The sequence below is a fragment of the Ovis canadensis genome, chromosome 3 (assembly GCF_042477335.2).
Source record: "Ovis canadensis isolate MfBH-ARS-UI-01 breed Bighorn chromosome 3, ARS-UI_OviCan_v2, whole genome shotgun sequence".
Lineage (NCBI taxonomy): Eukaryota > Metazoa > Chordata > Mammalia > Artiodactyla > Bovidae > Ovis > Ovis canadensis.
This window is the reverse complement of record NC_091247.1, coordinates 140435376-140552192: the sequence shown is the minus strand read 5'-3', so window position 1 is coordinate 140552192 and position 116817 is coordinate 140435376. Positions and strand designations below refer to the sequence as shown.

The following is a 116817-nucleotide window of genomic DNA, read 5'->3' as shown; positions in this document are numbered from 1 at the left end:
GGGACAATAACATGGACAGAGGAGCCTGGCGGGCTACACTTCATGGGGTCACAAAGAGTCGGACATGACTGAGTATGCACACCCACTGCGCTTTAAATTTCTAAAGAGACTTTATATAGCGTTTGCCTTGATCATCTGTTTTGTTTCCTTTACAGACCCTCAGGGTTCATTCTAACCTCACTGCTTCAGCTGCCACCACTGTCACTTGCCTGGTTCCTCAGCTACCTTTCTCGGAATAAGGACATCTCCTGTTGAAGACTGTGGGATGCTGCCCCTCATTTCTCTCTTTCTGGATGCTCGACACTCCTGCGCGGGTCTGACCCTGTGGTCTTTGCTCCGCTCTTCCTCTGACTCTGCTCTGTAACCCTCGGAGGCTGAGGCTTTTTCAGGACCCACCCTGACCTGAGGGTGATGGGCTGGACTGGACTCACCGCCCCAATTCTTCCCCAGGACAGTCATGACCGCTAAACCCATCCCAGAGTCCCTGAGAGGGTGCTGCCCAGGGAAGCCGCGTCGGTCTGTGCTGTGTGCTCCACATTCCAGAAGCAAATTTCTCTTCCAGTTTTACTTTAGCTGACTCTGATTTTAAACGTGACTCTGAGTCCTCAGAACAATGAGTTGCATAATTTGGAGGCATATGTAGTAGACCGGATGTGTGCCCCCACCCCTAATGTGTCATGCCCTGACTGAGCTGTTCTCTTCTCACAGGAAGGGGAGCCGCACAGGATGGTGATGCATGGCAGGCCACTTTAAAATAGTCTTCTGTAATTGCAAATGTTATAGAGCCACCTGGTTAAAAAAAAAATTCAAGCACTAGAGAAAAGTAGACAATGAAAGAGTCATTTCCGTTACTCCTCTCCAGAAATCATCTCTGCCTGCTCATGATGGAAACGTCCCATCATTGAGCTCTTCTGCAAGACAGACCTGGATTTCCCACGCCTCAACAAGCCCTGTGAATATCTTCTCTGTCTCTCTTTTTTTCCCCTCATATTCTTATTCTTTGGCCAATTTAGATTCTGTTTTGGGGTATTCTGAAGTTTCGCTTTTCGCAACAGTGTGCTTCAGGGGGTTCCCCCCAGCAAGGCAGGAAGCATGGTGTGGTGCACATTGACGGGAAGCCGGCAGACAAGAACAGCTCTGGAGGCTATTGACTTCAGCCTTGGCCCCTAGCTAGTCTCTTGCACACGTGGTCCCTGGCGAGGGAACGCCCACTTCTGGGTGGGACAGAATGAGGGAGACTTGCTCACAAGGAGGATGTGCTGCCGCCATCTGGGAGGGAAAGACTGTGGAGAATCTGTCAGGAAACTGCATTGGGAGGTCAGGAGGGAGGGCAGCCTGTACCCCTCCCCCACCCTCTGCAGGTACCCCCGTGGAGGAACCCAACAGTCCCTTGAACTTCTGTCTCCGTTTCTTATCTGTAAAGATTAATGGTGCCTTAGAGATGGTTGTGCAGGTGGAGTAGATAACTGACATGAAAATGGGATAGTTTGATTCTTCTGTTTACATCCATTTATCTCTTTTCTCTTTCTATTTCACCTTCCTCTTTTTTATCTCATTCCCCTGGATCTCTTTCTCCTGGATCTGAAGAGAAACCATCAGCAATGGAGAAACAGACATAGAGAACAGACCTATGGACATGGAAGGAAGAGAGGAGGGGGAAGGGGAGATGTATGGAGAGAGTAACAGAAATTTACAATACTGTATGTGAAATAGATGCTGCTGCTGCTGCTAAGTTGCTTCAGTCGTGTCCGAAGGAAAGAGAGGGAAGGGGAGAGAGGTCAATAAAGTCTCTTGTTCCTTACTGGTCGGGGCACTCTGGCCAGTCGTCTGCATCAGGAGGAGACCAGGGACAAAAGGATCCCAGTTGCGGCCGCTAGGTCTGGTCCATTGGCAGGCAAGCTGGCCCCTGAGTACCCCGAGTGGTCAGGATGTCAGTCTCAGCGAAGAAGAGTCCCACCAGAGTCGCCATTTGTTGCAGGAAGGCGGACCCCTTTCCTCTTTCCTCTCCTTAACCCTTCCTATCCTTCCCTGTCTTTCTAGTCCCCCAGTCCTGGACGCAGGAATCTGGTCGAAGGGCCCTCAGCCTGAGCTGAGGATTGGAGACTGATCACCTCCTCTTGGCAGAGAACTCGAATTCTGATTCTGGTCTGGTCTGATTTCTGATAGGGCCGAGTTCCAGTCCTCCCTTCTCTGGAGGCCCAGGGAAAAGTCCCATAGCACCTGGGCATCTGTAGGTGGCAGGAAACGTCTGTAAGGCCACCCCTTTCAACCCCCTCTCCGCCTCCTCCCCCTTCTTCTTTCAACCTGGCTTCCTTTCCTCCCTTGAAATCTTTGATGTGAGTACTTGGATCTGAAGTTCTGTGTCTCTATAGGAGGTTTTCTGAGAGACTGTATTCTTGTATTTAAGGGCTTCCCTGGTGGTGCAGAGGTTAAAGCGTCTGCCTGCAATGTGGGAGACCTGGGTTTGATCCCTGGGTTGGGAAGATCCCCTGGAGAAGGAAATGGCAACCCACTCCAGTATTCTTGCCTGGAGAATCCCGTGGACGGAGGAGCTTGGTGGGCTACAGTCCACGAGTCACAAAGAGTCGGACACGACTGAGCGACTTCACTTTCACTATTGTGCCCATCTTTGTAGGAAATGTTCCCTTGATGTCTCTAATTTTCTTGACGAGATCTCTAGTCTTTCCCATTCCTGTTTTCCTCTGTTTCTTTGCATTGTTCACTTAAGAAGGCTTTCTTATCTCTCCTTCCTGTTCTTTGGAACTCTGCATTCAAATAGGTTTATCATTTCCTTTCTTCTTTACCCTTTGCTTCTCTTGTTTTCTCAGCTATTTGTAAGCCCTCTTCAGACAACCATTTTGACTTCTTGCATTTCTTTTTCTTTGGCATGGTTTTGGTCACTGTCTCCTGTACAATGTTATGAACCTCCATGCATAGTTCCTCAGGCGCTCTGTCTATCAGATCTAATTCCTTTAATCTATTTGTCACTCCCACTGTATAATCTCAAGGGATTTGACTTAGGTCATATCTGAATGGTCTAGAGGTTTCCCCTACTTTCTTCAATTTCAGTCTGAATTTTGCAATAAGGAGCTCATGATTTGAACCACAGTCAGATCCCAGACTTGTTTTTTGCTGACTGTATAGAGCTTCTCCATCTTCGGCTGCAAAGAATAGAATCAATCTGATTTTCGTGTTGACCATCTGGTGATGTCCATGTGTAGAGTCATCTCTTGTGTTGTTGGAAGAGGGTTTTGCTATGACCAGTGCGTTCTCTTGGTATATATAATGTAATATTTAAAAAATCAAGGGGCTTGCCTGGAGGTGAAGTGGCTAAGACTCAGTCTTCCCAATGCATGGGGCCTGGGTTTGATCCCAGGTCAGGGAACTAGATCCCACATGCTGCAGCTAAAGACTTCTTATTCCTCAACAGAGATGGAAGATCCCACGTGCGGCACCTGAGACCCAGTGCAGTCAAAACAAATAAATAAATAAATTTTTTTAAGTAAAAAAAGAATCAAAATTAATCAGAAAATGTCTATGATGAACAAAATAGGAACAAAAGAGTAGTGCCTGGAGCCTGAGCCTGAGCGATGGTGGAGCCTGAGTTCAAAGGAAAAACGTGCACACTCTATATCCATGGGGTTTTTTTTTTTTCTATTAATTTTATTGGTTTTCCATTAGGCTTGTGAGATCTTAGTTCCCTGACCAGGGATCAAACCTGGGTCCTCAGCAGTGAGAGTGCCGAGTCTTAACCACTAGGCTGCTACATAATTCCCTATCCACACTTGTGTGTATTTTAAAAATGCTTATTAATGAAAAAAATATTAAAAAGAATGAAAAGTATATGAAAACTCACAATAGTATTTTATTTATACATTGCTATGATTTTACTTCAGTTCAGTTCAGTCGCTCAGTCGTGTCTGACTCTTTGCGACCCCATGGACTGCAGCACGCCAGGCTTCCCTGTCCATCACCAACTCCTGTGGCTTACTCAAACACGTGTCTGTTGAGTCGGTGATGCTAATTTTACTTCATCTTAAGTTAATTAAAATGTATTTAAGATCATCACTTGACCAAGAGAAATTATTAAACATGGCAGTCTCAACTGAAAATGAAACAAATGAAGAATTAAATTTACAAAGTATCGCTGAAGAGTATGCTTGCATTAAAGCCAATTTCCTTTCTCCTCAGGCTCCAGTATGGCTCAGCATGGTGCTGCTCTGGGGTCTGGACAAAGAACCTGAAGAGAATAGAAGAGGGAACAAGAAAAAGGAGGAGGGTTAGAAGAGTGAGAGGGTGAGTAATGTTTATTTATTGTTTTTATAATTGCTAAATATCCTATTTATAAAAAGCACAGAAAATCACAAGAAAATAAACTACCCATAATTTGACACCTAGAGATAACCACTGTTATTCACTTGGTATAATATGTTCTATTTTTTTCTACGTAAATATAATCATACACATCAGTTCAGTTCAGTTCAGTCGCTCAGTCGTGTCTGACTCTTTGCGACCCCATGAACCACAGCACTTCAGGTCTCCCTGTCCATCACCAACTCCCAGAGTCCACCCAAACCCATGTCCATTGAGTCGGTGATGCCATCCAACCATCTCATCCTCTATCGTCCCTTTCTTCTCCTGCCTTCAATCTTTCCCAGCATCAGGGTCTTTTCAAATGAGTCAGCTCTTTGCATCAGGTGGCCAAAGCTTTGGAGTTTCAGCTTCAGCATCAGTCCTTTCAATGAGCACCCAGGACTGATCTCCTTTAGGATGGACTGGTTGGATCTCCTTGTAGTCCAAGGGACTCTCAAGAGTCTTCTCCAACACCACAGTTCAAAAACATCAGTTTTTTGGTGCTCAGCTTTCTTTATAGTCCAATTCTCACATCCATATATGACCACTGGAAAAACCATAGCTTTGACTAGATAGACCTTTGTTGGCAAAGTAATGTCTCTGCTTTTTAATATGCTGTCAGAACACGTTAAAGCTATGACTGGTCATAGCTTTTCTTCCAAGGAGCAAGCATCTTTTAATTTCATGGCTGCAGTCACCATCTGCAGTGATTTTGGAGCCCAAGAAAATAAAGTCTCTCACTGTTTCCATTGTTTCTTCATCTATTATTTACCCCTAAAGAAATAGAGGAGGTTCCTATCTTCTAAGACATTTGAAGAAACGGTAGATGTCATTAGAAAGGGTTGAAATCTATCAGATAGCGCTGGAATAGTGTTTAATATTGTTTCATATAGAAAGTAAAGGAGAAGTGATAGAATAACTCAATGTATTTCTTAATGTTCTGATTTTTTTAATGTCCTCTTAGTGTCCTGAAGTTTTTGCCTCACTGCTTCTTAATTCACATGGAAACTTTTTTATTTTCTGTAGGTAACATGCATATTACCTATTGGCACAACGATCAAAAGTTCACAAGTATAGTAAACTACTCCTATTTCTGGTTACCTAGTTTTCCTCCCAGGAGCAGACACTCTTACTAGTTTCTTTTGATTCTTTTTAGAAATGTAGCGTAGAGAAGGAGTCATCCTGATTTTAGCAAGTACCATAAATAGTAACTTTTTCATTATATTATCTGAAGAGGTTAAAGTTATTTTAAAAGCAATCAACTTATTGAGCTATCTCTGTGGTTCTGATAGATTTCCAGTGGACTCTCTTGGGTTTTCTAAGTAGATAGAATATCAACAGCATAGGATTTTTGCAAAGTGAAAACAGTTTTGGAGTGAGGCCTGGGATTGAATCTTGGCTCTGTCTGACTGAATCAAAAAATTCAGTCGCTCAGTCATGTCCGACTCTTTGAGACCCCATGAACCGCAGCACGCCAGGCCTCCCTGTCCATCAGCAACTCTCAGAGTAACCTTTAAAAAATGTTGGCACTCTGCAGCGGCAGCTCGTAAGTACAGAGTGGGCCTTCCCTCCAGGTGCGGTGGGCAGAGTGGGCAGAGGCCACACCCTGCCAAGTGCTGCTCCTCTGCCCTCTCCTGGGTTTGTTTTACCTGAATCTACAGATACATCCGGAGGGCTTTGATCTCAGGGATTTCTAAACACTCAGCCATCAGCAGAGACTGAAGGGGAAGCCCTAAACGAATACAATCATCTTTTCTTTCTCCCTGAATGGAATGTGTGTTATATTTGCTGAGAGCAGATTAAAATAGATTTTACTGTTTGAAATCATGGATTTATAGTTCTTTAAAGAGTTGCTGATTATCAGCAAAGTCTACAACCCCACCCCACCTGCAACGTAACGGTGGGGAAAAAAACAGTCCCGCACAGTGGGAATGTATAAATGTTTTCTCACACGTGGGACCTACTGCCAGACAGGAAGATGGTGGTATTTGGTGAGGAGTACTACTAAGAAACACCTGTAGCTAGTGAGGAAAAAACCAACATTCTTACTTACTCATAGAATTTTATCAATTTGAAGGGATGCCTCAGAACATCTCTGATCCCTTGTTGTACTCCATGGAAAAGATGAATGGGGATGTAGATTATCTAGTTTATTTACATCACATAATTTTTTCAGCAGGACCTTCGAGGAGCCTGAATGCACTCCTTTATATCTGACACTACCAGGAAAAGACAGACCTGAGCGTGTGCCTTGATTGAAGTGCATTCCTCCAGACTGCAGTAAGATGGGACAGCATTCTAGTGTCCTAACAAGGGGTGAGCTCAAACTTTGAAAGGATATTGGCTCTGCTTATTAATTATCAGCTTTCCAGGTGACTTGGTGGTAAAGACTCTGCCTGCCAATGTAGGAGGCTCTGGAGAAGTAGTAGATTCTGGGTCGGGAAGATGCCCTCGAGGAGAAAGTGGCAACTCACTCCAGTATTCTTGCCTGGGAAGTCCCACGGACTGAGGAGCCTGGCAGGCTCCATGGGTGGACATGACCGAGCAGATGATGATACACACACAGACGTTCGTTATCAAGGCTTGAAACATCCTGGGTTCAGCTGTTACAGGTTTATGGAAAACCGTTCCAGGCTTGCTGAACTACTGAGTAGTTCAGGTACAAACAAGGATGTCTCAAGAATAGAAGGAGGAGAAGCCCCACCTGAGCTCCCTAGACACACTTTTAGAACCCTGATGGGCTCTGTAAAGTGTTATCCTCCTCTGGCTTCAGTACCCTGAGGAGCTCACAGGTACTAAATTTGAAGGCTATGGTGGTCAGGGTATTTGACCTCCTGGCATTTTTCACCCCTTGGCCATTAGTTTAAGTTCAATATGGTGATTTCCTTGCCAGTGATGGATAAAGAAAGGTGTTTGCTGGGACCCTCCAAGACAGCTTTCATTCCTTTGAAAGAATAAGACACCCCCTCAAAAGCCTGAGAACAAAGCTCTCGGTGACAGGGTGGAGCAGAATTTGGATGACAGAACCTGGGCCACCACTGGCACTGTTGAGCTAGAGCTTATATTGCTCATGGGGTCCTTCCCATCCTGGCATCTGTTATGTGAGACAGCTCAGTGGACTGTTCTGGAGCCAAGGGCATAGTATGAGGGGAACCAGTCCAAAGGGACCCATACCTCCTCTTAAGGGCATTCAGATTTTGCTTTGAGTGTAGAAAAAGTAGAATTTTCTACAGAACCTGGAAAGCAACAGTGAAAACAATCCTACCTGGGGAATCAGAGAACGTCAGAGCCAATCTTATCCTCTTCTTTTAACTCCCATGGTTGAGAAATTCATGTCTGAATGGGAGCCTTAGCCTGCTGCCCCTCTGAGACCTCACAGAGGAGGAAAACGCTGGAGCTGGGGCTCCTGCACTTCTTGCCTTTGGGACTGGAGAGTAGGAGCCCGGGGAATGTTCTGGATGCCTCATCCATTCTTCACGTGGTTACCCCACAGCCAGATGCTATGAGGATGGCACGTTCTACCCTATGGCCTGGGAGGCCCTGATAGAACTCCCCATAATCAAAAAAGAGGCTTGGAGAGTAATGGCAGAGGGTCCCTCAGTTGGCTGCTGGTCTGTAATCATGGGCAAATTATTCAACCTCGGTTTTCTCTCTCTCTCTCTTTTTTTTCTGACCATGACATACTGCTTGTGGGATCTTAGTTCCCCAACCAGGGATCGAACCTGTGCCCCCTGTGGTGGAAGCACGGAGTCCTAAACACTGGACTGCCAGGGAAGTCCCTCGGTTTTCTCGTTTGGAAAAGAAGATATTGGAGTGGGTTGGTTGTGGAGTTTGATGAAATAAAGTATGTAAATCATTCATACTCAGCATATAATATTAATAAATGACTTTCCTGATGGGCTTCTCGGGTGGCGCTAGAGGTAAAGAACCTGCCTGCCAGTGCAGGAGACATAAGAAATGCAGGTTCCATCCCTGGGTCGGGAAACTCCGCTGGAGGAGGGCATGGCAACCCATTCCAGTATTCTTGCCTGGAGAATCCCATGGACAGAGGAGCCTGGAAGGCTACAGTCCATGGGGTCGCAAAGAGTCAGACATGGCTGAAGGGACTTAACACACACATACAAATGGCTTTAACTCCTCTGGAAGCTTTGCTGAGTCGTTTTCAGCCTTTGCGCGGGAGCCTCACCGCTAGTTGGTGGGCTTGGGTGACTGGTGTTTGGTCTGGGTTTCAAGGCTGGGCAAGAATGACTGCTTGGCTCCTGCTCAAATTTCTTTCACTTTGGTTTGGTCCCTGAGCAGCTGAAAGCAGTGCAAGGGATAGAAATGAGAAAAGGACACATTCAGGTGGCTGGTTGCTGCTCCCGTGTCTTCCTGTGTTAGTTTGCAGCATTTGGTGATGTTGGCAGCTGTGGGGAGAAGGAGGTGTGCTGGCAAGGAGGACTGCGGAACTGCAGGTTGACTGCCTCTAACTCCAGCTGCGTCACACCCAGAAACAATAAAACACTGCAGAAGACAGTCATTCTGTTACTCAAGCCAAGTGTCCTGGGTCTAAAGTCCAAGCCTTGAAATTCTCCCTGGATCAGCCTTGGGGCAGTCTCTTTCCCCTTATCTGTCCATGAGCTGCAGCAGGTGTTGGTCGCTTCAATCGGGTCTGACTCTTTCTGACCCCATACACTGTAGTCCGCCAGGCTCCTCTATCCATGGGATTCTCCAGGCAAGGATACTGGAGTGGGTTGCCATTTCCTTTTCCAAGGGATCTTCCCAAACCAGGGATCGAACCTGGGTCTCTTGTATTGCAGGCAGATTCTTTACCGTCTGAGCACGCGGTTGTTAGCCTGTAAAGAGCCTGCTGGGTTGTGAGCAGGCCCCCCCTTCCTCGGGGTAGATGCAGACCTGTGTCAGGGCACGACTTGGCAAGCTAAGGTTGAGCAGGGCACAAGTTGCAAGGCCACCTGGGCAGCCATGGAGCTCCTGCCTCTGTCCAGAGCCTGTCTCAGTGATCGCTCCTAGAGGCAGGTGGAAGGACTTCACTGTGGGTGAAGCCAGACTCAGGCAAACTCTAAGAATCTCCCCCATAGCAGCTGTTGCTGGGTCTAAGAGTAGATCCAGATCTGACGTTGGGAGCAGCGTGGAGGAACCTGACGACCACCTTGGACTGGGGCTACCTGCTGAATGTGCACGTGTCAGTCTGTGAGGCTGACTCCTGACTAAATGCAGGGGAGCCTGGGGAGCCTGACTGTGGACGGGGACAGATGGTGACCGGGACAGGGCCCGTCAAGCGCAAAGGACCGGCTTTCTTCTTTGTCTAGCATGTCCTCAGGGAACCACCTTTGATTCTTAGTCCCGTGGAGTTCAGACGAGGCCCAGCTCACTCCCCAGCACCAAGGGTGGACCAGTGATGTGCACATTTATGTATATGCACGTCATACCCACGTGCAGAGGTCCTCTGGCCGCTGTCATTGGTTTAGGGTTCAGCACATTCCCCAAGCCAGGCTACCCAGAGCTTTCCCTGATATATTTCCTGGAACCAGCAAAAAAGAGATGGGCTGCCCCAGGCCCACACTTCTCATCCCCCACCCCACATGATCACTGATGGAATCATTAGTTGGGAATTTGATGTAAGTTCAGAGCAGCTAGTGGCCATTTTTGCTGTTACACAAGGATGGACAGACAAACTGGGCATGAAGCCAACACTCGGAAAGCAGGCGGTGAAAATAAAGCACGGAGGAAACAATCTATTCCTAAATTTCTCCCTTCTTCCACGTTCTTGTTTCCCCCTTTTCTTCTCTGTTTTTCCTTTGCTTTCTTTCCCTCCATCCCTCTCTTCCTTCCTTTCTACTTTCCTTCCTTCTTGTTTTGGTTGAAAAATTTATTAAAAAAAATATGTTATTTATTTCTTTTTGGCTGTGCTGAGTCTTGGCTGCTGCACAGGCGCATCTCTAGTTGTGGAGAGCTGAGGCTGCTCTCCAGCTGCACTGCCTGGGCCTCTCATTGCAGTGGCTTCTCTTGCTGTGGAGCTCGGGCCCTAGGGTGCTTGGGCTTCAGTGGTTGCAGCTTGTGAGCTCAGTAGTTGCGGCTCCCAGGCTCTAGAGCACAGGCTCAATAGTTGCGGCACACGGGCTTAGTTGCTCTGCTGGATGTGGGATCCTCCCAAATCAGGGACTGAATCCGTGTCTCCTGCATCAGCAGGTGGATTCTTTACTGCTGAGCCCCAAGGAAGCCCTGGTTGAAAATTCTTTGCGTGTGTTTTTGTTACTTGCAACCCAAAGAATCTGACCAATAAGCCACACTGAATTAATTCACTGCCACAGAGGAGCAGTAAAACGGCTGTGTGTGTTTGTTTAAACACAAGCCTGGCAGAGAGGAACTTCAAAGAACAACTTAGGAGATGACACTTTTGAGTCTCCAAAGAGCAGAGGAGCAAAGCTGAGTGGTAACTTGTAGGGTGATGGGGTGAGGGTGAGGGGGCATTTATTGGATTGTGAGGGATGGACCACTCTCTAGGCTTTATCTCGTGAGCCACCCTTTGAACCAGACAATTTCCCAGATAGGACTTGGAGATAGCTGGAAGACCAGGGAACTGGAAGGCTTCTGCTTTGGAGACCTCCCCGAGACTAGAGAGGGGCTGTTGCAGTCTGGCTTATCTCCCAGGCCCCCGGGGTATGGCGTGCCTCAGGACCTGTTAGTGCTTAGTGAGTTGGAGAGGTCGTTAGGTCCAGGCCTGTTGAGGCTCGGTGGCCAACTGTGTCCCCCATGTTTGCTTTGGAGAAATTGTACCAAATTCCCTAGTGAGGTCTTCCCTGCTGAATATAAAGAGTGCCCCCGTAACCTTCCTTTGTGCAAATCTTTGGCCATTTTCCTAGGGTTACCTGCTCAAAGTGGAATTGCTGAGTCAGAGGCTATGAATATTATTAAGGTTTTTGATTCTTATTCCGGGAGGCACTATTATCCATTACTAGAAAGAGAGATGTAAAAGTCCCTACTCTTGTCAGCTAGGAGACAGCTAATGGTTAAGTAACTAGTGTAAGAGGTAACCTGTTTTTCAGAGAAACAGAGCCATGTCATAATGTCTGCAATAAATCGAATTAGATCATAAAATGTGGTGTGAGTGCAGCAGATCACATAGCATTAAACAAATTGGACTGCCTGGTTCCCTGGAGATGCTCAGGTCAGAAAGCACCAGACAGATGTAATGGGGTTATCAGTGTGCTTCCCTGAGAGGAGGAAGCGGGGGCAGCAAAAGCTGAAGCTGCATTTACTGAAGGTGACTTCTGTGTGATTGGGGTTAGGACCATCGGAGGGCAAAGAACTAGCATTTCTCTTTCAGGGAGCTCTTTGTTTAATAGGAGCGATCACCAGCTACAAATCAAATTATCCCAGGAGGGAGATTTTGCCCTGGAATAAGCAGTAATGTTCTAACATTTGGTCCACAGTTGGGATGGTTAATGCACATGGAGGCTCCGTGGAAGCTGTAAAGCGTCGCTGGTGTGGGCTGGAGTGTTGGGCCCTAGGGAGTCAGAGATGAAAGACTCGGTCCTTATCTGTAAGGAGGTCACGGTCCATTGAACGAATCTTCTAGAATGGGCTGTAGTGTAATAGAGCAATGTGTGGAGGAGGTCCAGGATGGCACAAAGGAGGGGAGTGATTAACTTACCTGCTGGAGGAGAAGGTGAGGTGACCTGGTTTGCAAAGAATGAGTAGAGGATTGCCAAGTGGGCAAGTGGAGGGAGGCACAGGCAGAGGGAGGGGCATCTGTGTGACTGGGGTGGCCCCACCATTTGGACTGCAAATACGCCCCAGCTCGTCCCCAGAATTTAGTGCTCTAGATCCTGCCAGAGCAGATTCAGAAGCTTAGCCTGGGGCTCTCTGAGGCTCCTCTCTCTCCCCAGCATCCCTGTGGTCACTGGTGTTGATCCAGGCTCAGCAGCCAGCTTGTTGCAAAGGGGGCCAAAGTTAATGAGGAACCAGCCCAGGCCAGCCGGTCCTCAGGGCAAAATCGGGGGCATGAGGAAGGGTGCTGGAGTGATGTCTTGCCCTGAGAAGGTATCATCCTTGCCCTCCTGGGTGGACCAGTCAGAATTTCCTGTTTAAAACTCTTGGTTTTTCCGCCTGGCCCCTTCCAGCTGGCACACAGGCTCCTGCCCTAGGAGTGTAGAGTGCAGATTCTAATCCCAGATGTCTGTATCTGTTTCCTACAGCTGCTATGACAAAGTACCATACACTGAGTGGCTTAAAACAGAAATTTATTGTCTAATGATTCTGGAGAAATCTGCAGGGCCACGCTCCCTCTAAAACCCGTAGGGGACCCTTCCTTGCCTCTTCTTAGCTTCTGGTGGTTTATCATCCTTCTTTGACATTCCCTGGACCAGAGACACATCACTCCAATCCTCCATCCTCACATGGAGTTCTCCCTGTGTCCTTCTGTGTCTTTACACGGTCGTCACTTTATTTCTTTAAAGTCTTTAATAAATCTGTTACCATATTGCTTCTGTTTTATGTTTTGGTGTTTTGGCCACCAGGCATGTGGGAACTTAGCTCCTGGAGCAGGAGTTGAACCCGCACCCACTGCAATGGAAGGCAAAGGCTTAACCCCTGGATTGTCAGGGAGCCCTGGCTGTCGCTTTATAAGGACACCGGTCGCACCGGGTTAGGTGCCTGCTCTACTCCAGTGTGGGCTTCCCAGGCGATTCTCATGGGAAGAACCTGCCTGCTGGTAGAGGAGACGTAAGAAATGTGGGTTCGATCCCTGGGTTGGGAAGATCCCCTGGAGGAGGGCATAGCAACCCACTCCAGTAGTCTTGCCTGGAGAAGTCCTTGGACAGAGGAGCCTGGCGGGCTACAGTCCGTAGGGTTGCATAGAGTCAGACACGACTGAAGCGACTTAGCCAGACACGTGTGCGTCTCCAGCAGCACTTTCCTGGTGGCTCAGTGGTAAAGAATCCGCCTCCAGTGCAGGAGACACAGGTTGGATCCCTGGGTCGGGAAGGTCTCCTGGAGAAGGAAATGGCAACCCACCCCAGTATTCTTGCCTGGGAAATCTCATGGACAGTGGAGCCTGGTGGGCTAGAGTCGGTGTGGCTGCAAAAGAGTCGGACATGACTTAGCCACCTCACAGCTACTCCAGGGTAACCTCATCTTAATCAGTTACACCTGGAGTGACCATCTGTTTCCAAATGAGGTCACTTTCTGAGGTAATAGGGCTTAGGACTTCAACATAGCTTTTTGTTGCTCTAGGGATGGGGGGCATAATTTAATCTGTAACAGCATCTCTTAGACACGTCAGAAAGCCTGCAGAGGGCAAGGAAGGCCTGCCAGCTCCCAGGGCACTGAAGTGCCTCCCACTCAGGGGTACTGATACTCCGGGAACACAGTGTTCACGTCTTTCTGCTTAAAGACCCAAGGCTGCTTGGGTTTGTGGCTGCAGGTGTGGGTTCCTGGAAGCTGGGGCTCTGCCACACCACAATGAGGCTGGGTCTGGAGAAGCTTGTATAGTTGAGTCCCTGTCGAGGGAGCCACTTTGGGGCTTGTTCACAGCCATTCTTCAGGGAAAGAGTAATGTCCAGACCTTTTCCCTTCCAGAACGGGTTAAGATGTGAGGAACGGATGTAATTGTGACCCAGTTTTTTTTTCCTCCAGAATTTTCCTGGATATTTTTGTTTTTCCATTAAAGAAATAAACCGTGTTGGTAGTTTTATTATGATATCCTGAAACTTACAGATGAATGAAAAGGAGGATTAATAAAATTGAGTTTTCTCTGCAAGATGCAGATGTGCCTTTCGGTTTACCCCAGACTTCTTTCGTGCCGGTCAGTAGCAGTGTTCATGTCGTTCTTGCATGTTACTTGTCTGCTGTTTTTTCATCTCTACTTATTACTGTAACGGGCATCTATTCTCTCATTCTGTTACCTAATCAGCTGTGCTTAGTGTTATAGGAAAGCTATTGATTTTTGCATGGTAATCTTGTACCAAGACACATTTCTGGTGTCTTTTTTTTTAAAAAAAAGCAATTATTTATTTGGCTGTGCTGGGTCTCAGTTGTGAAGCCCAGGCTTAGTTGCTTCATGGCATGTGGGATCTTCCGAGACCAGGAATTGAACTGGTGTCCCTTGAATTGCAAGGCAGATTCTTAACCACTGGACTACCAGGGAAGCCCTTCATAGAATTCTAGATGATGGCCATTCTGACCAGTGTGAGCTGATACCTCATTGTAGCCTTGATTTGCATTTCTCCAATAATTAGCAATATTGAGCATCTTTTCATATACCTGTTGGCCTGTCTTCTTTGAAGAAAAGTCTGTTCATTTCCAAGGCAAACCATACAATGTCACAGTCATCCTAGTCTATCCCCTGACCAGTAATGCTGAAGAAGCTGAAGTTGAACTGTTCTATGAAGAACTATAAGACCTTCTAGATACCCTTCTTAAATCCCAAAATAGAGGTCCTTTTCACTATAGGGGACTGGAATGCAAATGTAGGAAGTCAAGAGATACCTGGAGTTAACAGGCAAATTTGGCCTTGGAGTACAAAATGAAGCAGGGCAAAGGCTAATGGAATTTTGCCAAGAGAATGCACTGGTCATAGCAAACACCCTCTTCCAACAACACAAGAGAAGACTCTACACATGGACATCATCAGACGGTCAATACCCAAGTCGGATTGATTATATTCTTTGCAGCCAGAAGCTCTATACAGTCAGCAAAAACAAGACTGGGAGCTGACTGTGGCTCAGATCATGAACTCCTTATTGCCAAATTCAGACTGAACTTGAAGAAAGTAGGGGGAACCACTAGACCATTCAGTTATGACCTAAATCAAATCCCTTAAGATTATACAGTGGAAGTGACAAATAGATTCAAGGGATTAGATCTGATAGAGTGCCTGAAGAACTATGGACGAAGGTTCGTGACATTGTACAAGAGAGAGGGATCAAGACCATCCCCAAGAAAAAGAAATGCAAAAAGGCAAATGGTTGTCTGAGGAGGCCTTACAAATAGCTGAGAAAAGAAGAGAATTTCAAGGCAAAGGAGAAAAGGAAAGATATACCCATTTGAATGCAGAGTTCCAAAACATAGCAAGGAGAGAAGAGCCTCCTCAGTGATCAGTGCAAATAGAGGAAAACAACAGAATGGGAAAGACTAGAGATCTCTTCAAGAAAATTAGAGATACCAACAAAACATTTCATGCAAAGATGGGCACAATAAAGGACAGAAGTGGTATGGACCTAACAGAAGCAGAAGATATTAAGAAGAGGCGGCAACAATACACAGAAGAACTATACAAAAAAGATCTTAATGACCCAGATAACCACGATGGTGTGATCACTCACCTAGAGCCAGATATCCTGGAATGTGAAGTCAAGTGGGCCTTAGGAAGCATCACTATGAACAAAGCTAGTGGAGGTGATGGAATTCTAACTGAACTATTTCAAACCCTAAACGATGATGCTGTGAAAGTGCTGCACTCAATATGCCAGCAAATTTGGAATACTCAGCAGTGGCCACAGGACTGGAAAAAGTCAGTTTTCATTCCAATCCCAAAGAAAGGCAATGCCAAAGAATGCTCAGACTATTGCACACTTGCACTCATCTCACACGCTAGCAAAGTAATGCTCAAAATTCTTCAAGCCAGGCTTCAACAGTATGTGAACCGTGAAATTCTAGATGTTCAAGCTAGATTTAGAAAAGGCAGAGAACAGAGATCTGAACCAGAAATCAAATTGCCAACATCCGTTGGATCATTAAAAAAGCAAGAGAGTTCCAGAAAAAAGTCTATTTCTGTTTTATTGACTATGCCAAAGATTTTGACTGTGTGGATCACAGAAAACTGTGGAAAATTCTTCAAGAGATGGAAATACCAGGCCCCGTTACCTGCCTCCTGAGAAATCTGTATGCAGGACAAGAAGCAACAGTTAGAACTGGACATGGAACAACAGACTGGTTCCAAATTGGGAAAGGAGTACATCAAGGCTGTATATTGTCACCCTGCTTATTTAACTTACATGCAGAGTGTATCAGGCGAAATGCTAGGCTGGATGAAGCACAAGCTGGAATCAAGATTGCCAGGATAAATATCAATAACTTCTATATGCAGATGACACCACCCTTATGGCAGAAAATGAAGAAGAACTCAAGAGCCTCTTGATGAAAGTGAAAGAGGAGAGTGAAAAAGTTGGCTTAAAACTCAACATTCAGAAAACTAAGATTATGGCATCCAGTCCCATCACTTCATGGCAAATAGATGGGGAAACAATAGAAACAGTGACAGATTTTATTTTCTTGAGCTCCCAAATCACTGCAGATGGTGACTGCAGCCATGAAATTAAAAGACGTTTGCTCCTTGGAAGAAAAGCTATGTCCAACCTAGACAGCATGTTAAAAAGCAGAGACATTACTTCGCCAACAAAGGTCCATCTAGTCAAAGCTATGGTTTTTCTAGTAATCATGTATGGATATGAGAGTTGGACTATAAAGAAAGCTGAGCACCAAAGAATTGATGCTTTTGAGCTGTGGTGTTGGAGAAGACTCTTGAGAGTCCTTTGGATTGCAAAGAGATCCAACCAGTCCATCCTAAAGGAAATCAGTCCTGAATATTCATTGGAAGGACTGATGCTGAAGCTGAAACTGCAATACTTGGGCCACCTCATGAGAAGAACTGACTCATTGGAAAAGACCCTGATGCTGGGAAAGAATGAAGGTGGGAGGAGAAGGGGACGACAGAGGATGAGATGGTTGGATGGCATCGGCAACTCCATGGATGGACATGAGTTTGAGGAAGCTTGGGGAGTTGGTGATGGACAGGGAAGCTTGGCATGCTCCAGTCCATGGGGTCGCGAAGAGTCGGACAGGACTGAGCGACTGAACTACTTGTCTTCTACCCATTTATTTGTTTATATATTTAATGTTGAGCTGTATGAACTCTTCGTAATATTTTGGAAATCGATCCCTTGTTGGTCACATTGTTTGTAAATATTTTCTCCCATTCTGTAGGTTGTCTTTTTGTTTTGTTTATGGTTTTCTTTGTCATGCAAAAGCTTTTACGTTTAATTAGGTCCTGTTTATTTTTGCTTTTATTTTCATTACTCTAGGAGGTCAAAAAAATACTGCTGTGGTTTATGTCAATGAGTGCTCTATGTTTTCCTCTAGGAGTTTAATAGTATCCAGTCTTACACTTGAGTCTTTTATCTATTTTGAGTTTATTTTTGTATATGGTGTTGGAATATAGGCCTTTTAAGTCCCTTCCAACAATTCTTAGAGGACAGGGGCAAGAAGTTCTAGAGAAATCTCAACAGATATATAAGTTGAAATCAAATTGTAATGACCCTTGTTCATTTTGCCTACCCCAAACAAAGCTGAGTGCTTCTGTATCTGCTTCAGGGCTGAATTTTTTTCTCTGCTGTTCATTGACTGCCCATCTCACAGTCCTAGCTGTTCTTGGTAGATCTAGCAAATACTCTTTCTTGTATTTTATAAGAAAGGACCAGAGAAACTCTACCTTCTTTAAAAAAGGAGGGTGGTCATTTCAATTTGGCAAAAGGTTAGAGGTGGAAAAAGATAAATTCCTGAGATACATTCAGATTCTATGTCTATTCCCTTTTGCCCCAGCCCAGAAGTCTGAATGGGTCTCCCACTTAAAAAAAAAAATTAACTGCAAAATAAAGGGCCCCAAATGGTGTTTTAGTGGGAGTAAGAGTATTTTGGATTGAATTTATATCTGTGTCAGATAATGTGTTTCTAGAGATAAGCAGTAATAGTTATTTTCAGAACTTCATGAAAGTTTGTTCAGTAAACTAATGAATGGGTATTGCTGACAAGCTTTCCAAAGTAGAAATTATATGCAACTGTAATCAGATGGTAAAAGGGTAATAGAGGAGAAGCCCTTGGTTTCTGCTATGGGGAGTTCATGTCGTTTCTAAAGGAGATTCACAATTTACTGTTCAATTGAAGCCAATTCAATTTTATGCAGGAAAGGGCTGCATGGAATTGTATTTCTAGGAATCCACACAAGCCATGAAAAGCATGAGTAGTTCTTTACTGAGCTCTGTCATTAACTGGCTTGGGCAAGTCCCTGTTCCAGGCTTATTTCAGCTTTCTAGTCTGTGAAATATTCTGTGTATATTTACAGTCCCATTTGAGAGAAATGAGGTAACGTGATAAAAACGTTGAGTATATAGAATTATACAGATGTGAAGCACTGAATCTGCAGCAACCTTAAGGATATCCCAGGCCTACTGGTTAAAAGCGAAATAAGAACTTCTCTACAGGCTCAAGAGATCTTATCCCCAAGAAGATAAGACAGGGAGTAAAACCACTGTAAACACACTTGGTTTCTAAGCAGGGCGAGGTTTGGTTAGAAACGGATAAGATAAATGCATTTAATGAATACAAATGTGTTCAAATCTGATAGCAAGGACTTGGCAAGTGGTCCTTGGTTAACACCTACTTCTCCTGAATTCCTGAATGACTTCCTATGTGGATCTGGAAGTCCCAAAGCTTCTTTCTTCAAAGTTTACTTTTCTGTTTTGTTCTAATCTGTTTCTGTTTCTAATCTAATCTGTTTCTGTTTTGTTCTACTCCCTCTAGTCGTCCTTTCCTTTGGAGAAGGCAATGGCAACCGACTCCAGTACTCTTGCCTGGAAAATCCCATGGATGGAGGAGCCTGGTGGGCTGCAGTCCATGGGGTCACTAGAAGTCAGACACAACTGAGCGACTTCCCTTTCACTTTTCACTTTCATTCATTGGAGAGGGAAATGGCAACCCACTCCAGTGTTCTTGCCTGGAGAATCCCAGGGACGGGGGAGCCTGGTGGGCTGCCGTCTATGGGGCTGCACAGAGTCAGACACGACTGAAACGACTTAGCAGCAGCAGCAGCAGCTGTCTTTTCCTTCTGCCTTTGTCCAAATATCTCAGTTGTGATCCCAGAGAAAGGAGAAGGAGGTTTTTGCCAGTTTGAATGGGTTCTGTCTACCAGAGCCTTACTGAGTCTGGAGCAAGGTGTAAATTAGTTCAGTATAGGCAATTCCTTTTCTTTCACCTATCATTTTATTTCATATTTATTTATTTTTGGCACTCGGGCTTTTGCTGCGAGTTGGGGCTATTCCATAGTCGTGGTGTGCAGGCTTCTCATTTTGGCTAGGGTTTCAGCAGTTCGCCTGGGCTTAGTTGCCCTGAGGCATGTGGGATCTTCCTGAACCAGGGATTGAACCTGTGTCCCCTGCATTGGCAGGCAGATTCTTATCCATTGGACCACCAGGGGAGTCCTCTTTTTAGATATATAATGTGTATTTCATTTTAGTGGTTCTGCACCTTCCTGCTTTGTGTGGGCTTTCTCCAGTTATCGCTAGCAGGAGCTTCTCTGTTGTGGCGCTCAGGCACCCCACTGCTGTGCCTTTTCCTGTTGTGGAGCACAGACTCCAAGCGCTTGGCCTTCAGTGGCTGTGGCACTCGGGCTCTAGAGCGCTGACTCAGTAGTTGGGGTGCCTGGGATTAGCTGCCCCACGGCATGTGGAATCTTCCTGGACCAGGGATCAAACTTGCGTCCCCTGTGCTGGCAGGCGGATTCTTAGCCATGGTACCACCAAGGAAGTCCAGTCCTCTTTTTAAAAGCCTTTTTGGCCCTGCCGCACAGCTAGCGTGATCTTAGTTCTCCATCCAGGGATTGAACCCCAGGTCCGTGGTTGTAAACATGCCAAGTCCTAACCACTGAACCCACCAGGGAATTCCCCGGTATAGGCGATTTCTATGGACGATGTTGATGGTGATGAATGGAGGGGGAGTGATTTTTGCAGGCAAGACTCGGTCTGTGTAGCATTTTGTTGTTTTTCTGTATGATGTATAGCGTCCCAGGCTGGCAGCCTGCTGTGAACAAAGAAAACTGTATTCTGTAGTCTCTCTCTTTGTGCTGTGACTTGGCAAGAGCTGACCGCACATCACGCACCTGCATGACCTTTCCAGCTTGACAAGAATAGTGTCTCTCTCCGGCTCCCGCTCCCTTCACAGGAAATGCTCCCAGACGGCCAGCCTCACAACAAGCTCTAATTAAGTCTTTCCTCGAATCCCGACCTCTTTCCCTCCAACCTTTCCTTGGCTTTTGACGTATAATTAAGAGGAATGTGGAGAAACCAAATCAGGTATAAGATGCGGCTGGGATTGGGTACTACCTAATGGCAAGTAAAGACCAAAACCTCTGCCCTGGCAGCTCTTTTGACAGTTTAAACTGGGCAAGAAACATGGTACATAGATGGAGAAATTAAGATGCTTTTGATGGAAAAATTGGTTGCAATTATGTGAGGACATTTCCTCAGACCTTTTGAGTTACTTGTGTTTCGTGCCTCTTTGTCTCTGAATAAGAGAATCTCAATGTTTTCCAGACAATATTTAAAAATAATACAGGTAAGGTGCTTCGTGCTTCCCTGGGCAGGCTGTGAACACATCCTTACAATGAGATGCAAAATTTGGCTCTCTGTTTACTTACCTGAAAAGAGAGTCCCACAGATATTATCATGTCCCCAGAGGCTCAAGACTTAACCTCTCCCCACCAAAGTTTAAGAACACTAGTATTAGAAGAAGGAAGGATCTAGAGACAAAGATGGGAAAATAGCCACATTCGGAAGTCACAAAGGGAGGGTGGAGCTTCTAAAGTTAGGGAAGGACTGAAGTCCAGGCAGCCCCATGGGAGGCAGTGAGTGGTTAAGTGTGTATACTCTGTAATGAGCTACTTCTGAGCTCAGACTCAGGGTCTCCATTTATAGACTGTGCTTGCTGTGTGAACTGGGGTAGCTTACATCTCTAAGCCTCAGTCTTTAGTGTTCTCATCTGTAAAATGATGGAGGAGATAGCACGTACCTCACAGAGTTGTTGCAAGCCTCCGTGCTTCCCTGTGAGCTGTGTGTGTGTGTGTATGTGTGTGTGTGTGGTCTCTGTCTCCACCCATATTTTCATTTTCCTGTCTATTTTATGTCTCCTCCTCCAAGAATTCTGTGCAGGCCTCAGAAGTTTCTGAGTTCTGTTTTGCTGGGTTCTCCGCGCCACCGCCCCCCACTCCCCCATAACCCCCACTTTCTTTAGAAGAATAATCAGTGTGAGGTGGTGTCCTTGGCTGAAATTCTTCCTCCTTCCAGCCCCTTCCACACCTCTTTGCTGGCCAGGCTGAGAGTGGCATATTTGCTCCTTTCCAAGCTGTGTAGAGAGCTGAAGGTGCCGGCAGCCTAGTGCCTGGAGCCTGCAGCCAGCGAGCTCGCCTTCTTTGGGAAGGAGGACACAAGACAGGCCTGGGAGGGGAGAGCCTGTCTCTGCAGACAGACAGCTGCCTCAGGGCAGTCTTGCAGCCGCTTCTGCAGCCAATTCCTTTTGTAATTTGCACAACAGACCAGAAGATGGGGCTCTTGACCCTGGAGTCAAGAGCCAGAGGCTCTGACTTTTTCTACATTCGAACTGGAGTCAAATCAGACTTGCAGAGCTCCTAGCAGTAATCCTCTCCCTCCTGCTTCTTCTCTGTGCCCTGACAACTCGCGCCCACTCTCATGAAAGCACCACGGGAGCTGGCTCTTTAGGGAGTGGCAAATGGAGGGCACATCTGGTCACCATCCCTGGCCCCTCCAGAATTGCCATGTTGCCAGTCAGCCTAAATGACCCCCTGCCTCAGCTTCCCCCCTCTAACCCCCCTTGCCCCCAGTGGCAGATTTCACCAGTGGTACCACTTACGTAGGACAGTGTCATATAGTGGCCAGGGACTCTAAGCTCAGACAGAACCATCCTTGACTCATCAAATGAGACTCTCCTCACCTCCTCAGAAAAGCCCTTTCTGACCGTCCCATCTGCAGTGGCTCTCTCCACCCCCCTGGCTAATACTCTATCACATAACCTTGCAGTTTACTTCACTGCAGCTCTCATAATCTGTAATTGTGTTCATTTTTACTTGTTTGCTGTTTCTCCACTAGATTGCAAGGCTCAAGAGGTAATCATATCCCAGCCTATTATCTACTTAACCTTGAGAAAGTTGCTAAACTTCTCAGCCTCAGTTTTCTTACCAGTGAAATGGATAAACTATGAAGGGTTAGGAATATTAAATGACATAGTGCATTTACACCACTAAACCCAGGTCCTAGTGTGTGGACAAACTCTAAAATTTTCAACAGTATCATATTTTCTATCGTAGGAGGAAAAAAAAAGTCTGAACTGATTAGCTGTTTCTCTATAACTTGGTCATTTTTTCTCTACCACAATTTTTATTTCCTACTGCTCTTCTCCATACCTTTCTGCTTTGGCCCAAATTGTGGCTATCCTGAATGGGTCTCATTCCCTAAGAACTAAGATGCTTGCTCTCCTTACTTTGGCTTGACTGTTTTTGGGTTTAACCCAAACCAATGTCCTCTGTGTCATGTTCCAAGTAAAAAAAAAGTATTTTCTCTTGGAAATATTTATAATCTTTGTTATCTATATAACTTATATGGCTCTTGTTTTATGTTCTATTATCTTGTCATCATATTAACATTTTCTCTTCTAAATTTTTATAACCTTTGTTGTCTATAGTCCTCATATGGCTCTTGTTTTATATTCTGTTATCTTGCCATCATATTAACATATATCCTGTTCCCCTGATTAGGCCATAAGCCCTCTGGAGATACATATTTTATTTTAGATTTGCTGCATCTTCAGTGCCATTTGGGCTTGTACTTTGTGTTTAATATGTTTTTTGTTAGACTGAATTAAAAGTACATATAGTCACTTATATATTTATAAGTTATATTTATTTATATATATTTATATAACTTACATATTTATAATTATGTTCTATGTGCCCAGCATTCTTTGCGGCTTTGTACAGAAGGGTATAAGAAAAATAATTATTGCCTTCAAAAAATGACAGTGTTACAGTAAGCTAAAATTAACATTTAATTAAAGTACTTGACCATAGCATGGTAACTGCTATAAGGATGGTATGAAGTGCTATGAAGACTCAAAGGGGAGTGATGACATCTTTTAGGGGTATTGAGGAGAGGAGAATAAAGTTTCTTGGAAGAGGTGGCCTTTGAGGTTGACTTTGAAGTATGATTAAAGTTTTGATGGGGAAAAATGGGGGTGAATTACAGATTCAAGGGACGGAATTAGTGAAGAGGTCAACAGAGACTGGGGAAATGAACACTAAGACTCAGAAATGGGCCCAAGACCTTAAATTGAAGACTGGAAATATGGTTCTGCCTCAGGGACATGGAAGCACAAACTTGGTTCAAATTTCAGAGCCAGTGCAAGCAATGGTATGCAGAGGTTGAACATTTAATGTGCACCAGCCAGGCTATGCTCCCCAAGTGTAGTTTCTCCGGAGGCTGAGAATGATTTGCACCTGCTCTTTTTCTTTTAATAATGTGGACTCTCCTACCGTCTGATGTGATAGTGGACGTAAAGTAAAAGACCCCTTTCCTCCTCTCGGGACAGAGGGTTGGTTGGATTATGGCCAGTCTCTCTTGTTTTAAACCCAAATCAAATTGAATGTGTTACTCATGGGTTTCTAACTTTGCCTTAAATCAGCAGTTATTCTTTTGTTAAATGATTTGCCCTAGATTATTTCTCAGAAAAGTTGGAAGCATTTTTGTGGAGTTGTTTCAACCATCTTCCTTAGCTCAACCTCCTGCTTTTCACTGCCAACCTGAGGCCCAGGGAGAAGACCTGTATTCGTAGTCAATCTGTGGAGGGGATTGGATTACTGCCTGCCCGCTTCTCTTTGATACTGTTTAATCTGGCCACTAGCTCGAGGATTAGCCAGTAATTTGAGAAGGCCCTTCCCTCTCATTCTGCTACTTCCTTCTGCAAGCTCAAGGGATGGTTCCCCAGAATCCAAAAATAATTATGACCAAGGAATAAAATCATGATAGGCAAACCTGACACTTTCTCAGTTTTCAAGGGTCAGGTGCATCCTCAAATAGAACCACGAGATCTTCAATTTCTAGCAAGCGTTTGGGAGGACCTTCAAGCCCAGAGGCCCTTGAAGGGAGGGAGGCGGTTTCCACGGCAACCGGGCCTGAGCGATTGGCTCCCCCGGCTCCCTCCTCCACCTCCTGGTAGCCCAGGGTACCGCCGGACAGCGTCCTCCCGTGCTCCGCGCCCTGATTGGCCGTACAGGCCGCGCGCTGATTGCGGCGAAGCCTCGCGGGCCGGTGGCTATGGAGGCGGCGGCGGTTGATGGTTGACCGTTGGCACCGGGGTAGGGGTCGCCGCTCGGGCGATCTGCTCAAACCCGACCGGAGTGCGTGGCCTGCTGACGTTCGGCCTGGACCCCGCGGGCGAGACCTAGTTGGGCTCCGCCATGCCGGCCGGGAGTAACGATCCGGACGGCGTCCTCAGCTATCAGGTAGGGCCCCGCCTCCCGCCCCTCCCAGGGGCTCAGCCTCCTCATCCTCTGCCCACCCTCCTTTCTCTGCCCCCGAGCCGGGGCTTCGCAGGCCGCTCCCTGAGGGCGAGGGGAGGCCAGCCCGCGACACCAGGGGGCGCTCCGGGCGGTCGGGGATCGGGCCCGGGCTGCGAGAGGGTGACCTTGGGCCAAACCGGGAGCCGCATCCTTTGCGTGGCCAGCTGAGGAGCCCTGACGGCCCGCGGCCGGTGACCTCTGTTCTGCTCAGGTCCTCCTTGCTGGGAAAGAGGCTGGCTTCTGGCCTTGCCGCGTCCTGCTGGAACGTGGGAGAAAGGATAGCCAGGGACCTTGCTCTGGCGGGGCAGGTCTCCTCTTTGTGTTTTATTAATGGAGCTTTCTGGTTCCTTACTGGCTCAGAGGAAGAGCTGGAAAAGACTGGAGGCTCGGACCAAACGCTCAGCCTTGTTCGTGTGCATAAAACTCCCTTCATTCCATGGCACAGACGGGCTGACAAGTTCTGGATAGCGAAGTGGACAGCGGCTGGAAAAGTGCCGAGGGGTCAGGAACAGGTGTTTACTTAAAGAAATGAAGAAACAGGTTTAAGAAACTGCTAACTGTTGGGGTGGCTAATGTAAGGTAAAGCATTGGGCTGGGTGTCAGACACTGTAGGTTCAAATCTGCATCTGCCTCACATGGGCTTTGTGACCTTGAGTAAGTCACTTGCCTCTTTGAATCACATTTCCCTATCTAGTAAAATAGGGATAAGAATACCTGCTTTGCTTACTTCACGGGGTGGTTTTGAGAACTAAATGAGCAGCTGTTTGGGAAGGGGCTTTGTTAAACCAGTATAGGAGAGATAACTCATTGAATTCTCACTCCCCTCTTTCCTGTGCCCATCAGGTGACCGATATGCTTATTGCTCTGCAAAGAGATATTGAAGGGAGGTCAGATATGAAGTGGGGGGCTGTGAAGAGAATGATGGACCTACTCAGAAGGATGACAGGTCTTGAAACAAGGGCTACATTGCTGTCAGGATGGTTTTTGTAAAGAGATAGAACTCTTTTCTGAGTTTGTAGCAAAATGGGTATCACTGACTCACCCCTCTTCTGGCAGTAGTTTGCTACTAGATGACCCATAATTCGTTTTGCTTGCTCCATCAAAAAAGGAACAACATCTGTGATTTTGGGAAATCCTTCCATATCTAATTCTCCTAAGGTCTATGAAGAATATTCAGCTTATGTTTGTGATACAGTGATGGGCAAAAATAGGCAATATTCTTGCCCTGTTGGAGTTTCCCATTTAGTGTGTGTGTGTATAATCATTTTAATCAAACAGTCACACAAATAAATGTTTTATTATAAACTGTGATGAGTGCTTAGAAAGAAAGATATGTGGTGCTGTGAATGTGTATCACAGTGGTTCCAGCTTTGGTCTCAGATCAGAGATTTTGCTAAGGAAGAAAATTTGGGCAAAGATCTAAAGAATAAGTGTCAACTGAGGGAAGAAGGAGATCAAAGGGCTTTGGAGACAAAGAGAACAGCAGAGGGGGCCCATCGGGTTCAAAGATCTGAAAGAAGGCCAGAGTGGCTGGAGCCACAGGGAGCAAAGAGGTGAATGGTGTGAGATGTACTCCAGGGTCATAGCATACAGAGAGAAGGAGAGAGAGGAGCCAGAGAGAGAATGAGAGCTAGTGAGATTATGATCAGATTCTCCTCCTGAAAGATTTTCTGGCTGCAGTGGGGAGAACAGGCTGGAACGAATGTGGGGAGACAGTGTCCTTAATATGCAGAATGTGTTCCAGTTGTATTGTCAGGATCATAATAACCCCCAGGCTTCTGTTGGTGCTCTGTGAAACTGATAATTCCTGAGTGCTTCTGGGGTAGGACAGAAAGTAATTATATCTTTTACATCTAGTTCATGAAACTCGGGGATGGTGGGGTGAGGAGAGAGACAAAAACAGGATGGGAACAGCAAGACCTTGCAAAGGCTGAGTCAGGTGATGGGCAAATGGGTACTTGGGATAAGATACAGGGGGGGAAAGAAATGAGGATAGAAAGAGGAAAGGAAATGGGGGTAATTTGGGGGAGACAAGTCAATCAATTGAAAATTACCAACAAAACCTCCTGTATGAAGGCTGTGTGAAGGGGAGATGGACCTTGTAAAGTGAGCTGGCTGTGTACTTGATGTAAACAGAGATTCCAAGCATCACATCTACATACCTTGTGGCTAGGCTGTTTCCTCTGGTTTGGACTACTGTGCTGACCCCTGACAGTTCCCTCTGCTTTCTCTCCTGCTTCTCCTTCTACAGTCCACTTGTCCTGTGGCAGCTAGAGAGAGCTTTTAAAAACACAAATCAGATGATGTCATATCCTAGCTTGAAACCCTTCAGTGGCTTCCCAGTGCAGTTTAGAATAAAATCCGAACACCTTATTATGGCCTCCCAAGTTTCATTATGACCAGGGCCTTGCCCACCCTCCCTGATAGCCTTTCCAACTCTCTCACCATGCACTCCTGCCTTGGCTCTCTTTCTGTTTCTCCAGCACAACCAGCTCCTCATTCTACAAGAGCTTTGTTCTTGTTCCTGTGGATTTTCTTCTACCCAAGTCCTCTCGTGACTCAACTCAGATGTCACCTCCTCAGAGTAGCTGTCCTTGGTCTCCACTCACAGTTACTCTCTTTCATATGACCTGCTTTCGTTTTTATTCATTTATTTTTGTCACACCATGCAGCATATGGGATCTTAATTTCCTGACCAGGGATTGGAACCCATGACTGCTGCATTGGGAGTGTGGAGTCTTAACAACTGGACCACCAGGGAAGCCCCTGATTCTGCTTTACTTTCTTAATAACATATATGACTTATATGATATGGTCTTGTTTATTATCTTTTTAAATAGAAGCATTATGATGGGATGGACTGGGCAGAAAATCTTTTTGTCTACACAGTGCCTGGAATAAAGTTGATGTTCTGAGTGAATGAATGACTTTCCTGTATCCACAGCCAGTGTGCCTCTCCTTAAGGAGCTCAAGGTCTTGTCAGTATTAGCCCAGAGTCTGAGATGACCATTGTTTTATCACGTTCCCTGTTTAAAAGTCTCCCATTTCTGCTATTGTGTCTTTGCTCAGGTGTTCTAGCTGGAAAACATTCCCCCTCCTATCTACCTAGAATATTCCGTTTTAATCTTTAAGGTCTGGCTCTGTATCAGTGGGTTTCCCACGTGGCTCAGTGGGCTTCTCAGGTGGCTCAGTGGGTAAGGAATCTGCCTGTAATGCAGGAGATGCAGAAGACTTGGGTTTGATCCCTGGGTCAGGAAGATCCCCTGGAGGAGGGCATAGCAACCCACTCCAGTATTCTTTCCTGGAGAATCCCATGGCCAGAGGACCCTGGTGGGCTACAGTCCATGGGGTCACAAAGAGTTGGCATGCCTGAGCACGCATGAGCACTGTATCACTATCGGAATTTCGCTTAGTCTTTTCTGCTCACAACACTCACGAAGTCGTTATTACCTCTTCCACCCCTTACCTGTGAACTCTGCATGTTCGTCTCTGCTGCTGACCTGCCAGCTCCTTGCTTGCTGTCTCTGTAAGTTAACTTGCGTGAGTGTGTGCCATGTGCCAGGTGCTGTGCCTAGTGCTTTCCAGGCATTGCCTCGGTCTTTCAATAACCATGAGTTTACATGCCCTTCTTATCCTTATTTTCCAAATGAGGAAACCACGAGGTTAGGTAACTTCTAATAAGTGGCAGAGCTGACCCTCTCCAAAGAATGTGCCCTTGGTCTACATGACCATAACTTGTGCCTCTGGCACCTAGACTGGTGCCTGGTTCAGAGTGAGCACTTCAACATGTTTGGGAATATATGTGTGGCAAGGAGTACAAAGGATATATTAGAGTGGGAAGAGCTGGGATGATGGGGGACAGCTAGGTGGCTGTTGGAATTTAGAATGAGTTAATGAAGGCCTGCATTATTGAATTTTAATGAGATCTCTAAAGGTGGTGGGTTCTTAAAGGGCATGATAAGAGTGGAAGATCAGAAAGCTTGAGGGAGAACCTTTGGTTTAGACTGGAACCAGGGACATCTGTAGCTTCAAATTCTCCTGATCAGCATTTTCAGAATTGAGCAGAATTTCTGGAAGAGAAGGCTACAGAGGTTGAAACTGTCAGCACTTGAGCCAAGTGGTGCTGGGAACCTCAGGGAGGCTCAGAGAGGGCACAAATGGTAAAGGGAGGTGCAAGTGCATTAGGGCAATTAGAAAGGCTTTTATGTGAATCAGACCAACTCAGACTGGGAAATGTGTAGAAATCTTCAGAATAACAAATCCTGGTGAATGGGTGATAATTGGGAAACTTGGCGGATGGGAAGAGAGGCACACTTCATGTTTAAAGTGGACCTGGAAAAACTCCTGGATGCTAGTGCCTGCTGGCCCTGGCCCGCGTTGGTGCATGTCTGCTGAGTGAATGCGTGCGTGTCTCTGTAGAAAGCTGGTGACTTCTGAGTGCCATGGTCAGTCCATGGGACGCAGTCAGTATGTATTGGACAGAAGTGTCCACCATAGCAGCTTCTCCTCTCACTGCCTCGCAGTGTGCATACAGTCTGCAGGCCTCCAGCCTCTCCCACCTCACACTAGGTGTTCCTTTCCCGTGTGGGAATTGAGGGACACATGAGCATTCTCTTTACCTGGTGCTATCAGCTCTACTGGGGAGCTTCAGTAGGAGAGGTGTGGGCTTTCCTGCCAAGCAGAGAATTGAGGTAGGCTGGGGATACAATTCAGATTGCAAATTTACTTCCTTCTGAACTTGTAGATAATTGTCTTTGCTCATGGTTTGCCTTGGCAGGGTGGACAGGGCTCTCAGTTAAGCCTATCACAATGGTAATCAGAACACAGAAAAGAAACATGTTTATTCTAAATCTGCTGCTAGGTAACAGCAACAAATCCGAGATAATGGAGAGGTTGGTTGTTTCCCATAAAGTAGTAACAGGTTTACTCTGATCTTGCTAGTTAGGAAGCCATGATGTATGTATTAGTGTCTGTTGCTGCCCTAACAAACCACCACACATTTATTGGCTTAAAACAACACAAACTGAGTATCTTACAGTTCTTTACTTCAGATTTCCATCATGAGTCTCACTGGGCTAAAATCAGTGTTGGCGAGGCTGTGTTTCTTTCTGGAGGCTCTGTGGGAGAATCTGTCCCTTTAACTTCAGCTCTGTGAGGCTGCCCGCATGCCTTAGCTCACAGTTCCCTCTCTCAGCAGCCAAAACCAGCAGCACAGCATCTCTCAGTCCCTGCTTTTGTCATCAAACTTCATTCTCTGGCTCAACTCTCCTACCTCCTTCTTCCATTTTTAGGGATCCTTGTGATTACATTGAACCCATGGATAATCCAGATAACGTCCTTATTTTAAGATCCACTGATTAGCGACCCTGCTTCTATCTGCAACCTTAATTCCCTATTGCTGTATAAAGCAACGTATTCTTGGGTTCCAGGGATTAAGATGTGCAAATCCTTTGGGAGCCATTATTCTGCAAACTGCAATGTGCTTACTAGTAAATTGTACTGAACAGGAGTGATTCCAAGTGGGGTTCAATAAAAAAGAAAAATCACTGAGAAACCAGAGTCACTTTGCAATTCTAGGCCCCTAGCAGCCTGCTGAAGAGTCAGACTAGGAAACTCACGGGTGCTCAGGAGCTCATGGCCCCTGAGAGGAGGACCAGAACAGCTGCATACAACCTCGTGGAACCCCCTTTTCTTACTATCCATTGTCTTCATCCAGTGAGGACGTCAGATTGAGGGCATTAGAGAGTTGAGGATCTCTGGGTCGGATTCAGTGATGGTGTCTACAAGGGGTCAGAATTCATGAGCTTTCTCGATAAAAAGGAAGTCGAGAGTGAAGAGATGGAGAACTATATTTGAACTCTGGTCAGTAAAGGCAGTGTGAAGTACAAGGATTTAAGAAGGTAACAATGTGACAATCTTGAGCTGTTTTCACTGTGGACATTAATCCATGATTAGGTGACCTGAACTCTCTAAAATGACCAGGTTCTTTGCTTTTGGCGGTGTTAGTGTATGATGTTAATATGTTATAGTATATAATGTTAATACAGAGAAACTTGAGTTGGAGTTCCTCCTGTCTCAGCCCTAGTGAGATCTTACTTAGCCTTGATTTATTTAGGACTGTTGTGAGGGTTGAGATGATATATGTAAAGCATAATGCTAGATATACAGTCAGTGTTCTGTAAATATTTGTTCCTAATATTAATTATAGAAACTCAGCTTACTGATAAGAAACCCTAAAAGTCACTTCTGTGTTTAATTTAAAAATGGTTGTGTATCAGAACTCAATCAACACTTGACTCTTATTGGGTGGGTGGGGTAGGAGGCTGTTATCTGAAAACATTAGATAAAAGAGGAAAGGGGTCTTTGGAGGTGAAAGGCTCTGAGGCTGACTGCAGGAGAGGAAGCAGAGCTGAGTTTGGCAGGACTGCCATCTCTCAGGACCAGAGTGGAGCCACAGGGAGGGGTCAGGGAGAGGGCTCAAGGTGGGCCCCGCTGCCTGCTGCAGCCTTTGTGGTTGCTTCAAGGATCTGGGGCCATTATGTAAGACAGCCCCGCCTCTGCCTTTTAATTTGTCCATTAACTGTAAGTGAGAAGCTGGTCTGCTACTCAGCTGTAATTCATTCATTTTTCAAGGCTCATAACAATGCTTTCTTTCTCACAGCGTGCCTTGCAATTTCAGTGTTTTAATGTGTATTTAACCCTCTTAGTTCTTTTTATCTTACTCAATCCTTCGGGTAGGCACCCACATCAGTTCACATTTATATTGTGAGTCATGGTCATGAGTCAGGAAGAGGTACAGAAACCGGGTTGTTTCTCCAGTTCACCCTTCTTTCCCTCCTGTCCTCCTTTCCTTTTTCTCCTAAACTTATACCATGTGGTTCTCATGATGCTAATAATTTCTGAGTCACAAGTACCCTTGAGAATCTGATGAAAGCTATGGAATCTCTCCTAAGAAAAATGCACACTCGCATATAATCCTCTGAAGCCCATTCATAAGAATCCTGGAAATTCATAGTTAAGAAATCCTCGAAATAAGTTAAGAAATAAGGACAGTATCAGAGGTCCATACTAATCACATGGTGAGGAATCCACAATAAGCACAGACAACTGAGACTCAATGTTCTTTTATTTTCATGTTTTATGATTTTAAGCAAAGCTTAATATGTTTGAAATTTATCCAACATTTTAAGGATATTCCAAAGTAGAGAGAATTGAAAAATGAATCATCGTGTATCCCATGACCTGGCTTCAACAATGAACAGACAGCCTGTCTTATTTCATCTATGTCTCTACCCAGTCTCCAAATCCCAGACACTGTATCATTTCATCAGTAAAAACTTAAGTATGTATTACTAAAGATTAAGGACCTTTTTCCTTTTTTTAATGACATGACCACCGTATCAGAATATGGGCATACCTTGGAGATACTGCTGGTTCAATTCCAGACCACCACAATAAAGTGACTGCTGTAGGCAAGTCGCACAGATTTTCTGGTTTCTCAGCGCATATAAAAGCTATGTTTATCTTCTCCTGTAATCTATTAAGTGTGCAATAGCATTATATCTAAAAAATGTACATACCTTAATTAAAAAATACTTTATTGCTGAAAAATGTTCTCCATCATCTGAGCCTTTAGCAAGTCGTAATGTTTTTGCTGGCAGAGAGTCTTGCCTTGATGTGGATGGCTGGTTATGGATCAGGGCAGTGGTTGCTGAAGGTTGGGATGACTGTTGCAGTTTCTTAAAATAAGGCAACAGTGAAGTTTGCCACATCCATTGATTCTTCCTTCCAGGAACAATTTCTCTGTAGCATGCAATGCAGTTTGATAGCATTTTACCCACAGTAGAACTTCTTTCAAAATTGGAGCCAGTCCCCTCGAGCCCTGCTACTGCTTTATCAACTAAGTTTATGTAATATTCTGAATTCTTTGTTATCACTTCAACAGCATCTTCCCAGATAAGGAGTTGCTTCTTATGAAGATCCCATCTAGTAGATTCCATCTCAAGAAGCCACTTTCTTTGCTAATTCATAAGAAGCAACTCCTTATCTGTTCAAGTTTCACTGTGTGGTTCTAGCAATCCAGTCCCATCTTCAGGCTCCACTTCTGATTCTAGTTTTCTTGCTATTTCCACCACGTCCGCACTTCCTCCTCTGAAGTCTTGAACCCCTCAAGGCTTCATCCATGACGGTTGGGATTAACTTCCTCCAGACTCCTGTTCATATTGATATTTTGACCTCTTTCCATGAATCATGAATGTTCTTAATGGCATTTAGGATGGTGACTCTGTTCCAGAAGATTTTCAATTTTCTTTGCCCGTACCCATCAGAGAAATCACTCTCCATAGGCACTGCATACATTATGAAATGTGTTCTTAAATAATATGACTTGAAAATTGAAATGACTCCTTGATCCATGGGCTCCAGAATGGGTATTGTATTGTTAGCAGGCATGAAAGCAACATGTCATTGTACATCTTTGTTAGAGCTCTTGGGTGACCAAGGGCATTGTCAGTGAGCAGTAATATTTTGAAAGGAATCTTTTTCTGTGAGCAATAGATCTCAACAGTGCTTGGCTGATGGTGTTTGACAGTAGTTCTGTTTTCTTTAGTAAGACACAGAAGGTGCATGAACATTTATTCAGTGACATTAGACTGTAATTAACCAAGCTAAATTAAAGTAACATGCAAGTTGATTTTCAACCTGAATTTTTCAGCTGACTGACCTGGCTCTATACAGTTTGCTTTTATAGTCTTAGAGTCAAGAATTCAACCACCCCTCACTCCCCGCTTTCTCTAGACTCTGTGTTCTGTGCTGTGTCAGATGTCTGTGGACAGTATTAAGCAGTATAATCAGTTGGCCCCTGTCCTCTGGATATTACAAAACTGTGGGGAAGCCAACATGAAAAATTATTCATGTATATGTATATAGGTATACACATGTGTGAGGTTTTATGAGGAAACATATGAGAAAGTTTGGAAAACTAACAAATATTCATCCATCAAAATATATTGGATATGTAATTGAAAAGACACATGTACCCCAGTGTTCATTGCAGCGCTATTTACAATTGTTAGGACATGGAAGCCGCTTAGATGTCCATTGACAGATCAATAGATAAAGAAGTTGTGGTACATATATACAGTGGAATAGTACTTGGCCGTAAACCCACTTGAGTCAGTTCTAGTGGATAAACCTAAAGCCTGTTATACACAGTGAAGTAAGTCAGAAAGAGAAAGATGAATATTGTACAATTAACACATATTATGCAATCTAGAAAAATAGTACTGATGAGCCTATTTGCAGGGCAGGAATAGAGATGCAGACATGGAGAACAGACTTGTGAACACAGTGGGGGCAGGAGAGAGAGGGTGGGACGAATTGAGAGAGGAGCAATGAAACATATACATTACCGTATGTAAAATAGATGGCTAATGAGAAGTTGCTGTATAACACACGGAGCCCAACCTGGTACTTTATGACAACTGAGAGGGGTGGAATGGGGTGGGGAGGTGGGAGGGAGGTTCAAGAGAGAGGGGATGTATGTATGCTTACAGCTGATTCATGCTGTATGGCAGCAACCAGCACAACATTGTACAGCAAGTATCCTCCAATTAAAAATAAATTTTAAAAATGTATTGGATACTTACCACATACTGGACATGGTACTAGGTGCTAGGTACATGGTGGTCAACAAAAGACACAGTACCTACCCTCTTGGAACTTACAGGAGTGCAGGCTACTTACAGTGGTAAACTACTGTGTTAGGCTCTGGGAGAATAAAAAGATGAAAATACATGGCTCCTGCTATCAGGAAATTCACAAATAATAAGTAAGTCTAAAATAAAGATGAGTTTTTTCCACCAAGAAGTTATTCTTCAGAAAGGACTTGACTTTTTATGAGCGCCTGTACCACTTAGGTGGAAATGAAGCTGACATGCTCTGGAAAATTGACTCAAAGCGTCTGTGGTATTGAGGAAGACATTGTTGTTAAAGATGTATTGAGGCTTGTGAATAACATTATTTTATAAAATGTGAGAAAAATAGTGTTTCTAAGTTAACTTATTTTACATATCTGTAATTGTTCAATTTTATTGGTAAATATTTCAGTATGAGTACTAAAAGAGTACTAAGATGCTTTTAAAAAATAACCATAGTGCCACCTAAAAAAGAAAATAACAATTTGCAAAAATAATTCTTTGCGACCCTGTGAACTATATGGACTGTAGTCTGCCAGGCTCCCCCATCCCTGAGATTCTCCAGGCAAGAATATTGGAGTGGGTTGCCATTTCCTTCTCCAGGAGATCTTCCCGACCCAGGATGGAACCCAGATCTCTTGCATTTTAGGCAGATTCTTTACCGTCTGAACCACCAGGGAAGTCCCAAAAGGTAAATATTCTTTAAAAAATAAGCATAGTATCACCTAAAGAGAATACAACAATTTCTTGAATATCATGAAAGAAAAACTTCCAGTTGTCTCAAATGTCATATCCTTAAAAATTATTTTATCAATAACTAAAAAAATTATTTTCGTTAGTTTGTTTAAATCAAGATTCAAATTAAGTCCACACATTGTGATTGGTTTGTTGTCTCTTTTGACCTATTGGTTTTACGTTCCTCTGTCTCTATCTCTTTGTCTTCTTGCAATTATTTATTTTAAAAAAAGATGGTGGGGAGAGGATTTATCCTATAGCTTTAGATTTTCCCACAGTCTGGATTTTGCTGATTATATTCCTGTGGTGGTGTTTTTCCATCGAACTGTGTTTCTTTGTATTTTCGGGAAATTGGTTTTTGGGCGTAGAGTCTTGATCAGATTCAGGGACAATTTATTTGGTAAGATTACCTCATGGGTGGTGATAAGGTCTCCCATTAGGAGGCATAGTGTCTGGTTGTTTCTCTTTTTGTGGTGTTAGTGGCCTTGAAAATCAATGCAGTCCATTAGGGATTGTAAAATGGCAATGTCCTAATGCTAACATTATTTTTTCATTTAGTCTTTTCTATAATAGGAAACTTCTCTCATCTACTCTATGGTATCACTGTAAGGTACAATTTATATAGGAAGGCCAGGATGAATTTTCACCAGTTTGCAAGATAATGAATTGGTTTGCTAGTATTGGGGCTTCCCTCATGGCTCAGCTGGTAAAGAATCTGCCTGCAATGCAGGAGACCTGGGTTCAGTCCCTAGGTTGGGAAGATCCCTTGGAGAAGGAAACAGCTATCCTCTCCAGTATTCTGACCTGGAGAATTCCATGGACTGCATAGTCCATGGGGTCTCAAAGAGTTGGACAGAACTGAGCGACTTTCACTCACTAGTATTGCACTTCCCTGGTGGTTCAGATGATAAAAGAGTCTGCCTGCAGTGCAGGAGACCCGGGTTGGATCCCTGGGTTGGGAAGATTCCCTGGAGGAGGGAATGGCAACCCATTCCATTATTCTTGCTTAGAGAGTCTCTTGGACAGAGAAGCCTGGCAGGCTACAGTCCGTGGTATTGCAAAGAGTCAGACACAATTGAGTGACTAACACTTTCACTTCATTTTTTCACTTGCTAGTATTATCCTCCAATGTTGACCAGTTAACTAATTTTTAAAGTGACATGGTGAACTCATGGATTCAAATATATTTGATATTTTCAATCTGTTATAATTATCACCTTTACTGATGCTCAGATTGTCCTGTGTTAGTAAGGGCCCTCTCTAAGTTGGATCTGAGTCCTTTTGACATAAACCTAGTTGTCTTTGAGTGTCTTTTAGCAGAAAATGATATTTTAAGATACCACAGTCTAGGTGCTAATGATACTTCTTGCTACCGACTGATAATTTTTTCTAGACATTTTGTCTGGACAGAGCTAGGAAATATAAATTTATAAATTGTAAAATATTTAAAGTTATAAATATATCATATATATATTCTTGTTGATACTTCCAATTCAAATTCAGGACTATATAGTTTTTACTTAACTTCTGCCTTACAATTGTATCTCCTTTCACCCCTGCTAAGAACCCCAGGTCTCAGTCACACTGAGAGTGCCAGGGTAAGTTCATATAATCATTTACTGTATTTCACAGTACAGAACAGTCTCTGAAAAATAACACCAACACTGTAACCAACAATACGACAGCTAAAAAGCAGTTTCAGATCTTTTCAAATTCTTTTTGTCCTTAGGGTATATGTCACTAAGGATGTTCAGTCAGTTTATTATGTTTTAAATTTATTTGGAATAATTTCTTTTAGAATAGTTATGCCATCAATTTGGCATTTATTTTCATTTTCTGGAAAATTTTTTTAAATTTTTTTAATAAATTAATTTTGTTTTAAAGTTTTCAATATAAGTCATCTTCGAAGAAGTTTAGTCTTTCTATCCTTATCATCTACCCCATTGCCTCCCTCCTCTGTAGGTAACTACTTAAAAATATCCCTTATGGCTTGTTCTTCCTTTATATGTTTTTAAGTATAAGCAGATACTTTTGTTCCAACACCCTTTCTTAGCTAAAAGTTAGCAAATTAAATAGTTTTCTCCACCTTTCTTTTTATTTTTTAAAACATAGGGGACATAGATGATAACTATAAAATAGTAAAATTGAACCTAAAGCTGGAACGTTGAGCAGGATGGAAGGATGGTGAGGATTTGGTGTGCTGGAGAGTTGGGGAAGAGACTGTTAGATGACCAGACAGTGTGAGCAAAGGTGTGACGGTGGGAATGTGTGTGCTGTCCATGGGGTCAGAGAGCCTGGCTGGAGTTGCAGGTTTGGTAGAAGAAATTGATTGGCAGGGAAATTAGCTAAGATCTTTTTTTAAATAATTCCGGATCTGGTGAGGGTCTTGATAAGATGTAGATGCCGTTACATTTATTCTTTAAAGAAAAATTAACTGAGCACCTCCTATGCGAAAAATCCATTGAGTGTTGGGGAAACCATGATGAGGAAGACAGATATGGTCCCTCCCTAGGAGCAGAGAGATTTCATTTCTAAGGAGAAATACAGCGTACTTTGGGGGCATATAAATGGAGGGTAGTCAGGAAAGGCTTCTAAGGAAGCACTTTTAGGTTGAGATTGGGATGATGAATAAGTGTTAGCTGCTGGTGCTGGAGGCGGGCACAGCAGGGAGAGGGCAATAGTTCTGGGCTGAGGGAAGAATATGAGTGTGATTCCAGAACTGAAAACAATGTCCACTCTGACTGAAAGGGCAGGAGGGTGGGCGACAGAGAGGCTGAGAGTGGAGAGGGAACCTGAGAGAACTGCAAAGGAGGACTTGACAAGAAAAGGGAGCTGCTTCCTGGAAGGTATACAACGGGCGCTCAACACATGGAATGGATGAATAAGTTTGAAATTTCAAACGTGGGCTAAGAAATCATGGAGCCATGGAGCCATGGGTAGGAGTAAGTAAATGAGCACAGGATATCAGTCTGGAAGGAAGATTCATTGGGTTTTGGACACATGGATCTTGAGGCATGGCATCCCAGTGGCTTGTCAAATACTGAGCCTCATAGCTTCAGTACACTGTTGAAATTGCAAGACTCGAGCATGGAAAACAAAAGGTAGAGTGCTCATCCTCGGGAATTATGGTTGGAGGAAGGAGATGAGCCTTAGAATGGGGCAGAGGAGCAGGATGGTGTATTTCAAGGACAGAGTGGTAAGTAGGCTTCATGCTGCAGAGAGGTCAAAGAGACCAACACTTTCTTTTTGGCCATGCCATGCAGCTTGTGGGATATTAGTTCCCCATCCAGGGATTGAACCTGGGTCCTTGGCAGTGAGAGTACAGAGTCCTAACCAGTGGACCACCAGGGAATCCCCTCAAAGAGACCAGCTTATACCAAATGAGGCAATGTGGTTGACACCACTTTCAAAATTCCAATACATTGTCCAGACTTATGGGTAGAGTATGGAGGTGGGAAAGACGTGGGATCCATAGTTACAAGACCTCGGCTCAATTCTACTTCTGCCTTTTACCATGTTTCTGACCTTGGGCAATAATTGCTTAAAGTTTTCCGAGACTCAGGCTGTTTATTTATGAAATGAGAAAGAATGGCTGCCATGTTTGCATCTCAGAGTTATTGTGAGGTTCAAATGGAAAATATCTGTAAACCACTGGGTTTTTGCCTTCAGTGTTGCGTAAAGGATGAGGCAAACACACAGTACTTGAATGAAAGTTTGAATGAATGTATGAGTGTTACTGTGGCTACTAATTTATGTTTCAACAGAGACCAGATGAAGAAGCTGTGGTGGATCAGGGTGGGACCAGCACAATTCTCAACATCCACTATGAGAAGGAAGAGTTGGAAGGTAAGCCCTGCTGTTACATGTGCCGAGGGAAATCAGTGAGAGGCAGCCTGTGCCAAGGAGCAGCTTTGCTCTCAGGAGACCTGGGCTGGAGTCCTAACTCTGGCTCACCAGCTGTGAGACCTTGGGGGAAAATCTCTTAATTTCCCTTAGCCTCAATCTCCTCATCTCTTAAACAAAAGTAGACATAATACTACCTGTCCTACTGTTAGAATCTAGTAGACAGCTAGTGAGACAGTGCTTTGAGTAAAGTCCAATGTAAGTATTAATAAATGACCTATTCCTTGAGAATGCGAAGCACTCAGATCAGCTTATCGATTCTTGATGATTGCTTAGAATCATTAAGCAAAAATTACAGATACAAATACAAATCTATACAAAAGAAATAAAATACAAATAGTTTTAAAAACTTGAACATAAAACTTAATTTTTATCCCATTTGCAGTGTTTGCTTTCTCCCTTAATACCCATTTCTATCTGGTGTTTTCATCTAAACAAGAAAAGGGAAAACACACACACACCTGTGGCATATTTGCTGAGGGCCCACAGCACAGAGCTGTATAAAAATCCACTGAAGTGGAAGGGAAGGAAGAGGCATTGTAATTGACCTGCTCTTTGCATCTGTCTCTCTGTCAAGGCTCTTCTCCCCTCCCCTACCCCAACTCCCCACATGACCATCATGTGCTGTCCTTCTGCTTTCCTTTTTCCCACAGAGCCTAGTGTCCTGATAATGCTGGTGATGCTCAGTTCAGTTCAGTTCAGTTCAGTTGCTCAGTCGTGTCCAACTCTTTGTGACCCCATGAGTCAAGGCACGCCAGGCCTCCCTATCCATCACCAACTCCTGGAGTTCACTCAGATTCACGTCCATCGAGTCAGTGATGCCATCCAGCCATCTCATCCTCTGTCGTCCCCTTCTCCTCCTGCCCCCAGTCCCTCCCAGCATCAAAGTCTTTTCCAATGAGTCAACTCTTAGCACTCAGTTTTATTAAAAAAAGGCTTGTGTCCATGATAACTTTAACACGAACCCACATTTGGCTCAAAAGCCTTTGTGAAATCTCTATAGCATCTCCTGCAACGTTGAAGGCTATGACACAGCAACTTTCTAATGACTGAGACAGCATGTGAAATGTTCTCTCTGTACTGCTTGTTCCCGTGCTGGTTTTTTTTTTTTTTTTTTCATCAAAGTTGTACAATCCCCAGAGAAAACTTGTCCTTTGGTTGGGAGAGTCAAAGCTGTAGAGGCTGACTCAGCCTCTGGGTCTGTTACCATGAGAATTTATGTGGGTGGCTCAGTGGAGGTCAGTGGTGTTTGGATGTATCAAGATCAAGCTTCCCAAGTTATTTTGACCAGATGGAAGAGGAGCCAGTGTGGCTTTCAGCAGTTGGAAGAAAGAGCAAGAAAGAAGGGTGTAGAGGTGGGAGGCGAACATTTGTTGAATACCCCTTGTGTGATAAGCATTTGATTAGGCACTTCTTTGTCTTTTTAATCTTCACAGCAATCAAGGCAGGTAGGTATCATCCCTATTTTACATGGTGGGGAAACTTCTCAGGGTCTAAGCAGTTAAGACTGGGATGGAATTCTGCTCTTTCCACTGTATCATACTACCTGCAGATGAGGGCCTACCCAGAGTTAACCACCCGACCTCAAAATCTTGCTCCATCATGTGAACATTTTATGCATTGCCCCACCCCTTCCTCCGCCTTGTTAATCCTGTTACCTCTCTATCCTCTCACTGTAGTTGGGAGTACTGTTACTTTTAGTTCAGTTGTCTGAGCCCGCTAGACCTTTGCCCTCAGCCAGAAGTTAACCATTTATGAACACTCTTCTCTACTTGGGAGTAGAATAATTAGCTTGGACCAACTCTTTGGGTCCCAAGGACTGAGTCCCATCAGAGATCAGCTGAGTAGCTGGCAGTAGGAGCATCTTCTCAAGATGACCTCGTCTATTCCTTGCGCAGTCTCCACATTTTCCTGTAAAAGAAGGCCATGTGTGACGATGGCATTGCTGGGGGCAGTGTACAAGGAAACAGTCGTTTACACACAGCCTGTTTTGAAAACTAGAATCTTGCTTACGTTGGCACTTAAGAAAACAGCACTGCAGGCAAATGGAGGACAAATAGTGCCCACTCCTCAGGCCTGATATGGTTCTTGAGTATCTCTGGAGAGGAGAAGAGGGAGTTGTGATGTGCTTGTAGGACTGACCGTGCTGTGGGCTCCCAGGGCATCCCAGCTCAGCGAGGCTGTGCTCAGGCAGGTGCTGTCTCTAGAAGACATGGAGTGAAATCAGTTCCACTCTGATGGAAGACAAGTAGACTGTTCTAATAGTATTCTAGTTCTCACGTGTGCCATGCTGCAAGGTTCTGTGGCTGCAGATAAATCTCTGGGTCTTCCTTCCCCTTTGTTCTACCCCCTTGACACCACCTGACATAAACCATGTTCAGAACTACTTCTGAGATGTAATCTCTGGACATTGTTAGAGACTTCTGTAAATGTGAGGGTGGTTTTCTTTTTTTTACATAAATTAATCCATCAGCAGGAGCAGATGCACTAAACCATTATATTGTATGTGTGCTCAGTTGTGTCCAGCTCTTCATGACCCTAGGGACTGTAGCCCCCCAGACTCCTCTGTCCATGGACTATTCCTGAAAAGAATACTGGAGTGGGTTGCCATTTCTTCCTCCAGGGGATCTTCCTGATCCAGGGATAGAACTCATGTCTCTTGTGTCTCCTGCATTGGCAGGCAGATTTTTTTTTTTTTTTTTTTTACCACTGTGCATCCTGGGAAGCCTTTGCTTTATACATATATATGTATGTATGTATATATATATATGAGTCAAAAGCAAACATTAGGACAAATTTCCAAAGAGAAACTCAAAAAGAGCAATAGTACATGATTTCTTCAGGGGACTCTCCCAGTCCCAGAGGAACACAGGGCAGTGGCTTTATTTAGAGGAATGGCTTTTCCATCTTTTCTGGCAGATCATTATTCCTGATTAGCTACTGGACTAATGAATCCTAGAGTGAGTTTGGTACCTTCTAATAAGTTTTTAAAAGAGGTAAGAGCCATTTGGCCTTAGTTATAAGTTGGGGGGGGGAAAGGGGTGGCTTGCAAATGCTCCACGTGTTATACTTTCCCTGCCATAATTGACTTTGACTCAACCTGAAGCCCAGGAAATCGGGCACCCATCAGTGTGTGCTAAGGCGTTCTGTGTTCTGTGCGCGTGCTCCATGCTCTAGCGTGCTCAGAATGCATTCAGCTTCCGAAAGTCCAGACTCCGTCTGCAGGGTAGGCTCGCTCTGTGATTCCTATCATGCTCTGCAAGATTCAGTTCCAGTTCACTAATGCTCTCTGTGTGTACATACTTATTTTAAAAGTAAACTCTACAATTACATCTCCTAGTAAGTTTTATTAAATGAATACTTGTATTTGCACACAGTCCCGAGAGAGTAGGTTTGACAATAACTGGAAGACTGGGAAAAAGGCAGAATTTGGGTGAGTAAGTACGTAGATGAGGGGGATGAAGACTGTGTGGGTAGGAGAGCAGTTGAGAGGCCAGTGAAGTGACTACAGGATTAGTTTAGGTTTAGTAAAGTCCCTGGGCGGCAGAATCCCATTAGACGGACTGGATTTTGTTGGTGCTGCATTCGTTTCCCAGGGTCCATTTGTTTGTCATCTTTTCTGATTTCACTCAGAATATATGAGTCCCTGTTTCTGAGTCTCCAGCCTAGAAACTGATGTCTGGTTTTCTGGTAGCCATTTGGTTGTTCTTAGCTCTGACCTCTGCTGGGTTTTGTTTTCTTTTTTGCCTGTCTCTCTGGTGTTTTCAAAAGCACGTGCTGTGGTTGGCTAATATATATGGGAACTCATTGGATCAAAAATACTTCTTAGAGAAGGAAAAGTCTTCCTTAGTAACTCTTTGCAAAAGTCCCTTATATAGGAACTCTTCCTGGATTGAGCTTTCCATCCCTAGGTTAATTAGGACCTTCTCAATCATCTCATGCCCTGGTGGGTATTTCATCCACTCTAAGCACATTCACTTTGGTTGCCTGTTCCTTTTGTGGCCCTTTTCAGATACTGTGTTTTGTTATATAAGGAATTCTGAAAGGAAGAAGGTCTGATCTGGGACTTTTTTTTTTTTTGCTTCTCTTTAAAATTTTTTAAATTATTAAAATATGATAACACATTTATAGTAGACTTAGAAAATATAGAACAAGGTTACCTATAGTTCTACTATATATTATAATTATTTTTTTAGTAGATAAATTAAGATTTTTAGTTGGAGTTTCAATATCAAACTCTCAAAAGTTAATAGAATCAAGATACAGAGAAGTAGAAGGAGAGAGTAGACCTGAAAAGCACTGTGAACCAATCCAACGTAATTAAGATTGATACAATTTCCACACAACAGTAGGGTACAAATTCTATTCAAATTCCCATAGACTATAAACTAGGAGAGACTACTGGAACATATCCAGGGACATAAAACCAAGTGCAACAGTTTGATGGCATAAAGGTAATGAAATAATACAGAGTCTGTTCTCTTATCACTGTGGAAGTATGTTAGAGATGAATATCAAAAGATATTTGAAAATAGTATCTTAACATGAGATAGCAGGTCACTGCAGGTGTCTGCCCCCAGCCAATGGTGATTCCTGTGCCCTGGCCAAAGTCAGGCGACAGGGAACTTTTGTCAGTGGAACTCGTGCCAATGGTATCTCAAGGAAAACGGATAAGTAGGAGCCATTGTTCACTCTCCAGCTTGTATGCTTTTACTAATACCTGTGCCCTTAAGGCAAGTTCTCTGTTGTCAGTTGGAGAAGGGAAAACAACCACAAGCCTTGTTTACAGATGGTTTCAGTTGCTATGTTGGTGTCACCATTCTTGGCAAGTGGAGATGTACTATTCCTCTCATGTCAGAGAGGAACAGAGGAATTTGTAAATTACTTAGTATTTTTTTCAATAAAATGTTTATGTTGGAAAAGCAGAAAAAAAAAAAGGAAAATAACCCATATGTTTCCAAGTGCAGCGTGACTTTTACCAGAGATCTTTGGCTAGTCACTGAAAGGCTCAATGCAGTTAGGAGACTGGAAAACATAGAGGGTGATCGCAGAGAGGAAAGCATTTGAAAGGGAAGCTAATATCAAAACGAGAAATTAACGTCAAAGATTCTCTTAAAATACCATGTATTTGGAAATTATTTGTCTACTTTTAAATGATGAGTGTATTGAAGGAGCCATAACAAGGAAATAGCAAATATTTGTAATAGAATAAAAATGAAAAGAGAATTTACCAGAATTTGTTGCATGCTGCTGAAGCTGCTCAATACAATCAAATATGATGTGGAGTCTTGAATAAGTTATGAAAACAAATAATGGACACTAGCATAAATTTTTTTGAAATTTGAACAAAATCTATACTTTAGTTAATAATACTGTATCACATGTTAATTTCCTATTTTTTAACAACATAGTGTTTCTTTATATTCTCAGAATTGGATTAGCAGTTTCAAGCTTCATTCAAATTTTTTTAAAAAGATCACTAATACAATAAATTTTCTAGACTTTTAGCAGTGATACTAGATGCCAAAATACTTGGAACTATATCAAAGTTTTGAGTGAATATAAGTTAGAAATCTAGCATTCTATTCATACTAAGTCAAACGAGTAGAATCAAAATGTCATAAATTTTTTTTTCTTTCTTTAATGTTTATATATTTGGCTGCACTGGGTCTTAGCTGCAGCATATGGGATCTAGTTCCCTGATCAGGGATCAATCCCAGGCCCCCTGCATTGGGAGTGCAGTCTTAGCCACTGATCCACCAGGGAAGTCCCCATAAATTTTTTAGCTAGGGAAAAATTCCCAAGTTTTCTAAAATATATATATTATACATACTATATATGTTATGTACAAAAGATTTTCTATTACATTTGACAAAGGCTTGAGAGAGAACATTAAAAAAAAAAGAAGAGATGGAGAAATTGGAAAACAAACTACATGAAGTGGGGACACTGAATGAATATGAAATAGAAAAAGTAAAACAATCTAGACAAAAATGAAAGATAATCATAGTCCAGTGGTGGTTTTTTCTTCTTTTTAAAAATTAATTAATTTATTTTAATTGGAGGCTAATTACTTTACAATATTGTGGTGGTTTTTGCCATACATGGACATGAATCAGCCATGGGTGTACATGTTTCCCCCATCCTGAACCCCCCTCCACCTCCCTCCACATCCCATCCTTAGGGTGGTCCCAGTGCACTGGCTTTGAGCGCCCTGTTTCATGCATTGAACTTGGCGATCTCTTTCACATATGGTAATGTACATGTTTCAATACTGTTCTCTCAAATCATCCTACCCTCGCCTTCTCCCAGAGTCCAAAAGTCTGTTCTTCATATCTGTGTCTCTTTTGCTGTCTCACATATAGGGTCATCATTACCATCTTTGAAAATTCCATATATATGTGTTAGTATACTGTATTGGTATTTTTCTTTCTGGCTCACTTCACTGTGTATAATAGGCTCCAGTTTCATCCACCTCATTAGAACTGATTCAGGTACATTCTTTTTAATAGCTGAGTAATACTCCATTGTGTATATGTACCACAGCTTTCTTATCCGTTCGTCTGCCGACGGACATCTAGATTGCTTCCATATCCTAGCTATTGTAAACAGTGCTGTGATGAACATTGGAGTCCGGTTGTTTTTAAACATGGCTGCTCATTAGAAACGCATCTGGAGCTTTGGAGAAAAAAAAGCAATACCTGGGTATTTGTATTCTTCAAAAAATTCCAAGAGAATTCTGATATGCATGTGGATTTTAAAAAGTGATTGCAGGTTTTTCTTTTAAATGGTAGTATTAGTGATATAGAATTCTATTATTTTCTGTTGACTAGTCATGATAAAACAGTATAAGTGAATAATAGTTACATAATACATAATAGTAAAAGATGTTTATCAGTTTTTACAATAAATAGTCAGATAAAAGATATTTATCATTGCAAGTCATAATGGGAACATGATTAACCTAACAATATAAAATAATTGCATACGATTTGAGGGGTTAAGCAGCGTGATGTGGTAAGTGAAAGTGCATGCATGGACATGTTTTCATCCACCCAGCCAGTTTATGTCTTTTGGTTAGTGCATTTAATCCATTTACGTTTAAGGTAATTATTAATGTGTGATCCTATTACCAATTTCTTAATTGTTTGGGGTTTATTTTCTGTAGGTCTTTTCTTTCTCTTGTGTTTCTTGCCTAGAGAAGCTCCTTTAGCGTATGTCGTAAAGCTGGTTTGGTGGTGCTGAATTCTCTTCACTTTGCTTGTCTGAAAAGCTCTTGATTTCTCCATCAAATCTGAATGAGAGTCTTGCTGGGTAGAGTATTCTTGGCTGTTAATCACTTTAAATACATTGTGCCATTCCCTTCTGGCTTGTAGAGTTTCTGTTGAGAAATCAGCTCATAGCCTTATGAGAGTTCCCTCATATGTTATTTGTCATTTTTCCCTTGTTGCTTTTAATATTTTATCTTTGTTTTAAATTTTTGTCAGTTTTATTACTACGTGTCTCAGGGACTCTTCTCGGCGCTTCCTGGACTTGGTTGACTTTTTCTTTCCCATTCAGGGAAGTTTTCAGCTATTATCTCTTCAGATATTTCCTCCAGTCCTTTCTCCCTCTCTCTGCTCTTTCTGCATGCTAATTTGCTCAGTTGTGTCCACCTCTTTGTGACCTTATGGACTGCAGCCTGCCAGGCTCCTCTGTCCATGGGATTCTCCAGGCAAGAGTACTGGAGTGGGTTGCCCTGCCCTCCTCCAGGGGATCTTCCTGACCCAGGGACTGAACCTATGTCTCTTATGTCTCTTGCACTGGCAGGCATGTTCTTTACCACAGTACCGCTGGGGAAGCCTGGGACCCCCATAATGTGGGACTTTTTTATTGGTTGGTTGATTGCTTTTTGGCTGTGCTGTGTGGGCTTTTCTCTGGTAGTGGCGACTAGGGGCTACTCTCTAGCTGCTGTGTGCAGGCTTCTCATTGCAGTGGCTTCTCTTGTTGCAGAGCATAGGCACAGGCTTCAGTAGTTGCAGTTCCTGGGCTCTTGAGCATGGGCTCAGTAGTTGAGGCACATGGATCTAGTTGCTCTGAGGCATGCGAGATCTTCCTGACCCAGGGATTAAGGCCATGTCCCCAGCATTGGTAGGCAGAATTTTTACCTCTGAGCCACCAGGGAGGCCCTACCCTGGGACTTAGAGGAGCTTGCAGATGAGTAGTGGGAGAAAAACTGATAAATACCTAACTGTAATGCAGTGCGCAAATAAGTGCATAAGGGGATGCTAGCCAAGGACTTTGGGGATTTACAGGAAGGAGGCAGCACATCTGATCGAAGGGATCAGCAAAAATACCAAGAAGGAAGGTGAATTTGCAGTGAGTCTTGAAGGAGTGAGCCAAGTCAGTGTCTGGAAAGCATTGGCACATTTTTGGAATAGCAGTTTGGTCTAGGTGGAGACCAGTGCGAGGTGAGGGTGGGAGCATCAGCTGAGGCCATGAGAAGGAGACAGGGTCAAAACCAGGCTGTTCTGTTGTTGGGGTAGATGCAGAAGGTATACATCTCTAGACTTTTTCCCCAAGAACATTTACTCAGTGTGGGCATGTGTGGGATTTCCATTTTGATTTCTCTTGAGCTGATCACTCGGTTCTTTTAGAGAGCTTTCCCTTTCTTTCCCTACTGAATGTATAATTTGTTCTAGAGAAAGAAAAGACTAGAAAGGAGGCTGGGCCCCCTGCGTGCTAGAGCATGAAGGGTCCTGATTGTAGGAGTGAGCCAGGATCAGGGCAGTGCTTCAGGAGGGCTTGTTTGTAGGACTGAATTGGTAGGGGAGACAGGAAGGAGGCCCCTGCTGTCCTCAAAATGGGAGGAGAAAAGACTTGATCTAATCTGTGGATGATCATAATCTGTGGGATGGAGCGCTGAGGGGCAAGGTGGAGATACAAGGTAACACTGAGGTTTCCAGCCTGGAAAGTTGAGAGAATGGTGATGCCATGGACAGAAAAATATAAGACATGAGTATGAGCCTGATTTGAGATTGAGGACAGTGAGTTTGCTTTGGAACATGTTGACTTTCCAGAGATAAACATTTGGGGGTCATTTGTAGACAGAAACTTTGAAATCATGAAAGTAAATATCACTAAAAAGAGAGAAGAAAGGGGCAGAAACCTGGAGAACCTTCCTTTGATGGATTGTGGAAGGGCTGGAGAAGCAGTTAGAGAAGTACAAGTGAGCCAGGGAGGCAGTGGCCCAGGTGCTGGGGGGCCCAGACCACCAAGGGGAGGAAGTCCTTAGGGACTGAGATGATGGCTGCGGCCTGGTGGGCTCTCTAGGAAGTCTTTTGAATTGGATTGAGAGAGACATAATATGATAGACTTAGTGGTTTAGTGGACTTCAGTGTCCCTAATGAAGGCAATCAGTGGCGAGCAGCCACATGCAGAGGCTATGGAGATGGTGAGGAAAGGGAGCTAGAGCAATAGCTGTTCTTGAATGTGACCTGATGGAGGAACCTGGAAGAGTAGCACTTCACTGGGAACATTTCTTTTTTAAATTTATTTTTATTTTAAAACTTTATTTTTATTGAATGAAAAAATCTTTAAATTCTATAATGCTTTACGGTTTTCAGAACTTTCCCACACATGGTTTCATATAATCCCATAATAACCGCTTTCCCCCTACCCCTATACTGCTTCCCTCCCGCCACCCCCACTGGTAACTACTAGTTTGTTCTTTATATCTGTGAGCCTGCTTCTTTTGTTACTTTATTCACTAGTTTGTTGTATTTTTTAGACTCCACATAGGAGTATTGTACAGTATTTGTCTTTCTCTGTCTGACTCATTTCACTTTGCATAATGCTTTCCAAGTTCATCCATGTTGCTGCAGATGGCAAAATGCCATTCTCTCTTATGGCTGAGTAGTATTCCACTGTATGTATATACACCATGTCTTCTTTATCCATTCATCATATGATGGACACTTAGGTTGCTTCCATACCTTGGTAATTGTAAATAATGCTGCTATGAATGTTAGGACACATGTTTCTTTTCAAATGAATGTTTTGTGTTTGTTTGTTTTTTTTTTTTTTAATATATATACCCACTCCAGTATGCTTGCCTGGAAAATCCCATGGACAGAGGAGCCTGGTAGGCTTCAATTCATGGGGTTGCAAGGAGTCGGACACGACTGAGCGACTTCACTTTCACTTTTCACTTTCATGCACTGGAGAAGGAAATGGCAACCCACTCCAGTGTTCTTTCCTGGAGAATCCCAGGGATGGGGGAGCCTGGTGGGCTGCCGTCTATGGGGTTGCACAGAGTCAGACACGACTGAAGTGACTTAGCATAGCATAGCATCCAGGAGTAGAATTGTTGGATCATATGGTGGCAGGAACATTTCTGTATTAGGTAAGAGAGACTTGAGAAGCCCAGGGAAGGGATGGATGGAAAGGAGAGACTGAGGATAACTGATAGAGTGGGACCCAGCAGGATGGGAGGTGATACTCATTAGCCTGTAAAGAGGGGGACCTGGGGGAGGAAAGTGAGCCAGGCTGAGAAGGTGGGAGTTCATAGGACAGAACCTGTCTTTTCAGTACCGCATGAAGTGAGGTCACCTGCTCAGAGGGAGGAAGTGTGGGGAAGCTTGTGGATGTGAAGATAGCGACAAAAGCTCCTGTGGTGGAGATGTACAGAGGCAGCCTGAGATCAAGAGTTAAGCAGCAGAAACTGGGCAGAAACGGGGCAAGGTCACAGCTCTGTGTGTCAGTGTAGCATCCTTAGAGTTGCTGATTCGGGGCCCCAGGCTGGGCAGGAAGGCCAGGGAAATCAGGTGGAGGTAAGACAGGCCTGGAAGTCAGGAACAAAACAAAATAAGGTTCATGGGTGGGATGAGAGAGCAGAAAAGAGGGACTGGAAAGGACTGCCATGGGATCACTTGTTATCTTGTATTCTTGTAAAATATGTAATATCTCTCCTTTATGCTCCCAGCCTTATACCCCTTATAATTTGTAACTAGCCTCTCACTGCTATTCTAGATGGTGTATTCTACAGTGCAGAAAAAATAAAATGGAAACTGATCCTAGAACGTACTGGCTGCTAAAATTGATTCCAGGCATTGTGTTAAGCATTTTACATACATTATCTTATTTACTGTTCACAAAAATTCTCTGAGTTTAAAGAATAAGCTACAATATTCCCTGTGAAAGATAGTCACAGAGAGATTAGATAATTTGTTCAGGGTCACATGGCAAGTGAATGGTGAAATCAAGTTTTGGACCCAGGCAGGTTGACTTCAGCACTTAACCACTTTCCCAAGTGGCCTCTGTGCCAAGACTTGGTGTAGGTGTCCTGGTGTGACCATATCACGTTTTATCAATTGCTCAAATTGTCTTGTAGTGGCAACTACTAGCTTTTGTTTTTGTCCCTATAGTTTGCAAATCATGTTCACACACATAATTTTCTTTGATCTTCACAACCCTCCTGTGAAGTTTGCAGCCACAAACAGGATGGAGATCTTCAACTTGCCCATCTCTACAGATTCAGTCCTGGAGGTCTTTGAAGTTTTGTCATTACAGAGTTGTGACTTTTTCTTCTTCCTCTTAAATACACTAGCCTCCTTTTCTGAAAGGAGTTCTCTCTTCAGACCTTCTGCTTCTTTTCAGGCCATAGGACCCTGTACGTGGGGGTCCGGATGCCACTGGGCCGGCAGAGCCATCGGCACCACCGAACGCATGGTCAGAAGCACCGGAGACGAACACGGGGCAAGGGAGCCAGCCAGGGGGAGGAAGGCGCAGAGGCCCTGGCCCACGGTAACACCTCAGGAGGGCAGGCGGGTGGGCGTCCACAGCTGGGAGTCCCCCTGAGACTGAGGGCATGTGGGATGGACATCCAGCAGGTAGTAGTTTTCATTCTCTAGGCTTTCCAGCTTGCTTCAAAGAAGAAGAAATGCCTCTGAACATCAAAAGTATCTACCTGAAAACTTCACTGTTCAGGCCCCCCACATCAGTACCATAGAAGGTGAAATAATTTGCTGGAGAATTAGCTATTCCTTTTGATCAAATTAGTCAGATTTCTAGTTTCTTATGGGTTTTCTTCAAGTGGTCTTACTTAATTTTTTTCTTTTCATGAAACTGCTTCCAAAGAATGAAAGTGGAAGTTGCTGACTCGTGTCCGACTCTTTGCAACCCCATGGACTATACAGTCCTGGAATTGTCCGGGCCAGAATACTGGAGTGGGTAGCCTTTCCCTTCTGCAGGGGATCTTCCCAACCCAGAGATTGAACCCAGGTCTCCTGCATTGCAAGCGGATTCTTTACCAGCTGAGCCACCAGGGAAGCCCAAGAAAACTGGAGTGGGTAGCCTATCCCTTCTCTAGTGGATCTTCTCAACTCTGAAATTGAACGAAGGTCTCCTGTATTGCAGGCGGATTCTTTACCAACTAGCTGTCAGGGAAACTCCAAAGAATAGTTTTGTTTTTTTTTTTTTTTTAAATTCTGGGAGTAAAGAAATCTTTTTGATCTGAATTCAGGATTGTCTTTATATGTTTCACAAGCTGGAAGCCCCCCAGGTGCACTGAGTGTGGCAGGATGCTATTTCTGTCCCAAGTGGAGGTTGGGAGCAGACCTTTCTCTGTGGCTGCTTTTCCAGACACACCATCTCAGCGTGTTCAGTTCATTCTTGGCACTGAGGAGGATGAAGAACATGTGCCTCATGACCTCTTCACGGAGCTGGATGAGATCTGTCTGAAAGAGGGAGAAGACGCTGAGTGGAAGGAGACAGCCAGGTGAGGCCCTGAATAGCCTGGGCCAAGGTTTGCCGGGGCAGGCAAATGTGTACCTTTCCATGAGTGACAGGTCTGCCTGCCTTTTATTTCTTCACGGGAGACATGATGACTGACATGGGCACTGACGTTCTAGGCTCTTGCATGGAAAGTCTTGATGTTGGCCTCTTTGTCATGTCGGGGGTAACTAACACCTGTTCCAGTTGACCTTGAGCTGGGGATTGGTGACATAAACGTGGAACAGGGGATCCTCTCTCACTTGTTCCTGGGCTCTTAGTATTGTATGTCTGACTTGGAAGATGCCTGAGGGGGCCACCTTGGCCTAGACCTAGCCCAGCAGACATAGCCTTTTTCTATGGGTGAGCCATAGCATCATTTTTTTTTTAAATTCTTTAATTTATTTGACTTTGCCAGGTCTTAGTTGCACCATGGGAGCTTTTAGTTGCAGCATATAGGAACTAGTTCCCCAAACAGGGATCAAACCCAGGTCACCTTCATTAGGAGCATGAAGTCTTAGCCTCCAGACCATCAGGGAAATCCCAATCATTTGAGGTTTAATTCACTGGAGATTCCCCAGTTTTTGAGACAGCCTATGGGACAATCCAACTTCATAGAGACCTCTGGGATAATATCCAGCCTGACGGTAGGCTTCCCTTGATTAGAGAGTGAGTACACTTGTCTAAGGCTCAAACCCAAGAATAACTCTCAGATGAACCAAGCCCATGTCTAGGGTTCCTCTAGTAACTGACAAGTGAGCCTTCTGGGTGATACAAAGCCAGCATGCCTGAGCCTCAGGGAAGAAAATGAGGTGGATAACCAGCAAAGCATGGCTGAAGGTCTCATTGAAACAGCTCTTCCTGGATACCTGCTGTATCCATAGATGTGTTCAATGAATAGAGAGGATTAAACAAACCAATTAACCTCATACCAAGCAAGAAGGCAATTAGCCTTAACATCCTGTCTTTGCAAACTTCTGAAGGTCACACAGACTTCTTAACAAAGAAAAATATGATCATTTTATTAATGTGATTTGTCAGTGTATCCAAATGATATAGATTAGATCTGTTTTTTTAGTTGCACAAGTAATGCATGCTCACTATACAAAATGCGAAAATAAGGATAAGCAAAAAGAAAATAAAAATTTATACCCCAGGGATAATGAATATAACATTTGGTGTCTTATATATGTGTGTGTTGTATTTTAAGATTTTCCTTTAATAAAAATGGAATCAAGCTATACTCAATTTTGCAGTGGTTTGTAACCTGCTTATTTCACTTGCCATTGCATGCTGAACATATAGATTAGATTACAAGGTTCAGTGTGATTATTCAGGTACCTTTCTTTGTGATCTACATTTAAAACCCTCTCCTGAAAATTCTTTATTTTCTGTTTTTGGCATCTCTTTGTCATGCTTTCAGGTGGCTGAAGTTTGAAGAAGATGTTGAGGATGGGGGAGAACGATGGAGCAAGCCTTATGTGGCAACCCTTTCACTGCACAGCCTCTTTGAGTTAAGAAGCTGTCTTATTAATGGGACGGTCCTTCTGGATATGCGTGCAAATAGCATAGAAGAAATCTCAGGTAACGTTAGGGGAGAGAAAGCAGAGGATCGTTTGTGGTGTGGTGTGGAGGAAAGAAAGAAGAAAGTGGCTGTTTGTGCTTGGGCAAGTCACTTACCTTCCTGACCTCAGCACCTTCAGCTCTGGGATGGATTTCTTCCCTGCCTATTCCACAGGCTTGTTCTGGAATGCAAATGACATGGAGTGTGGTTTTCCATTTGCCTGTTTGTTTAGCAAACATTATTTTCTATCTATGCTTGATTATGTACTAGGCACAGGATACGATACAGTTTCTACCCTCAAGGAGCTCACCTTCTAGTGGGGAAAATGTGTGTGTGTGTTATTCTCTCAGTCGTGTCCAACTCTGCAACCCCATGGACTGTAGCCCGCCAGGCTCCTGTGTACATGCAATTCTCCAGGCAAGAATACTGGAGTGGGTTCCCATTTCCTTCTCCAGAGGATCTTCCCAACCCAGGGACTGAACCCACGTCTCCTGCTTCGCAGGCAGATTCTTTACCGTCTGAATCATCAGGGAAGCCCCAGTGAGGAAAATAGCCATAGGGCAATTAAAATAAGTGCAACAACCAAGCTCTGGTTTGGTAATAAGTATGACTGGGAGCTCTGCAGAGAAAAGTGGGTTCAAGTGAAAGAAAGATTTTTTTCAATATGGCAAATAGGAAAAACATGTATGAAATTGAGCCAAAGGACTCCCCACTTCTTCAGCATGATGTGAAGGGGAGATATCTGATGGAGTTTCCTAGTACAGGAAGTGTAAGGTATTGTGTTTGGGGAATGGAGTTTGAGAAACTCCTGGGTGCACATGAGGCTTTTCCTTGGCTTGGCTCTGTTTGGTTGGACAGATTTTTAAGTTTCTTCCAGCTTTTCTTCATTACAAGTATCCAAGTAATTCTGCCTGTCTGGGATCACATGGGGACCTGGGGAGAGGTCTTACTGATGGGATCTTGTGTTAGCACCTTAGTTACATCTGTGAAGACTCTCTTTACAAATGAGATCGTACTCATGGGTTCTGGGGAGTTAGTATATAGTACATAGCATCTTTTGAAGGGGCGCCATTCAACCCACAACAAAAGAAGAGAGGAGTTGAGTTCATCAGTGTCAGATGCTGCAGAGAGGTGGATGAAGTAAGAACTGGAAGCATCCACCAGATTTAGCAACTGGAAGGTTGTTGATGATTTTATCAAAAGCAGTTTCATTGAGGCAGCCATATTGCAGCAGGTGAGAAATGTTTCTTTTGAGAGGAAAGAGAGGGTGAGTGAGTGCATGTGCGAGAAAGGGAAGGCAACAGATAAAGGGAGACCTGGGAGGGATGTTCTTCTATTTTTTCTTCCCCAAGATGAAGTATCCTGAAGCATGTTTATATTGTGAGACAAGGAACCAATCAATCTAAAAGTTAAGGAGAGAGAAGCTTGGATCTTTGGCTTGAATATTTGAAATAGATTTCTTTTATTTATTGCTTCTAACACTTGGATAGTCATGGATGGAGCTGAACGGGTTGAAGTTTGGGAGAGGTGGTGGCAGGGGGCTGGATATGTAGGGTTTAAGTAAAACGGCTATGGTTCTTCACATTAGGGACCTGAGGTATTCATGTTAGTGATACGGGTAGGTAAATGGTCTCACTTGTAGTGAATCAGCATTTTATATATCTTATTAATTTTTCACAACAATCTTCTAAGGATCATATTTGCTTCATGTTACAGATGAGGAAACTGAGGTACAGAGAGGTTTATCAAACAAAGTGGTAGAAGTGGGTGGGAGAGGTGTGGACGTTTAGCTCCGGAACACATGCTGTTAACTTCTGTGCCAGCTGCCTTGCAGTAGCGGGTGTTGGGATTTTTTCCCCCTCAGTTCTGCTGGACTTGGCAGGTCAAGATTGATGCTTGGTATTAATTGTCTGCATGGCTTAATCAAGAACAAATTAATTATTTTTAGGGATTCTACCTTCAAACAGTCATGTGGCCTTCTACAGTTATAGTTTCCCTTGACAATCACAGCAGTGTTAAAATCTCAGAGGAAGAGAACCTAGGGGAACTTTGGCAAATGATAGAACAGAATGGCAATCATGTGGACATTTGAGTCAGACAGTCTGGAATTTGAATCCCATCTCTGCAACTCACTAGATGTGAGATCATGGGGATTTTGTAATTTGGGGGCCTCAGTTTCCTGATCTGTAAAAATTGTTATAATACCACCTACTTTTCAGAGGTTTTATAAGGATCAGATTAGATCATTATGTAATAAGTTCAGAATGTAGTTCCTGGCACATGTTAAGTGCTCAATAGTTTCCATTTATAAAAGTAATGATTTGTTACATGAATAATGTGTAATGTGTCACAGCTGCTATCAGCAGTTAGCTCTTTCAGGCACTGATACAGAGACTGTAACCTCAGTGATCCTGGTAGAACTGCTTCTCCCTACTCTGTGTCCCTTACCTCACCTGACCTTGCCTTCTTTGGAATCATTGACCATCAGTTTGAGTGTTCATGTTAGCACCTGCCTTCCAGACCTGATCCTGGACCAGCAGGAGCTGTTCAGTGACCTGAATGACAGCATGAGGGTTAAAGTCCGGGAAGCCCTTCTCAAAAAGCATCATCATCAGAATGAGAAGAAGAGAAACAACCTCATCCCCATTGTTCGCTCCTTTGCTGAGGTTGGCAAGAAGCAGTCTGACCCACATTCAATGGATAAACATGGTAAGATTATTAGGAGTAACTGCTTTTTCTTTAGATTAATAAGACATTTAGGCACTAGTTGGAGATGCTGAGTTACTAGAGGGTAGGAACAGCATTTCTCTAATATGCTTTCATGCTCACTTTGACACAGTCCTTTTTGAGGATCGGCAAGATGGGTGGCTGGGACTGGCGACCATCATCTCTTGTGGCACTAAGGATGTATGCCTCAGATACATTTCAGTGGACCTCAGGGGAAAGGTTTGTGCCCCAGAATGGCCTCAGAGCTGATGCGACTTGGGGAGTGTAGGAAAAGATCAAATTAGCCAAGATGGCCTGGTCAGGCTCTCCCACCCCATGCCCTCTCATTCTCGCCCCACGTTTTATAATAATGATTCTATATCAGCTGAGATCACTTATAGCACTGCAGATGCACGTTCCGAGATACTCGCTTGCCTGCAGCCTACTTTTGTTCTGTAAGCGTATATAAGCTTCACTTGGCATGCCAGAGAGAGAGAGAGTTGGCTGTGCTGCTGGGGGGCTACGTTATGGCTGCATTATGGTAGTGAGGCTGCGTTCAGGCTGTGTCTGCTGGGTCAACCATGAGAGGAGAGAATATAGCATGTCCATTGCTATGGCTGCTGTGCCATTCAGGAGAGAAGAAATGTGTTTGCAGTTCCTATGACTCCGTGAGTTTTCTTCCAGTTTCCCTGCTCGCACCTTGCCTACCCTGGGCTCAATGAAGAGTGTACACAGTGAGATACAGCAAGATAGTTGGTGCAGTCAGCAGGATCAGCGAGACAGGGATATATCCACACTGGGGATAATTTGGCTCCAGCGAAGGTCAACTGGAGCTTTTTAGAAGTAAACAAATGTCTTAGATTAGGGAGGCAAAATTCAGTAGTGTAGACTCTTCAGTCAGATTTCCAGGCTTGAGATTCTGGCTTCACCTCTTGCAAAGATCTTGGACAACCTCCCAAACCTCTTTAAGCACACTTTGTAGAGTAACGATAATGATAAGATCTACTCCATCAGTCTGTTGTGAGGCTTCAATAAGTTAATCTGCGTAAAGCCCTGAGCTAGGTGTGTGGTGGGTTGTAAACATCTGATGAATTTCAGCTGCTGAATGCCTTCCATTTCTGTGGCCAGGCTGGGGGTCTCCTTGTCCCCACATTTACCGAAACACAATGCATAGGAGATATGCCTGGGGACCCATGTATTTGAAAAGTTCTCCATAGGAATTTATGGTGTGCACTCCTCGTTGAGGATTACCGCCTTTAATAAAGCAAGAAAAAAACATCACAAGTGGTGCAGGAGGAGGGCTCAGGGATAGTAAGATCTCTGTGCCCCCTTTACTGCTAGCTGGTAGGTAAGGAGACAGGTATGTGTGGGTCCTCACTTCCTAGTCACCTGAACCTCTTCTCTCTGTGGGCTTTGCAGCCGGGAGCCATGACCAGCTGACAACGGATGAGGTGCGTCAAAGAGGGAAAGGGCAAGACTCAGAGAATTCTGTTTGATTTTCTCCAAATAGGTCAAACTGTGTCTCCTCAGTCCATTCCAACCACAAGTCTTGAAGTAAAGAATGGAGTGAATTGTGAACACAGTCCAGTGGATTTAAGCAAGGTGAGCAGAGATGTGGAAGTTGGCTCACAGGCCTAAGCATATCTCTTGTGGAGCCCAGAGTCCTGTTGCTGGAAGCTGGGTAAGCTTTGGCATTTCAGTACCCTTTCTCCAGGACCAGACCCCCTTCTGCAGAAAAGGAGGCCCATCTGCTCATGTCTTCCTCCTTCTCTGTCCCAGAGAGGGCTGACTCATCAGTTTTTCCCCCAGATTCGACCTGCTGAAACCCACTAGCCACTGATAAACCACCCTGATGCACACCTCCTGCTGTTTCAGAATTATTTTCTGATACCTGCTCTCTAGGAGCACCTTCTTACCTTCAAGGTTTTATTTTTCAATTATTCTTATTTATTTACCTCCAAGGGTTTTGTGAAAACAATATTTTTGCTACTATCTCACAACTACTTTGTGGTTAAACTCTTCTTGGTGACTGTGACTTTGGTGTCTGAGGCCTTTCCCACAGTATCCGGGTACTCCTGCAGCTCTTGGCTCAATCCTTGATCTCCCAGCTGCCAGCCTTTTCTTGCTCTGGTCTTTCCCTGACACTGTCTTTCCAAAACGCAGATAGTATTATGTCACTTCTCAGCTCATGAGGCCCTCCGAAACCTCAGGCAAAGCATTCAGGTATTTAAAAATGGAAACAATTTGACCTGGAGTTTCAAAAACATTTACTTTGAGGATGCATGGCGTAATGGAATTCAAATCAGAACCCTAGATTTAAATTCTCTCTTTTAGAAGCTCTGTTGTCATGGGCAAGTCAACTTCATCTCTCTGGGTCTTGGTGGCTTCACTTTTTAAATAAAGAATGAGTCTGATTGGCCAGTCTTATCCGCCATAGAGAGTTGTTATAAGGGTTAAGTGAAGTAGTGTGAGAAAAATATGTTAAATCATAAAATGATGCATGAATGTAAGTTGTGAGGAGGGTGATGGACGTGTGAGGTGATGGCTCCCACACTGTCGGGGTGCTTTTAAATTTTCAGGTGGACCTTCATTTTATGAAGAAAATTCCCACTGGGGCGGAGGCCTCGAATGTCCTGGTTGGAGAGGTGGACTCTCTGGACCGCCCCATTGTCGCCTTTGTGAGGCTATCTCCGGCTGTCCTTCTCTCAGGCCTGACAGAAGTGCCCATCCCAACAAGGTAAAGATGAGGACCACAAAGCACAGTCTAATGCACAGGTTATATGAGCTCTAGTGGAAGAAACCCGGAGATGGCAATGGCACCCCACTCCAGCGTTCTTGCCTGGAGAGTCCCATGGATGGGGGAGCCTGGTGGGCTGCCATCTATGGGGTCGGTCGCACAGAGTCGGACACGACTGAAGCGATTTAGCAGCAGCAGCAGCAGTGGAAGAAATCAGCTAATGCCAAAATGTAGGACTAATTAATTTGGGGATTGCTGTTAAAATTCAGCAATGATCTCAGAAAACTGGGGTATATTTGATTAACCTCTGTGCAGAAGAATTGTAAGACTTTAAAGGCTGTGACTGTGCAGTTTCTATGACGTGGGAAATTGAGACTCAAAGAGTATTCCAAAGACATAGCAAGGACCACTTACTTGGGATAGGGAGACTGTCTTGATCTCCCCGTTCTGCAGAGCTTTATCCCAAGGAGACATCTCTAAGTAAAGGTATCGATGTCTCTTTCCATAGTTCTGGCAGGACTTGTATGGTTTGCAAATATGTCCACATTTGTTCCAAAGCCTATTCATGCACTTTGAAGGTGGTGATTCAGGTGATTCAGAGTCCCATTAATTATGGAATATTCAGATGTCCAGGCCACAATTTAGACTCCTCTGCAGGGCTTGATCATTTCAATTGCCTTCTCCTTCTCCTCTCCCCATCATTTTCTTATTAGAGCAATGAATGAGATTCAGATAATCTTGAATTTGCACTACAATGCCATGTTTTGAAAAAACATCCTTTCTAGAGCAAGGAATTGTGTCTATGGAAACCCTGAGAATTATAACCACGTTATTGAATGGAGTCGTACAGATAGCTTCTAATGACTACAGTAGAGCTATTAGGTCAAGGCTACTCAGATTGCTGCAACATTAGTTTGCTTCCTTTTTTTGAAGTTACTATGATAAATTCTGTTTGATAGAAAAGAGAAATGTTATGTTGTTTAGAGAAGAAATTTCCTTGTATTTCCTTGTATAATTTCCTTTTGCTCACATAATTTCATCCTTTTTGTGTGTTGCCAGGTTCTTGTTTATTTTGCTGGGTCCAGTAGGGAAAGGTCAGCAGTATCATGAGATTGGCAGATCCATGGCCACCATCATGACAGATGAGGTATGCACACCACTTCTACTTTTCATGTGTTCATCTCATGAATATTTATTGAGTGTTTACTCTGTGCCAGGCATTGTGCTAGTTGTTGGGGGTAAAACAATTATTGCTGGGAAGCAATGCAGGTCATGTTTTTGAGGACCAAGGCCTCTTGGATTTTTCTTCCTCTATCATCTCTCCTTTTTGGAATAATCAAGGATGCAGAGAAATCTTTTTCTGGGAAAACTATTGCCAAGTAGGGTACCAAGTAGGAAAGATATTAAGGCTGACTTAACTTTCTAGAGAAGATAGTTAATGAAGTGTATCCAAGCCATTTACATAAAGAAACCTCACTCCCATTTCACGTAAATGAGACCAGTTGTCAGGGGGATGCTCTTGGGCATTGTCATGTGAATGTACTAGGGTTACTAGCCATTTCGGCTGCCCCTGCTGCATCCCTGGTGAGGACTGTGCTGCTCAGGTAAGCTGCAAAGTAGGGCCTTGAAAAGGCATATGTCTAAGAGGCAAAGGGAGATGGGGCTGTGTTTTATCCGCCATCTTTGGTTGGAAGGCATATTTCAGGGAGGACCTTTATTAGTAATTCCATGCAGTTTTTCAGGAAAATTTCTTACGCATCTTGGCTTTTGTTCCATTCTTTGAGGAGATAACAGAATTACAAAACTTTAGAGTCATGTCTTATCTCTTTCTACACTAATAGACATATATTTAGTTTTTTTGACTCATCTTTAGATTCATTTTTAAAACTCTTTTATCCCTGTACTTGTTTAAGTGCTAAACTTAGCTACATTTCAGAGCCCCTAGACAAAGATAAAAACCAAGAGGTTTTATCCATCTTTTACCATATCCATTGGTTATTGTTTAAGTCAAGTGACTTTCAGCTTTCCTGAGGATTTTTTCTTCTCTTAGATTTTTCATGATGTGGCTTATAAGGCAAAAGAGCGAGATGACCTCCTGGCAGGGATTGATGAGTTCCTAGACCAGGTGACGGTGCTTCCTCCAGGGGAGTGGGACCCCTCCATTCGAATTGAGCCACCCAAAAATGTCCCTTCCCAGGTAATGTATGCACATGAGCCAGTGGTGGCCTAGTGTCACTTACTGAGAGCCCACCGTGGACACAGCAAAGACCATGTTGGTGTATGCTAAATAAACCAAGATGTGGTTCTATTGCAGGGTGCCTAGAATGTCAGAAGAGTAATAAAATATGAATATGTAGTAACATCGATTGGCCAGGATTACCCTGGGATGAATTTTAAGCCAACTTTTGGAGGATTGGTGTGAAATGGCAGAGAGGAGAGGAGGGGGCATTTCTTGGGAGTCTATTAAGAAGGAAGCCATTAAATGAAAAGAGCTCGGTGCATAGAGAGTGCTTGAGAGGTTAAAGATGGAAAAAAACTTCTGCTGTACACTGGTCCCTGGGCCAGGTGCTTTGCTTATGTTAATTAAATCTCTCAGCAACATCTCCAAGTAGGTGTTGTTATTCTTTATTTAACAAATGAGGAATAAAAATACTATCTTCAAGGTTTTAAGGTAATGATTACACATAGACAGATTTGCAACTTGAACTTAGGTCATATCTGATGCCAAAGCCTTCACGTTTCTGTTTCTGGACAAGACAGAGGAGTCAGGTACCAGTGGAGAGGAAGAGAAATTATTTGTTGTCTTTTGTATTTTTCAGGAAAGTCAGTAAACTGTCCCAAATCAGTAAATGCATCTGAAAGCTATAAGAAACACCTGGGTATTTGGGGGGCTGCTTTTGGATTCTCTCATGATACCCTGATCCCCGCCATCTCCCACGCTTCCACCCCGCCTACCTCCGCCATAGCAGGAAAGACAGAATAGGTGGTTGACTTTGCTAATTTTGTGGTCCTCTGTTAAAAGGAGAAAAGGAAAATGCCTGGAGTTCCAAATGGAAACATTTGCCACATAGAACCAGAGCCACATGGGGGCCACAGCGGGCCAGAGCTTCAGCGTACCGGGCGGTAAGTTCTGGAATATTTCACAGCTAATACTGCTTACTGGACAGACGCTGTATAAAGAAATGAGTCATCTTTGCTTTCAGCCTTCTTCTCTATAGTATCTTTATTGGCTGGGAATGACTTCAAATGGGACCACTGACAATAAATATTACAATTCTATCAAATACTGTATCGCTCATTCAAGTTTCTCACACCACCTCCCATGTTCTGTCTCACCTCCTATCCTTCCCACACATTGTTCTCCCCTATTCGAACATTCCTCCGCCTCTTCATTTCCAGGCTAACTGCTTTTTGTCCTTTGATTCAGCTTAGGTGTCCCTTTGGAGTCTTCTAAGACACTCTTTAAAGGAGGTTAGGTTATTCGTGCTGTGTGGTATCACAGCTTAGAGCCCTGTCCCATGCCCAGCTACTACCCTTAGCCCAGTCCCCTGTTATAGCCCTGGTCATGTTTTATTATTATTTCTTGATTTGATGTCTTTCCTGCCAGAAGGGTTTGTTCCCTAAAGGCGGGGACCCCATTATATTCCTAACACCCAGTTCAGTGCCCTGCGTAGAGTGGGTACACGATTATTATCTGATGAATGACTATTAGAATGATGACTGTTCTTTAGCACGAGTGGACACGACATGGATAAATAGTAAATGGTTATTTTAAGTTAAGAAACCCCTTGGGATAGGGAAATAAGTACTATTTTAGGTGTGTCTGAGAATAGACAACTTACTCTTCTGGGCCCAGATTTTAAGGACAGATGTCCAATGAGGAGGTTCTCTGGTAGATGAGGAAAGAGGGTCCCCAAGCTGGGATGTTTTATATTCCAGGTAGGAAGGTAGTAAAAGAGAATGAGATTTGCGGTTGGAGGGGCATCCAGAGGTGTCCCCCACGTTGTGGGAGAAGGTTGGGATTATGGTTCTGGCACTGTAAGTTGTGCTTGTGTCTAAGAGGGTCTGCTGGGCAGAGACTCTCAGCACAGGACTCAGATGACGGAAAGGAGCTTTAATGTCTACTCCAGTGCTTTTGCCTATTTTTTTCTTCCTTCCTTGAAGTTGCTTTCCTTATTTCTTTATCTTCAGTACTCTATCCAATGGAAACCCAACATTTGTTTGTTTTTTTGAATTGCAGAGAGTGTTAATTTTTCCACTCTTGAAAATTCAGGGACAGACAGGAGAGGAAACTGAGAAGCCGACAGAATAGCATTTAACTAGCAGTGTTGATAGGGAGAATTCATTCTGCCTGGTGGAATGTATTCAAGGGCGGAAGGATAACTGGGCTCTGGGAGGGATTACTGGAGGAAAGGAGGAGCCCTTTGATGGAATGGGTCACTGAAAAGAGGGATCAAGTTCCAGAAGTAAAGTTCGTATTTTCTTTAAAGTTGGAAGAGGTCTGAGTTGTGGCAGAGGAGTCCTGGTATTGAGAAGCATTTCAAGGGATACATTTGTCTTTAGAATAGTTTCCAGAATTGAGACTATCTTAAAGGAGGTGGTGCTTTTTTAAGGGGAAGAGTCTTGGGTATGGATTTGATAGAATTTCAAAGCTGTGATTATCCTTTTGAATACAAAGGGTGTTCACAACTCAGGACTGAGAGTTTGAAAGTAGTAGAAATGAGGCCAACAACTTTCCTTCAAACACATGATCTTTGCAGAGATGAGAGCTCAGCTTTCTTTTGGTTTCAAAAAGAGAATAAACTAGGGTCTCATGCTTTTTTAGAGGAGGGTCACTTACAGTCAATTCCACATGGGGGTTTGGGAGCCTATTACATTGGATCTATATTTAGACCTGATACAGAATCTAGGAAATGGTGCCTGACATCCCCAAAGTAAAACCCATATAGCCAGGACCATCACACACTTAATCACCAGCCCCCAGTACCTTTACTCACAAGTTCAAATGGGGTTGAGGATATTCTTCGAAATGCCGAGTGAGGAACTGCTGGAATTGACAAAGCTGACAGCAAGGGTCATCTAGGCTCAGAGCCTCACTCTATTTGATGGGCCTCTTCCTGATCTCCAGAAGTTTCCCTCAGAGCCCTTAGGAAAAGACCTCGAGACACGCGACTTTCTTCTTGTAGCTTTTTCAGCTTGTATTGGGGATCACAGTTCACAGTTCATGCCATCTCTGGCTCCTTTCCCAGTCTCAAAGTATGTAGGGGTGAATATGAACCTTCCTCTGCAGATGGACTCCCTAGAGTTTTCTGGGCCTTCCTGGACTTCACAGACTAAAACTATGTTAAGCTGGACTCTGTATTATTTGTGCCTTTAGCTGTGTTTCTTTGAGGTGGTGCACAACCTGGTGATGACATCCTAGTTGGATGGAGAGGTCCTGAAGATATGGTAGTATAGGCTCTAAGAAGGTCGGAGAGAAGGCAGAGTTGAGAACAGTCTGAGTTGTGTGTGATCTGACCTCCCAAGCCAGGGCTGAGACAGTGCCTTGGGCCTCCCTGATGTTGACGATAGGTTGTGACTCTGAGGCATTCCCATGTAGAGTGAAGAGCAAAGTCTGACTAGAGTTCCTAGGCCAGAAGCTTCACAGCACAGAGGATGCTCTGCTGAGGGGTTTTCCCAAGTAGATTGGTGTACCTCGTTGGAGAAGCCACTTTGGGGAAGGGTTGATGAAGAAAAGAATTGGGAGTTACTATCTTGATGATCCCAGCCCCACTTGAAATAGGTTTCTTTCCAGGCACAGCAGACAATTGGATGGCTGGCCTGTCCCTAAAACCCTCCCCAGAGGGCTTCCTAATTAGTGCTCTAGAGCCTAGTGGCCCTCCCCACAGGTAAGTCCTTTCTGGCTTCAAGCGTAAATTTGTGGCCCTATGTGCCTCCTGCTGCCCCAAACTTGAACATCAAGGATAGTATTGAAAGGGAAAGGAAGTCTCAAATATGTGGAGGAAAGCATCCATGTCTGATTATTGTCTGTGCCAGATAACTCGTTAGGGTCTGTATGAGTGGGGAATGAGACAGATTCCAAAACAGGATTTGAAATCATTTTGTTAATTTATGTTATACCATCAATAGGAGCCTCAGATCTTTTCTCTCCCCTGTCAATCACTGCTAGGCAGACAGATGTCCTTCCTTTCCATGGCTTCTTATAAATCCATTTCACATAAATCTTTTGCCTGTTACTCATAGACACTCCTCCTGAATAATGAGCCTCGTGCATCCAGGAGGACCAATCATGGCAGCATCGTAGGGTGAGGCTCACTGCTGCAGAAGGTTACTCTCCCAGAATAATACCCCTCAGAGGAAGGTCATTGGTGTTTGGGAGGTAATGCTATGTTGGCTAAGGACCTGGAAAATCTTGTTGCCCCGGATTAATTGTGGCTGCTCCTAAGGTCCTTGAGGGGCTATCTCCTCAGAGGGGAAAGCAAGACCAAGTGACATTTTATTACAAACTGTAACCTGGGTCCCAAACCCTGAGGTGGAACTCCCATGCTCTAGGTTAGACCCTGTAGATAGCTCCTTACCTCAGCGAGGCCTGCCAGACAGGCTAAAACCAAAGCAGGTCACACGGCTGACTTTGCCTCTCTCCTCTAAACCCAGGCCCAGACTGTGATGTTACTGCTGTAGGTTGAGGAAGAGTAAGTTCCAACTGTGCCCTGCAAACCAGAAGAGCAAGTGGATCAGATAAGAGTGTGTGCCCTGTGTCCATCTGCATACATATTTGACCTGGCTAGATGAAAGAGGGAGCTTTTATTTTGCTTTAAATTGGAGTGTAATTGCTTTACAATGTTGCGTTAGTTTCTGTTATACAACAACTATGAATCAGCTACATGTATACATGTATTCCCTCCCTCTTGAGTCTCCCCCAACCCCGACTACCGTTCTACCCTTCTAGGTCATCACAGGGCACCAAACTAAGCTCCCTGTGCCATACAGGAGCTTCCCACTAGCTGTCTGTTTTACACATGGTAATATGTATATGTCAAAACTACTCTCAGTTCATCCCACAGAGAGTGAGCTTTTGAATGGAGGAGGAGAGCTGGCTCGGCCTTCTTCTCTGGCATACAGATCCCAGGCCTCATAGGACACCTCTAGGCCCCTGAGCGCAGAGAAAGAAAGAGCTAGCTAAGCCTCCTTTCATGAGAGAGTAGATTGGTGTGTTTTAGTTTTCAGTATAGAACATTTCAAACATAAACAAGAAGAGAGGACACTGTAATGAACCCCCATGTGCCCATCAATAGTTACCAACATTTTGCCGATCTTGTTTCGTCTGTTTCTTCACTACTTGTTTTATTTTTATGTTTTCTAGATTATTTTAAGCCAAATCACCAGTTACATGTCATTTCACCTGTAACTACTTGAGCAGGTATCTCTGTTCGATAAGGACATTTTAAAAAACAGCTATCATTCCGTTATGAAATCTAATAAAATTAACAACAGTTGTTTACATTGTCTCATGCTTAGTCCGTATTCACCTTTCTGTGATTGTCTTGGCAACATCCTTTTAAAGTCTGTTGACACAGGATCCAGTGGAGGTTTGCATTGCATTATTATGTTCCCCTTCTATAACAGGCCTCCTCCTCTTTTTTTTTTTTTTCTGTGCCATTCATGTGTAGAAGTAGGTAATTTGCCCTGTAGAATGCTGAATGACTTTCTTCAATGACTCCACTCTTTAAAAATTGCCCCTGTCTGGACATACTCCTTCTTCTTGGTGAAGGACATCTCACTCTTGATCTTTCTCATCCTTGGGAAGTGGAGAGGGATCTTGAAGTCCTGCCACCAAGTTCTGTTGATTCTGCCTCCTAACTGGCACCCTATTCTCTTTCCAACCCATGGCCTTCAGCCTTGCCCCATGCTCCATTCATGACACTCTCACCGGAGTGATCCTTTCAAAATGCCTGCTTACTTATGCTGCTTCCCTGTTTAAAGTCCTTCACTGCTTGACACACTGTTGGGATAAATTCCTGATTCTTTTTTATAAGGTCCTTTGTGACTTAGCTTGTCCAACATCTCTAGCCTTGTCTATTGATATTACTCCTCACATTGCCTTATCCAGTCATAACTCTTTCAGCACCTTGAACGGGCCAAGCGCTCTCACCTCTAGGCGCCGTCCACGCCAGCCCCTCTGCCTCATCTGGTACTCCTGGTCCATTCTCGAGTCCCAGCTGAAACGCCCTCCCTGTTCTTTGCGGCCATGGCACCCTCACAACACTGTCTGTCCCCTAGTGCCAGACTGTTCACCCTAGAGAGAAAGGGCTGTGTTTGCCTTGCTATTGTTGCATCTCCAACACCTGGCACAGTGCTTGGCATGAAGTATCTGTTACTACTTGGCAACTGCATGAATGATTATGCTGATTTCTTGAGTAAGGTGGGTAGTTCAGAGTAAGAATAAACATGTCAGTTCAGTTCAGTTCAGTCGCTCAGTCGTGTCCGACTCTCTGCGACCCTATGAACTGCAGCACGCCAGGCCTCCCTGTCCATCACCAACTCCCGGACTTCACTCAGACTCACGTCCATCAAGTCGGTGATGCCATCCAGCTATCTCATCCTCTGTCGTCCCCTTCTCCTCCTGCCCCCAATCCCTCCCAGCATCAGAGTCTTTTCCAATGAGTCAACTCTTTGCATGAGGTGGCCAAAGTACTGGAGTTTCAGCTTCAACATCAGTCCTTCCAAAGAACACCCAGGACTTATCTTTAGAATGGACTGGTTGGATCTGCTTGCAGTCCAAGGGACTTCAAGAGTCAAGAGTCTTCTCCAACACCACAGTTCAAAAGCATCAATTCCTCAGCGCTCAGCTTTCTTCACAGTCCAACTCTCACATCCATACATGACTACTGGAAAAACTGTAGCCTTGACTAGATGGACCTTTGTTGGCAAAGTAATGTCTCTGCTTTTGAATATGCTATCTAGGTTGGTCATAACTTTCCTTCCAAGGAGTAAGCGTCTTTTAATTTCATGGCTGCAGTCACCATCGGCAGTGATTTTGGATGGGGGCTTTTCATCTAGAAAACAGATAATAAAACTAACAGATTTAATACCATGATAGTTTTGTTCATTGCTTCCTAACAGCTCAGAATTTGAAGTTTGAAGCTAATACTTCATTTCATGTTAAATTTTGGGAACTTTTTATTGAATGGGTGTTATGCATAGCAAATTAATTATTTTTATGCTTGGGATAATCATTCAAATTCATGCCTTTGATTGTAAATAGAATCCATGTTGGAACATGGCCAGAATCCATGCTGGCCCCAGAGAGATCTCTTGTGCTTGGGGTCAAACTGAAGCCAATTTTTAACCTCCATACAGAGCGCATTGGAAGTGCTTTCGAATGTGCTCTGATGACTTGCTTTCGTGGGAGAGGGACTGCATTAGACACCTGTCTGCCGTGTTTCTGCAGGCTTTTTGGGGGCTTGGTGCTGGACATCAAGCGGAAGGCCCCCTGGTACTGGAGTGACTACCGGGATGCCCTCAGCTTACAGTGCTTGGCCTCCTTTCTGTTCCTGTACTGTGCCTGCATGTCGCCTGTCATCACCTTTGGGGGATTGCTTGGAGAAGCCACCGAGGGGCGCATAGTAAGAACTTTTGCCACTTCTAATGGTCCCAAATGAGAGTAAAAATATTATGAAGGCAGCCAAGTCTACTGGGAGGAAAATTCCCTGGGCATGGACTGAAGAGATTGGTTTCTTCCTGCTGAATTACATAGTCTCCTGACTTCACGCCAATGAGCCACACCGCTCTCCTTTAGAACAGACCCTTTTCTGCCTGCATATCAGTTTAGGTAGCCGATTGCCCTGTTGTATTCCCCATTGCTCCAGGGATAGAAAATTATATATTGATGTCGTCTGAAAATAAGATTTAAGGTGACTCTGTATGACAACCCATAACGTGAATGGTATCATTGTGCTTTCTATGTATATTTATAAATAATGAATTGAGTTGTGCATAGTAGACTTGTTAAGAAGTCATATGTAGATAGATTTGGGGACCTAAATTATTGAAGCAGTGTCCATTTACAAGAGGATTACACTATGTACATATCACTCTTGCTGAGACAAAATACAAACAAGTGGCTTGTCAGGTGCATTGGAGAGCTAAGTTAAGAATGTATATAACCCTGTGTCACTCATTTCAGATGGGCTGTGGACTCTGATGATTTTTTTCCCTCTGTAGAGTGCGATTGAATCCTTGTTTGGAGCCTCCATGACTGGGATCGCCTATTCCTTGTTTGCCGGCCAGGCTCTTACCATCCTGGGAAGTACTGGGCCAGTGCTTGTGTTTGAAAAGATTTTGTTCAAATTCTGCAAGTAAGATATTTGGTTTTCTGAAAACCCTATCTGGATTTTGCTATTAGGTTTGAATGTTAGGGTCCTACTAGAGTGTCAGCAGGCAAAAGCGTCCTGTGGTCTGTCACCCTGCCCCCAGGTAGGACCATACCTAAAATAGTAGATCTCCTGGCCCTGAGAGCTTTATTAATGTCCCTCAACTTTTGACTTTTTTGACTTTTTATCTTTAAAAGCACTTTCCCTAGCTAATCCAAACTCCTAATGAGAGTTTCCTAATGAAAACTCAATTTCCATTTCCAGTCAATTTTTCTTGTAAAAAATTTAATTTTTTAATTGTGTGGATTTTTAAAAATTTTAAATTGGAGTGTAGCTGAATTACAATATTGTGTTAGTTTCAGTTGTAAGCAAAGTGATTCAGTTATGCATAGACCTATATTCATTCTTTTTCAGGTTCTTTTCTTATATAGGTTATCATGGAATATTGAGTAGAGTTCCCTGTGCTATATAGTAGGTCCTTGTTGGTTATCTGTTATCTGTATATATAGTAATGTGTGTATGTGCATCCCAAACTCCTGATTTATTTCTCCCTCTTCATGATTCCCCTTAGGTAGCCATAAGTTTGTTTTTGATATCTCTAAGTCTGTTCCAGTCAATTTTTAATTTGAGTTAATACTCCCCCTTTATATTCTGATTGTTGGTGGGGAGTCAGCAACGCCCTCATTTTCCAGTAAATCTTTCTTTCATTGTGTATTAGAAGTAGCATGTGGAGCAAGGACCAGCTCTTCCTCCTCAACTGTCGGGAGAGGATCTTAACCACATCGGGCAGGAATGGCAGAAGTGGGCAGTGGACAGTTTGCTCCTCCTCCACTGTCCCTGTCCTTGCTGTGGGAAATACTACCTGTAAAGCAAATCTTTGTCACAATGGTCCCAAGACAGCCTTCAGGAGTAAAGTGCAGTCAGAATCAGGGACAAATTAGCTTGCAGTACTGGAACTGACAATAGCAGATGAATTAACCACACTTCTGCCCCTTGCCTGTAATGCAGTGGGTCAGAATGTAACGCCATACACTGATTTTTGATGAACTTCGGTCTTGTTTCAGAGACTACGCTCTTTCATACCTCTCCCTGCGAGCTTGTATTGGACTGTGGACTGCCTTCCTGTGTATTGTCCTTGTGGCAACTGATGCCAGTTCCCTCGTCTGCTACATTACTCGCTTCACTGAAGAAGCGTTTGCCTCCCTGATTTGCATTATTTTCATCTATGAAGCAATAGAGAAGCTGATTCACCTGGCAGAGACCTACCCCATCCACATGCACAGCCAGCTGGACCACCTTAGCCTGTATTAGTGAGTATGCTTCTGCTTCTTTTATTTTTAAAAAACTAAAGTGAAGGGCCTGAGGATAATGGCTGAGGTAGCATGCCATGCGGGACTTGTAGCTTCTGTTAAGGAAGTGTGTTGGCCCTCTGGGAAACAGAGCTTGGACATGAATGTGGAGACCTGGGGGTCTGCCAGAGGAGAACAGTCAAAAGTGATGATGGGGGGACTTCCCTGGTGGACCATTGGTAAAAACTCCACCTTCCAAAGTGCAGGGTGTGGGTTCAATCCCTGGCCAGGGAGCTAAGATCCCACATGCCTCACAGCCAAAAATCCAAAACATAAAAGAGAAGAATATTGTAATAAATTCAACAAAGATTTTTAAAATTACCCACATAAAATTTTTTTAAGACAATGATGGGGAAGATAGATTAAGAGTAAGAATCAGAGAGGACTTGAGAAATGCTTTCCAGAGTATGTCTTTTGGGTCCAGGCACTGAGACAAAAATAGACTGCAAGTGTAGCAAGGAGAATTCAAGTTAGTTGTTGGGAAGACCTTCTTTTTGCAAAAACTTGTGAGGCTTTGGACCACATCACATTCTCTGTGAGTATATATAGGCTACTCTTAGGAATCATTAGGTAGAAAATATTAATAATTCCTTATAGATCCATAGGTATCTTACTCTGTATCCAAAAGGTCTAGAAATCTACTTTGTTGTTCAGTTGCCAAATTGTGTCCAACTCTTTGCAGCACCATGGACTGCAGCATGCCAGGCTCCCATGTCCTCCACTATCTCCCAGAATTTGCTCAAATTCATGTCCACTGAGGCAGTGACGCTACCTAACAGTCTCATCCTCTGTTGTACCTTTTCCTCCTGCCTTCAGTCTTTCTGAACATCAGGGTCTTTTCCAATGAGTCAGCTCTTCACATCAGATGGCCAAAATATTGGAGCTTCAGTATCAGCATCAGTCCTTCTAATGAATATTCAGGACTGATTTCCTTTAGGATTGACTGGTTTCATCTCCTTACTGTCCAAGGGACTCTTAAGAGTCTTCTCCAGCACCACAATTTAAAGCATCAATTCTTCAGTGCTCAGTCTTCTTTAAGGTCCAACTCTCATGTCTGTACATGACTACTGGAAAAACCATAACTTTGACTATACGGACCTTTGTCAGCAAAATGGTGTCTTTGCTTTTTAATATACTGTCTAGGTTTGTTATAGCTTTCCTCCAAGGAGCAAGCATTTTTTAATTTCATGGCTGCAGTCACCATCTGCAGTGATCTTGGAACCCAAGAAAATAAAATCTGTCACTGCTTCCACTTTTTCCCTATTTGCCATGAAATGGTGGGGCTGGATCTTCATTTTTGAATGTTGAGTTTAAAGCCAGCTTTTCCACGTTCATCAAGAAGCTCTTTAGTTCCTCTTCACCTTTTGCCATTAGAGTGGTATCATATGCATATATGAAGTTGTTAATATTTCTCCTGGCAGTCTTGATTCCAGCTTATGATTCATCCAGCCCAGCATTTCGCATGATGTACTCTGCATAGAAGTTAAATAAGCAGGGTCACATATAGCTTTGATGTACTCCTTTCCCAACTGGGAACCAGTTAGTTGTTCCATAATAAGGTTCTAACTGTTGCTTCTTGACTCACAGTTTACTCAGGAGACGGGTAAGGTGGTCTGCTATTCCCATCTCTTTAAGAATTTTCCACAGTTTGTCATGATCCACATAGTCAAGGGCTTTCACATAGTCAGTGAAGCAAGTAGATGCTTTTCTGGAATTTCTTTGCTTTCTCCACGATTCAGTAAACGTTGGCAGTTTGATCTCTGGTTCCTCTGCCTTTTCTAAACCCAGCTTTTCTCAGCTCATGTACTGTTGAAGCCTAACTTGAAGGATTTTTGAGCATAACTTTACTAACTTGCAAAATGAGGGCAATTGTCCAGTAGTTTGAACTGGACACTTTCTTTGGCCCTGCCCTTCTTTGGGACTGGGATTAAAACTGACCTTTTCCAGTCCTGTGGCCACTGCTGGGTTTTCCAAATTTCCTGACACATTGAGTGCAGTACTTTAACAGCATCATCTTTTAGGATTTGAAATAACTCAACTGGAGTTTCATCACTCTACTAGCTTTCTTTGTAGTAATGCTTCCTAAGGCCCACTTGACTTCACACTCCAGGATGTCTGGTTCTACGTGAGTGCCCATACCATCATTGTTATCCTGGTCGTTAAGACCTTTTTTTAATATGGTTCTGTGTTTTCTTGCTACCTCTTCTTAATCTCTTTTGCTTCTGTTAGGTCCTTACTTTTTCTGTCCATTATCGTGCACATTCTTGCGTGAAATATTCCCTTGATATCTCCAGTTTTCTTGAAGAGATCTCTAGTCTTTCCACTGTAGTATTTTCCTCTCTTTTTTTGTACTGCTTAAGAAGGCTTCTTATCTCTCCTTGCTATTCTCTGGAATTCTGCATTCAGTTGGATATATCGTTACCTTTCTCCCTTGCTTTTTCCTTCTCTTCTTTCCTCAGCTATTTGTAAAGCCTCCTCACACAACCACTTTGCCTTCTTGCATTCCTCTTTAGGATGGTTTTGGTCACTGCCTCCTGTACAGTGTTAAAAACCTCTGTCCTTGGTTCTTCAGGCACTCTGTCTACCAGATCTAATCCCTTGAATCTATTTATCATCTCCACTGTATAATCATAAGGGATTTGATTCAGATCATACCTGAATGGCCTAGTATTTTTCCCTACTTTTTTCAATATAAGACTGAATTTTACAATAAGAAACTAATGATCTGAGCCACATTCAGCTCCACGTCTTGTTTTTACTGACTGTATAGAGCTTCTCTATCTTACGCTGCAAGGAATATAATCATTCTGATTTCAGTATTGACCATCTGGTGATGTCCGTGTGTTGAGTCACCTCTATGTTGTTGGAAAGAGGGTGTTTGCTATGTCCAGTGTGTTCTCTTGACATAGCTCTGTTAGCCTTCGCCCTGTTTCATTTTGTGCTCCAAGGCCAAACTTGCCTGTAACTCCAGATATCTCTTGACTTTCTCCTTTTGTATTCCAATCCCCTATGATGAAAAGGACACTCCAGTATTCTTGCCACGAGAACCCCATGAGCAGTATGAAAAGGCAAAAAGATATGACACTGGAAAATGAGCCCCCCAGCTCAGAAGGTGTCCAATATGCTACTGGAGAAGAGTAGATGGCATTTGCTAATAACTCCAGATAAAATGATGCAGCTGGGCCAAAGCAAAAACAACACTCAGTTGTGGATATGTCTGATGGTGAAAGTAAAGTCTGATGCTATAAAGAACAATATTGTATAGGGACCCGGAACATTAAGTCCATGAATCAAGGCAAATTGGATGTGTGGTTAAGCAGGAGATGGCAAGAGTGAACATCGCTATCTTAGAATCAGTGAGCTAAAATGGACAGGAATGAGTGAATTAATTCAGATGACCATTATATCTACTACTCTGGGTAAGAATCCCTTAGAAGAAATGGAGTAGCCGTCATAGTCAGTGAAAGAGTATGAAATGCAATACTTGGGTGCAAACTCAAAAATGACAGAATGACCTTGGTTCATTTCCAGGGCAGGCCATTCAGCATCATAGTGATCCAAGCCTATGCACCAAACAATAATGCTGAAGAAAAAGTGGAGTGATTCTCTGAAGACCTTCATGACTTTCTAGAACTAACACACACACACACAAAATCTACTTACTTACCTAGATTTCAACTTTTTTTTTCACTTATTCAATATAGTTTGGCTAAGTTGAAAAAAAGACAGTTGCACTGTGTCTTCATCCTTCTAGGAGAGTCTGGTCCTGTAAACATTTCTTCTTGGGAATCGTGTTCTCTGAATTATGACTAAAGAGAATTCTCCCTATCCTTTAGCTTTGTACATCAAGTTCCCTCCGTTCGAGTTGTACCATTCTGATGTGGAAGGTCTGGTTGTGAAGTGAACAATATCTGAAACTGCCTGAGCAGAAGGCACACTGTGTGGAGATGCCTGCCAGCCAGCCTCAATATGCTTTTCTAGATTCTACTATCCCTTATTCACACTTTAAAAATAACTCCTTAAATATGTATTAGAATTTAAAAATTATTTTATTACGAAGTAATCACCGTCAGGGAATATAATCTTTGAAACCTAGTGGATTTCTGATTGGCGTTGGAGGAAGGTTCATTCTTTGACCTTTTTTAATCATTCATTTATTCATTTAACAAATATTCACTGAGCACCTACTATGTGCCCAGCACTGTTTAGAGCCTGGAAACATAGCAGGGAACATGACAGACAAAAGTTCTACCCTCATGAATTTATGTCCAAATGGGAGAAGACAGACAAAAGTGACCAGCTCTGAACTGTGTAGGCTTTGGCCTTGGATACTGAAATTCTTTGTTAACAAAGCTCAAGACAGTATTTTCTTTAAAAACTAATTTTGTTTCTTTTTGGCTGTCTGGGTCTTCGTTGCCGCTCCGGCTTTCTCCAGTTGCGGAGGCCTGGGGTCACTCGGGATGTGGTGTGCAGGCTTCCCATTGTGGCGGCTTCCCTGGTGGAGCAGAGGCTCCGGTCCGAGCGGGCATTAGTAGTTGCAGCACACAGGCTTGGTAGTGGTTCCTGGGCTCTAGAGCATAGGGTCGATGGTTGTGGTGCACAGGCTTAGTGGCGCCTTGGCGTGTGGGATCTTCCTGGATGAGGGACTGAACTGGTGTCTCCTACATTTGCAGGCAATTCTTTACCACTGAGTCACCAGGGAAGCGCCAAGATGGTATTTTTTTAACATTTCAGTTGCATTCCACTGTTGATTCATATTGCAGGCAGATTCTTTACATCTGAACCACCAGGGAAGCCCTTTATAAAGCTGCTACTGCTAAGTCACTTCAGTCGTGTCCAACTCTGTGCGACCCCATAGACAGCAGCCCACCAGGTTACCCTGTCCCTGGGATTCTCCAGGCAAGAACACTGGAGTGGGTTGCCATTTCCTTCTCCAATGCACGAAAGTGAAAAGTGAAAGTAAAGTCGCTCAGTCGTGTCCGACCCTCAGCGATCCCGTGGACTGCAGCCTTCCAGGCTCCTCCGTCCATGAGATTTTCCAGGCAAGAGTACTGGAGTGGGTTGCCATTGCCTTCTCCATTTATAAAGCTAGAACTCCCCAGTTCTTTAAGTGATTTTATGGTAATAGGTGTGTAACTGATTTTTTAAATAGAGTTAATTTTTTGAGAGCAAATTTTAAGATAACAGCAGAATTGAGCACAAAGTACAGACAGTTCTCGTATACCTCCTGGCCCCCACCGTGCAGTCTCCCCCACTATCAGCATCCATCACCAGAGTGACATGTTTGTTGCAGTCAATGACACATCATGATCACCCATAATCCGGAGTTTACATTAGGGTTCACTCTTGGAATCGTATATTCTGTGGGTTTCGACACACGTATAGTGACATATCTGCCGTTACAGCATCCTACTGAATAGTTTCTCTGCGCTAAGAACCCTCTGTGCCCTGCCTGTTCATCCCGCCTCCTCACCCCAACCTCTGGCAACCACTGATCTTCTTACTCCATAGTTTTGCCTTTCCTGCTGTGTCATATAGTTGTAATCATACAGCACGTAGGCTTTTCGGATTGGCTTTATTCACTTCATACTATGCGCTTAAATGTCTTCTTTGTCTTCTTGTGGCTTGGTGGCTCGTTTCATTTTAGCACTAACAGTCGATTGTCTGGAGGTACTACTGTACATACATTCACCCTCTGAGGAACATTTCTGTTGTTTCCAAGTTTGGAACTGATCTTTTTAATACGTAAATATAGTACTTTATGGCTTTCTCTGTCTTTGTTTTGTTGATTTCCTTCTATTGTTATTACCTATTGAGATCTTTTTGAATTTGAATCCTGTCACGCTGCATCCTTAGAAGGCATGCTTGGCAGAATCAGAGGTGAAACCAAGTTGCTGGGAACGGCCAAGTCAGTTGAGTATACTGGGAGCCAGTACAGGCGTGAAGCATGCTGGGACTGAGAAGCAACATGGTGGCCAGTGGGACAGGTCTGGTCTGCTCTGGTTTGGATGCAAGATGAGGCCGGGGAGCTGGGGAATGACCAGGAGAGTGGATATTACCAGGGAGAATGTTGTGGTTTCCATCATGATTCCAGGAGGCTCTGATTTTAAAGCGAGAATGCGATAGGGATTTAAGGTACAAAATATTTAAGCTTGGGGAGGCTATTGGGAGCTGAATGGGGTATCTGGTCCTCCTTGCTATGTAGAATGAATTTTGTAGGAAGAGCCCAAGAGATAGAAACTAAGCAAGGGAATTACCACATCAGATGCCTAACTTGTCAGCACAATATCTGAAGACCCACATGCTGATATGAGCCCAATTTTAGTAATGACTGACTGAAAAATCAGGGTATAGTTGGGTCTCAATGAATAGGACCAACCTCAAGGATCTGAAGCGGGCAAAGGAGAAATAGCATGGGCTTTGGCAATGCCTTTGGCCCTGTCATGGCTCAGAATATTTACTTGAATACTTGGCTGCTTCTCTCAGGAATGTTTCTTCTTTTCCCCTCAGCTGCAGGTGTACCCTCCCAGAGAACCCAAACAATCACACTTTGCAGTACTGGAAGGACCACAGCATCGTGGCAGCAGAAGTCCCCTGGGCCAATCTGACTGTTAGCGTAAGTCTGGGCGCTGCCAGGCAGCTCAGCCTTCTGACCTCTGGCTTACAGGGTCCTTCTAGGCAGAAGTGGGGAGCCCTTCAGTAAACTCTGGCGTTGATAGAAATAAAGCTTTTTGGTTTTGTTTTTTTAGAGCACAATTCTTAACTGACTTTCCTTTCCCTTCAGAATTCTCTTGTACACAAAGGGAAAGGAAGATGACCTTGTACCTCTTTCCCACACATGTCCTGCCCAGTGACCCTACAATGAGGATGTGTGGGAATGAAATCAGGGAGGATCAGGGGACAGATCCAGGTTTTGTGGGGGCTCGAAGAACATTCAAGTTTGGAAGTCCTCTGTAATAAAAACAGTGCAATAGCTGGGGCCATCCCAGAACCTTGTGTTTGCTCAGGACAGTTCTGATTTCATTTACAAAAGTGTCTTAGTTAGGACCATAAGCAGTCACCCAAAATGCAAACAAGAGCCCACAGCTGCACGGAGGGCAGGTGGAGGCTCCAGGCAGCCTGCATGTCCCAGCAACCCTGGGATGACAGTGACAGTCAGGAGGCAGCCGCTGTTTCCCCCCTCGTGCCTGCCTTTCATCACCCAGAATGTCTATTCCTCCAGGAGTGCCAGGAGATGCACGGAGAGTTCTCAGGTTCCGCCTGTGGCCACCACGGACCCTATACTCCTGACGTGCTCTTTTGGTCCTGCATTCTCTTCTTCACCACCTTCATCCTTTCCAGCACCTTGAAGACGTTCAAGACGAGTCGCTATTTCCCGACCAGAGTAGGTAGCACACTCTTGCATTTCTTTTGTGTTAGACTTCTAATCTCACAGACCCGTTCTCAGCCTCCATGCTGCTTGTGATACACTGACAGGTGCAGAGCTCCAAAAGACCTGATTCAGGAGGCCGTGGCCTTCTCTTCTTCCTGTGTCCAACAGCCTCTTTGATAGATGTGTGGTGTAGGTCGAGGGGTTAATACCTAAGAATTTTTGATTGAAAAGTGTCCGGTGAGTTTAAGGGGGTCGTCGTGTTCAATTACATCTCATTTCCAGAATGCTGGGGTATGTCGCAAGCAGTAGCTGGAACTGGCACCTAAAGACAGTACGTTGGGATGATTGCCTGGGATGTGTAGGGGACCCCAGAGTCTCCTCTTGGGGATGACGAGTAATAGCTTGTGGAATCACTGGGCACATTGACTGCAGCAGCCAAAACGCTCCTGACTTGGTTTGCATGATGGTTTGAAGCCTCAACTGCCTCTCCCTGATGCAGACGGCATTGTTGTTCCATGACTGGTTTGGGCGGGGTGGAATTAGAGGCCAAACATAGAGGGACTAAAGGTATCTTTGCTTTGAGGAGGAGCTAAGATCAGGAGGAAATGGTGGTTTTTCTGTGTGTGAGGCTTTTATCAGTCAGATATGCAAAGCAGGATGTGTGAATGAGTGGGGGTATCAGTTGATGAGACATTTTCTGTGTATACATTCAAGACAACAACACATTCTTAGATGACAGTCAGTCTACACAGTGGTTAAGGGAAGCTGCATGGAGGGCAGGTGGAGGCTGCAGTTCTAAATAAGTTGTTGTTTCTAAATAAGTTGTTTAAATAAATAATTTCTAAATAAGTTGTTGTTTCCGGTCTGGATATAAAATGAACAGGTGGCAGTTGTGTACTGACTACTTGCTACTTAAGCCTGGCTTAAGTGAAATAGGGGATGCAAAAGAAGCTTAAAATGTTGTCTCTGTAACAGATACACGTACTACTATATATAAAATAGATAAACAAGGACCTGCTGTATAGCACAGGGAACTCTACTCAGTGTCTTGTAATTAACGTATAATGGAAAAGAACCTGAAGAATAATATATATATGAAATGGAATCACTTTTTTGTACACCTGAAACACTGTGAATCAAGTATACTTCGATTAAAAAATAATAAACTGTAAAACATGTGAATTATATCTCAGTAAAGTTACTAGAGATCTCTTCAAGAAAATTAGAGATACCAAGGGAACATTTCATGCAAAGATGGGCTCGATAAAGGACAGAAATGGTATGGACCTAACAGAAGCAGAAGATATTAAGAAGAGGTGGCAAGAATACATGGAAGAGCTGGACAAAAAAGATCTTCACGACCCAGATAATCATGATGATGCGATCACTGATCTAGAGCTAGACATCTTGGAATGTGAAGTCAAGTGGGCCTTAGAAAGCATCACTATGAACAAAGCTAGTGGAGGTGATGGAATTCCAGTTGAGCTTTTTCAAATCCTAAAAGATGATGCTGTGAAAGTGCTGCACTCAATATGCCAGCAAATTTGGAAAACTCAGCAGCGGCCACAGGACCGGAAAAGGTCATTTTTCATTCCAATTCCAAAGAAAGGCAATGCAAAAGAATGCTCAAACTACCGCACAATTGCAGTCATCTCACACGCTAGTAAAGTAATGCTCAAAATTCTCCAAGCCAGGCTTCAGCAATACGTGAACCGTGAACTCCCTGATGTTCAAGCTGGTTTTAGAAAAGGCAGAGGAACCAGATATCAAATTGCCAACATTCGCTGGATCATGGAAAAAAGCAAGAGAGTTCCAGAAAAACATCTATTTCTGCTTTATTGACTATGCCAAAGCCTTTGACTCTGTGGATCACAATAAACTGTGGAAAATTCTGAAAGAGATGGGAATACCAGACCACCTGACCTGCCTCTTGAGAAATCTGTATGCAGGTCAGGAAACAACAGTTAGAACTGGACCTGGAACAACAGACTGGTTCCAAATAGGAAAAAGAGTATGTCAAGGCTATATATTGTCACCCTGCTTATTTAACTTCTATGCAGAGTACATCATGAGAAACGCTGGACTGGAAGAAGCACAAGCTGGAATCAAGATTGCTGGGAGAAATATCAATAACCTCAGATATGCAGATGACCCCACCCTTATGGCAGAAAGTGAAGAGGAGCTAAAAAGCCTCTTGATGAAAGTGAAAGAGGAGAGCAAAAAAGTTGGCTTAAAGCTCAACATTCAGAAAACGAAGATCATGGCATCCGGTCCCATCACTTCATGGGAAATAGATGGGGAAACAGTGGAAACAGTGTCAGACTTTATCTTTTTGGGCTCCAAAATCACTGCAGATGGTGACTGCAGCCATGAAATTAAAAGACGCTTACTCCTTGGAAGGAAAGTTATGACCAACCTAGATAGTATATTCAAAAGCAGAGACTTTTTTTTTTTGCCAACAAATGTCCGTCTAGTCAAGGCTATGGTTTTTCCTGTGGTCACGTATGGATGTGAGAGTTGGACTGTGAAGAAAGCTGAGTGCCAAAGAATTGATGCTTTTGAACTGTGGTGTTGGAGAAGACTCTTGAGAGTCTCTTGGACTGCAAGGATATCCAACCAGTCCATTCTAAAGGAGATCAAGCCTGGGATTTCTTTGGAAGGAATGATGCTAAAGCTGAAGCTCCAGTACTTTGGCCACCTCATGCAAAGAGTTGACTCATTGGAAAAGACTCTGATGCTGGGAGGGATTGTGGGCAGGAGGAGAAGAGGACGACAGAGGATGAGATGGCTGCATGGCATCACGGACTCGATGGACATGAGTCTGAGTGAACTCCGGGAGTTGGTGATGGACAGGGAGGCCTGGCGTGCTGCGATTCATGGGGTCACACAGAGTCGGACATGACTGAGCGACTGAACTGAACTGAAAGTTACTATATAATTTAAAAATAGACATGTCTGTGTCTCCTTTGCTGCTCTGCAAGTAGGATCATCAGTACCACCTTTCTAGAGTCCATAGGTATGCATTAATATATGATATTTCTCTTTCTGTTTCCGATTTCACTCTGTAATAAGCTCTAGGTTCATCCACCTTTTTAGAACTGACTCAAATGCATTCCTGTTTATAGCTGGGTAATATTCTATTGTGTATATGTACCACAACTTCCTTATATACTCATCTGTTGATGGACGTCTAGGTTGCTTCCATGTCCTACCTACTGTAAATCGTGCTGCAATGAACACTGGGGTACATGTGTCTTTTTCAATTATTGTTTCCTCAGGGTATATGCCCGGGATTGCTGGGTCATCAGCTAAGCTCAGTCGCTCAGTAGTGTCAGACTCTTCGCCACCCCATAGACTGCAGCATGACAGGCTTCCCTGTTCATCAACTCCTGATGGACACAAACTCATGTCCATCAAGTCCGTGATGCCATCCAACCATCTCATCCTCTGTCATCCTCTTCTCCTGCCTTCAATCTTTCCTAGCATCAGAGTCTTTTCCAATGAGTCAGTTCTTTGCATCAGGTGGCCAAAGTATTGGAATTTCAGCTTCAGCATCAGTCCTTCCAATGAATATTCAGGACTGATTTTACTTTAGGATGGACTGGTTGGATCTCCTTGCTGTCCCAGGGATTCTCAAAGAGTCTTCTCCAACACCACAGTTCAAGAGTATCCGTTCTTCAGCGCTCAACTTTCTTTATAGTCCAACTCTCACATCCGTACATGAGTACTAGAAAAACCATAGCTTTGACTAGAAGGACCTTTGTTGGCAAAGTAATATCTCTGCTTTTTAATATGCTGTCTAGGTTGGTCATAGCTTTTTCTGCCAAGGAACAAGCATCTTTTAATTTTATGGCTGCAGTCACTATCTGCAGTGATTTTGGAACCCCCCAAAATAAAGTTTCTCACTGTTTCCATTGTTGCCCCATCTATTTGCAACTGGATGCCATGATCTTTGTGTTTTGAATGTTGAATTTTAAGCCAGCTTTTTCCACTTTCCTCTTTCACTTTCATCAGGCTCTTTAGTTCTGCTTCACTTTCTGCCATAAGGGTGGTGTCATATGCATATCTGAGGTTACTGATACTTCCCCCGGCAATCTTGATTCCAGCTTATGCTTCTTCAAGCCCGGCATTTTGCATGATGTGCTCTGCGTAGAAGTTAAATAAGCAGGGTGACAATATACAGCCTTGACGTACTCCTTTCCCAGTTTGGAACCAGTCTGTTGTTCCATGTTTGGTTCTAACTGTTGCTTCTTGACCTGCATACCGATTTCTCAGGAGGCAGGTCAGGTGGACTGGTAATCCCATCTCTTGAAGAGTTTTCCACAGTTTGTTGTGAGCTACACCGTCAAAAGCTTTGGCATAATCAATAAAGCAGAAGTAGATATTTTTCTGGAACTCTCTTGCTTTTTCAATGATCTAACAGATGTTGGCAATTTGATCTCTGGTTCCTCTGCCTTTTCTAAAACCAGCTTGAACATCTGGAAGTTCATGGTTCATGTGCTGTTGAAGCCTGGCTTGGAGAATTTTGAGCATTACTTTGCTAGTGTGTGAGATGAGTGCAAGTGTGCGGTAGTTTGAACATTCTTTGGCATTGCCTTTCTTTGGGATTGGGATGAAAACTCATTTTTTCAGTCCTGCGGCCACTGCCGAGTTTTTCAAATTTACTGGCATATTGAGTGCAACACTTTAACAGCATCATCATTTAGGATTTAAAATAGCTCAGCTGGAATTCCATCACCTCCACTAGCTTTGTTCATAGTGATGCTTCCTAAGGCCCACTTGATTTTACATTCCAGGATGTCTGGCTCTAGGTGAGTGATCACACCATCATGGTTATCTGGGTCATTAAGATCTCTTTTGTATAGTTCTTCTGTGTATTGTTGCCATCTCTTCTTAATATTGTCTGCTTCTGTTAAGTCCATAACATTTCTGTCCTTTATTGTGTCCATCTTTGCATGAAATGTTCCCTTGGTATCTCTAATTTTCTTGAGATCTCTAGTCTTTCTCATTCTATTATTCTCTTCTATTTTTTTGCATTGTTCACTTGGGAAGGCTTTCTTATTTCTCCTTGCTATTCTTTGGAACTCTGCATTCAAATGGGTATATCTTTTCTTTTCTCCTTTAGCTTCTCATATGGTAGTTTTATTCCTACTTGCAGGGCGGCAAAGGCAACACAGACATGAAGAACAGACTTTTGAACATAGTGGTGAAGGAGAAGGTGGGATGATGTGAGAGAATAGCCTGAAACATACTCATTGCCGTATGTAAAACAGATAGTAGAAGTTTGCTGAGTGATGCAGGGAACTCAAAGCCGGTGCTCTGTGACAGTCTAAAGGAGTGGGATGGGGAGGGAGGTGGGATGGGAGTTTGAGAGGGAGGGGACATATGTGTACCTATGGCTGATTTGTGTTGATGTATGGCAGAAACCTTCCAATGCTGTGAAGTAATTATCCTCTAATTTGTGTGTGTGTGTGTGTGTGTGTGTGTGTATATATATATATATATATATATATATATATATATATAGAGAGAGAGAGAGAGAGAGAGAGAGAGAGAGAGAGAGTCCCTGTCATCAATAGGAAGGGAAAACCCATGAAACAACCAGGCCCATAGGAGATAGCAGTCATTAGATGGATGCCATCCTGGGATATAAGTGCCACAGGAGTTCAGAGAAGAGAAGGACCCTGGGCCCCAGGATGGGCTTCTTGGTAGGGCAGCTACATGTTCAGAGAATTTATGTAACATTCAGAGGAGAACTAAAAAAACCAGGGAAGGGGAGCTAGAAACCTCAGGTTTCAAAAGAAAGCAAAGCCAGGTTAAGGTATCAGTGATGTTACATGTGGCCATGTATGTCTGGCCAGATGTTATATCTGGCTCAGTCTTGTTGGAAGCTCAGTTAAGGTGGGCATACAGTGGGCACTAGACACTGAGGGGGACTGTGTTTTATTAAAGCTACAAAACTATAAAATCGGTTAGTCAGTCCACTTAGGGGCAAAATGGTGCTGAGGGGGCTTTGGAGAAAAGAAATGTAGGAAAGGCACACAGGAAGTACTAGGGTGGAGGGTGGTGACCGTGAGAGACGATTAAGTGGAAACTGTGATACTTGAGTGGCTGTAAAGGAAGAGCTGCCCATGGAGGCACCTGGAGGAAAAGCCGCTGAGGCAAAGGGATGAGCAAGTGCAAAGGCCCTGAGGTGGGAGAGTCTGGCGTGAGTAAGAAACAGCAAGGAGGGCTGTGTGGCTGGGACAGGCAGAGTGAGCTGGGGAGCATTAGGACCTGGGTCAGAGCAGTAGTGATATCAGATGTGTGTGGGCCCCACTGGCCAAGGAGGTCTCTGGGCTTTTTAGCTCCGTGAAATGAAGAGGCATTTCAGGGTTTTGGTAGAAGGGTGACATGATCTGACTTGTGTTTTGAATGCTCATTCCAGCAGCTTTACATAAGGACAGAGGCAGGGTTAGGAGTCTGCTGCCAGCTACAGAGACAAGAGCTGCTGGTGCCTCTGATATGGTTGGGAGCTATGGGGTGGTGAGAAGGGGTCAGACTGTGGGCATGAGCTAAAAGCAGAGCCACCGGGACTTGCGTATGGATTTGATGCTGGGGCTGAGAGCAAAGACGAGTTGGTGCTGCTGCGAGGTCTGGGTACAGCTGGATCTTGTTGGTCCCAGGAAATCTTATCCCAGGTTCTCAGAGATAGTCCCTAAATGCTGGGCCCAGAATCTCTAAACAGAACTCAGAGTTTGGAGTGGGTCCCAGGAGAATTTGTCAGAGGATTCATTCTCCCTTATGATACCCATACTTTGGTGGTATTAATTTGGGCATGTTAACATAGTCCTATTGTTTAAATATGCTTGTATTAATTGACCAATAAAATTAAATCATTCTTCTGAGCACGTTTAAGCATTTTACAATACCTGAGCCTTTCCTATTGTGTTTAATCCACTGTAACACATCTCCGATCCTTTTTCCTGCCAGGTCCGCTCCATGGTGAGTGACTTTGCCGTTTTCCTCACTATCTTCACAATGGTGATTATTGATTTTTTGATTGGAGTCCCATCACCCAAGCTTCAGGTTCCCAGTGTGTTCAAGGTAAACAGATCTTAGGGTACTTGGTGCCATTATGTAGTTCATAGAATCTGATCCCGAGTTATTTCAGGGGCCTCTCCTTATCCTAATCATGTGTTTTGTGGTCCTCTAAATCTGAGTCGTGCTGCTCACACCATACCATGCAGAAAAGCAAACTCTTCAGGCTTGACTGAGTTCAAATCAGAAAAGTCAGAAAACCTAATGTTGTTTAATGAATGAAAAGCCTTATTTATTTTCTTAATGCCATTTATTGTCTTTAAAATGTGAAGATTTATAACAATGAAATGTGGGAACTTGCCTGGTGTTCCAGTGGCTAGAACTCCATACTCCCAATTCAGGGAGCTGGGTTCGATCCCTGGTCAGGGAACTAGATCCCACATGGCTCAACCAAGAGTTTCCATGCCACAGCTATTAATAAGATTCAGTGCAGCCAAATAAATAATTTAAAAAATAAAACAATGGAATATTTATAGTTATATAAACATATACCAAAGACTGTGGGAATGTGGGTCTCTGGAACAAGTTCTGGTTCACAGCACTTCATTGAGCATCAGCTGGCTTAGGAAATCAGGAAGGGTGAAAAGGCTCTTTGTAGGCCTCAGTCCTGCTCCTCAAGTATCTTGCCCCATGAGGAGGTGAGGCGGTGGAGGAGCTTCACCCTCATTCTAGGGCTCCCACCAGAGTAATTGTGACCTCTCTTCAACCCTAATTCATTGCTTGTATATCTGTCTATAATCAATACTGTTGATCCAAAAATCTATACAAAAAGTAAAACAGATGATCTAAACATGGGGACTCGAATCTGTTTCAGTCTGGGGGTACCTACTGAGGAAACTGAGAAGGTAGAACAGCTGAGCTCAGTTCCACAGATCCCCACAGGGTGGGGAGAAGAGGAAACCTGGGTGTCCTTGGGGACTGGAGAGGAGCCAGGAGAGGAGGGAATGGGGGGAGGCTGGGAGGAGGAGGGAGCCGGGAGCGCAGGCCCGCGGTAACTTGTAAACACCTGGCATAGTCAGCCTTCGTCTTCCCTTTCTCTCTCCCTGAAGCAGGCCTGGTGAAAAATATCTTTTTCTGTATTGCTTGAAAACATTTTATTTCATTTTGTTAAATTCAACTGAAATTCCACCCAGTTAGAAATTGATGGGCTAAAAAAATCCTCTTTGAAAGTATATACCTCCTAGAATATATATCATACTCACCCTGTGTGAATGAGTGCAGTCAGCTTTTTCTCTAATAGCTGGCTGAGGTCGACAAGGCAGGAGGAATGGATTTTGTGTAAAAATAAGTAATCTCGGAGCATTAAGCAGTTCTTGGAAAGGTTTCCTGATGGGTAGGCTTCAGATAGTCAGAAGGCACTGCATTTCTGGGACATCTGGGAAGAAGGCCTCTGGAAGATGGGAGAGACGTCAGAGAAAATGGGGGAATGTCAAAGGCAGTGCTGCTCATTGGCAGGCCTCCCTTTCAGGAAGCAGAGAGAACATTTTCTTCTTTTTTCTCTTCCCTATTACACCACATGACCCCCAGTGACCAAGACCCAGTCTGAAGGCTAGTACTATTATTGATGGGTTAATGTCAGTTAGGGATTAATAAGTTTTTGTGTTGACCTAGCAATTTAAGAACCATTTAGAACATTATTACTAAGGAAACACAGATTCTATAAACTTTCAGAACCTAACTTGGTGACATTATTGAAGAGTCTTTGAATCCTAGAATGATAACCAATGTGGAACCAAATACTTTGGATTTAAGTATTTGCTTTGTTCATGAGTTTGGGGCCAGTTTGTATCCCTGGCCTTTTATCTTCCATCCCTACTTGCCAATCAAAGTGAACTTTTCTTCCCCAGAATACCCTGGCATTTTTTTTTTTAGATTTAGAAGAGTTTAGTTAGAAGAGCTGGACATGACTGAGCGACTTCCCTTTCAATTTTCACTTTCATGCATTGGAGAAGGAAATGGCAACCTACTCCAGTGTTCTTGCCTGGAGAATCCCAGGGACGGGGGAGCCTGGTGGGCTGCGTCTATGGGTTCGCACAGAGTCGGACACAACTGAAGTGACTTAGCAGCAGCAGCAACAGTTAGTTTGTAAGATTTATGAACAGTGGTCTTACAGGGTCACTGAAGAGGATCCCAGATCATGCGAGTCCCCAGATTCAGTGTTTTGGGCTCCTCTCTCAGGTCTCTAGGACCTGGACCTTGTTTCATTGCTGGTGGGAGGCGGGTCTTGGACCAGGCCCCTGAGATTCCACGTAACTGACTCAGTTGCCTTAATTTGTGCTGTAAACATACGTGATATGACTTCTGGTGGGGAGAGTAGTGAGGAGGATAATCAAAGTTATTTATATTGTCTTTCAAAGTTATAAATTCTTCTTTAAACAACAGATTTTGTTATTAGTTAGCATATTTTATCTGGGTCGATGTGGAGATAAAGTCACTTTTTCTGTACACAGGAGTTTGGAGAGCCAGGGAAGGAAGTGAAGGATTAGTGAATATTCCATAAGAAATTGACAATTGAGGACTGACTCTTTCAAAGGGGATTTGGAACAAGGTCATAGATTTTCTAAGGAATTGCTGTGTTTCATGCCTTTTTTTTTTTTTTTTGAGAATTTTCATTCAAGAATAAAAAGAAGTGTGGTTGTTGTGATTCAGTTTGATCTGTTTTGCCCTAATGACTACAGTTAACTTAAAATACAAAAATAAAACCTTGCTTTTTCCCTTTAGCCAACAAGGGATGACCGAGGGTGGATTATTAGTCCCATTGGCCCCAATCCCTGGTGGACTGTGATTGCTGCAGTTATCCCAGCACTGCTCTGCACTATCTTAATATTCATGGACCAGCAGATCACAGCCGTCATCATTAACAGGAAGGAACACAAACTCAAGGTAAGAAAAATTTCTGACCTAGAATAATGGCATAATAATAATGGCAACCTATTACATCTTTAAAAAATTTTAGGGAAAACCCATTTAGACCAGGAACTGTAGAACCTGGGTGAAAGCAGTTATGGAAGGAGCTCATAGAGAGTTTCCAGGGGTTTCTGATTCCTTCATTAATGACAGAGATTGGTTTGGAGATGAAACTAGAGTAGAGCATGTTTGTACAGTGTGAAGGAAGCTTGGACTCTATTATTCTTCTCTCAGACCTATAGGGCAGGTTGGTGGGCAGAGTTCTTGGTGGTCCCTATATGGTCACGTGCTCTGGTCCAGGGTTATCTTCCTGAGGTTCAGGTTAGGGCTTGGACCACTGTTTCCTGGAGACAACTGTTCTCCCATCGGTGTCCATTAGTGAGGTTTCCAGACTGAACTTTGAGCCCAAGAATCCTAGGAGGTAGGGTTGGTGCCAATATATTGATTAGTGAGAGGCTTCATGACTTGTCTCTATTCCTTCATTCCCTAGTGTAGGCAACATCCATATTTGGCAAGGAATGGGGAATGTTTATAGGAACCTTTTTATTGCCAACTCCTGTAGGGTCGACCCTCTAGAATGGTCAAGATGTGTCTTTGGCTACTCTGCTGAGAAAGGATGAATCTTTGAATATGTGATACTCAGGGTGAGATCTGGGGACACTTGGATAAAAACTGGATATTGGCATGTGTAGGACACGCTAAGGTTTCTCTTTCTTCTCTGTTCCCTCCAAACCAGGAGGGGCTGCAAGACTCTTCTGGAATCCCTGGACCCCTTCCTTATCCTTCCTGCTTTGGGCCTGAGACTCTTAGCTCACTGTCCTATGTCCCACTACAGCCAGCCCACTGATGGTGATGGAGACTCTGTTTCCCCACAGAAAGGATGTGGCTACCACCTGGACCTGCTGATGGTGGCCATCATGCTGGGTGTCTGCTCCATCATGGGCCTGCCCTGGTTTGTGGCTGCAACTGTCCTATCCATCACACACGTGAATAGCCTCAAACTGGAATCTGAGTGCTCTGCCCCTGGAGAACAGCCCAAATTCTTGGGCATCCGAGAACAGAGAGTGACAGGCCTTATGATCTTTGTGCTGATGGGCTGCTCAGTCTTCATGACAGCTGTATTAAAGGTACAACCATTCATTCGCTCACTAGGTAAATATTAAGTGCCTGATGTGTGCTGGGAATGCAGTGGTATGATAAATAGAAACACATACAAATACCTGCCCTGAGGAGTTTATTCTGAGGGGAGCAAGACAGATAAGATGTAGTTAAGGAAGTTAGTTAAGAAAATAAACAGGGTAGTTATAGAATGTAATATGTGATCAAAGGAAATATACAGTGTTGTATGGTTTTATAGAGAATTAAAGGGATGTGTTTTGTTAGTGTGGTCAGAGGAGGCCTCTCTAAGGAAACGGTGTTTAAGATGAGATGGAGCCAGCCCTGCCATGAGTGGTGGGAGAGGACATGGGGGAAAGGAGAAAAGCAGTCTAGACAAGTCCTGAAGTGGGGAATAATGGTACATGTTCTAGGAGCTACCAGAGCTGTGTGGCTCAGGGATGTAAAGCAGAAGCACTGTGAGATGAGATTGAAGAGGGCAAGGGCAAAGCATGTAGGGCTTGTTAACGCTGGTAAAGGTAGTCTTCAAAGGGTTTTAACAGTAGAGGGACATTATCCATTCAGTCTTTTTTTTAAAAGATCTCTCTGGCTTATATCTAGAGAATATTTAAGTTTGAGGAAAAATAGAGGTAGAGAGACTGGTGAGTCTATTACAGATGAGAGAGGATGGTGGTTGGATAAGGAAGTTGGTAGTAAGGAATGCATAAAAGGCATAACTTCTGTATATCTTGGAGGAGATCAGGTCTTGCTGGTTGATTGGATATGGAATGGGAGAATAGAAACATAAAAATGACTGCTAGGTTTTTGGCTTGACCATCTGGTTGCATAGAGATGGCATTTAAGGCGGAGAAGACTGTATGAAGGAGGAAGTGATTTTGTAAGGGATGGGCTGTGATCAGATTTGAGTGAGATGTCTGGTAGGCATCTGAGTGGAGAGGCTAGGGGGGGTTACTAAACTACAAATATAAATGTTGGGAGTCAGCAACACATAGGTGGTAGTGAAAGCCAGGGGCATAGATGAGCTCACTCGGGGGAAGGGTAGCTATAAAAAAGGAGGAGTGGAGAGAAGAGCAGAGTCCATGGAGGTCCAGTATGTAGAAGGTGGGTAGAGGAGGAGACAGCAACTGAGACTCAGAGGGGCTGCCAGAGCGGGAGGGGGAGAACCGGGAGCGTATGATGTCAGGGAATTCAAGCGAGGGCAATGATTGATTGGAAACTGTCTGGAAAAATGAGGACCAAGCCAAGATCATTGGGTTTAGTAACGTGGAAGCCTAATGAGACTTTCCAAGAGTAGATTCATTGGAACAATACAGTAGAAGCCTAGGGATGGGGACCCGAAGCGTGTATAGGTGATGAGGAAGTAAAGAGAGTGTGGGCAGACAACTCTATCAAGAAGTTTTTTCTGTTGAAGTAGAAGAGCGAAATGGGCAGTACTGGTATGAGACATGGGGTGAAAATAGGATTTTTGGAAAGATAGAAGCTACTTTGAACATGAGGAAAAAATGTTTTTGTGGGTGAAAGGCCTGCCTGTGGGAAAAACAGGATAAAAAAGAAAGTTCAAGCCCCAGCCATTGTGGAGCACTTACTTATCTCCCTTGCCTCCTTCTCCCACTTTTTAGTGACTTGTCAACCACTTCAGCCTGCAATGCAGATGCTGCTTAAGGGTGCAAATTGTCAGAGGTGGGACAGGATTCTGAACCCTCCTCCTGCCCCCTTACCTTCCACTTGATCTTGCCCCTTCTCCTCATGCCCCACGCCCCCACCTCTGATCTGGGTGCCATCTGGAGGAGCCCAAAGGTGTCTGCTCTTTGGAACGTAACCATGAGTCACTGTGGTGGGCATTGCCTGGCGCTCCTAGAACAGTCTCAGGAGGATTCTCTTAGGAAATCATTCAGTAGTTCTAACAAGATTAGCACCAAACTGATATGTCTGCTCACTCTAGAGCCAGAACAATGTAAAATCCAATGGGAATTTTCTAGTTCAAAGAAGAATTATGTTTAGAAATGTTCTTTAGCCCCAGCATAAAAGCAAGTTGAGTGTAGTCTTTGCAGTGACATTTTCCTTGCCTTAATTCCATGGGCCTCATTACCTCACAAAGCTGCTCTGAAAATTACCTAGATTGGTATAATGTGGGAAGTGTGCGTGTGTATTCAAGTGTAATAGAATCATGTTGCCATTTCTCCCTAAATTATTCTTTATCTGACAAGATACCTCCCTACCCCTGCCCTCAAGTCTCTGATTAATAAAAAGCAAATGCTTTTAGCCTATATTAAAATACACCAAATCCTTGAGGAGATGATTATGTGATTACAAAAGATTTAAAAGATTTCAGTTCTGTAAAAGAGATGGGTGAGTGTGTGTGTGTACATGTGTGTGTGTGTGTGCCTGCCTGCCCATTTCCCTGGAGGAGGAAGAACCAGATGGGGAGAAGATGTGAGACCTATGATTTAACCAGGACCAGATTACACTTACATGTAATCATTTCATTTCAGAACAAAATGATTCGTATCATTGTCAGCTTATGTTTTCGCTTCTGCTTCTTAATCATGTAAAAACAGCAGAAACGAATGCAGCATTTCTACAGTGATTTTGAGTTTGCTTCCCTTCTTGGAGGTTTGGCAGTTTATATAATCTTGAGTGTGCTATGATACCACATTGAATTTCTGGTCTCTGCCCTTTCATCTTCAGTTTATCCCGATGCCGGTCCTGTATGGAGTCTTCCTCTACATGGGAGTGTCTTCCCTGCAAGGAATTCAGGTACTATGGGGTTCAGCCAGGCAGCGTCTTCCCTCTGTGAGCTCACCTTCCTGACCAGGGAGAGCAGCTTCCCTTGGGAACCAGAAGTCAGTTCTTGAGGAACTATTTCCTAGTCTTGCTGCTTAAGCTCTTTTAGACATTCCCTTGGACACTGGACAAAATACAGTCGTGTTGGCATGAGGGCACAGAGACTTCCAGGGTGGCCTGACTCAGCGCCATGGTTCCAGTCCTTCATCAGTTTTATTCGGCAGTCATCAGACATGTGTTAAACACTAGGTGTTTTGTCAGATGCTAGTAAACTTAGATCTGGAAGGTTGGTCAGAAGCCAGACGGGCTTCTACACATGCATATGTGCACGTCAAGTTGCCTCAGTCGTGTCCTGCTCTTTGCGACCCTGTGGACCATAGCCCTCCAGGCTCCTCTGTCCATGGGATTTTCCAGACAAGAATACTGGAGTGAGTTGCCATGGATGCCACTAGTTTTGGTGCCAGGCTAAAATGTGTGTGGGGGGAGGTGTAACTGGGGGTACATTGGTGAAGAGATTGGGAAGTCAAGGGAACTGCCCCAGGGAAGCAGGTATTACTTCTTGTCACACATTGTCTTTCCCTGTCTATCAGCTCATTCCTCTGAGTCCTTTGAATTGAGAAAATCAGGAGCTAACTTGTGTTAGCTCATTTTATCATAGATAAAATGATAATTTAGCTACTTCTTCTATTGGTGGCTGGTTCCTCTTTGTCTTTTTGGATGTCCAGTAATCACTTTTAAACACTGAGTTCTTTGGGCAGGTTATTTAATCTCTCAAGAGTCTCTGTTTTCCTTTTCATAATATAAGGATATTTTCTATATCCAGAATGTTGTGAGGTTTCATATTATCTTTTTACTTTAAATAGTTCGTGAAAAGCTCCAAACTCCTCCAAGAACAAATAGATTTGGGCTTTTAAGCAGAAGAATGCCATTGGCCTATTTTGTTTTCAGTACTCCCCAAGAAAGAGCTCTCTCAGGAGCTGCAGTATGGGTAGAAGAAAGTTGAACTGAAAATGAGAAGAGAGAGGTTTAAATGTGATGCTGTCCCTTACCAACCTTGGCCAAATGACCTGTTCTCTTTGAGACTCAGTTTCTACTTCTGTCAGGTAGAGATGGTATTAGCTACCTTTCACAGCCTATGGTATATCAGACATGAATGGGCCCAACAAGCCCCAGGAAAACCACCGGAAGATAAGTGCTGACCCCCCTTTTCCAGTTCTTTGATCGCCTGAAGCTCTTTGGGATGCCCGCGAAGCACCAGCCGGACTTCATCTACCTCCGGCACGTGCCGCTGCGCAAGGTGCACCTTTTCACCCTCATCCAGCTGACCTGCCTCGTGCTGCTCTGGGCCATCAAGGCGTCTCCAGCTGCCATTGTCTTTCCCATGATGGTGAGTGTTAAAAGGCATTGTTCTTTATTTTTAAAAAGAGTGATAAAATAGACGTAATGTAAGGCTTAGCATCTTCACTATGGTAACTGTGCAATTCAGTGGCATTAAGTACACTCACCTTGTTGTGCAGCCATCACCACCATCTTTCTCCAGAACCTTCTTCATCTTGCAAAACTTGAAATTCTGTACCTGTGACCCAATAACTCCCCTCAGTCCCTGGCAACCACCATTCTAATTTCTGTCTCTATGAATTTGACTCCTCTCAGGACCTCATGTGAGTGGAATCACAGTATTTGTCCTTTTGTGACTGGTTTGCTTCACTTAGCATGTCTTCAAGGTTGGTCCATGTTGCGTCAGGGTGGGTGTTTTGGAGAATATCCATCCTAATCGGTGTGAGTTAGTATCTCGTTGTGGTTTTGATTTGGTTTTAATGTCTGCAGTGATACGTTATGTTGAGCATCTTTTCACGTGTTTATTGGCCATTGGTATATCTTCTTTGGAGAAGTGTCTGTTCAAGTCCTCTGCCCATTCTGAGATAAGGTGGTTTGTTTTTGTGTTGTTGAGTTTCAGGAGTGCTTTCTGTATTCTGGATATTAGTCCTTCATTGATGGTGAGTTCCTGCTTGTTTGGCTGGTCTTCACAGACCAAGCATGTGGGGGACCTTGGGCTGTGGATGCACATGTGTAGTAGTTTGCCATGTTTTCTTTCAAGACTGTCCATCTGCCTTTCTGCCTCTCTGTATTTCTATTTATTAATATTTCTCTGTCTTTCTTGAATCTGATATGGAGAGAGGACTCTTCATGTTTGTGATAATTTGTGTATTATCTGAAAGCAGTATCGTTCCAGTTTAGAATTCATTGCAATCAGAAGTGTCTATAGTGATGAAAATGCACTGTTTCAAGTCACTGGGAGAGAGGAAGAGGTGTCTAGTACTGATAAGTGACTGGGACACGCCTGCCTCCTTTCAAACTGAAGCAAGAGCTTTGGAAAGGAGACCAGGAAAGCTGAACTGTGTGGTGCAACAGGTGACAATCTGTTTCCTAAAACCAGGGTGATGATGGAATACCTGCCACCCGACCACCTCACTGTTTCATCTTGTCCCCTTGATGCCTTCCTCTCTCTGGCTTACTCTATCTATGTCATGAGAATGCTGAGCATTCAGTGGGCTGTTTGAAAGTTATCCAAAGGATGTGCCTCTGGAGGGAGAAGGCAATGAGGGTAATACCGAGTATTCATTTACATACTTTTGAAGTCTGTCTTACTGGGAGAATATTCAAGGATGAGGAAACTTTGGGGTTCTTTTCCCCTAATCTCCTAGATATATATCTTCCTGATGGGATTCTCAGTTTTGTCAGAATACATGTAGGGTTCTGCATCGGGGTGCTGTGTTCAGGGCTTGAGTGTTTGGTTAAAGAAATAGCAAATTCCCAGCAAATCCTGGAAGGGATACTTTCAATTTTGGATTTATTGTAAAAATAGTTGTTGCAATTAAGGGGAAATGAATGCAGTTAGCCAGATTTGCCCCATTTCTGATCTAGTCACTGGATTTAGCTGGTGAATAGCGGTCAGTCCACACAGGGCATTCTGGGCTGTTATTGGTTCTCCTTTGGCTGAAACGGCCCTTATGGGGAGAAAGTGGAGAAGTATTTGAGAACTCTGCTCATTTCTATTGAGTTGATTAGCTGTCATATTTTAGGCAAGTTACCTTCTCTCCCTGGGCCTCAGTTTCCTCATTTATAAAATGAGTGTCAAACCTCGTCAGAGGCCAGGGGCAGAAACCACTCGAGATCCATGCAGCAGACACAAAGCAAGGCTTTGCAATGTAATGTACAGGCAGAGGGCCAGAGGAAATCCACATGGCCCTTCAGGGTGCCCTGACCCTGCGGTGGCCCATGCTCAGGTTGGGTATAACTGGCCCCACCAAAACCATCTCCTAGAGAGGCTTGCCACCCCTGTCCTACCCTCTAGCCCTTCCTACTGGCCTTGAGGCAGGAGAAGACAGCTCTTAGGGCAATCTGATGATGAGGGTTTCTCTTTTCAGTGAAGAAATTAAATTAGTTCAAGTAGGGAATTAATAAGTTTAGAGTTGTTATGATGATAGTTAAATAAAATATTGTGCATAAGACACGTAGTATCTGGTATAGAGAGCCTCAATAAAAGGCAACTATGATGATTGTCGAGTTTGATTCTGCCTGACACGTCTTAGTCTGCTGTGAACATAAGACGTGGCTTTTTACTCCAGAAGGGAACACGCCCCTTTAATTCATTTTCTTTATTTTTCTTCAGGTTTTGGCCTTGGTCTTTGTCAGGAAAGTCATGGATCTCTGTTTCTCTAAGCGGGAGCTGAGCTGGTTGGATGATCTTATGCCTGAGAGCAAAAAGAAGAAGCTGGATGATGCCAAGAAGAAGGCCAAGGAGGAAGAGGTCATAGTTCTTGCACCAGCTGCACGCTTTGGGGCAGCCTCAAATTACAGAACATAGGAAGGGCCACATGAAAGTCAGCATGTCTGGAATCCCAAGGGTTATATTTAGGATCAGGGAAGATTACTCTGAAGATATTCTCAGCTGATGTCTGTCCTTCGTCTTCAAATTTGATAACCAGTTGTTTTTTCCTCTGTTTGTCTACAGCCTACTTACCAGGTTTACACTTAGAATATGGATGTGAATCTGCTTTTATTATCAGATTGAATAGTTTATGTTTTCCCAAAGGTCTAATTTGATAATCATTCAAAATCTATTATTTTCTGAGAGTGTTTGTTACATACTTAATTGCAGATGTGTTGTGGTTCATAGAGATAACTTATATAGGACTTTCTGTCCTTTCTCACTTTCCTGAGCACTTGGCTTCTGCCATCCACACAATGGACCTTCTGTCAGTGGCTTATAATATGTGCAAAGAATGGATGTTCAGCAAAATGAAGATACCGGTCCAAGGATGAGCCTGAAAGAGTTTCCACATCCAGTTAGTGCCTGAAATAGGCACTTTGAAATTCATTTTAGAGGAATTTTTCCCCAAAATCTTGAATTTTGAAAATCTTGTGTTATTTTTTTGAGATGTAATTGACCCATAATATGTTGTAAGTTTAAGGTATACAGTGCAATGATCCTATATAAGGATAAGCCAAAAATTCAATCCCTGGGTCAGGAAGATCCTCTGGAGAAGGAAGTGGTAACCTACTCCAATATTCTTCCATGGGAAATCCCATGGACAGAGGAGCCTGGTGGGCTACAGGCTATGGGGTCGCAAAAGAATCAGACACAACTTAGTGACAAAACAACAACAACAAGCCTAAAGTAGGATAGTCCAAAAGTCCACAGGCTAACTAACACATAGGGTATGTTTCTGTGGGGGATTTCACATTGGTTGCAGAGGAAAGGAAGACTAGAGTGAGCAATGTCCTCCACATCACCAATATTTCTGTAGGGCTTGCCAGTGTGGAAATTAGGAGTGATCTGAGATAAAAATCTCCAGACTGGAGTCTGGTGGCATCACAGAACGCTAAGGGGTAGGGCTGTGATAGGTCAATGAGATGAGTAAGTTATGGGGTTATAGTATCCAGCCTTGTGACTATAGTTAACAGTATTGTTTTTCAGTCGCTAAATCATTTGCAGTGCCATCAACTGTAGCCTTCGGGCTCCTCTTTCCAGTAAATCGGTAGTTGTATCTAAAGGTTTACTCATATTCAGGTTCTTTTTTTTTAAAGTACTGTTCAATAGGTACAGATATTGGATTGTCACTCATTTTATGGTGAGGCAAAACTATGAAAGAACATAGCTACACTCTCTTATAATAAATGTGAGAGAAAATTAGGTAGAAATTATAGGGATTGAAAAATGGGCTGGTGTAGACTACTGGTTTCACTTGATCCAAGATAAAATAATGTCTCCTTTTCTTGCAGGAAGCTGAGAAAATGTTAGAAATTGGGGGAGACAAGTTCCCCTTAGAGAGCAGGAAGTTACTAAGTAGTCCTGGAAAGAACAACAGTTTCAGGTAAAGCTCCCAAAACACGGAGGAGTTGACTTCTTTTGGTGGTTCTGTAAACATTCTGGCTTTGTGGTGGGGGTTGGGGCATGAATGCAGCTGCTGGTATAAAAAGCTAAACATTCAGCCTCTCAGTTGCAACCTATGAAAACACACTTCCTTTCATGGTTTCCTGAGGGCCTGCTGTACGTCAGGCACTGTGCCAGTTATGGGAGTCATGGGAGGACCCTGCTTCCAGAGTTCATGCTCTCCTCAAACCAGGACTCTTTCTGGCTATCTCTGCCACCTTCCAAAGGTGAATAGGGTACAGGCTATGCTTGTCCTCCTAGTGGGCGTGAAGTTCCCACGCTTAGGCAAGTCTTGAGGGGATGGGCAGGGACATCCCCTTCCAGCTTGGCTCACGGCAGCTGCAGTCCTAGAAGCCAAGGGGAAACTGAACTGGGATTCCTCCAGTTCCTTACTTCTGCCAGTGATCTTAGCCTTTTGGTCTGTTCAACCTATTTGTGGCCTGCTCACCACAAATCACAGGATGCTAAATTGGTCCATTTGTGCTTTCATTCCTGGCATTTTGTTTCCACTTTGAGAGAGGAATACACAGCTGAAAGAAGCCCAGAGGTAGAGAGGGAACAGAAAAGGGAGAGAGAGGGGATCTGGGCCATCTAGATGCTGGATAATTTACTGCCGACTTATTGAATTGATTGTGGTTTATACTGAGGGAGAGAAGAGGAAAAGCTTTTCTTTGGCCTTTTATTCATTTATTTATGACAACTGAAAGTAATATATATTTAAGGTATGCAACATTATATGTAATACATAAATATATATAGTAAAATAATTACTTTAATCAAATTGACAGTATATTCATCACTTCCTATATGTACCGTTTCTTTTTTGTGGGTGGAGAGAACATCTGAGATCTACTTTCTTAGCAAATTTCAAGTATACAATACATTCTTATTACTAACTGTAGTCACCATGCTCTATATTAAGTCTTCAGATTACTCATCTTTTAATGGGAAGTTTGTACCCTTTGATCAATATCTCCCCTTGTCCCCCACCCCTCAGCCTCTGGTAACCACCATTCTACTCTGTTACTATGAGTATTCAACTTAAAAAAGACACTGACCACAAAGAAATGGAATCTTTGGTCCTTAATAAACTTTCTCTGAGTTGCCATTCAAGGAGCCAGAGACTTTGCATTCTCTGTGGTATAGTGGGAGCCATGTTCCTTTCCTAGCAGGTGTTGCCTCCTCTCTTGGCCTTTTAAAAGGAACAGTCTGGCTTGAGGAAAGCTTCAGAGTATTGAGGGGATGGGGGTTTCTAGGAGACCAAGGACAGGATTCAAGGTCTTGAGTTTCCACTGATGCACGTTTGACCTTGGACGGTCTCTTAACCCTACAAGCTTTGGTTTCTGCACATTCAGAGTGAGGATGTTAATTATCTCTGATGCTATAATCGTTAAGATACCACATTGTAACGGACCTGTGTAAACTACAAATGGAAAAGATCTGGCCATGTAAATGAGAAAAGGAACAAAGAGTGCTTAGCCCCATGCCTGGCACGCAGTGAGCGCTCAGTCAGTTGTAGCCCCTGATGCTGCCACCAGCGTTGCCAGAGGGGCCTGTCAGAGGCGAGCAGAACTTGCAGGCAGGGCTGGCCGCTGGCCAGCGCCCCAGCCCAGCCCTCAGCTCTGACTCACGGGCCACCTTGCCTTTCGAATTCCCACCATCTGGCTCCTCGTGCTGTGAGAGCTGTGAGGCGAGCCCCCTCAGACTTCATCTTTTCCCTTCCGGTGGGGGGCGGGCGTCACAGACAGGTATATGACTGATTTGTATGGCTGACACTGACTGTCCTGAGCATTGATTTCAGATGTGACCCCTCCGAGATTAATATATCTGATGAAATGCCTAAAACCACGGTCTGGAAAGCTCTCAGTATAAATTCTGGAAACACAAAGGAAAAGAGGTAAAGAGAACTATAATTGCTGATTTTTATTTATTTCTGGCTTTTAAAAATAGAAATTGTGTTGAAAGTAAACTGTATTTTAGGTGTAAAATTGAATTTATCTGTTAAATAGCACATCTAGGACTGCCACTAACCTCACAGAATTGTTACAAGCCTAAGAGAAGCAAAAATGTTTTCCAGCTATTTGAGCAGATATATTGTTTTGAGCTGCCCATTTACACAAGCCCAAAGTTAGGATAGAATTATTTTGGAATGTAAATTTGCTTTATTGTTTCATTCCCTTTATCCTCTTTCTATTTCCCATTTCAAAATCGGTAGAGCATCTCTCTGGTGATTGCAGCCATACAAACTGGAAAATCCTTACAATATTGGATAGTGTTGATAATATTGATACAAAGTAACCTATTTAACTTGTTCCATAATGAGAATTATTGTCTCATAAAGATTTTGAAATATTAAATTGTAACTGTTTTCTTATTTTGAAAACCAAATTCTGAATATCATTTGTCAGTAGCATAGATCAATCTTAATCTGGTTCATGAAGAAAAGGGAAAGACTTGAGGCATTTTTGCCTACATTGAGGTAGGCTGTGTACTCAAATTACGTAAATAATTTGGTCCAAACACTATTCATCAGATAATTGAAGGTGAAATCTTAGGTCTTACTAAAGGCAATTTTTCTAGCTTAAAAAAAAAAAATCAGTAGGCTAGGTTAGGAGACTTGGCCTAGCTATTAATGTCATGTGTAACCTGGCAGACCACTGTTTCTGGCAGTTGGTTTATTCAGCCATGAAATGGGGGTAAATAACTCTCATTCATAAGGCTGCTCTGGAAAGTCACAGCCACTAGTGGGTGGTAGTGGTGGGTTATTTCTTCATCGAATGGGTTAAAATAAATCTGTGATGAATGTGAGTGAAATATAGAATCTTGTTTCCTTCAGAGGAAAATCCAGGCAGCTGTCGAAAGTATAACGCACATGATTATTTTTAGTTGAGAACTAGTCTACTTGTAAATGAACTTAAAATACAGCCAGATCCAAATTGTGGTGACATCTTCAAAGTATTGTGTTAAAAGCAGGAATGAATCATGTGTTCCCTTTTTGTCTAATTGTAACACTTTTGTTCAGTCTCTTCAACTAAATGTCTTTGCTGGGCTGGAGGCTGTGGGCCGTGAGGTGCCACAGGGAAGCTCTGGTTACAGAGAAGATGGCGGGGGTCTCTGAGATGAAGCGAGCCCCAGCCTGGCCCTGTCCTTGGTCCTGGCCAAGCCATGCGAGATTCAGTTATTGGTGGTGTGCATCAGAGGGCATCGCCGGGCCTGAGCATGGAAACCGAAGACCACCTCCTGCTGGTACTTCTCTTCTTCCTTCTCTTTCTCTTCAGAACTGCCACCATTGAAGACCCAGCTTCCCACTTGCCAAACATTGCCTCTTCAGGTGGCTGGCCTGCTGAGCCATCTATATCCATTCTGCCACTGAGGATTTTCCTCAGGGAGGTCCCTCTTGCTCAAGGACAGGGTGGGGGAGCGGGAGGAGAGCAGAGAGCAAAGGGAAGCCTCTCCGGTTGCATAGTGACTGCAGGCTCCTGGGCAGCACTGGGCCTTGGTTTGGTTGCCTCCTCTGGGGGATGCTGGTCAGACCCAGAGGCTGCCAGAAGGTCTGCTCCTAGGAGGGTCAGCACCCTGAGCGTTGGCAGTGCCAACCACAACAGCCAGAAGATGCCTCTGACCCGGTGCGTCTTCCTCGCTCCCTAGCAGCAGCCTGCATAACTCAGCGAGAACCTTGGATGATGGAAGGGCCGAGAGGGACACACACACTGGACTTGCTTATCTCAGATGGGAAAAGGCTCAGGGGAAAATGATGAATGAGGATGAGCAGCTTCGCTTGGTTCATTGATAGAGTAAGAGAATGAGCTTTAGTGGCTACCGAAGGGATTAGTTTAGACATCAGGAAGGACTTCCCAGCCTGAAGATTTGTCGTACTGTCTGCTTTCTGGTTATCTGGCGAAAGTTTGACCATAGTTGTTTGTGAGTAGAAAAAGATAAGGGGTTTTTTATTGGGCATGTTGAGGAAACATCCATGTCTTGCTGCTGTCTCTTGAGGACATATTTTGATTCCGTTCCTGGAGAGATCCAAGTGCTTACATAATGTCTCCTTAGCTGCCTTAGTCGCAAACCATCATCAACTCAATGGACCAAACCACTTTGATCATTCTGGATTTTTTTTTTGTTGACACGTTTTGACTTTCAGATGTAAAAAGCCACAACAGGGAAATGAACTGTAAGTGGTGAAATTAATTCTGGTATTCAGTTTAAGACTATATTTCTACTTTTTGTCTCCTTTTCTCTGTTGCAGTGAGGGTTTGGGCTCCATTGTGTATAGACTTTCCCTTCCTTTGTGCACAGAATGTGACTAACAAGCATGTTGGTACCCAGGGGATCTGATCAGTTTCCATCCTGGAGAATATTTGTACAGAGGGACAGCCCCTCAGTGTGCTCTCTTTCATAGGTGAAGAGTTGCTACATAATCTTATTGAAGTTTACATTCCTTAGACTCCAAAAATATGTTGATGCTATTCTAGTCTTACTCTAGGGACTTTGATATTGAAGGAATCATGCATTTTCCTATCTCCCTATCTCTTAGAGCCACAATTATTTTTAATACACAGATGATTTTCAAAATATTTGACAACTGGTACAGGATAGATACCAACCACTCAGAAAGGATGCCTGCTATAAACAAGCAGTATGTATGGCCATACCAGTGCTGACTGGCTGAACATCACCCTGCTTTCAAATATTAAAGTGCTATCCCTTTGAATTATGGGTATTGTTCCTGCTTGTCTAATTTCTATTCCTAAGGCTGTTTCAGGGACAGCCTCAGCTTCCTTTCCTATGGTGCAGACAGGATCAGGCATGCTTCTTTGAACTCTATGGGCATTAAAATCTTTGAGAGCCAAAGCTTCACATTTTATCATTTTAGGATAAATGTAATCATTGTACCTGTTTCCCTACCTGGTTTAGAAAAATCATAAGGCAACCCATCACTGGGAAAAGCTTTCTTGCTGCCTTTCCCTGTCCCTCTCTGGCTGCTTCCTTGAACTTGCCTCCTTTCTTCTCTGTTCCCTGAGAACATCCCTCCTCTCTGCCCCCATCTTGCCCCTCCCATCTTTTCCTGCCACCTCTGTATAGGGAAGGTGGTGACTGCTTCCTGTTCCCTTGGCCTCAGCGTGGCTACAGGGAATTTAGCAGGGAAGTCTCCACCATGCAGGAGAACTGGGTGATAGTGTCGCTCCGAACATCTGTTTCTGCACACACTGATGTCTCATGACGCCCTGTCCTGTGGGCTCCCTACTTTGGGAGGCTGTGCCAGTCTTTTGGGGCAGTTAAGTTTTCCTCAAACAGCAGCTAGCTCCATTTGTGCTGCATCTCAGTGGCAGGAACCACTCCATACTCTTCCTCTCTCATCTTTCCCAAATCCCACCCAGCACTCAGCCCCAGTCCTGGCTGCTTCCCAGCTCAGGTCTGTGGCTGGTGACTATGGGTGGCAGAGTCAAGTTGGGACAGTGTTTAGGATAGGAAACAGAGTGACAGTGAAACAGAGGCCTCGTGTGTATATGTGTGTGCATGTGTGCTTACCGACAAGTAAGAGTGTATCCAGGAGATTTCGTTGCTGCTACTGAACAGCCTCGTGCATCTAAGTTGTAGGGACATCAAGAGAATATTGTCCTTCCCCTATCTAGGACTTCCCTCTCTGGCCTGATAGAATTGCCTGAGGGCAAATGCGATAGCTTAGTCTTAGAAAAAGGTGTTTAAGCTCAATATTAAGGAAAAACTGATTTAGGGGTAGAAAGCAAGGCAGGTAGTTAGGTAATTCCCATGCCCAGGCTTGCTTGGGCCAGAGAAATAATCCACCTCTTCTCTGATGAGGGGAAATTTCAGGAGTAGTTTGAGTGTTGACAGTCAGTGTCCTGATAGGCTGGTGTTGTAGAGTAGGAAGGGATGGAGGCCAGGGATTAAGAAAGTGATGGTGAGTAGAATCTTTGTTCTAAGCAGAAAAAGTGGCATCTAGTGGCATTACTAAGTGGTTGGGTTACTTCCTAATTTATGACTTAAGGAAGGGTTGGTCTAGGGAGAAGGTGAAGGTCAGCAGAAATGTGTTGTGAAATTGCCCAAAATGTTGCTTACATAAAATGCAGGCTAATTCTTTGTAGCTGTTTATGATTTCAAACTTCTGATGATGGGACTATCAGGAGGGCTGGTCTTTACTGCACTCAGCTCCTGTCCCCTCTCCTTGTTCATATATTAAATTTGCCTTTGGGGTGGAGAACCAGAGAACCATACATTTCCAAAACAGGTTATAAATAGTTGCTCTTTCTATTTGTCTGGGATAGGACTGGCTTTTAAATTAGTCATAGATATTTGATCAAAATCTGGTAAGCTAAGTCTTAGGTTTGGTTAACATCTTAGGTTGACATCTGTGACCTTTAAGAGGTCTCTGCTTTGGGGAATCTGGTTTTTGGTCATCCAAAAACGACATTTCCCTGTTTGACTTTATTTTCTACCTATTCTGTATTCTAGACTTTCCTTCTAATTAAGGAATCAGTAATTCTCCCTGCAACTTCTCTGATGATTTCAACGTCCATGTTCAACATGTCCAGGTTTTCCTGATGCATAGGAGAAGGCTTGAGCCAAGAGCCCATGGCTTTCATTCTAACTCTCATTAGACATAGTCTCCAGTATGTTCTTTCTACTACTTTGTTAGCTTCTCTAAACGTCTGCCTTTGCAGGAGAGTTAGCACCTCCTCTGAGGACTTTTAAGCACTCTTTGCTAGTTCGTTACTGCATTTTCCTTAGACTTCTCAGGTTCCCAAGCCACATCCTGGCAAGACAGTTGACATGCATCAGATATTCTCAGCCTTCTTGACTGTCTCTTGGTCGTAGCTGCCAGACCTTCTAAGGTAGAATTTGTTCCTGCCGGTCCTAACTGGCCAAGTGAGACATCATCTCAGTTCTGCCCCTTTTTGCTGACCTAGCTTTTTCAAGCTCTCTTTCTCTCCTTTCTGCCTTTTCCTCAGTCTTTCAAGTTCTTCTTGGAGGGAAGGAGTTTTTGGTCCGAGGTCCTAACAGCCCCCGCCAGTGGGGGCTAGGAAGAAAGGGGGGGAGGTTGGATAGTTCTGGGGCTGCTCCAAAAAGGAACTTGATGGTTATTTGCCTTATTTAGGATGAGGGACTATGAATTCTCAAGCCCTCAGGCTCATCCATATTTCAGTGTAAATAGAGAAAGACATTCCAAAACCAAATAGAAGGGATTTTTCTACCAAACCTACTCTTTATCATTCTTGGTGCCCCTGGGGTCTTGTATTAATTATAGAGAATGGGGTAGTTGACTCAATTCACATTTCTTTAGTTTCTTTAGTGGAAGGAGGCTGACTTTCACAACCAAAGAGGTGTGAAGTAACTCTATCGAAAGAGGAAAGGAGTGTCACATGAATCTTTTCAATAGGAAACATCAGAAAGGGGAGCAATTCAACTACAGGCATAATTCTTTTAGGAGATTCTGTGCTCAAAGGGAATGGAATGGTTTCTGATCCTTCTGAAAAGAAAAGGAATAGCATTTTCTGAAACCTAACTCACTTTCAGCATTGGAGAATATAGAATTTTTCTTCTAGCTGATGGCACTAATATTTCTGAGCGGGAGAGAGAGCCCACCCACGGCCCTTTCCCAAGCCCAGCAGGAACAGCAGAGCTCGGGTTCTTTTAGCAGGTTTGCAGTTGATTTCAACTTGCAGGTTTTCCACACGTGCAATAAACTGGATGTGCAATTACTCCTTTTGCAAAAGAGGCCAAAATCCTTCTCCCCACACCTCTCCTCCATATTCACTCCTCCAAGATGATAAGCCTCCCTCTTGTTTATCTGTGTCTGTCTGTCCGACTGGTTAGATACAGCTGCCCTCCCAAGCACATGGTGTCAGGTGGAGAGCACAGCGACCTTCCCACGGAAGGGGACGGCTTGAGGTGCTGGTACATTTCCCTCGTTTTCTATGTTCTTCTTTCTAGTAGGTCTCCTGTAGAGATAGAGATATTTTTGTTTTAGAGATTCCAAAGTATATATTTTTAGTGTAAGAAATGTACCCTCTCCACACTCCATGGTGTAAATAGAACCAAGAACACGTGTCATTGTGATAATCCCCTAGCAATCTGCGGTAGCAACAGGACCCCTGTCCCTCACCGCCTAGTCTCACGGTCTGTGTCTGTGAACCGAGGGGGTGATGGTGACACCTCTGCCTGCCCAGACCTTCCTATGCTCAATGGGTGAAAAATAAAGTCTGTGTAACTGTTAATACCTATGGTGTTTTTTGAGCTCGAAACGTGGGATCTGAGCCAAGGTAACTACCTTCCAGACTCGGGAAGAAGAGTTATGAAGATGCGGGGGTGGGCCTGAAGAGGGGCCTATACACTTTCCTGCGTGCAGATCCTGAGGATCCCTGGCTGGAGCCATGGAAGAGGCTAGACTGCCCTTTCTTTGGGGACCACTTAGACTTATTTTTGGGTCAGGGGACAGGATAGCATGAAAAGAAAGCCCACCTTGGAGCTACAGCTAGGCTGATGAGACCAGTTACTAATATTTAAGGACTTGCCACTGTCTACAAATCCAGATTTTAAAGATCTACAGTCATTCCAGATAGTTTTGGTTTTAGGGGGCATGAGGCTCCATTTCTCTTCCTCTCAAATCCAGTCATTGGAGGGATGGAGGAAAGGGGAAGAAGGAAGGATTGGAGTAAGAGTAAAGAGGTGAGTGGGGGAGGTAGAAGGGAAGGGTAAGGGGAGAGCCAGTCAGCCAGCCTGGTGGAATGTGACTGGAAGGGCATCAGCTGGAAGCCTCCTGAAACCAGCCCTCTGTGGCTCTTCCAGGAAGGAGAACCAAGACAAATAGGTGTGGGACACAGGACAAGCCAGGGTTAAGTCACAGGGGGTGTATGGGAAGGTTCCTGTGCAGGAACTGAAGCCAGTTTTCACCCATTAAGTTACACATGAAAAGTGCTCAAGATGGTACCTGGCACACACTAAACATAGAGCAAGTAACAAGAAACCTGGAGGAAGGTGGCTCCTGGGTTGGTTAATGGCAGCAGTCGCATCAGGGCTCTGGTCAGATTTTCTGCAGTTCTCTTGGTTTTCCCCCTCATAGTCACAGGATAGCTCCAGAAGCTCTGGTCGTCACATCAGGCAGCACAACTCTTCAGTACAACAGAGGGTGAGGGGGCTTTCTCCAGCTTCTCTCTCTCTCTCTTTTAAAGGAGAAAACCTCTCCCAGAAGCCCCCTGTCCCCAACATGTCATTGGTCAGAATTGAGTCATATACTCATCTCTAAGATGGGAGAAGGGGATGGGATTATCTTGTTTGGCTTGGACAAATTGTCTTCATTCTCCAGGGTTGGGCCCATCTTCCTTGACCATATTGCTCCTCTGTTACTTGTACAAACTTCTGTTAGCAAGGAATAAGGCAGGAGCTGTAAGTGACCGAATATCCAAAAGAATCTGCCAAAGGACCCAGGGGAACCTGAACTACGGGGCCTCTAGCAGAGCAGGAGCCGGGCTGCGAAAACAGGAGACTCCGGAGGCTGGGGAGCCTCCCAGCAGGTTAGAGGTGTTCCACCTGCCTCTACCTGAGGACATTTTTAATCTACTAATGCCTGGCCCCCACTCCACACTGATTACACAGACTCCCTGGGAATAAGCACAGACGCTGGTGTTTGTTAGATTCTCTCCAGATGATACTTACGTGCAGGAAGATCAAACGTCGACTGCTTTCACGCTTCACCTTCGTCTTGGCCTGACTCAGCTCGTCTGTGCCTGCTTCACTTCCAACCAGCTTATTCTCACCCTCCACTGTATGTTTTCCTACCTTACAGCTTTTCTGCAGTGTCATTGTCTCTCTGCCCAACCTGTCACAGCCTTAACCACCTCCAGATTCTTTCAGCTTCAATCCCCATGGCTCACAGCTTTCACTGTCTCTGTATTTCTAGAGTCAGATTCCCAAGGTTGAGAATGTGATTGGGCCCAACTCATTATTTCTTAGCCATGTTGTAGGTCCCTGACCAGCCTATGAGTCAGGGGCCTTTGGGTTTGGGACCTCTCAGGGCCAACTGGGGAAGAATGAGGGTCAAGCGGTACCAGATAACGGCAGTTGAGGGATGTTCCTTCAGCAGAGGCTATGACTTGTTAGTTTCCCTTAGAAGGAGATAGAGCAATTGACATGGCTAGTTATCTTAGTGATGTCCAAGGCTGATCCAAGGGTTACAGACCAGGTTACAAGTTCACCCCTTTTACCTCTTGGTTGTGTGATAAGACTCTACACATGAACATCACCAGATGGTTGACACTGAAATCAGATTGATTATATTCTTTACAGCCAAAGATGGAGAAGCGCTATACAGTCAGCAAAAACAAGACCAGGAGCTGACTGTGGCTCGGAAAAGGAAAGATATACCCATTTGAATGTAGAGTTCCAGAGAACAGCAAGGAGAGATAAGAAAGCCTTCCTCAGCGATCAATGCAAAGAAATACAGGAAAACAATAGAATGGGAAAGACTAGAGATCTCTTCAAGAAAATTAGAGATACCAAGGGAACATTTCATGCAAAGATGAGCTCAATAAAGGAAAGAAATGGTAGGAACCTAAGAGAAGCAGAAGATATTAAGAAGAGGTGGCAAGAATACACATAAGAACTGTACAAAAAAGATCTTCACCACCCAGATAACCACAATGGTGTGATCACTCACCTAGAGCCAGACAACCTGAAATGTGAAATCAAGTGGGCCTTAGGAAGCATCACTACAAACAAAGCTAGTGGCGGTGATGGAATTCCAGTGGAGCTATTTCAAATCCTGAAAGATGACTCTGTGAAAGTGCTGCACTCAATATGCCAGCAAATATGGAAAACACAGCAGTGCCTGGAAAAGGTCTGGAAAAGGTCAGTTTTCATCCCAATCCCAAAGAAAGGGAATGCCAAAGAATGCTCAAACTACTGCACAATTGCACTCATCTCACACACTAGTAAAGTAATGCTTAAAATTCTCCAAGCCAGGCGTCAGCAATACATGAACCTTGAAGTTCCAGATGTTCAAGCTGGTTTTAGAAAAGGCAGAGGAACCAGAAATCAAATTGCCAACACCCGCTGGATCATCAAAAAAAGTAAGAGAGTTCCAGAAAAACATGTATTTCTGCTTTATTGACTATGCCAAAGCCTTTGACTGTGTGGATCACAATAAACTGTGGAAAATTCTGAGAGAGATGGGCATACCAGATCACCTGACCTGCCTCCTGAGAAAACTGTATGCAGGTCAGGAAGCAACAGTTAGAAATGGACATGGAACAACAGACTGATTCCAAACAGGAAAAGGAGTATGTCCAGGCTGTATATTGTCACCCTGCTTATTTAACTTCTATGCAGAGTACATCATGAGAAACGCTGGGCTGGAAGAAGCACAAGCTGGAATCAAGATTGCCGGGAGAAATATCAATAACTTCAGATATGCAGGTGACACCACCCTTATGGCAGAAAGTGAAGAAGAACTAAAGAGCCTCTTGATGAAAGTGAAAGAGGAGAGTGAAAAAGTTGGCTTAAAGCTCAACATTCAGAAAACGAAGATCATGGCATCTGGTCCCATCACTTCATGGCAGATAGATGGGGAAACAGTGGAAACAGTGGCTGACTTTAGTTTTGGGGGCTCCAAAATCACTGCAGATGGTGATTGCAGCCATGAAATTAAAAGACGCTTACTCCTTGGAAGGAAAGTTATGACCAACCTAGACAGCATATTAAAGAGCAGAGACATTACTTTGCCAACAAAGGTCCGTCTAGTCAAGGCTATAGTTTTTCCAGTAGTCATGTATGGATGTGAGAGTTGGACTGTGAAGAAAGCTGAGCGCAGAAGAATTGATGCTTTTGAATTGTGGTGTTGGAGAAGACTTGAGAGTCCCTTGGACTGCAAGAAGATCCAACCAGTCCATTCTGAAGGAGATCAGTCCTGGGTGTTCATTGGAAGGACTCAGTCCTCCCTGTTGAAGCTGAAACTGCAATACTTTGGCCACGTGATGCAAAGAGCTGACTCCTTTGAAAAGACCCTGATGCTGGGAAAGATTGAGGACAGGAGGAGAAGGGGACAACAGAGGATGAGATGGTTGGATGGCATCATCGACTCGATGGACATGGTTTTGGGTGGACTTTGGGAGTTGGAGATGGACAGGGAGGCCTGGCGTGCTGCAGTTCATGGGGTCACAAAGAGTCAGACACGACTGAGCGACTGAACTAACTGACTGTGTTTAATTGCTGGGACTCACAGGTACAAGCTTGTAAGAAAAATGTGCAAGAATTACATTGCTCTCTCCTTCAACCATTGCCCCAAAGGTCCCTAGCAGAGCTCACCCCCCATGATCTCACCTGTTTGGTTGATGTCAGTGCTCACAAGTGGAAGGAATCACCAAGCTTCCCTGTCAGGAGACTAAGTGGGTATGATTGAGGCTGTTAGCAACTGGCAAGTAAATGAGAAGGAAACCAGGAACAAACCCGCCAGGCTTCAAGTTCCAGCTCTGCCTCATACCTGTGTGACCTGGGGCAGCTTGCTTCATCCGTGCCTCAGTTTCTTCCCTGCAAAATGGGAGTGATAATACCACCTTCTTTATAGGTGTATGGGAGAGACTAATTAAGCCCTCTCTGCCTTCCCTTGGTGCCTCCGCCAGGAGCAGGCCTGCCCCTCTCCTGCCCTCCTGGTCCTCGGCCTTGCAGCTGTGTTGTAGAGTGGACACCCTAGGGTCAAGGGGAGGGGGTCATGGTCATTGTAACCTTTGTCTATATGGTTTATAGGTACTGAATCAGCCCCTTGCTGGGGCTTCTGGGCCTCGGTCATGCTCTCCAGCTCAGCTTCCATTTGAGGTTGTGGGGTGCTAGCTCAGCATAAGACCGTCAGTTCCTCGTTCAGCCGTTGATCTTTGGGGGTGTAGTCCCTAGGTCCCAAGGGGAGAGGAAGGGTGAATGGAGAATTCCCAATCTCCAAAACGATAATGGTCATTTCTCTATTCTTACCATAGTCCCCAAAGCCCCTCCCCACTCTCAGAAATTACTAAATGAATTATCACCTGATTTCCCTAAGAAAAGAAAAGATGCTCATGCCTTGACTGCTCTAAAGAGTGGTAAGTTTTCTACCAATTTTGGGCTGTGTGATTCTAGCTCTAATTTTGAGTCAGAAGGGCCTCCGTGGCCTCTTTTAACAGTTCTATTTTCACTATCATCACCATCAAAGGCCTTCCTTGGGCCCCTCATAACCTACCTTGCAGGGCTGAAGCCCTCACTGGGGAATCTCTGGCAACAGTAGCCAACATCTGGTATGTGTTTGTAACATGCCTGGCTAAGCACATCAGGTGTACATTATCTGACCGTCCAGGTGTACATTATCTGACCGTCCAGGTGTACATTATCTGACCGTCACGAGACACGGAATGGATACTTGATGCTCCTCCAGATGAAAACTGAAGCTCACAAAGGTTATTGTTTAAGTACACAGCTGATACAACAGAGACTTGAGTGAGCTTATGTTTGTGTGTTTGGAATCTGTGCCCTCAGCTTCCCCACTCTCTAGTGGCTTCATAAGTTTCCTAACTATGGGGTCATATTTGGATGTATACAGAAACGGAAAAGGGCAGACTGAAAAGTCATTATAGAAATGTATAACTAGAGAATGTATGAGTTATATGACTTGTAAACAGCAGGCAAAGTTGAGAAAACAAACACAAATTCAGTGGTCCAGAAAGAGTGCCTACAACATGGCAGGATTTTTAAACAATTAGGAAACAAAAAGAAACCTGAAAGCCAAGGAAAGTGATCACTTCTGAGCAGTCCTGGAAATGTTTTCTTGAGGAATTTTAGGATGCATTGTTAAGACGTGAAGAACTCAAGTACAGATCCAAGATTGGGGGAACTTGGTAAATCATGATTGGTGACCAAATTGTTACATCATAATCCACTGCATGCTCCTCCCTAATTGGCTCAGGGGAGCTGTGGTTTCATCCTACCTGACAGTGGTCAGACCCCACAGAGACTCTTGTGTCCTCTTCAGAGCCTGCTGGAAAAACAGAGAAGGAGGAACGTGTGAAGAGGGTGGAAGAGGACTCAGGGAGTCTTGGCAGCAGGGTTGATCTCATCTTTGCCCTCAAAACTCAGGTGTTTAGTGCCTACCTAGGAAGGGGGTGGGGGAGTAAAACTTCTCAGAGGACCTTCAGTGGGACTCATATCAAAAATAAGATCACATATGAGACGCATAGTGGTGAGGACTGTGGGTTTCTCTGGGGTGTGGAGGGGATCCTGTCAGAGCCTCAGTCAGGGAGGCCTCCAAAGATGATACAGGAGAGAAAGAAGGAGACGAGAAAAGATAGTATATAGATCAGGCCTCAGAGGCAAGAGTGCTAATGGAATGTTCTGATGACAGTGAATTTGACTGGTTTGCTTGCAGCTGGCTTCCCTGGTGGCTCAGTGGTAAAGAATCCTCCTGCCAATGCAGGAGATGAGGGTTCAGTCCCTGTGATGGGAAGATCCCCTGGAGAGGGAATGGCAGCCCACTGCAGTATTCTTGCATGGGAAATCCCATGGACAGAGGAACCTGGAGGTTTACAGTCAGTCCACGGGATCACAAAAGATCACACAACTGGCAACTAAACAACAGCAAAGGGTTTTGTGTCAGAAAGCAATTGTCCAAACTTGGAGACAGAGGAAAGGAGACCTTGAATGCCAGATTGAGGAGGACTTTCCTATAGGTTCCAGGCCACTGTCACAGGGGAAATGTATGCTTGTTGATGTTTTGGAAAAATTCATCTTGTGGCCCTGAGGAAGAAGACTTGGAAGAGGAGAAAGGAGGTGGGTGGATCAGCACGAGGTGGTGAGGCTCTGGGGAAGGAAGGGGAAGCACCGATGGAGAGAAAGGCAGATGAGGGAGATGAAGGCAAAAAGCAACTGGATGTGGGGGATCCAAGCAGAGTGGACATCACTCTGATGTCACATCTGAGCAAAAGTCCATTGCGTAGAATAAAGAGCAAACTCGCTTGACAGAGCTCCAGAGGACATAGCCCAGACCTAGCTTCTCTTCTAAGGAGACAGGTTTAGGTTCAAGGTTAGAACTTAGAGCCAAAGTTGACCAAGAACAGAATCAGCTGCCTCAGGAGCCAGGGCGTGCCCAGCTCACAGAGGTACAGGGTGGACGCTGCTGGGAACCTGAAGGTGTGAGGATGGACGGGCGGGCCCTTGACTCCTTGGCAGAGATAGGGTGCTGCAGACAGACTGCATGGCCCGGGAGGAGATGAGAGATGGGAGGGTGGTGATGAAGGAGTGGGTGGGGACCAGATGTCTGAGTTGAGTGGAGGGAGCAAATGGTACAGGGAAGACAGGCTGTGGGATGCAGTCTTCTGCTTCTGAGGCCAAGCAGGAGGGTGAGGGCCTCTGCACTTCGAATCCCCACCACCCTGGGGCAGGGCCTTTGGTTATGCAGGTCCCAGATCATGTGGGTCTAGGTTAAAACATTAGAGTTTCGTAAAAAAACATAAGAGTGTTTTCTTGCTTGCCTCCTGCCTGTCAGCTGCTATTATAGGACCTCCAGGTCCTCTCAATACCCCTCAGAGCTAACTCATATCTGTTCACAAAGGTGGTGACTTCAACGACAACCTCCACGTCCAATGCTGAATGAGACTCTACTGCCATTGCCACCTCCGTTGTCACCCCTGCAGACACACTTAGTGCCAATCCACTCTGCACTGGGCCAACACCCTCATGCATTGATGGCATTGCTCACTGGGGCCCTGAGGCAGCATCACCGAGCTCCTCCTGATCCAGAGATGAAGAGCCTTTTCTCCCAGCATGGAGGCACTCTCCCCTCTCCCAGTGGCTACCCAAAGCTAAGTTGCCTGGGTTCCTCCAGTGGCCAAAGGAAGAGCTTCCATTACAAGATGGGATGGCAGTTGCCTGGAAGGTCCCACGAAGAGGGAGACTGAATAAGTTAACCCCTATTAACACCCTACCCCGGTCCAATCAGCCCTGTCCAAGGTTAAGGTCACGTGGGCAGCAGAGCTCATGAGTAGCAGTTGCTCCTAGAAGGCAGTATGGGTAGGCATTGCTCATGCAGCATCTCTAATATAAAAAGTTTCCATGCTTTAAGGGCTCAGAATGTGTCAAACACTGAGCCGAGTACTTTGAAATACATAATTCATTTAACTCTCACAACAATCCTTTGAGGTACGCATTGCTACTTCTTTTTTATGGGTGTGGGAACTGAGGTTAAGAGGTGTACAGCCAGTAGATGGCAGAGCTACGATTCAAACCCAGATCTTCCTGAGGCCAAAGCACATCCATGCTCAAAACCATAGCACTGTTCATTGTTCTGATGACACTGGTTCAGCTCATCCAGTTCCTAGGCCCAAATGACCACTTTGAGAGCTGAGTAAATTGGTTTGGCCATATCTACACTGACCTGCTTATTGAGTCAAGAAATAATGGTGGTGTACTTACTCTGAGCCAGGCAGTACCCCTAGGGCTTGGGACACAATGGTGAACAAACATGGGGCTTCCAGTCTAGGAGGGGGTGGCATAACTGAGCACATTACGTACATCCAGGGGGAAGCTGATCTCACCAACAGGGTGGGCAGTTCGGAAAACTTTTCTGAGACCCTCTATCTCAGGGTCACTACATGGCTCTGGGAAAGTAGACATCAGGAGACAGGGTTCTCTGGTCCTGACTCTGCTGTTTGCCAATTTCTGCTTCCTTCTCTGGGCCTTAGTTTCTTAGTATAAATGAGAACTCATGTTTAGATGCTTTCTTTTTTAAAATTGTTTTATTAAACTATAGTTGATTTGCAATGTCGTACTAGATTCAAGTGTACAGCAAAGTGATTCAGTCAATATATATATATATATGTATATATACATATGTGGCTCAACTGGTAAAGAATCCGCCTGCAATGCGGGAGACCTGGGCTCATTCCCTGGGTTGGGAAGATCCTCTGCAGAAGGGAAAGGCTACCTACTCCAGTATTGTGACCTGGAGAACTGGAAGAGTCCATGGGGTCACAAAGAGTCGGACACAACTGAGCAACTTTCATAATTTGTATATACATTTTACATATATAATATTCTTTTTAGATTCTTTTTCATTATAGGTTATTATAAGATATTGAGTATAGTTCCCTGTGCTGTGCAGTTGGTCCTTGTTATCAATTTTATATATAGTTGTGTGTATATTTTAATCTCAAACTCCTAATTTTTCCCTCTCACCTTCCACCTTTGGTAACCATGTTTGTTTTCTATGTCTGTGAGCTTATTTCTGTTTTGTAAGAAAGTTCATTTGTATCATTTTTAAGATTCCACATGTGAATGATATGATTTTGTCTTTGGCTTACTTCACTTAGTATAATGTTTTAATTATCTCTGGGTCCGTCTATGTTGCTGAAAATGGGATTATTTCATTCTTTTATGGCTGATCAGTATTCCATTGTGTTTGCAAACCGCATTTTCTCTATTCCTTCATCTGTCAGTGGACACTTAGGTTGCTTCCATGTCTTGGCTATCATAAATAGTGCTGCTTATGAACACTGGGGTGCATGTTTCTTTTCAAATTACAGTTTTCTCCAGATATACCCCCAAGAGTGTGATCTCTGGATCATATGGTAAAATGGTTTCTTAACTTCCAAGTTCTACGTGCCCTGAGTCTATAATGAAGGCAGGAATTGCTTGGCAGGATCAACTCTGTGGTGAACCAGGAGCCACAGAGGTAGGAAAACCCCAGAAGACTGATCAGGTGCAAGGGCAGAGAATCCTGTTTCAAGGACCAGAGACATCAGGGAGGGTCCAGGCATGTTGGAGTCTGGAAGCCAGTGGGTAAAAGTTTGAGGAAGCAGTTCCAGGGGGAGGAAGTCCCAGCAGGACCTAGAACCTCAGGATCCTGTTGGGGCAGCTGGGCGCCTGTGTCCATGTGTGATCTCCTGAACCGGGCATACTAACTGGGTTGAGTGTCCAAAGAAGGGGTTTTATGGCCTCTGCCTGCTGAAGGGAGCACAAATCGACTCATATGATCACAGGGTAACAGACTCAGCTTTGATTGGCCTTCAGTGAGTTACTGGAAAAACTCTAACCAGAGGAAGCCTGAGTTATGTACTGTTGTGATAACTACACTCCCAGACATTGTGACCTTGCAGATAAAGTCCCTGGAACTGGGGTCTTCATCTCACTGGCAATATCCCAACCAGGAAGGGTGAAAATGAACACCCATCCAGGAAGAAGGGTCCTGCTTAGCCCTCCACATCAGCCTTCCACCATCCTCCTGATGAATATCTTATCACTGACTGTTGCCAGCTTCCCTGGGGATGTGATGGAAGCTGATCATCCACTGACATCTAGGTCTTGTCCTTCCTGCCTCCTCCTCCTCTAACACAGCTCCTCCCCACTTCTCCATCCTTATTCTCCCTACTGGTTCCTTCTCATCCATATCTCCCTTTGCACAGGACAAACATACCAAAAATGACATATCTCAGAGGACTCTGTGGGGCCTTGTTGTCCTCTTCAACTTCCAGCTCCAGAAGGACTGTGAGCAATCCTCCCTGCTCACATCACCTCTCCACAACATGTGTCCAGCAAAGCCCTCTTCTGCCTCCAGATACTTTCCCATCTACCTACTACTCTGAGCCTCACCAGAGAACTGGAATTGACTGAAGTATATGGATGCTGTTGGGCTATACATAGTTTCAAATAAGACAAACCTTTTGTAGAGCACTGTATAGAAGGTATAATTGTTCCTATGTTATAGATCAGACTAGTTCCAAATTGGGAAAGGAGTAGTCAAAGCTGTATATTGTCACCCTGCTTATTTAACTTCTCTGCAGAGTACATCATGAGAAATGCCGGGCTGGACGAAGCACAAGCTGGAATCAAGATTGCCATCAGAAATATCAATGACCTCCGATATGCAGATGATACCACTCCAATGGCAGAAAGTAAAGAGGAACTAAAGAGCCTCTTGATAAGGGTGAAAGAGAAGAGTGAAAAAGTTGGTTTAAAACTCAACATTCAAATAACTAAGATCATGGCATTCAGCCCCATCTCTTCATGGCAGATAGATGGGGAAACAGTGAGAGACTTTAGTTTTTGGGCTCCAGAATCACTGCAGATGGTGACTGCAACCATGAAATTAAAAGACGCTTGCTCCTTGGATGAAAAAGGCATGACCAACCTAGACCGTATATTAAAAAGCAGAGACATTAGTTTGCCAACCAAGGTCCGTTTAGTCAAAGCTATGGTTTTTCCAGTAGTCATGTATGGATGTGAGAGTTGAACTATAAAGAAAGCTGAGTGCCGAAGAATTGATGCTTTTGAACTGTGGTTGGAGAAGACTCTTGAGAGTCCCTTGGACAGCAAGGAGATTCAACCAGTCCATCCTAAAGGAAATCGGTCCTGAATATTCATTGGAAAGACTGATGCTGAAGCTGAAACTCCAATACTTTGGCCACCTGATGCAAAGAACTGATTCGTTGGAAAAGACCCTGATGCTGGGGAAGATTGAAGGCAGGAGGAGAAGAGGATGACGGAGGATGAGATGGTTGGATGGCATTACCGACTTGATGGACATGAGTTT

The 116817-nt window shown here is 44.0% G+C and overlaps 1 protein-coding gene across 3 annotated transcripts; it reads left to right on the top strand.

The window, feature by feature from the left end:
- Positions 1-24565: 24565 nt before the first annotated feature.
- Positions 24566-105496, top strand: SLC4A8 (solute carrier family 4 member 8). Of its 3 annotated transcripts, XM_069584352.1 has the most exons (25): positions 24566-24694; positions 38946-39027; positions 50722-50868; positions 51706-51841; positions 53258-53418; positions 55919-56107; positions 57615-57706; positions 58684-58841; positions 59901-59988; positions 60892-61038; positions 61864-61964; positions 68293-68467; positions 69066-69199; positions 70279-70524; positions 77074-77179; positions 77786-77947; positions 84908-85021; positions 87737-87898; positions 88798-89049; positions 91727-91795; positions 93036-93209; positions 95496-95633; positions 97109-97200; positions 99061-99156; positions 100282-105496. In XM_069584352.1, the coding sequence occupies exons 1-25, from the start codon at positions 24650-24652 to the stop codon at positions 100292-100294; spliced, it is 3279 nt and encodes a 1092-aa protein (XP_069440453.1). In that variant the 5' UTR covers positions 24566-24649; the 3' UTR covers positions 100295-105496. The 3 variants fall into 3 exon arrangements, with proteins under 3 accessions (XP_069440453.1, XP_069440455.1, XP_069440456.1); XM_069584354.1 differs by lacking the exons at positions 93036-93209; positions 95496-95633 and having other exon boundaries at positions 100282-101976; XM_069584355.1 differs by lacking the exons at positions 87737-87898; positions 88798-89049; positions 91727-91795; ... (3 more) ...; positions 99061-99156; positions 100282-105496 and having other exon boundaries at positions 77786-77951; positions 84908-85015.
- The last annotated feature ends 11321 nt before the right edge of the window (positions 105497-116817 follow it).

Coding starts and splice junctions, on each gene's coding strand:
- SLC4A8 (XM_069584352.1), top strand. CDS start 24,650: ATGCCGGCCGGGAGTAACGATCCGGACGGCGTCCTCAGCTATCAG. Junction 57,707..58,683: donor GTCCAGTGGATTTAAGCAAG/GTGAGCAGAGAT, acceptor TTAAATTTTCAG/GTGGACCTTCATTTTATGAA. Junction 77,948..84,907: donor GTCGCTATTTCCCGACCAGA/GTAGGTAGCACA, acceptor TTTTCCTGCCAG/GTCCGCTCCATGGTGAGTGA.